This window comes from Bombina bombina, chromosome 1 (genome assembly GCF_027579735.1).
Source record: "Bombina bombina isolate aBomBom1 chromosome 1, aBomBom1.pri, whole genome shotgun sequence".
NCBI classification, from domain to species: domain Eukaryota; kingdom Metazoa; phylum Chordata; class Amphibia; order Anura; family Bombinatoridae; genus Bombina; species Bombina bombina.
In genome coordinates this window covers 536981760-537125938 of record NC_069499.1, presented here as the reverse complement: position 1 = coordinate 537125938, position 144179 = coordinate 536981760, and positions in this window count along the sequence as shown.

Below are 144179 nucleotides of genomic sequence, written 5' to 3'. Positions count from 1 at the left end.
AATATTGAGGCATCCTGCAATAACTGTTTTTAGCCATCCGATGCAGAGAGAGCCACTCTGTGGCCCTCTCTGCATCGGCTATCGATAGCCGTTACCGTTGGTGGGTGGGAGCTCATCCAGGGAGGCGGGTGGGCAGTTATTGGTGGAGGAGGGGGGAGGGATCTTGTGCGGGTGCATGCGTGTGCACGGGCGTGTGCACGAGAGCCGTGCATGCGCGTGCACGGGCACGCGCGTGCACGTGAGATCTATGCAAACAGCATCAATATGCTGTAGATCTGGAGGGTGGGAGAGAGGACTGGGGAGGGTGGGATTTTCAAATCAAGGCATCTGGGAGAGGGTAGGGGGTTGAATGTTGAGGGGGGGGCAGCTACACTACAAAAATATTTAATAAAATAAAAAAATTTAAATACATTATTATTTTTCAAACTGGGTACTGGCAGACAGTACTCAATATGGTGCACAATAAAGGCAGAGGGGGGGTTAAAGAGCTGTTTGGGGGGGATCAGGGAGGTTGGGGGCTAAGGGGGGTCCTACACAGCAGAAGAATTATTATTTTTTTTATTTTTTTAAAAACCTAAAACCCCCAAAAAAACTTTTATTTTAGTACTGGCAGACTTTCTGCCAGTACTTAAGATGGCGGGGACAATTGTGGGGTGGGGGAGGGAAGGGAGCTGTTTGGGAGGGATCAGGGGGTCTGATGTGTCAGGTGGGAGGCTGATCTCTACACTAAAGCTAAAATTAACCCTGCAAGCTCCCTACAAGCTACCTAATTAACTCCTTCACTGCTAGACATAATATACGTGTGATGCGCAGCGGCATTTAGCGACCTTCTAACTACCAAAAAGCAACGCCAAAGCCATATATGTCTGCTATTTCTGAACAAAGGGGATCCCAGAGAAGCATTTACAACAATTTGTGCCATAATTGCACAAGCTGTTTGTAAATAATTTCAGTGAGAAACCTAAAATTGTGAAATATTTAAAGTTTTTTTTAATTTGATCACATTTGGCGGTGAAATGGTGGCATGAAATATACCAAAATGGGCCTAGATCAATACTTGGGGTTGTTTACTACACTACACTAAAGCTAAAATTAACCCTACAAGCTCCCTACATGCTCCCTAATTAACCCCTTCACTGCTGCGCATAATACACGTGTGGTGCGCAGTGGCATTTAGCGGCCTTCTAATTACCAAAAAGCAACGTAAAAGCCTGCTATTTCTGAACAAAGGGGATCCCAGAGAAGCATTTAAAACCATTTGTGCAATAATTGCACAAGCTGTTTGTAAATAATTTCAGTGAGAAACCTAAAGTTTGTGAAAAAATTTGTGAAAAAGTGAACATTTTTTTTTATTTGATCGCATTTGGCGGTGAAATGGTGGCATGAAATATACCAAAATGGGCCTAGATCAATACTTTGGGATGTCTTCTAAATATATATATATATATATATATATATACATGTTAAAGGATATTCAGGGATTCCTGACAGATATCAGTGTCCCAATGTAACTAGCGCTAATTTTGAAAAAAAGTGGTTTGGAAATAGCAAAGTGCTACTTTTATTTAGTGCCCTATAACTTGCAAAAAAAGCAAGGAACATGTAAACATTGGGTATTTCTAAACTCAGGACAAAATTTAGAAACTATTTAGCATGGGTGTTTTTGGGTGGTTGTAGATGTGCAACAGATTTTGGGGGTCAAAGTTTGAAAAAATTGTTTTTTTTTCCATTTTTTCCTCATATTTTATAATTTTTTTAATAGTAAATTATAAGATATGATTAAAATAATGGTATCTTTAGAAATTCCATTTAATGGCGAGAAAAATGGTATATAATATGTGTGGGTACAGTAAATGAGTAAGAGGAAAATTACAGCTAAACACAAACACCGCAGAAATGTAAAAATAGCCTTGTGCCCAAACGGTCAACAAATGGAAAAGTGCTCCGGTCACTAAGGGGTTAAACAGCCCTGAAAACAGCCCTGACATATGTATTTTTCATATGTGTCCCTTTTTAAAGCGGCAATATGGTCAGCCTACGTAAGTCGGATAAACCAGCGATGTCCAGAAATCTGCGTAAGTACAAATTTCTGGAGTCGCCAGTGACTTACGGCACTTTAGAAACTGTCGGCGCCTACAAAACCTGACTAAATTATTAAATCTCCGTACTGTCTAACACGCCTCCCAAACATAGCCCGACACGTCTAACCCTCTATCCGCTATCCCCCCTCACTATCCTAACAATAAAAAATGTATTAACCCCTAAACCGCTGCTCCCGGACACCGCCGCCACCTAATAAAGTTATTAACCCCTAAACCGCCACTCCCGGACCCCGCCGCCACCTACATTAACTATCCGCTAATCTGAGCTCCTACCCCGCCGCCAGCTACATTAACTACCCCCTAATGTGAGCCCCTTACACCGCCACCAGCTACATTAACTACCCCCTAATGTGAGCCCCTTACACCGCCGCCAGCTATATTAAAATTATTAACCCCTAATCTAATCCCCCTACCCCGCCGCCAGCTATATTAAAATTATTAACCCCTAATTTAATCCCCCTACCCCGCCGCCAGCTATATTAATTACATTAACCCCTAATTTAATCCCCCTATACCGCCGCCAGCTATATTAAATTAATTAACCCCTAATCTAATCCCCCTACACCGCCGCCAGCTATATTAAATACATTAACCCCTAATCTAATCCCCCTAAAGTAATTACCTCTATTACCAGCCCTTAAAAGGGCCTTTTGCGTGACATTGCCCCAAAGTAACAGCTCTATTGCCAGCCCTTAAAAGGGCTTTTTGCGGGGCATTTCTCCAAAGAAATCAGCTCTTTTACCAGCCCTTAAAAGGGCTTTTTGCGGGGCATTGTCATAAAGAAATCAGCTCTTTTGCATCTAATCTAAATCCCCCTACACCGCCGCCACCTATAATAAATGTATTAACCCCTAATCTAATCCCCCTACACCGCCGCCACCTATATTAAATAGATTAACCCCTAATCTAATCCCCCTACACCGCCGCCAGCTATATTAACTATATTAACCCTAATTATATTAGGGTTAATATAGTTGATATAGTTATTATATTATATATATTAACTATATTAACCCTAATTTTATTAGGGTTAATATAGTTAATATCGTTATTATATTATATATATATTAAGTATAATAACCCTATCTAACTCTAACATCCCTAACTAAATTCTTATTAAAATAAATCTAATTAATATTAATATTATTAATTAAAATATTCCTATTTAAATCTAAATACTTACCTATAAAATAAACCCTAAAATAGCTACAATGTAATTATTAGGATTTATTTTACAGGTAAATTGGTAATTATTTTAACTAGGTAGCTATTACATAGTTATTAACTATTTAATAGCTATTGTATCTAGTTAAAATAAATACCAAGTTACCTGTAAAATAAATATAAACCCTAAAATAGCTACAATGTAATTATTAATTACATTGTAGCTATCTTAGGGTTTATTTTATAGGTAAGTATTTAGATTTAAATAGGAATATTTTAATTAATAATATTAATATTAATTAGATTTATTTTAATAAGAATTTAGTTAGGGATGTTAGAGTTAGATAGGGTTATTATACTTCATATATATATATATATACAATATAATAACGATATTAACTATATTAACCCTAATATAATTAGGGTTAATATAGTTAATATATATAATATAATAACGATATTAACTATATTAACCCTAATATAATTAGGGTTAATATAGTTAATATAGCTGGCGGCGGTGTAGGGGGATTAGATTAGGGGTTAATCTATTTAATATAGGTGGTGGCGGTGTAGGGGGATTAGATTAGGGGTTAATACATTTATAGGTGGCGGCGGTGTAGGGGGATTTAGATTAGATGCAAAAGAGCTGATTTCTTTGTGACAATGCCCCGCAAAAAGCCCTTTTAAGGGCTGGTAAAAGAGCTGATTTCTTTGGGGAAATGCCCTGCAAAAAGCCCTTTTAAGGCCTGGCAATAGAGTTCAAGCCTAACGTGCACATACACCAGACTAGAGCTTGCGGTTATATCCTGCTTACCTGGTGGCATCAGCCACATTCCTAACAAAGAGGGAAGAGTTGGGTGGCCGCGAATATCTAGACATGACGCGGCAGGAGTCGGACAGCCGTGAATCTCAGACAGGACTATATGGTTTGGTTTCAGTCTGAATCCCACGTATTCCTGCCAACAAACAAACGTTGTATCCAGGATGGACCGTACTGGTTGCCTGTTAGCAGAGGTGTAAGAGGGTGGTGCGTCTGGCCTCAAGGAGGCGACGGTGTGTGTGAGATGAGGGCCCGGTAGCCATATTTGGCTTGAAACAGTTGTAGCATACACTTTCAAGTAAAAAAATTTTTTTAATGACCGTATATTCAGTGCAGCCACGGCAAGTGCGCCACCCAAAATCTGTCGCCCTAGGCACCGGCTTTAACACGCCCCTGATTTACAGACATATATACACATATAAATACATAAGTACATATGTAGCTGAGAACGTGAAAAATCATATTTATGCAATATTCATATTTAATAAGTGTTTAACTGTGTATTTACTGTACATTTATTACATTCCAGTGTTCTTCACAAACTTGAATATGTTCTAAGTATTTTTAAATAGATATTCCTGTATATATATTTGTATATACAATGGCCTCTATTTAACAAGCTCCATAAGGAGCTTGATGGCCCCTGTTTCTGGCGAGTCTTCAGGCTCGCCAGAAACAGCAGTTATGAAGCAGCGGTCACAAAGACTGCTGCTCCATAACCTGTCCGCCTGCTCTGAGCAGGCGGACACACATCGCCGGAAATCAACCTGATCGAGTACGATTGAGTTGATTGACACCCCCCTGCTGGTGGCCGATTGGCCACGAGTCTGCAGGGGACGGCGTTGCACCAGCAGCTCTTGTGAGCTGCTGGTGCAATGCTGAATACAGCGAGCGTATTGCTCGCCGTATTCAGCGAGGTCTGTCGGACCTGATCCGCACTGTCAGATCAGGTCCGACAGACCTTGATAAATATGCCCCAATATCTATACTTATATATAATTTTATATATATATCTATACTATAATCACATTTGTAACGCGTCCATCTGTGTCGCCAGTTGCTCATGCATCCTCAAAGGAATGTTGGCTGTGCGAGGCAGCCAAAAGAATGTTGGCTGCGTGCACAGCCAAAAGAATCCACCTGGATGCAGCGTAGGCAAACGAAGCCTTAAAAAAAAAAACAACAACACACAACCGCCCACACGAAATAACTAAAAAACACTTAACCGCCCGCAAGAAATATAAAAGTGAACCCCCCACACAAAGTATTAAGAAAAAAAAACTAATCGCCCGCACAACATATAAAAAAAATAAAACTAACCACCTGCACGAAGTATTAAAAAAAAACTAACCACCCACACGAAGTATTAAGACAAAAAATAAACGTAACTGCCTGTACTAAGTATTAACAAAAAAAACAGAAACTACCTAACCCTTACACCGCCAAACCCCCACAACGCCAACTAAATAAATTACAATATTAACCCTTAAACCACCAAACACTACAACGCCAACTAACTAATTATACTATTAACCCCTAAACCGACAAATCCCCACATCGCAATAAACCTAATTAACCTATTAACCCCTAAACCACCAATCCCCCACATCGCAATAAACCTAATTAACCTATTAACTCCTAAACCGCCAACCCCCCACAATGCAAATAACTATTTTAATTACTAAGCCCCCTAACCTAACACCCCCTAAATTAACCCCAATTAGTACTAAATTACAATTAAAACAAAAAATCCTAACATTAAATTACAAAAAATGTATCTAACATTACAAAAAATAAAAACAAAATGATCAAAAATAAAAAAAATTAAACCTAATTCCTATCAAAATAAAAAGCCCCCCAAAATAAAACCACCCCCTAAACTAAACGACCAATAGCCCTTAAAAGGGCCTTTTGTAGGGCATTTCCCTAAGTTAAACAGCTCTTTTACGTTTAAAAAATACTAAGTCCCCCCTAACAGTAAAAACCCCCCACCCACCAAACCCCCCAAAATAAAAAACATAACACTAAATAAACCTAAACTACCCATTGCCCCTTAAGGGGCATTTGTATGGGCATTGCCCTTAAAAGAACATTCAGCTCTTTTACTGCCCTTAAAAGGACATTCAGCTCTTTTACAAGCCCATTAAAGCCCTAATCTTAAAAATAAAACCCCCCCAAAAAATCCTAACTCTAACCCCGAAATAGGTACTCACCATTCCTGAAGTCCGGCAGAGAAGTACTTCTTCCAGGCGGCTCCATCATCTTCTATCTTCATTCGGAGCGAGGGCGGCGCAGTGCGGAGGTGCGGAGCTGGCTTCCTTCCCCGATGCATGGATCCTCTGTGGATGTCCTCAGCAGCGGTCTTTAGTGGCGGTGGTCCAAAACGGCGTGGAGGCTCCTCTTCATGCGATTGTCCGCCGCACACTGAAGTTTAATTGCAAGGTACCCCATATTTATTGGGGTACCTTGCATTCCTATTGGCTGAAATTTTGAAATCAGTCAATAGGATGAGAGCTACTGAAATCTTATTGGCTGATTTGAACAGCCAATAGGATTTCAGTAGCTCTAATGCTATTGGCTGATTTCAAAATTTCAGCCAATAGCAATACAAGTTACCCCAAATTGAATGTGGTACCTTGCATTAAATTTTCAGTGTACGGCGGAGATCAGATGAAGAGGAGCCTCCACGCCGCTGAGGACCACCACCACTGAAGACCACCGCTGAGGACCACTGTTGCGAAACACTGCTGAGGACCGCCACACCGGATCCGTGCATCGGGGAAGACCGATCCGCACCTTCGCTCCATGCCGCCTTCGCTCAGGATAAAGATAGAAGATGATGGAGCTGCCTGGAAGAAGACCTTCACCGCCAGACTTCAGGACGGTGAGTACCTATTTGGGGCTTAATTTTAGGATTTTTGTTATTTTTATTTTTAAGATTAGGGATTTAATGGGCTATAAAAGAGCTGATTGCCCTTTTAAGGGCAGTAAAAGAGCTCAATGCCCCTTTAAGGGAATGCCCATACAAATACCCCTTTAGGGGCAATCAGTAGCTTAAGTTTTTTTAGTGTTAGTTTTTTTTATTTTGGGGGGGTTGGTTGGGTAGGGGGTTTTACTGTTAGGGGGTAATTGGTATTTTTTTAAGTAAAAGAGCTGTTTAACTTATGACAATGCCCTACAAAAGGCCCTATTGGTAGTTTAGTATTAGATAAGGGGGTGTTTTTATTTTGGGGGGATTTTTTATTTTTATAGGGGTATTTGTTTAGGTTTATTTTTTTATTTTAGATAGGATAGCTTTGTTTATTTTTTTCTGTAATTTAACTTTTTTTATTTTTTGTAACATTAGCTTGGGGGTTTGTATTTCTTAAACATAGACTTGCCCTCTCGGCAGACTTATGGAGTAGTATATATATATATATATATATATATATATATATACACATACTTTATCAAAAAACATCACATATTTAAAAATATGTATTTAAGAATAAATAAAACATATTCTGCTATGTGAAGAACATTGGAATGTGAAATATTCATATTTCTTGCGTAGTTAGTGTACTTAAATTGTAATCGGGTTTTCATGCGTAGTTAGTGTACTTAAATGCGTTCGGGTTTTCGCGCGAGTATGGGTGTTAGTTTTTTTTATTCACTTTCACGCTCCATAGATGTATGTGGTGATACGTTGATGCAATCGGGATATTCGAAGTTTGGCTTTTTGCATGCATCGGGTTAGCACTTGTGGGCAACTTTTTTACTTTCAACTTGTAATACGAGTGCAAACTGACACACACAAAAAGCTTCCATCTAGCAAAGTTAAAGGGACATTAAACCCAAAAAATGTATCTCATGATTCAGATAGAGAATACAATTTTTAAAAAGTTTCCATTTTACTTATATTATCAAATTTATTTCATTCTCATGTTATTCTTTGTTGTAGAGATACCTAGGTAGGTAGCGTTCACATGCCTGAAGCACTACATGACAGGAAATAGTGCTGCCATCTAGTGCTCCTGCTAATGTATAACATTGTTGCAAAACTGCTGCTATGTAGTGCTGCAGACACGTGCACACTCTTGAGCTTACATTTCTGCTTTTCAACAAAGGATAAAAAGAAAACAATGAAAAAATGATAATAGAAGTAAATTAGAAAGTTGTTTAAAATTTGTTCTATCTAAATCATGAAAGAAAAAAATGTGGGTTTAAAGGGTGAGTGGGAGCGCTAGTTTGCGTTCCACTCATAATCTACTCCTTAGTTGGTTCTATGTGTAAGCAGCAAATTTGCCTTCTGCTGAAAAAATCAGTAATGAAAAAAAAAATATGGCTCATTAAAAATAAATAGAGATTTGTAAGGGTGTACTTAACAGTAGTAACATTTATATAGAGTTATACTGTTGTTTTTACCATTTTGGATATTAAACGTTTCTATCCCTAACCATATCCTGTTGCATTGGAATGTCATGGTCAAATTATTGTTATTAGTAACTTTATGAGCAACCTACAAACAGAATCCAGGAATAGGTTGCTTTTCAAACTGCTGCATAAGCTGTTCTCCATGAAAGATAGTTTAGTATTTCCCTACTAGAGAACGGCTATGCATAGTGACTACGTATAAAACAGAAAAGAGTCATATTATGTAGCTTTTTACATTTTACAGCATTCCTTAATATAAAATGATATTTGTTATATCACATAAGAATCATTTAATATACATTCATCAAATTTATCGAAACCAATTATGGGACAGATAGATAGATAGATAGATAGATAGATAGATAATTAGATGGATATATAGATATAAACAGATAGATATAAATAGATAGATAGATGATAGACAGACAACTATAAACCGATACACATAGATAGATGATAGATAGATAGATAGATAGATAGATAGATAGATAGATAGATAGATAGATAGATGATAGATGTTGGTTGATAATATAAGTACATTTACACCGTATATAATAATACTAAGTATAAAAACCTAAACAATCTAATATAGAGTTTGAAAGTATATAGTAAAGTAATACTGGTGGAACAAATGTGTTTTTGTCTGCTGTCAAATTTTATTTTATAAATGTTTTTCTCGTCACTGAATGTTTTTAAGACAAACGTTTTCAGCTTTTCAGTTGTTTCCAAGGGATTGGAATAAGTTGTTTATATTGATTAAACTGACCTTTTATGACCCAGAGGCTCCAAATTAAACTTTTGAAAAGTGGACATCTGTGGTTTTGCAGACTGTAGCAGTCAGTGAGTGATGTGCAAGGGCTCTCAGAAGTAATCCAATTAATTAGAGAGATTGCTTTGCACATTTGAGTGCAGGTGTACAATGAAATGACTGCATTGTGGTACTTTATTACATGCTGCTACTTGAGGTAAAGTATATAAAATAAAATATGAGTCAACTGGGCCTTTCCAAGCCACAAAAAAAAAGCTCTTGGCTGAACTTAATGTGGAAGAAATGAATAGTTAGTTGGCAGAAGTATGGAAACCAGGAGTATGTATTTAATTAAAACATTATATACCATGAAAATCCAGCAATGCTGCATACTCAGCAAGGAACAATGTGATCCCAATTTATTTTTCTGGCCTTTAATGTATAATTGTTTAAGGTCTAAAAGCTACTACCCCAGATAATTTACACGGCTAACCATTCAGATAGAGCAAAAGTAGTGATAAATATATTTTCATTTGCTGTTTTCACTGTCACATTAGTTTGGAAACAGTCATTTGACTTACGTCTTTCTATTGATGTTTACTATTTATTTATTTTATTGTTTGTTATTACAGGGACAGTAAACACTTTGACATTTTTATATAAGATGTTATGCCTAACAGAACAACTTTGCAATATATTTTCGAAAATTATTTTGCTTCCTTTTCACGGGATTTAGCTTGGAAAATTGAGAATTTTCTATTTCTCAGAACTTGAAATACACCTGGTGACTTCTCAAGCCTAACTCTGCTACATAATTGTCCCTAATTAGCTTTATCAGATAGCAACTACCCAACAATGGGCCAGATTCCAAGTGGTGTACTATTTAGTGCTTTCACTCACATGCAAACACCACTGGAAATAAACTTGTAACGCATGCGGGTTAGCACCAGTATTACAAGTCGAAAGTAAATTGTTTGGGCGCAAGCAAAACCAGACGTACCCTAACCTCAGGACTTCAGGTATCACAACTGCGTTAAATTCTTCTCCCCATAGACTTTAATGGAGCATACTATTAAAAAAAATAACACTTATCACTTGCGCGTAAACCCAACACTGCATTAGATCTATAGCGCTAAACACGAAGGAAGTTATGAATATTTCACATTTGAATGATCTTCATATAGATGAAAATGTTTTTATTTCTATATTAAGGGCACTCACAGGTCTTTTCATAAAACTAATTTTTATTCATAATTCCTTAAAAAATCAGTCAACATTTCACCTATATCCAAGCCTTTGCCAAGACAATATTCCTCAAGACATGTATATGTATGTATCTCTATGTTAAAGCCCTTTGTGGCTTTTCTAACACCTGAGACATCATATCTTTCAGCCCTTATAACTTTTATGTGCAATTTTTTTTTTTATATATTTTTTATTAGATTGTGTTATTATGGAGTGACCTGTACTTTTAAATGTATTTTTGATGTGTTTTGTGACACTTTTTTCATGAATCAGTTAACCAGAGCTCTTAGGACGCGCCGCTATCCCGACGTGCGTTAACTTTAATTGTGCTAAAGTGATAGCATTTACTTTCAACTTGTAATACTAGCCCTACGTCTGACATGCGCAAACAGCCGCAATAGATTCCTTTTGCTTGTACATAAATATAAGCGTGTCTTTCGTAATCTGGCCCTCAATGGGTTATGTAAAACCCTGAATAAATGAATATTGGTATCTGCTATAATTTGTTTCTAGGTAACAGGTAAAAGTATAATTAAAAAATGAATTTAAAAAATATATAATGCTATATATATTATACACACATATATATTTATATATATCAGATCGGAGGATAAGCACTAACAAGTAAATATATGTACTTAAATATCAATGAAAAGTAATAAGTGCTCGAGACTATGGTATACAACTACCAATTACACCAGGAAATAGTATAAATACAGATATTAGACTCTGCACTAAATATGAATAAATGATGAAATGCAAAAATGTGCAAAAATAAGAAAATATTTTAATGTTCACAGAGAAAAAAATTATAACAAAAAAATTGTTGCATACACCAAATCACAATACCACAAACATCCATACAACCATAAATACAAACTGGGTGTCCCCAGTTATCAAGCAAATATGGAGTGGAGGCGGTCAGATAGAGAGCAAAAACCTGGGATTGCTTTTTTGCTCTCTATCTGACCTCCTCCACTCCATATTTGCTTGATAACTGGGGACGCCCAGTTTGTATGTATGGTTGTATGGATGTTTGTGGTATTGTGATTTGGTGTATGCAACATTTTTTTTTTTGTTATTTTTTTCTCTGTGAACATTAAAATATTTTCTTATTTTTGCATTTCATCATTTATTCATATTTAGTGCGCAGTCTAATATCTGTATTTATATATATTGATATGTATTGTACACAGAATTCCATGATTTCAAAGACATTAACATGAAAATGAAGTACATATGTACAAATAAATTTATATGAAAACAAATACTCAAATATAATTCCACACTTGCAAACATGTTATATTGGTCTGTGTTTAATTTCCACCATGGTGAATATCTCTCATTCCAATGCCTAATTTTCCCCATGTGACCATAGTGAAAGTAGGCATTACTATGGTAACCATATCATAGTCTTGTAAGAGGACATTTAGGCTTATATAGATGCTATCAGCTGGATTACAAGTTTGTGCGTTCGTCTTTTAACTCTGAAAATATGGTGTTTTCAGCATTAAAACAGCACTGCAGCCATTACAAGTCTTGTCAGTATAGGTGTACCGCAAGCCTTTTAGCCTGTAACGCAATGTCAGTACCGCACTCGTAAAAATTACATTTTTTCATGGGATTCCAAAAGTGCTGTAATTATGAGTTTTGCATTCTGGCTAAAAAAAACAGCGTTACAGCCTAAAACGACAAGATCCGTAATGCCATTAGTAGTTATGAGTTTTACGCTACAAATCTGTAACATAAAACTCATAACTAAACTGCTACAAAGTACACTAAACACCCATAAACTACCTATTAACCCCAAAACCGAGGCCCTCCCGCATCGCAAATACTATAATAATTTTATTAACCCCTAATCTGCCGCTCCCGACATCACTGCCACTTAGAAAATGTATTAACCCCTATTCCGCCGCTCCCCGACATCGTCACCACTATACTAAAGTTATTAACCCCTAAACCACCGACCTCCCGCATCGCAAATCTCCCGCATTGCAAACACTATTTAAATATTATTAACCCCTAATCTGCCATCCGCCCACATCGCCACCACTATACTAAAGTTATTAAGCCCTACACCGCCGCCACTATAATAAACCTATTAACCCCTAAACCAAAAGCCACCCACAACAAAATATAATAAATTAAACTGTTAACCCATAAACTGAAAGCCTCCCACATCGCAATAAACTAATTTAAACTAGTAACCCCTAAACCTAACGCCCCCCCTAACGTTATATTAAAATTACAATTTCCCTATCTTAAATTAAATTTAAACTTACCTGTCAAATTAAAAAAACTAAGTTTAAACAAACAATTAAACTAATATAATTATTAAACTAAAATTAAACTAACTATTAATTAAACTAACTATTAACTATTAAATAAACTAAACTACACATTAAACAAATCCTAACACTACTCTAAAAAACAAAAACTAAATTACAAAAAATAACAAACACTAAATTACGGAAAATAACAAACGAAATTATCAAAAATAAAAAAGAATTACACCTAATCTGATAGCCCTATCAAAATAAAAAAGTCCACCCAAAATAAACAAAACCCTAACCTACAATAAACTTAAAAGGGCCTTTTGTAGGGCATTGCCCTAAGTTAAACAGCTCTTTTACCTGCAAAAAAAATACAAAGACCCCCCAACAGTAAAACCCACCACCCAACCATCCCCCCCAAGATTTTAAATCAGCCAATAGGATTAAAGCAGCTTTAATTCTATTGGTTGATGAATCAGCCAATAGAATGAGAGCTGCTTAAATCCTATTGGCTGTATTGAACAGCCAATAGGATTTAAGCAGCCCCCAAAAGGTACGCACAATAATAAATGGACCCCTAAAAAAAAAATGCATAACTGATTCAACTCAATCCATACTACAACACCTATAGTTTACCATATGACCTCGTGTGGGTTTACTGCCATTTGGGATTTCCTGCCTCTGTTATGGGGACACCTACTTCTTTTCCTGCTCCATCTTTGCAAAAGACCTCCTTCTCTAAATTTTAGGAAGAACCCAAAACCAGCTACTGTTTTCTTTCTTGAAATAGACAACATTTCTGTAATCCATTACATAAACTGACTTTAAAGGGACACTAAACCCACATTTTTTATTTCATGATTCAGATAGAGCATGCAATTTTAAGCAACTTTCTAATTTACTCATATTATCAATTTTTCTTTGTTCTCTTGCTATCTTTATTTTAAAAGCAAAACAAATGAAAATTCCAGCACCTGGGATCAGGAAGGTGTGCACGCTTCAAGGGTACTGCACAATACCCAAATAGATAAAAGTCACAAAAAAGAAGCAGCACCACCAAGTTGTCTTCAACAGATTTATTCGTGCAAACTGCACAGTATCCAGGCCAGACCAACCTTGGTTGGTCTGGCTTGGATACTGTGCAGTTTGCATGAATACATCTGTTGAAGACAACTTGGTGGTGCTGCTTCTTTTTTGTGACTTTTATTTTAAAAGTAGGGATGGGCGAATGTTTCGCAACATTCGAAAAACGGCACGAATTTTAACACATTCGTTCGTTCGAATCGAAATTCGAATGTTTACATAACATTCTAACATTCGATTTTCGAATATTCGGTTTCGAATTTTACGATTACATTCGAAAATATTCGAATTCGAAAAATTCGAATTTAGATTGTAATAGTATTTCTAATGCTTTTTCTTTAAATGTAATATTCGAATTATGCAATATTCGAATTCGAAAAATTCGAATTTAGATTGTAATAGTATTTCTAATGCTTTTTCTTTAAACGTAATATTCGAATTATGCAATATTCGAATTCGAAAAATTCGAATTTAGATTGTAATAGTATTTCTAATGCTTTTTCTTTAAATGTAATATTCGAATTATGCAATATTCGAATTCGAAAAATTAGAATTTAGATTGTAATAGTATTTCTAATGCTTTTTCTTTAAATGTATATTCGAATTATGCAATACGTGTATTCGAATTCGAAAAATTCGAATTTAGATTGTAATAGTATTTCTAATGCTTTTTCTTTAAATGTAATATTCGAATTATGCAATACGTGTATTCGAATTTGAAAAATTCGAATTTAGATTGTAATAGTATTTCTAATGCTTTTTCTTTAAATGTAATATTCGAATTATGCAATATTCGAATTCGAAAAATTCGAATTTAGATTGTAATAGTATTTCTAATGCTTTTTCTTTAAATGTAATATTCGAATTATGCAATATTCGAATTCGAAAAATTCGAATTTAGATTGTAATAGTATTTCTAATGCTTTTTCTTTAAATGTAATATTCGAATTATGCAATACGTGTATTCGAATTCGAAAAATTCGAATTTAGATTGTAATAGTATTTCTAATGCTTTTTCTTTAAATGTAATATTCGAATTATGCAATACGTGTATTCGAATTCGAAAAATTCGAATTTAGATTGTAATAGTATTTCTAATGCTTTTAAATGTAATATTCGAATTATGCAATATTCGAATTTGAAAAATTCGAATTTATATTCGAATTCGAAAAATTCGAATTTATATTCGAATTCGAAAAATTCGAATTTCGAATGTAGACATTCGATATAATTATAAACATTCGAATTCGAAAGTGACATTCGAAAACTGTAAATAACATTCGATTTTCGAATTTTTAAGAATATTCGTTCTTATCGACATTCGAATTTAGAATTCGAATTTCGGTAATAACATTCGTTCTACATTCGAAATTCGAAAATTTGCACATTCGCCCATCCCTATTTAAAAGCAGTAATGTGATGCATAGGAGTCGGCCCATTTTTGGTTGAGAACCTGGGTAATTCTTGCTTATTGGTGGGTAAATGTAAGCCTCCAATAAGCAAGCGCTATCCATAGTGCTGAACCTAAAATGGGCTGGCTGCTAAGATTTACATTCCTGCTTTTAAAATAAAGATAGCAAGAGAATGAAGAAAAATTGATAATAGGAGTAAGTTAGAAAGTAGCTTAACATTTCATGCTCTATCTGAATCATGAAAGAAAAAATTTGGGTTCAGTGTCCGTTTTAGGAATGAGATCCAAAATCTTGGAAGATCTCCCTAAGAACTTATACATTTTTAGGACTTCAGTTCTGGAGAAGATTCTCCTTGTAACAGATATTGGAGGGATACCAACAATTGACACCTTAATAGGTACATTTTCTTTGTATATGCCCTGTGCTAGGTTCAGTAACATTGATCTCTTGTTTCTTGAGCCAATCATCAATTTCTTTAGTTTAACGGTTGTTTACCAGACCCATTTACCAGTGATTTCATGCAGACTTGACCACCAAAAGGACTGTATGACTTCCATCACTTTCCATAATTATTTAATTTTTCTTTAATGGTTATTTCAGCCATAATTTCAAGCTATCATCAATTTATTGATTACTACTCTAATATTATTACCAATTTTTAGCCCTTTGATCAATCATTTGGAACTTCAGCATGATATTGTCTTTCAAGGTTGCTATCAACTAGTGGATTGGATGATTTAAAGGGAGTGATACACAATCACAACAGAGAACACTGGGCTTCGAGAATATGGAAATGTTATATTTCACGTTGGCCTATTTCTACAGTAGTGCTTTTAATGGAATAATATTCCATAATTTTTTGTGTAATTATGTTCCTCATTGTAAGGATCCCATTACCTGCCACCCTTTCTCTGATGCAGGAATCTGTCCCGTTAAATTCTTCATGTTGTTTGCACTCAGTGCTTAGATATTAGGGGTGCAGCCTGTTTCTTTAAGTCCTCCATATTTTTTGCATTCAGTACTCAGACATTTGTGTACGTAACTATTTCTTGGTGTTTATATCCTGTTTACCTCTCTGGATTTGGATCCATGGACCTGGCTAACCTTCCTGGTTTCTTTCTTTGCCTCATCCCTTTATTTGTAATGTTTGAATTAAAGGGACACTGAACCCACATTTTTTCTTTCATTATTCAGATAGAGCATGCAATTTTAAGCAACTTTCTAATTTACTCCTATTATCAAATTATCTTGAAAAGCAAGAATGTAAGTTTAGATGCTGGCCCATTTTTGGTGAACAACCTGGGTTGTTCTTGCTGATTGGTGGATAAATTCACCCACCAATAAACAAGTTCTGTCCAGAGTTCTGACCCAAAAATTGTCTGGCTTCTTAGCTTAGATGCCTTCTTTTTCAAATAAAGATAGCAAGAGAACAAAGAAAAAAATAATAATGGGATTAAATTAGAAAGTTACTTAAAATTGCATGCTCTATCTGAATCACAAAAAAAAAATGGGTTCAGTGTCCCTTTAAGGCCTGATCACTGTGTTTAACCCTGTCTAGTTCACTGGACTCTGGTTTGCCTTATCCCTAGCTATAGTTTGCTGATGGACTGACTTTGTGGTGTATGGCTTGGGTCTTGCTACTGGATTTCCTTAAAGCTATATCCCTTGCTCAGATACTTATTTGGATTGATTCTCGATTTTGACCCTCTGGCCTGTTTCTGGACTCTAAGTATTACTCCTGCATAAAAGTCCATCACCAAACAAAACAAGGCAAGTGTTCCCTTGACACCCATGCAATTGTTATTTCTTTCATAGCATGAAAAAAATTAATCATTTTCTTTTGAAATTAAAGGACAAATGATCAAGCCTTTATGAATTTAGCATACATTATCTTGTGCTTTTTTCTTCCTCATAGTTTAATTTAACTTTGTGTCAAAACCTCAAGTTATTTGGGCCTTCATATTTGCTAAAAAGATGTGTCTTCATTTCAGAGTTTTCTTGTAATCTGGTTACCTGGTCAGTTAAAGCTTTTTTTTTTTTTTTTTTGCTAGTTGTTTTCTTTATTGTTATTGTTGATGGAAAGATGTCACAAAATATTAATGCAAACACTCACTGTCTTTTACAAAATCTAGAATAATCGGTCACTATGATTTTTTTTTCCCCTATAAGAGAAACACTTAGACATTCCCACAGATATTTGTTTATCTTCCTGCTGAGCTATATAGAGAAAATGAGTAGCAGATGATATCCATTTGGGTTGCAGTTATTCTCTAAAGTATGTAAGCACATCAAAGGACTTACATAACTGAAGCATATTTTTATAAAAAAAATAAGTAAAAATATTTTTTTTTAGAAAAGCTTCTATTTTCAATTTCAAAGTAGAGCTATAAATACTGAAAAGGGTAGTTTAATAAACCTGGTGAAGACATAATGGAATGGAAGAGAGAATACATGTCTAGCGTGTCTGCTTTTTAAACAGCAGCCAATAAATGATCACCATAATTTCAATAAAGCCCCCATCTCTCCATGATAAAATTGATAAGGCTCACATACCTCTTTATAACGCCGTAAAACAAAATATTTCTTTACTCCTGATATGTCAATATTTCAAGGATCATTCTTAGGGGCCGAATTATCATTGTGCGAGCAGACATGATCCAATATTGCGTATCATGTCGCTGCACATCGATAAATGCAGACAGCATACACTCTCGGCATTTATCATTGCACCAGCAGTTCTTGTAAACTGCTGGTGCAACGCTGCCCCCTGCAGATTTGCGGCCAATCAGCCGCTAGAAAGAGGGTGTCAATCAACCCGATCGTATGAGATCGGGTTGATTTCTGGCGATGTCTGTCCGCCTCCTAAGAGCAGGCAGACAGGTTGTGGAGCAGCAGTCTTTAGACCGCTGCTTCATAACTTGTGTTTTCGGCGAGCCTGAAGGTTCCCCAGAAACGCAGGGCATACGGAGCTTGATAAATATGCCCCTTAATGTTGACTGAAGTATTTCCTGTAAATGCAGGATAAATGGGTTTCATTTCATGTCTCTTTAGTAAAAAAAAAAGTAACAAGGGTAATGCAGACTAGTGAGATCGAACTCCCTTACACAAATGTTACCCTTACTAAACAGTTAAGCAGTTTCTATCCATATTTTTCATAACATCTTGTGTTGTTTTGTTCTGAAAGAGATCTAAGCTTCCTTTCAATATGTTAAAAATACTCGCTGAAAGGATTTAGTAGGGTTATTGCTTTTCCTTGACTGGCAAGGTTTCAGCTGAAATGTCGTTTTAAAGTTCTTGCCTGCAGAGTTAAAATTAAGAAGATTCATCAATATGTCTACAAAGTCATGCCGTGACTCATGTTGGTACCAACTCTCGGTTCCCAGCTCTCTGCTGGGGAAATGAGCCACTAGAAATTGAAGCACTTTGTTTATCCAGAGCAGAGAGCAGTGTAATTTCCCCCACTGTGTTCTATTAATGATCTAGGTCAATACAAGTCTCAAGGGAACCTGTTTTAATGATTGATTTACTTGTACTCTACATACAAGCTCTGAATATCACACAAAAATAATTTCATTGAGAGTGTAGATTCATGGAAAACATTAAGATACATCAAATATTTAGTTAAATCAAAAATTGCTTACAATGTAAAGCATGAAATGTCTTGGATTGCCCTGCATTGCATTACTCTTGATTGTTCTGCTCATTCCAATACTCCTGTGGCAAATAAGTCTAAGAGAGTTTGGTCTGAGCCCCACTGGCTTCTGCAGATGTTCATTTACACAGGGTCCTTCTACATAACTGAAAAAACTAGCTCCAAACAGTTTGAGTTCCCTACATAGATCTTATCTGTTTGGCCTCTCAAAATATCTAATATTCCCAGGTAAACTATCTATCCAGGTAAATGTATGTTCAGAAATTAAAAAATCTATTTAAAACACTAATAAAAACAAAAAATAGGTATTATCTGTGCAGATTAACCAAAATGAAATCTGGCGTGTCCCAGGTCATATACCTTTAGTGAATCTAAAAACAGCATAAGCAAAATGTGTCTCAACTCCACAGAAAACCAAGGTCTTGCTCATTTGCACTCTAACAATGCAGTTACGGCTGATATGTGATGTTTTAGCATGAAATTAATTTAATCACTGTGGGAACACATGCGCACACAACATGCTAAATGCTACTTCCTGAGTATCTGTTTTACTTCATCTTCATACCATGTGACAGGGCAAAAGAACAGGGGATTCTCACATAAGGTAATTTATTAAACCACAATACATCTTATAAAAGTATAATCAAATATTGGTTCCTAGAACCGTTAAAACATAAAAACATTTTTTTTATCACAGATAAAAACCCTTCGATTTAGCCATCGAAATGAAAAAAATCTGTCTCAAATTCAGGTATGCAAAAAAAGGTAAATTATAAAATTAATGAAAGATACCTAAACCATGCCAAGTTTTTGAAATGGTCTTATGTACAATATCATCATTCTCAACTATTTTTTAAAGTTCACAGGGACAGTAAACACTTTAAAATTGTAATTAATTGTTTAATTATGTGTAGTAAAACAACTTTGCAATATACTTTTATTGGTTATTTTATTTCCTTTTCTAATTCTGACAACAGGAAGGACCCATGACAGGCTTCATAAATGTAATCCGACCAAATATATGCTAGATTACAAGTGCAGCGCTTAATCTGGTATTACAAAACCATGGCAAAACTGAATAAACAGAAAATGTTTAGAGGGGCCGATATCCCTTTAGCATGCCCTATACTCGAGCTCAAGTGCATCACATAACAGCGCTAAAATGTTAGCGCAACTTGAGACCTGAATTAAAGTGTTAGAGCTACAAGAAAAGTATAACAAAACACATGCAAAACATATTCAAATAAAGTATTACACTCATATTTATACATATGAAAATAAAATATAACTTTATTAATAAAAAAAGAAGTAAAAAAAAAGGTTTAAATGGATATGTTATATGTCAAAGTGTGTGAATGTGAAGGGTTCAGAGGTGTATATACTGTATATGTGTATATATTTGTATATGTGTTTGTTTATATATGTACTTATGTATATGTGCATATACATACATATAAACACATACACATTATTATTATTATCATTATTATCAGGTATTTGTAGAGCGCCAACAGATTCCGCAGTACTATAAACATAGGCGGTATACAAGATAACATTTATAGAGATTGAGTGGGTAGAGGGCCCTGCCGAGAGTTGCACTGTTGTAGTCAGTTTTTATCAAGGTGATCTACAAACAGCTGGGCTCATAGGCTTACATTCTACTGGGTTTAAGGGGAAAGCAATGGAGTTAGGAAAGGTTAGTGTAGGTTGTATGCAGCCCTGAATAGTAGAGTCTTTAGGGAGTGCTTGAAGCTGTTAACACTAGGGGAGAGTATTGTGGAGCAAGGCAGGGAGTTACACAAGATGGTAGCCAGTCTGGAGAAGTCCTGCAAACGGGAATGTGAGGAAGTAACAAGAGAGTAGGAGATTGTGAGCAGAGCGAAGGGGACATGAGGGAAAGTATCTGGAAACAAGGTCTGAAATGTAGGGGCGATCAGTGCAGTTGAGGGATTTTGTGTTTAATCCTGGAGGCAAGAGGAAGCCAGTGAAGGGATAAACAGAGAGTTGATGCAGATGAAGAGCGTCATGTAAGGAAGATAAGCCTGGCAGTGGCATTCATTATGGATTGTAAAGGAGCTAGGCGACAGCTAGGGAGACCCAAAAGGACGGAGTTGCAGTAGTCGAGGCGGGAAAGGATGAGAGAGTGGATTAAAATCTTAGTTGTGTCTTGTGTAAGGAAATGTCTAATTTTAGAGATGTTTTTAAGTTGGAAGCAGCAGGCTTTATCCAAGGACTGAATGTGAGTAGTGAAAGAAAGGTTTAAGTCAAGTGTGACCCCAAGACATGGGGAATTCGGGGTAGCGGTAATGAAGGGGTGGAGATTTTGTAAGAAGGGGGAAAAATAAAGAGCTCAGTTTTGGAGAGATTTAGCTTAAGGTAGTGAGAGGACATCCAAGATGAGATATGAGAAAGACAGTTAGTGAGACGGGTTAGCAAGGAAGGAGATAGGTCTGGTGCAGAGAGGTAGGTTTGGGTGTCATCGGCATACAAATGATATTGAAACCCATGGGACTTTATTAAGGAACCTAATGATGACATGTAGATTGAAAAGTGAAGGGGACAGAGAACAGAGCCTTGAGGAACCCCAACAGAAAGTGGTAATGGGGCAGAGGATGCTCCAGAGAAGGCTACACTAAAGATATGGTTAGATAGATAGGAAGAGAACCACAAAAAAAGCTGTGTCGCAGATACCGAAGGATTGTAGGGTTTGGAGCAAAAGATGGTGGTCGACAGTATCAAAGGCTGCAGACAGATCAAGGAGGATAAGCAGAGAGAAGTGGCCTTTGGATTTTGCTGTAAGTAGGTCATTGGTAACCTTAACAATTGCTGTCTCTGTGGAGTGATGGGGACAAAGTCCAGATTGCAGTGGGTCAAGGAGGGAGTTTAGTGTAAGGAAATGGAATAGACTTGCACATACTAGCTTTTTCTGAGCTATGGTAGGTGGGGCCAGATTATCAAGGATTGATATAAGGGTGGAGTTATAGTGGCAGATAGATTGGTCAGGACAGGAAAAGGAGGGAATGGAAGAGAGGAGAGGTTTGAGAGAGCTAGCAAGCTGTTGCTCTGTGACTTAATGCTTCTGTGAAGTTTGGTGTGAGGGATAGAGGGAGGGGGAGTTGTAGGGAGGCATGTGATCTTGCATCAGATCGAGCGAGTGACCATCTTTGTGAGTGGGAGAGTCAGTCCATTGTGACAGGCTGAAAGAGGAAGTGAGTTGCAGAAGCTGTTTTGCAGAGGCGTCAGTGGCATTGTCAAGAGGGATGTTGAAGTCGCCAAGAATGAGGGCAGGGGTGTCTGAGGAAAGGAAATAAGGTAGTCAGGCAGCAAAGTGATCTAAAAATTGAGTTGAGGAGCCGGGGGGCGGTATATGACTGCAACACATATAGAGAGGGGAGAGAATAAGCTAATCATGTGTACTTCAAATTAAGAAAATGTGAGGGAAGAGAAGCGCCGTATTTGTTGAACGGTGCAATGAGAGGAAAATAAAATACCAGCACCACCTCTCCTTGTCTATTACCATACCTAGGAGTGTGGCTGAAGTGGAGACCCCCATACATATATACATACAAATATATATATATATAAATATATATATATATATATATATATATATATACAGTATATATATACATACATACACACATATAGGGGTGGAAAATATCACTATTGTTTACTAGACAAGAGCTGAAAGCTACTAGCCCACAGGGAAAAACTTACTAATCCACATAGGAATATATATATATATATATATATATATATTATCAGGTATTTGTAGAGCGCCAACAGATTCCGCAGCGCTGTAAACATAGTCGGTGTACAGGATAGCTTTGGTAAGGGTTAAAAGGGGGTAGAGGGCCCTGCCGAGAGTTTCACTGTTGTAGTCAGCTCTTATGAAGCTATCTGTAAACAGCTGGGCCCATAGGCTTACAATCTAAGGGGTTCAAGGGGAAAGCAATGGCGTTAGGAAAGGTTAGTGTTGGTTGTATGCATCCCTGAATAGTAGAGTTTTTAGGGAGTGCTTGAAGCTGTTAAAACTAGTGGAGAGTCTTATGGAGCGAGGCAGGGAATTCCACAAGATGGGGGCCAGTCTGGAGAAGTCCTGTAAACGTGAATGTGAGGAAGTAACAAGAGAGGAGGAGAGGAGGAGATCCTGAGCTGATCGAAGGGGACGGGAGGGAGAGTATCTAGAGACAAGTTCTGAGATGTAGGGGGGAGCAGTGCAGTTGAGGGCTTTATATGTCAGGGTGAGGATTTTATGTTTAATCCTAGAGGCAAGAGGAAGCCAGTGAAGGGATTGGCAGAGAGGTGCAGCAGATGAAGAGCAACGAGTAAGGAAGATGAGCCTGGCAGAGGCATTCATAATGGATTGTAAAGGAGCTATGCGGCAGCTAGGTAGACCAGAGAGGACGGAATTGCAGTAGTCGAGGCGGGAAAGGATGAGAGAGTGGATTAAAATCTTGGTTGTATCTTATGTAAGGAAATGTCTAATTTTAGCAATGTTTTTAAGGTGGAAGCGGCAGGCTTTAGCCAAGGACTGGATGTGAGGAGTGAAGGAAAGATCTGAGTCAAGTGTGACCCCAAGACATTGGGCGAGCGAGGTAGGGGTAATGATGGAATTATCAACAGTTATAGAAATTTTGGGGGTGGAGACATTGGAAGAAGGGGGAAAAATAAGGAGTTCAGCTTTGGAGAGATTTAGCTTAAGGTAGTGAGAGGACATCCAAGATGAGATGTGAGAAAGACAGTTAGTGGCACGGGTTAGTAATGAAGGAGGTAGGTCTGGTGCAGAGAGGTAGATTTGAGTGTCATCAGCATACAAATGGTATTGAAACCCATGGGACTTTATTAAGGAACCTAGTGATGACGTGTAGATTGAGAAGAGAAGGGGACCAAGGACGGAGCCTTGAGGTACCCCAACAGAAAGTGGTAACGGGGCAGAGGATGCTCCGGAGAAGGCTACACTAAATGTACAGTTAGTCAGATAGGAAGAGAACCACGAGAGAGCTGTGTCACAGATGCTGAAGGATTGGAGGGTTTGGAGCAGAAGAGGGTGGTCAACAGTGTCAAAGGCTGCAGACAGGTCAAGGAGGATAAGCAGAGAGAAGTGGCCTTTGGATTTTGCTGCAAGTAGGTCATTGGTAACCTTGACAATTGCTGTCTCTGTAGAGTGATGGGAACAAATTCCAGATTGAAGTGGGTCAAGAAGAGAGTTTAGTGTAAGGAAATGGGATAGACGTGCATAAACTAGCTTTTCGAGGAGCTTTGAGGCAAGAGGGAGTAGGGAAATAGGACGGTAATTGGAAGGGGAGGTTGGATCAAGGGAAGGTTTTTTGAGGATAGGTGTGACCAGTGCATGTTTTAGAGATGAGGGAAATATACCAGTGCTGAGGGAGAGGTTGAAAATGTGTGTGAGTATGGGGGTGAGGGTAGAAGAGAGGGAGGGGAGTAGCTGTGAGGGGATGGGGTCGAGGGGACAGGTAGTGAGGTGGGAGGACAGTATAAGGGCAGAAACTTCATCCTCATTAACAGGGGCAAAAGAGCTGCATTTTTGTATATTTGGTTTTTGTTTGATTGTGAGCTTTTGAGGGGGTGGGAGATTGGAAGTATGTTGAAAGCCGATTTCACTTCTGATGCAGTCAATTTTGTTGTTGAAGTGGCTTGCAAAATCTTGAGCTGAGAGAGAGGTTGTGTTAGGAGGTGGGGGTGGGCGGAGAAGAGTGTTGAACGTGTTGAACAGATGTTTAGGGTTAGAGGAAAGAGTAGAGATGAGATTAGAAAAATATTGTTGCTTATAAAGATTAAGGGCAGAATAGTAGGAGTTCAGGATGAACTTGTAGTGAAGAAAGTCAGCTGAACCGAGATTTCCTCCAATGTCGCTCAGCAGTACGGGAGCATCTGCGTAGGTATCGTGTCAGAGGAGTATGCCAGGGCTGAGGATGAGAGTGTGGTACCTGAGCTAAGGTTGGAGGGGCAAGAGTGTCAGTGACCAATGTAAGGGTGGAATTATACTGGCAGATAGATTGGTCAGGGCAGGAAAAGGAGGTGATGGATGAGAGGAGAGGTTTGAGAGAGCTAGCGAGCTGATGCAGATCTAGTGACTTAGTGCTTCTGTGAAGTTTGGTGTGAGGGGTAGAGGGAGGGGGAGTTGTAGGTAGGGAAGGGATATTGCAAGTTAGGAGATGATGGTCAGAGAGAGGAAAAGGGGAGTTTGTTAAATTTGAAAGGTGAAAATCAGATCAAGGGAATGACCATCTTTGTGAGTGGGAGAGTCAGTCCATTGTGACAGGCCGAAAGAGGAAGTCAGTTGAAGAAGTTGTATTGCAGAGGAGGCATTGGGATTGTCAAGAGGGATGTTAAAGTCGCCAAGAATTAGGGCAGGGGTGTCTGAGGAAAGGAAATAAGGAAGCCAGGCAGCAAAGTGATCTAAAAATTGAGTTGGGGAGCCAGGGGGGCGGTATATGACTGCAACACGTATAGAGAGGGGAGAGAATAACCGAATCATGTGTGCTTCAAATGAAGAAAATGTGAGTGAAGAGTAGGGCTGTATTTGTTGGAAGGTGCAACGAGAGGAAAGTAAAATACCGACACCACCTCCTTGTCTATTGCCAGACCTAGGAGTGTGGCTGAAATGGAGACCCCCATGTGACAGTGCAGCAGTGGATGCTGTGTCTGAAGCAGAGAGCCAGGTTTCTGTAAGAGCCAGAAGGTTAAGAGAGTGGGAGATAAAGAGATCATGGATAGAAGTGAGCTTGTTGCAAACAGAGCGAGAGTTCCAGAGTGCACAAGTGGAGGGGGAGGGGTTTTTAGATGTAAGAGGAATTCGATTAAGGTTACCAGAGTTTAGTTTATGAAGTCTATTGAAAGGCACACAAGGATGTGAAAGGTTAGGAGGTTGTGAGGGACCAGGATTAGGGGAGATGTCGCCAGCAGCTAGTATGAGCAAGAGGGAGAGTGACATGAGATGAGAAGCAGATTTGCAGTAATGAGACTGCTGTTTGGCTGAAGTGCAGGGGGGAGAGAGAGTATTTAGGAATAATTAGAGTTCATGAGTACAAATGTAAGGTGAGTATAAGAGAGATGGGCTAATGAACAGTGCAGGTGGAGAGGGAGAAGGAGTAAGTGAGTAATGTAGTTTGTTATAGAGACAAGAGGTAGCAAAAAGGAATATGAAGATATTGAGCATTATTCTGAAAGTGGGAACCAAGTAAACACATAAGACACAGTGTTACAGCAGCACTTGCAAAAGGATACAATAAGATACATAAAACATAGTATTACAAGAGTACTTGCCTTGTGTCTTGCCCCTTGCCCAATCCTTGTTCAATTCTTGTATAATTCTTAAAAATTATTGCCTCACTTATAAAATGTTCACTATGAAAATGTGAACATATGCTATTGTTAAAAAGTACACAGCCCTGTAAGCAGTGCACCCCTGTGCAGTGCACATCCCCTAACTAGTCTGAAATATATACAGGTAGGGCAGTCAGCTGAGTCCACTAAATTTACTTAATTGCTAATCAAAGACAGTTGGTAAGGACAATTGGAATATTAGAGTCTGGTCAGGGTGAGATGAGTTAAGTAAACAGACAATAAAATTTGGAGGGGGTTAAAACTGTGACATAAGAAAACTAGAAATTTTAGAGTTATATATATATAACTATATTTTAGAGTTTTATATATATATATATATATATATATATATAAATATTCATAAAGATATATAGCTACAGAAAATGTGCAATATGCATCAAAATGAAATTAGACAGGTGCATACATTCGGACACCCCAGCAGAAATATTGCATCAATGTTTAGTAGAGCCTCCTTTAGCAGATATAACAGCCTATAGATGTTTCCTATAGCCTGTAATGAGTGTCTGGATTCAGGATAAAGGTATTTTGGACCATTCCACATTGCAAAACATATCCAGTTCAGTTAGGTTTGATGGTTGCCGAGCATGGACAGCCCGCTTCAAATCACCCCACAGATTTTCAATTATATTCAGATCTGGGGACTGGGATGGCCATTCCAGAACATTGTACTTGTTCCTCTGCATAAATGCCAGAGTAGATTTTGAGCAGTGTTTTGGGTCGTTGTCTTGTTGAAATATCCAGCCCCGGCGTAACTTCAACTTTGTGACTGATTCCTCAACATTATTCTCAAGTATCTGCTGATATTGAGTGGAATCCATGCGATCCTCAACTTTAATAAGATTCCCAGTACCGGCACTGGCCACACAGCCCCACAGCAGGATGGAACATCCACCAAACATCCACCACTGTGGGTAGCAAGTGTTTGTCTTTGAACACTGTGTTCTTTTGCCGCCATGCACAATGCCCCTTGTTATGACCAAATAACTCACTCTTAGTTTCATCAGTCCACAGCACCTTTTTCCAAAATGAAGCTGGCTTGTCCAAATGTGCGTTTGCATACCTTAAGCGACTCTGTTTGTGGCGTGTGTGCAGCAAAGGCTTCATCCGCATCACTCTCCCATACAGCTTCTCCTTGTGCAAAGTGCGCTGAATTGTTGAACGATGCAAAGTGACACCATCTGCAGCAAGATGATGTTGTAGGTCTTTGGAGTTGGTCTGTGGGCTGTTTTTGACCGTTCTTACCATCCTTTGCCTTTGCCTCTCTGATATTTTACTTGGCCTGCCACTTCTGGCCTTAACAAGAACTGTGCCTGTGGTCTTCCATTTCCTCAATATGTTCCTCACTGTGGACACTGACAGCTTATATTTCTGCAATAGCTTTTTGTAGCCTTCCCCTAAACCATAATGTTGAACAATCTTTGTTTTCAGGCCATTTGAGAGTTGTTTTGAGGCACCCATGTTGCCATTCTTCAGAGGAGAGTCAAAGAGAACAACAACTTGCAATTGGACACCTTAAATACCTTTTCTCATGAACAACAAAAAGACAAGGGTGCCCAAATTTATGCACCTGTCTAATTTTGTTTTGATGCATATTGTACATTTTCTGTTAATCCAATAAACCTCATTTCACTACTGAAATATTACTGTGTCCTTCAGTTATTTGATAGATCAAAATGAAATTGTTGATCCAAACAACCAATAATTTATAAATGAAAATCATGGAAATTGTCAGGGGTGCCTAAACTTTTGCATACAAAAGGACATACTTGAAAACGAGAGAAATCTCAATGTATCCTTCCTGGTAAAATATTTTATAAATAAATAATAAATATATATATATATATATATATATATATATATATATATATATATATATATATATACTGTGTATATATAAAATAAAATAAAAAAACAAACATTTTCTTCTATTGGAAAAATAAATATGGTATTTAATGTATTTTTTTAACACACCTTCAAGCTTTAGAACCTTCTGGTTTGCAGGCAAGCAAAAGTCAGAAGCGGTATGGGATTCACACACATGAAGAATTGGTAACCTAAATGCGCGTTATTGAATGTGTGCTAATCCAACACCACGTTAGCCTTAAAACGTGATATGCATATTTTACATTCCTATGTTCTTCACATAGAAAGAAATTAATGAATTATTAAATATATATTTATATATATATATATATATATATATATATGATTATGTTAATGTAATATATATATATATATATATATATATATATTTCTATAGGAATAGATATACAAGTAGTATAATTATATACATATATATAAAATAAATATTTACAATAAAAAATACTTTGCTCTGTAAGGGAAGAACATTGGAATGTGAAATATTCATAATTCCTGTCAGGTTAGCACGCTCTCTATTGACTTCAAGGCGAGAATATGTTAACGTGGATGGCTAGCGTGCGTGTTTCACTTGCGCACAAACCTTTTACTTTCAACTTGTAATACTCGTGCTACCCAACGCACACACAAAAGATTACTTCTAGCAAAGTTTACCCTCAAGCGAAAGCGCTAAATAGCATTGTAATCTTGTCTAGTATGTTTATCTTATTTAATTTAATAACAAGTAGCAGGGTAAGATAAAGTGCAGGGGGCATTAAAATCAGTTTTTTTTATATATGCATCAGAAATTAATTACTCTTTTGTAAAGCTCAACATACATAATACATGTTTTTTTTAAAGGGATAGAAAGGTCAACATTAAAATATAGATGGGTGTATTTCAATTTTAAATTCAAACATTTTTGCATTATACTTCTATTAGCAAAAATGCTTCTAGTAAACGTTATTAATGTTTTTCAGTAGCATGCCATATGCACATATGCTGTAAGTGCTTGTGCACCATTATTCAAGCTCAAATTGCTGGTGGTGGTTTGTATTGTGTCCGTGAAGACTTAATTTGTGTCCGACAAGTCACTGTTGTCATTCTGAGCAAGTGTGCTGACTTAATGCTGGTGCACGACAGAATATGTACGTTTTCAGCTGCAAAAACAATATTAACTTTTACTTAATTTTTTTTTTGCAAATGGATGTATATTGCAAAAATATTTAAAATTGAAATGCACCCATGTGATCACACCTCTCATGAGTGCTGTATTCTCATCTCCATTGCAATGGCCCAATTAGGAACTGATATTAATAGAACTCCTGCAAATATCAGCAAATCACTGTGCAACACACAGGAGGTTTAGGGTTCCGCATTTCCACTGAATAGACTTCAAATTATGATCTAGTTCTAGAGGGAGTGGAAAAACAAAAGTTTCAGACTTGTACTGTATTGAAAAAAACAGCAAAATTAATGATGAAAGTACATTGCAAAGTTTTTTCACTCTGCATAAACATTTACTGGGAAATAAAATATTGGGTATAATATCCCTTTAAGTTTGCATTATATACTCCAGCCTCTTTGGATGGATTGGAAAAGCACAATTTTCAGAGGTAATTCGTGTCTATTGCAATTTTAATTAGGCTTCTATTGTTTTGAGGATTTTTTTTTGTGTTTTCACATTTCATGGGGGATATAATTTTGCAGATTGTGTCCCTTTATGGTATGGGAAGGTTCTCACCATTTTAATTTCCTGTAACTGGTGCAGTAACAGTATATAAAGCTTATATAATAAAAACTGATGTGAAGACATAAAGATATTTTGGCTCATATTTTTATTTCTTTAAAATGAAAAGACTCTATAAAACAGTTTGTAGTTATTTTCCCTCTTTGTTATTCTTTATCTTTTCTTTTTCCCTTTACTTTAGTCCTCTTATTCCCCTCCTTTATTATTTTTTTTTATTAAAGGAAAATGGATACAGAAAATATTAAATCCAACCACTTAATAATACAATAGATATGGCACCAAACAAATCAAATAAGCTATATCTTTCTCTCTCTGAATATATATATATATATATACACACAGTATATATATATATATATATATATATATATATATATATATATATATATATAATATTTCCAAAATGTAAATGCCTTTTGATAATATCATGCACATCATATCTTCCATCATGATAAATAGTGCATATCTACAATCTTAAGAGACAGTTATTCTGTGATAAGTGAGAGGATACAAAACATAATGCATGTACAAATCATATCTTAATGCATTATGCATCCCAATCTTGAGAAACTTAACCATCAAAAGTGGAAAAAAGAGCAAAAATGAAAAGTAGTACGTCTGTAAATGAATCATAGATCATCTATCTCGATTTCCCCTCCTTTTTTCTATTTTCTCACCATTTATTTTCCGTCGCTCAAAAAATATTTTGTACAATAGTCTACAACATAGTCTTTGTTTAACTAGGAACACTTGTTGAACACTTCTGCTACCATTACACTTTATATATGTTTATGTAAATGCGTATTCATGCATGTTTGCATTCTTTCTTTGTTTGGTAAACTATTTTATAAAATGTAATAAAAATTATTGAGCAAAAAAAACATAATTTATGTAAGAACTTACCTGATAAATTCATTTCTTTCATATTGGCAAGAGTCCATGAGCTAGTGACATATGGGATATACAATCCTACCAGGAGGGGCAAAGTTTCCAAAACCTCAAAATGCCTATAAAAACACCCCTCACCACACCCACAATTCAGTTTAAAGAATAGCCAAGTAGTGGGGTGATAAAGAAAGGAGTAGAAAGCATCAACAAAGGAAATTTGGAAATAATTGTGCTTTATACAAAAAATCATAACCACCATAAAAAGGGGGTGGGCCTCATGGACTCTTGCCAATATGAAAGAAATGAATTTATCAGGTAAGTTCTTACATAAATTATGTTTTCTTTCATGTAATTGATATCAATACCCAAGATGTGGAGTCTTCCACTCAAGAGTCACTAGAGAGGGAGGGAAAAAAATAAAAACAGCCATATTCCGCAGAAAAAATAATCCACAACCCAAAAAATAAGTTATTTTCACTTTTGAAAGAAAAAAACTTAAATCAAAAGCAGAAGAATCAAACTGAAACAGCTGCCTGAAGAAATTTTCTACCAAAAACTGCTTCCAAAGAAGCAAATACATCAAAATGGTAGAATTTAGTAAATGTATGCAAAGAGGACCAAGTTGCTGCTTTGCAAATCTGATCAACTGAAGCTTCATTCTTAAAAGCCAAAAGTGGAGACTGATCTAGTAGAATTAGCTGTAATTCTCTGAGGCGGGGTTTGACCCGACTCCAAATAAGCTTGATTAATCAAAAGTTTCAACCAAGAAGCCCAGGAAATAGCAGAAGCTTTCTGACCTTTCCTAGGACCAGAAAATAAAACAAATAAACTGCAAGTCTTCCCGAAATATTTAGAAGCTTCCACATAATATTTCAAAGCTCTTACCACATCCAAAGAATGTAAGGATCTCTCCAAAGAATTCTTAGGATTAGGACACAAGGAAGGGACAACAATTTCTCTACTAATGTTGTTAGAATTCACAACCTTAGGTAAAAATTGAAAAGAAGTCCGCAAAACTGCCTTATCCTGATGAGAAATCAGAAAAGGAGACTCACAAGAAAGAGCAGATAGCTCAGAAACTCTTCTAGCAGAAGAAATAGCCAAAAGGAACAACACTTTCCAGGAAAGTAGTTTAATGTCCAAAGAATGCATAGGCTCAAATGGAGGAGCCTGTAAAGCCTTCAGAACCAAATTAATACTCCAAGGAGGAGAAATTGATTTAATGACAGGCTTAATACGAACTAAAGCCTGTACAAAACAGTGAATATCAGGAAGAATAGCAATCTTTCTGTGAAATAAAACAGAAAGAGCAGAGATTTGTCCTTTCAAGGAACTTGCAGACAAACCCTTATCCAAACCATCCTGAAGGAACTGTAAAATTCTAGAAATTCTAAAAGAATGCCAGGAGAATTTATGAGAAGAACACCATGAAATGTAAGTCTTCCAAACTCTATAATAAATCTTTCTAGAGACAGATTTACGAGCTTGTAACATAGTATTAATCACTGAGTCAGAGAAACCTCTATGACTTAGAACTAAGTGTTCCAATTTCCATACCTTCAAATTTAATGATTTGAGATCCTGATGGAAAAACGGACCTTGAGATAGTAGGTCCAGCCATAACGGAAGTGGCCAAGGCGGGCAACTGGACATCCGAGCCAGATCCGCATACCAAAACCTGTGTGGCAATGCTGGAGCCACCAGCAACACAAAAGACTGTTCCATGATGATTTTGGAGATCAGTCTTGGAAGGAGAACTAGAGGTGGGAAGATGTAAGCAGGTTGATAACACCAAGGAAGTGTCAGCACATCCACTGCTTCCGCCTGAACATCCCTGGACCTGGACAGGTATCTGGGAAGTTTCTTGTTTAGATGAGAGGCCATGAAATCTATCTCTGGAAGCCCCCACATCTGAACAATCTGAGAAAACACATCTGGATGGAGAGACCACTACCCTGGATGTAAAGTCTGGCGGCTGAGATAATCTGCCTCCCAATTGTCTACGCCTGGGATATGCACCGCAGAGATTAGACAGGAGCTGGATTCTGCCCAGGCAAGTATCCAAGATACTTCTTTCATAGCTTGGGGACTGTGAGTCCCACCCTGATAATTGACATAAGCCACAGTTGTGATATTGTCTGTCTGAAAACAAATTAACGGTTCTCTCTTTAGCAGAGGCCAGAACTGAAGAGCCCTGAGAATTGCACGGAGTTCTAAAATATTTATTGGTAAATCTCACCTCTTGAGATTTCCAAACCCCTTGTGCTGTCAGAGATCCCCAAACAGCTCCCTAACCTGAAAGACTCGCATATGTTGTGATCACAGTCCAGGTTGGGCGAACAAAAGAAGCCCCTTGAACCAAACGATGGTGATCTATCCACCATGTCTGAGAGTGTCGTACATTGGGATTCAAGGATATTAATTGTGATATCTTTGTATAATCCCTGCACCATTGATTCAGCATACAAAGCTGTAGAGGTCTCATGTGAAAACGAGCAAAGGGGATTGCGTCCGATGCTGCAGTCATGAGACCTAAAACTTCCATGCACATAGACACTGAAGGGAATGACTGAGACTGAAGGAGCCGGAATGCTGCGACCAATTTTAAACGTCTCTTGTCTGTTAGAGACAGAGTCATGGACACTGAATCTATCTGGAAGCCTAAAAAGGTGACCCTTGTCTGAGGAATCAAGAAACTTTTTGGTAAATTGATCCTCCAACCATGTTTCCGAAGAAACAACACTAGTTGATTCGTGTGAGATTCTGCAGTATGTAAAGACTGAGCTAGTACCAAGATATCGTCCAAATAAGGAAACACCACAATACCCTGTTCTTTTTGAAAATATTCTTGGAGCTGTTGCTAGGCCAAATGGAAGAGCAACAAATTGGTAGTGCTTGTCTAGAAAAGAGAATCTCAGAAACTGAAAATGTTCTGGATGAATCGGAATATGAAGGTATGCATCCTGCAAGTCTATTGTGGACATATAATGTCCTTGCTGAACAAAAGGCAGAATAGTCCTTATAGTCACTATCTTGAAAGTTGGTACTCTTACATAACGATTCAAAATTTTCAGATCCAGAACTGGTCTGAACAAATTTTCTTTCTTTGGTACAATGAATAGGTTTGAATAAAACCCCAAACCTTGTTCCTGAGGAGGAACTGGCATGATTACCCCTGAAGACTCCAGGTCTGAAACACACTTCAGAAAAGCCTGAGCTTTTACTGGATTTACCGGGATGCGTGAGAGAAAAAATCTTCTCACAGGAGGTCTTACTTTGAATCCTATTCGATACCCTTGAGAGACAATGCTCTGAATCCAATGATTTTGGACAGATTTTATCCAAAAATCCTTGAAAAACCTTAATCTGCCCCCTACCAGCTGAGCTGGAATGAGGGCCGCACCTTCATGCGGACTTAGGGGCAGACTTTGGTTTCCTAAATGGCTTGGATTTATTCCAATTTGAGGAAGGCTTCCAACTGGAAGCAGATTCCTTGGGAGGAGGATTGAGTTTTTGTTCCTTATTCTGACGAAAGGAACGAAAACGGTTGGAAGCCTTAGATTTACCCTTAGGTTTTTTATCCTGAGGCAAAAAAACTCCTTTTCCTCCAGTGATAGTTGAAATAATAGAATCCAACTGAGAACCAAATAAATTATTACCTTGGAAACAAAGAGATAGTAATCTAGATTTAGATGTCATATCTGCATTCCAAGATTTAAGCCACAGAGCTCTTCTAGCTAATACAGCTAAAGACATGGATCTAACATCAATTTTGATAATATCAAAAATGGCATCACAAATAAAATGATTAGCATGTTGCAGTAAGCGAACAATGCCAGATATGTCAAAATCCAATTCATGTTGCGCTAAATTTTCCAACCAAAAAGTTGATGCAGCCGCAACATCACCCAAAGAAATAGCAGGTCTGAGAAGATGACCTTAATATAAATAGGCCTTCCTTAGATAAGATTCAAGTTTCCTATCTAAAGGATCCTTAAAGGAAGTGCTATCTTCCATAGGAATAGTGGTACGTTTAGCAAGAGCAGAAATAGCCCCATCAACTTTGGGGATCTTTTCCCAAAACTCTATAGATTTTGCTGGTAAAGGATACAATCTCTTAAACCTTGAAGAAGGAATAAAGGAAGTACCTGGCTTATTCCATTCCTTAGAAATCATATCAGAAATAGCCCCAGGAATGGGAAAAACACCTGGGGAAACCACAGGAGGTTTAAAAACAGCATTTAAACATTTATTAGACTGAACGTCAATAGTTCTGGTTACCTCAATATCCAAAGTAATTAACACTTCTTTTAAGAAAGAACGCATATACTCTATTTTAAATAAATAAGTAGATTTGTCAGTGTCAATATCTGAGGAAGGATCTTCTGTTTCAGAAGAGGCAAACAACAATGGGGTATTGAAATAATGAAGAAAATTTGGCACCAAGTATGACGCACAACGTAACGTAAACTTTTTTGGCGCCAAAAATGACCGGAAATGACACACTTGCATCACTAATGACGGCGCCGTGTGAAAGGATATGACGAAGTTGCGTCAAAAACGTATTTTTCCGCGCCAAAAAGTTTGCGCCAAAAATGACGCAATAAAGTCTAACATTTGACGCACCCGCGGGCCTAGCACCCGCAATTGCAAAAAGTAGTCAAATTGAAAAAAGACTAAACCCCAGGTAAGAAATACATTTCTTAAAGTGTTTATATTCCCAAATATGAAACTGACAGTCTGCAGAAGGAAATACATGAACCTGACTCATGGCAAATATAAGTACAATACATATATTTAGAACTTTATATAATTTGCATAAAGTGCCAAACCATAGCTGAGAGTGTCTTAAGTAATGAAAACATACTTACCAAAAGACACCCATCCACATATAGCAGATAGCCAAACCAGTACTAAAACAGTTATTAGTAGAGGTAATGGTAAATTGAGAGTATATCGTCGATCTGAAAAGGGAGGTAGGAGATGAATCTCTATGACCGATAACAGAGAACCCATGAAAAAGACCCCCATTAGAGAAATCATCGTATTCAATAGGTGATACTCCCTTCACGTCCCTCTGACATTCGCTGTACTCTGAGAGGAATCGGGCTTCAACAATGCTGAGAAGCGCATATCAACGTAGAAATCTTAGCACAATCTTACTTCACCACCTCTACAGGAGGCAAAGTTTGTAAAACTGAATTGTGGGTGTGGTGAGGGGTGTATTTATAGGCATTTTGAGGTTTGGGAAACTTTGCCCCTCCTGGTAGGATTGTATATCCCATATGTCACTAGCTCATGGACTCTTGCCAATTACATGAAAGAAACCCACATTTTTTTTTTCCTATTCAAAGTATGAAAATGAATATAGATACTGGCCTAGATTATAAGTGGAGCGCAATAAAATTGGTGCTATTGAGCACTAATACTGCTCAAGTTAAATCAATAGGTCTCTTGTGTTTGCCCTTATTGTACAAGGTGAAAGTAAAAGTAAATACCATGTGGTTGCCTTTTATTAGTGTTTCTCAACCTTTTTGTTGCAAGTACCCCTGCAGACCTACATTTCCTATGTACCCCAACTGCAACACATATAGAAACTCTCATATGATATGGTATCTATACCGCTATATATCTATATAAATAAATATAGGTATAAGTATATATTAGATGTATATAGAAATATATATTTAAATATAAATATTACATATATTTCAAAGTAAAGAACATTGGAATGAGCAATATTAATAGCTCAGTTTGGGTAAGCACGCAAGTATAGGTTTTCATTTTTTTCCATTGAAGTCTATGGGGAGAATACGTTAATGTGGTCGCAATATCTGTCCAACTCTTTGAGCGCATCTGGTTTCACTTGCGTGCAAACTTTTTACTTTCAGCTTCTAATAGGAGCGTTACCCACCGTGCACAAAAAGTTACCTTCTAACGAAATTAACGTTCAAGCGGGAACGCTAAATAGAACGCAGCTTGTAATGTAGCCCATTACATATAAAAATCATCAGCTTCCAGTAATCCCAGCACATGCAGAGATTTTACTGTTGCTTACAAAATAATCAAAGGTGCATAAGAGAAAATGCATTAATAAATTATATAATCATTCACATCTTAAACCTAAACAATGATCTTTGTGTAGAATTTGGTATTAGAATGCTATGAAAAACAACAAAATAGTATTATTAAGCCTAATGATGCTGAAAGACAAATCAAAGCAGTTATATAAATGTGTCCCTATGAAGAGGAGCAAACTCAGTCATCTGCAGCCCTCCCAGATCACCTGTGACCACCTTACCTGCACAAACACTGAAAAATGACCACCTGTTAGTACATCTAACACACATACTCCAAACAGCATCAAAACATAAACTTCTGTCTTCACACCATTTCACTAAAGAAGCCCAAACATGTAATATACTTAAAGCTATTACAGGTTTACGAACCTGTAGAAAAAATAGAAACAACTTCACTAGAGAAAGCTTTACCCTTGAAAAAACAAGAAATCCTTTTCCAGTGTGCAAACAACGTTGAGTATTATGAATGGATTCTTAGATAAAAGTTTAAGAATCTGAAGAAGAAGCAAATAATTATGTCCCTCATAATTACAGTTGTTTTAGCAGCTACTCAAAATGTTGATCTATCTTCTGATGATTCTTGATAAATACTATCTGACTCTTTCTCTATGTCTGAAAGACACAAGCAGTCCCTTAAACATCCCTATACTTTTGATATACATTCTTATAATCAAATTACTGATAGTTTAAGTAACCCACTTCTTAGTTCTAAGAATGTATAACATCTTAGATTCTAGTAGTGTTCACCACTAGGCATATTGCTGAGTATTTAAACTTCTAGACTAGAACTGGACCCTATGTTAAGGTCTGGTTACTCTAGATTTACTCTTACTAGTCTTACATACATTTTTACAGAAGTTGATCCTAAATGATCAAAAATGATTGTAACTCTCAATACAAGCACTATAAAAAAAGTAAAATATGATAGGGTAAACTGGATGCAGTGGGCAATAAAAAAAAAATCAAACTGACAGAAATATTGCTTATATTATTGACCTTTATGTCACATGAGAATGGGTTTAACATTTCCTAATTTAAAGTTACTTTAAATTCCAGATAGTTAAAGCAAAAGATATACACATATTAGCACATATCAATATATGTATTTAAGCATATATATTTATAGTAAAAACACAGGCCCCCTATTGACCTCCATGTAAAGGCATTTTTGGTGATGTTTTTTTCTAACACCCCACATCCCCTCACTTTAATCCCTTATAACTGTTTTGTGCAGTTTTAAAAAATAAATAAATAAAGATGCTCATATGTTTAGTTAATTATACTCTATTGTCCTCTTTATTTTATTTTTTATTTTATTTTGGGGGGCAATTGGGGCAACTTGTTTTTTTCATTAACCAGAGGTCTGATCTCAGTTTAATTAATTCTAGCGCAAAGTGAAACCGCAAGCTTGCGTTAGCATTAACCAGCCACTTGTAATGATTGGTTATGTAACGTGCGCACGTTAAAATACCACTCCACCCATAATCTGGTCAACAATGTTTTAAAAAAAGTAAAAATAAAAAAAATCCACTCTTTAGATAACAATAAAAGCACAGATCACATTACTATGAAATACAATGACTCTGAGATTCAGGATCATCAGGCACATTTTGTGTCTCCTGGGCCCATAATCCTTGATACTACATCAACCATAAATGTATAGGGATTACTTACTAATTACAACTGAACCAGTACACCTAGATACAATACAGTATGTTACATGAAAACGTGGCAGTGGCTGAGTGAGATAGAGAAAGTAAGAGGAATCCATACCAGATGTACAGCACAGTTGGAAACATATTCTGCAAAGTTGCCAAAATGGGAAAGGGGAATATGATGCAACTAATATTCATATACATTTTTTTGTTAATATGACAGTAAATACAACAACGGGTAACTTCTTGGTATGTTTATCTAGCTGTACTTGTAAATTTCCACTGTTAAATGTCATTGTTAGTAAATCTATATCAATCTATAAATCAATTAATTAGTATAATATGCCTCAAGCCCATAAATAGTCCAAATTCATACAGGACTGCAACCACCAAACTCCAAACACCTATTTATTTGGACTTACAGATTGAAAATTGAAACAAATAATCAGCTGAGGTCCATATGCAACTGTAGCAATGATTCAAGTACCCAGCGGACATAGTACAATTATAGCTTTCCTTATTAGAACTTTGATGTAGATTGATATAAGTAGTCTATACAATCAATAAATATATATTAAAGACCACAGGCAGGATAGATGAACTCCCCACAATCAATAATTGTATTGCAGCATGTATTTATTACAGTTTGGTGCAACTCGTATACTGTACAATTTTCAGTATATATCAGATCTGTTTAATTATTATTAGCCTACAAATGCATGTAATCACGTTAACTCTGATAACCTATTCCAGATTCAAACACACTTCCTCTTTTTGTGACTTAAAGTTGATGAGAAGGCCTTAAAGGGACATGAAACCCACATTTTTTCTTTCATGATTCAGATAGAAAATACCATTTTAAACAACTTTCTAATTTACTTCTATTATCTTATTTGTTTTATTCTCTTGGGCCCCAATTTATCAAAGGTCTTGCAGACCTTATCCGACACTGCGGATCAGGTCCACAAGACCTCGCTAAATGCGGAGAGCAATACGCTCTCCGCATTTAACATTGCACCAGCAGCTCTTGCAACGCCGCCCCCTGCTGACTTGCGGCCAATCGAGGGAGGTGTCAATCAACCCGATCGTACTCGATCGGGTTGATTTCCGGCGATTCCAACACGGCCCTTCAAGCTCCGTACGGAGCTTGATAAATGGGCCTGTATGTATCAATTTTGGGTTTCCCGTCCCTTTAATGTCTTTTTTAGTTGTAGATTTTGTTTTAACCTTTTTCTGGAACCTCGTCCTTGATCACAACTCCATTGTGGAATTTAGTCTGAAATTTGTTAAAAAAATGTTGTTCGTCAACAAAATTTGTTCCTTTTTACGTTTTTATTGCAGATTCTTTCTATTTTTACTTTATCTGAAGCTATAGCTTTTAAATGTGCTATTTAACCTTTTATTCTATACAACGAACACAACTGTATACTCACTCACTTGTACAATGTACATGGTACAGTTATATACGATCACACAGCAGTTAGTCTGTCTCACATGCACACACTTGGACAAAATTAACTCAATCAATCTTACAAAATGGTTGAATTAGCACGTGATTGAAATGGTACTAGTGTCAACCATTGTGAGGTTATGTCACTGAGATAGTACTAGTAAACTAGAGACAGGCAATAGTACAGTGAGTCCCAGTAGACAGTAGTGTTATAGTTTGTGTGTGTTGCTGTGTGGTATAGTACCACCATATTTGCTGTACTATGTATATGTTTTTGTCGTGTAATATATGAGTGTGATGTGTTTTACTACTAGTGTATTATGTATGATTTTCAAAAATCATTCAAGATATCCTTTCTCACACTTCCACTATAACCTTCCCTGAACACGCGACAGCCCATTATAACAAAACTCTCTCCTATGCACTAGACACACTTGCCCCTCCCCAACTGTGCAAAACTTTACACCGTCAATTACAGCCCTGGCACTCTCAGCAAACACGCTATTTGCAAAAATGCTCCCGTACTGCCGAGTGTGTCTGGAGGAAAACTCACTCTAAACCTGATTTCATCCACTATAAGTTTATTCTTTGTTCATACACTTCTTCCCTTCACTTAGCCAAAAAAACCTACTTCTCTTCTCTCTTATCTACTCTTTCCTCAAACCCTTAAAGACTCTTTGCCAACTTTAACTATCTCATCTACCCACCTGCTCCACCCCTGTCTGTCTTTTATGCTCAAGACCTGGCAGACTTTTTAAACAAAACACATACTATCTGAAGCAACATCCCAACACCTACCTGCAATCTTCCAACAACAGGCCCAGTTACTCCCTCTGCCACCCTCTACGTCTTCCATCTAATAACTGAGAATGAAGTTTCTTTGTTACTAGCTTCCTCACGCCTCACTAACTGTCCACTCGACCCTATCCCTTCCTATCTAATACCCTCCCTGTCTTCCACCCTCACTCCTGCTCTTACTCACATCTTCAACCTATTTCTCTCTACCGGTTTATTCCCATCTTCTTTCAAACACGCATAGGTCACTCCCATACTCAACCCCCCCCTTGACCCTAATTCTCTTGAAAGCTACCACCCCATATCACTGCTTCCACTAACATCAAAACTCCTTGAAAAACTAGTTTACAACCTCCTAACCAGCTTGCTGTCCACCAAATCCTTGACCCCCTGCAATCTGGATTCTGCCCCAAACACTCAACTGAGACTGCCCTTGCCAAGGTTATTAATAATCTTCTTTCTGCTAAACATAATGGCCACTACTCTATACTTATCTTACTTGACCTATCTGCTGCCTTCAACACAGTTGACCACCTCCTCCTCCTACAGACCCTTAGCTCTTTTGGCCTCTGTGACACTGCTCTTTCTTGGATTCACTCTTATCTTTCTCACAGGTCTTTTTCTGTGTCACTTGCTGGTGACTCCTCCTCTCCAATGGAGAGTACCTCAAGGATCTGTTCTGGGTCCTCTACTCTTCTCCATTTATACTTCTTCACTGGGTTATCTTATCAACAGTTATGGCTTCAAATATCACCTCTATGCTGATGACACCCAGATCTACCTCTCCATCCCTGCTCTCTCTCCCTCTGTCCTTTCTCATGTCAGTGACTGCTTATCTGGTATTTCTTCCTGGATGGCCTCTCACCACCTAATGATCAACATTTCCAAGACTGAGCTCCTTCTAATCCCCCCTCAAGCTCTATGCCAACTTCTGGCTCTTCTATCCCTGTCGACGGCATCATCATCTACCCATCGCCCCAAGTCCGCTGCCTCAGAGTTACACTTGACTCAAATCTATCCTTCATCCCACACATCCAATCACATTCTTCATCCTGCCGCAACCACCTACGCAATATTTCCAAGACTCGCCCTTTTCTGAGCGCTAACACTACAAAGCAAAAATCCACTCGCTTGTTATTTCCCAACTTTCCTACTGCAATAACCTACTTACTGGCCTTCCTCTTTCCTGCCTCTCCCCCCTTCAATCCATAAATGCCTCTGGCAGGCTAATCCACCTTTCCTGTCGCTCTGTATCCGATGCCCCCCTCTGCGAGTCCTTTTATTGGATCCCCATTCACAGCAGAAATAAATTAAAAAATGTTACCCTTACATACACAGCTCTCACAAACGTCGCTCCCCACTACCTATTCTAGTAGTAGTAGTAGTAGTAGTATAGTAGTAGTATACTCCAGCCCTCCCACTAAGATCTAACAATGAGCTGCTCCTTGCATCTTTGACTATAACCTCTTCCCATGCTAGACTGCAAGACTTCTGTTGTGCAGCACCTACCCTCTGGAACACTCTCCCTCGTGCTGTCAGGCTTTGCCCTAATCTCTCTTCTTTTAAATGATCCCTAAATACTTTTTTGTTCAGAGAAGCCTACCACCCAGCTCAGTAATAAATTAATTCCACTTACCTAACACTTCCCTCATCTAACTCTGTATTAACATATTTCTAACTCTAGTAGTCCTCACCTCTTGTTTCTCAACCTCCTACCCTTCTAGATTGTAAATTCCCACGGGAATAGGGCCGTCAATTTCTCCTGTATGTGTTTGTCAAATTTTGTCTGGTCTCTTACAAGTTTTACATTATTGTAAATGAATTGTACCCATGAAAAGCGCTGCATAATATGTCGGTGCTTCATAAATAAAGTATAATAATAATAATATGTACTATGTAGTATATGGCTATGGATTCGATTGTGTGTGTTGGTAAGTATTTTAGTTAAAAAAACTACTAGAAAAAGTAACAAAAACAATTATGTAAATGGTCCACTACTGCTACTACTAATAATATGTTACTGATATAATCTATCAACTCAAGTGAGCAGTAATGCCATTTTAAAGCTTCATCCACGTTACTGTCCATTCATACCCCTTTCATTACATTTATACACCTTCCATATCTCCATTCACACTTTACCCCTATCATCACAACTCCTCTCCACTCACTCTCCTATCACAGTTTCCTGCTCTCTACTCTTAGACAAGTGACATAATTACATTCACAGCTAGAAGGCATGGTATAGAGGTAGGGTTGAGAAGGTGGGAGGACAAGGAAAGGTAGGGTAATGAGGAGAGATTAGTAGAGAAAAGAGAAGGAGATAATTGAGGGTTGAGAATGTTCCCAGTATTAAAGGGACACTGAACCCAAATTTTCTCTTTCGTGATTCAGATAGAGCATGCAATTTTAAACAACGTTCTAATTTACTCCTGTTATCAATTTGTCTTCGTTCTCTTGCTATCTTTATTTGAAAAAGGCATCTAAGCTTTTTTTGGTTCAGACTCTGGACAACACTTTTTTATTGGTGGATGAATTTATCCACCAATCAGCAAAAACAACCCAGGTTGTTCACCAAAAATGGGCCGCATCTAAATTTACATTCTTGCATTTCAAATAAAGATACCAAGAGAATAAAGAAAATTTGATAATAGGAGTAAATTAGAAAGTTGCTTAAAATTTCATGCTCTATCTGAATCATGAAAGAAACAATTTGGGTTCAGTGTCCCTTTACGGTATAAGGGAGGATAAGAATTCAGGAAATAATAATAGACAACTAAAAGGAATTTGAAGGAAGAGCAAGACAGGTATGGATTAGTAAATTAGTACAAAGAGCTCAAAAAGTTTTTCTTTTTCAGGACACTCACATTATTATTAATGATGCATGTTAAATTAATGTTTTTTTCTGTTTCAGCTAGCACATTATTGTAATATCTTTAAAATTATTTCACATCTAATCTTCTCAGTTTTATAGTTGGAATGGATGTGGAATCTTACAGCTGACATGATTAATAGGAAACAGTGGTGTAGTGACAGTATAACCCATCATCAGGTGCCAAACAAAACTTAGTCAAGCACATAAGACATAATTTATGTAAGAACTTACCTGAAAAAATAATTTCTTTCATGGTAGCAAGAGTCCACAAGCTTGTTACTGATGGGATATACATTCCTACAAGGAGGGGGCAAAGTTTCCCAAACCTCAAATGCCTATAAATACACCTACCACCTCACTCATACCTCAGTTTAACTTATAGCCAAGTTAGTGAGGTGTATAAGGAGTAAAATCATAAATAAAGAGGAACAGGGTAAATAATGTGCTTTAAAAAAAAAAAATCATAACCCCACCATGAAAGAAATTGATTTATCAGGTAAGTTCTTACATAAATTATGTTTTCTTTCATTTAGGTGGCGAGAGTCCACAAGCTTGTTACTGATGGGATATAATATCAAAGATGTGGAAGTCCACGAGTAACAAAAATAAAGGGAGGGATCAAATAAAATCAGCTATTTCCGCTGAGAAATTAAATAAAATAAAAAAATTAGGTTTTATTAAAATTGCAAAAACCTTAAAAATAGGCACTAGAATCAAACTGAGAAAGCTGCCTGAAGAACCTTTCTACCAAAAGCTGCTTCCAAAAAAGCAAAAACATAAAAATGGTAAAATTGAGTAATGGTATGCAAAGAAGACCAAGTGGCTTCATTCTTAAAAGCATAAATGTGGCAACTGATCTTGTAGAATGAGCTGTAATTCTCTGAGGCGGAGACTGGCCCACCACCAAATAAGCTTTGTGAATCAGAGTATTAGCAGACACACCTTTATCCAAACCATCCTGAAGAAACTGTAGAATCCTAGGAATTCTAAATAAATGCCAGGAATAATCATGTGTAGAACACCATGAAATATAGGTTTTCCAAACTTTGTGATATATTTTCCTTGAAACAGGCTTACAAGCCTGAATCATAGTGTTAATCACTGATTCAGATAAACCTCTATGACTAAGGACTAAGCGTTCAATTTCCATGCCTTCAAATTTAGAGATTTGAGAACCGGATGGAAAAACGGGCCTTGAGAAAGGAGGTCTGGTCTTAGAGGAAGTGACCAAGGCTGGCAACTGGACATTGAAACAATTCCGCATTCCAAAACCTGTGAGGCCATGCTAGTGCTATCAGAAACACATAAGATTGTTCCATTATAATCTTTAAGATTACTCTTGGAAGAAGAACCACAGGTGGAAAAATGTAAGCAGGTTGGTAAAACCAGGGTACTGCTAGAGCATCCATCATTTCCGCCTAAGGATCCCTGGACCTGAAAAGGTATCTGGGAAGTTTTTTGTTCAGACAAGAGGCCATCAGATCTATTTCTGGAAGACCCCACATCTGCACAATTTGATAGAACACATCTGAATGGAGAGACCACTCCCCCGGATGTAGAGATTGACAGCTGAAATAATCCACTTCCAAATTGTCTGCACCCGGAATATGAATCGCAGTGATTAGACAAGAGTTGGATTCCACCCAAGAAAGTATTAGAGATACTTCCTTCATTGCTAGGGGAATGCAAGTCCCTCTTTGATGATTGACATATGCCACTGATGTGATATTGGCTGTGTGAAAATGAATGTATGGTTCTCTCTTTAATTAGAAGCCAAGCCTGAAGAGCTCTGAAAACAGCATAGATTTCTAAGATATTGATTGGCAACCTCGCCTCTCAAGGATTCCAAACCCCTTGTGCTGTCAGAGACCCCCAGACAGTGCCTCAACCAGAAAGACTTGCATCTGTTGTGATCACAGTCCAAGTAGGATGAACAAAGAAGGCCCCTTGAACAATAAGGTGATGATTTAACCACCAAGTCAGAGAGAGTTGAGTGCTGGGATTTAAAAATGTCAGTTGTGATATCTGAGTGTAATCCCTGCACCATTGGTGCAACATGCAAAGCTGTAGAGGTCTCATATGAAAACGAGCAAAGGGGATCGCGTCCGATGCTGCAATAATTATTAATAATTCAGGGGATATACAGGGAGTGCAGAATTATTAGGCAAGTTGTATTTTTGAGGATTAATTTTATTATTGAACAACAACCATGTTCTCAATGAACCCAAAAAACTCATTAATATCAAAGCTGAATAGTTTTGGAAGTAGTTTTTAGTTTGTTTTTAGTTATAGCTATTTTAGGGGGATATCTGTGTGTGCAGGTGACTATTACTGTGCATAATTATTAGGCAACTTAACAAAAAACAAATATATACCCATTTCAATTATTTATTTTTACCAGTGAAACCAATATAACATCTCAACATTCACAAATATACATTTCTCACATTCAAAAACAAAACAAAAACAAATCAGTGACCAATATAGCCACCTTTCTTTGCAAGGACACTCAAAAGCCTGCCATCCATGGATTCTGTCAGTGTTTTGATCTGTTCACCATCAACATTGCGTGCAGCAGCAACCACAGCCTCCCAGACACTGTTCAGAGAGGTGTACTGTTTTCCCTCCTTGTAAATCTCACATTTGATGATGGACCACAGGTTCTCAATGGGGTTCAAATCAGGTGAACAAGGAGGCCATGTCATTAGATTTTCTTCTTTTATACCCTTTCTTGCCAGCCACGCTGTGGAGTACTTGGACGCGTGTGATGGAGCATTGACCTGCATGAAAATCATGTTTTTCTTGAAGGATGCAGACTTCTTCCTGTACCACTGCTTGAAGAAGGTGTCTTCCAGAAACTGGCAGTAGGACTAGGAGTTGAGCTTGACTCCATCCTCAAACCGAAAAGGCCCCACAAGCTCATCTTTGATGATACCAGCCCAAACCAGTACTCCAACTCCACCTTGCTGGCGTCTGAGTCGGACTGGAGCTCTCTGCCCTTTACCAATCCAGCCACGGGCCCATCCATCTGGCCCATCAAGACTCACTCTCATTTCATCAGTCCATAAAACCTTAGAAAAATCAGTCTTGAGATATTTCTTGGCCCAGTCTTGACGTTTCAGCTTGTGTGTCTTGTTCAGTGGTGGTCGTCTTTCAGCCTTTCTTACCTTGGCCATGTCTCTGAGTATTGCACACCTTGTGCTTTTGGGCACTCCAGTGATGTTGCAGCTCTGAAATATGGCCAAACTGGTGGCAAGTGGCATCTTGGCAGCTGCACGCTTGACTTTTCTCAGTTCATGGGCAGTTATTTTGCGCCTTGGTTTTTCCACACGCTTCTTGCGACCCTGTTGACTATTTTGAATGAAACGTTGATTGTTCGATGATCACGCTTCAGAAGCTTTGCAATTTTAAGAGTGCTGCATCCCTCTGCAAGATATCTCACTATTTTTGACTTTTCTGAGCCTGTCAAGTCCTTCTTTTGACCCATTTTGCCAAAGGAAAGGAAGTTGCCTAATAATTATGCACACCTGATATAGGGTGTTGATGTCATTAGACCACACCCCTTCTCATTACAGAGATGCACATCACCTAATATGTAGTAGGCTTTCGAGCCTATACAGCTTGGAGTAAGACAACATGCATAAAGAGGATGATGTGGTCAAAATACTCATTTGCCTAATAATTCTGCACTCCCTGTATACAAGGAGTGCTAAGTGTTTAAATATCAATAATCGTGTGTGCCAATTCTACAAAAATTAATATTTAAGGAGATTATTAAAACAGAGTTAGTGTTAATCGTCCGCTAATAGAATAGAATATATATTAGGTGAAGTGTTTACGTGTCAAAAAATCGTGTCTGCTAATTCTATAAGAGAAGAATTTTGGAATTATTAAAATGTCTAAGTGAGTTGGTGCTAATCATCCACCAATGGGATGAGATATATAAATCAGTCCCAAAGTATTGTAACCAAAAAACATATGGTTCTAACTAGAAACCAATAATAAGATTGAGAAAGTATAAATGGACTGTGCAAAAACTGGAAATTTTCCCTTAGGAACTGCTGTAATGCCCTGCTCTTAGTGCTATGCACGCTGGGAAGGGATGATTTCAAGAGAAAATCTAAAATGCTTATTAGAAACCAATAATAAGATAGAAAAATGGACTTGCACAATTAGGGAAAGTATTAAAGGGTTTATTAATACAACTAAAACATATATTAGAATATAAAAATAAAAAATAATAAATAATAAATAATAAAAAAGCAGCAAATCTAAAAACGATCTTGGCTCCTAGTGAACTAAAAAAACCCGAAGAAAAATACTTTAAGACAAAAAGATCTAACAGGGAAGAATATTATGGGGGGGTTTTCCCTGCTATTCCTGTAAGGCTTGTAGCCATAGTAAAAAACTCAAGAATAACAAAATTTATGCTTACCTGATAAATTTATTTCTCTTGTGGTGTATCCAGTCCACGGGTTCATCCATTACTTGTGGGATATTCTCCTTCCCAACAGGAAGCTGCAAGATGACACCCACAGTAGAGCTGTCTATATAGCTCCTCCCCTAACTGCCATCCCCAGTCATTCGACCAAAGACAAGCAAGAAAAAAGGAGAAACTATAGGGTGCAGTGGTGACTGTAGTTTAAAAATAAAAAACACCTGCCTTAAAATGACAGGGCGGGCCGTGGACTGGATACACCACAAGAGAAATAAATTTATCAGGTAAGCATAAATTTTGTATTCTCTTGTAAAGGTGTATCCAGTCCACGGGTTCATCCATTACTTGTGGGATACCAATACCAAAGCTTTAGGACACGGATGAAGGGAGGGACAAGGCAGGCACTTAAACGGAAAGCACCACTGCCTGTAAGACCTTTCTCCCAAAAATAGCCTCCGAGGAAGCAAAAGTATCAAATTTGTAGAATTTAGAAAAAGTATGAAGCGAAGACCAAGTCGCCGCCTTACAAATCTGTTCAACAGAGGCCTCATTTTTAAAAGCCCATGTGGAAGCCACCACTCTAGTGGAATGAGCTGTAATTCTTTCAGGAGGCTGCTGGCCAGCAGTCTCATAAGCTAAGCGGATTAAGATTCTCAGCCAAAAAGAAAGAGAAGTTGCCAAAGCCTTTTGGCCTCTCCTCTGTCCAGAGTAGACAACAAACAAAGCAGATGATTGATGAAAATTCTTTGTAGCTTGTAAATAAAACTTTAAAGTACGAATTACATCAAGATTGTGTAATAGACGTTCCTTCTTAGAGGAAGGATTAGGACATAATGAAGGAACAACGATCTCCTGATAGATATTTTTATTAGATACCACTTTAGGAAGAGCTCTCCCCTTAGGCCCAAAAACGGATTAGAAAAATGTTAAAACCGTTAACAAACAGTCAAACACACTGCCACAGCTCTGCTGTGGCTCCTACCTGCCCTTAAACACGATTTTTGCAGGAACAAAACCCTCTATAGTGGTCCTACATGCCAGAGGACTCCTTTAGGGAAGCTGGATGTCTCAGTCTTAAAATCAACTGCGCATTTAGAGCACGAAAATAGGCCCCTCCCACCATGCACTCAATGTCAGAGGGCCTTAAAAAAGTACTCCTAGGAGTAATATAACTAGCCATGTGGAAAACTAGGCCCCAAATAAAGATTTATCACCCTCAGAGAAAAAACGTTTTTTCTATAAACTATGCAAACGTTTTTACACTAAGTAATATGAGTATTAACATGAATATTAGTCTTTTTTGCAAGCATGATCCCAGTCGTTGTTAAATCACTGTATCAGGCTTACCTCAAATATACCAGGCACTGTCAGCATTTTCTAGACCTTATCATCTCTCTAGAAAAAAATATACTGAACATACCTCAAAGCAGGTAATCTGCAAACCGTCCCCCCAACTGAAGTTTTCTTTCCATACTCTTCAGTTATGTGTGAGAACAGCAATGGACCTTAGTTACAAACCGCTAAGATCATCAAACCTCCAGGCAGAATTCTTCTTCCAATTTCTGCCTGAGAGTAAAACAGTACAACGCCGGTACCGTTTAAAAATAACAAACTCTTGATTGAAGGTAAAAACTACACTAAGTCACCACATCTCTCTTGATACTTCCTTTCTTGTCGAGAGCTGCAAGAGAATGACTGGGGATGGCAGTTAGGGGAGGAGCTATATAGACAGCTCTGCTGCGGGTGTCCTCTTGCAGCTTCCTGTTGGGAAGGAGAATATCCCACAAGTAATGGATGAACCCGTAGACTGGATACACCTTTACAAGAGAAATATTAATAAGCAATGCAGACAAACCGTTTATTATTAAGGATAATATCAGATGTACCTATAAAAACATAATCTATGTTCTGAGGTGCTCTTGTAACCTTTTTTATTTTGGTGAAACAAAAAGAATGGTCAGAGATAGAATTAGAGAGCACATTGGTAATATAGAGAATGGGCGAGATGATACATATTTATATAAACATTTCAAATCAATTCATAAAGGGAACACCAAAGACCTTGCATATTGGGGAATACAAAGGGTACAAAGACATTGGAGAGGTGGTAATATAGAAAAGAAACTATTAATAAAAGAAGCTGAATTAATTTATAAATTTGACACACTGTACCCAAAAGGCTTAAACTCAGAGCTAGATCTTTCACCATTTCTTTTTGAATAAATTAAGAAAGGATGGCTTACATTTGGATAAACATATATGCAAACTATTCACTCATAATAAGCAGTAATGCCTAGTCCGTATATCCACCAATGTAATTTAGTCCTCCAATTTTAAACTGTAGTCATTTGACTTAATCCGTAGTGATAAACTAAGATCTACAACAGATTATCTAATCTGTTTATCTCTAGGAATAGTTTTTATAAAATGTATTTTTGTTATTTTTATTGAATTTGTATATAAACTCAATGTATATGGAGCCAGCATAAATGCATAGGAAATTTTTATAAGTTAGAGATAATAATGTCTGCTAACATTTACACTTTGTACATATTACCTAATGTATGGTAGAAGACCAATTAATAGGAGCGAAGTAATAACAAAATATACGAAAATATCGAAATGAAAAATATATATCATCTTATTAAGAGAAGGAAATTTCCACCTTAAATTCTCAATGACGGTATATTGACTGAAATACCTTATGTATGGAGAAGGCAATTGTAATTCCACCTTTACAAATAGCAATCAAGACAGAACCAATCAGGTTCCAAGAACACCTTTAAAAGAATCACTCTGCCAGTCACCTGTATCTTGATAAAGCTCCCTAGTGAGCGAAATGTGTTGATCTAAGTGACTGTGTTTTTATCCAACTTCATATAAACTGTAACAGATAGACAGTTCTCTCTGCAGAATTTGGAAAAAGCACCCTTTTTTATCCCTAATTTATAACCCGGGTTATTTTTGAATCTATAATCATCTTGTTGAAATTCACCACTTCCCCCCATGCATAGCACTAAGTGCAGGGCACTTCAGCAGTTCCTGAGGGATTAGGTCAACTGTAAAGATTACTGAAAAATTGAGTGAAATATCTTTTTAAATATTCAAGCCATCACAGACACTCGGTAACCCCATTGATGACGTCAGACGCCAAGACACATGCGGCGTACTGAACCAGATCACAGGAGAGGTACCGATAATGGCTTTCTCTGACAACTTAGAAGATAAGGTAACAACAATTATGTAACTTAAAGATAAGTCACAATTCAGACTGCAAGTTATATTTAAACACAGAACGGTTTCCATAATCGCTACCCACGGTACGGGGTAAAGACATTGCAAACTGTTTCTGGACATTACGCTTATGATATATTAAGCTCAGTTGGTCTTCTAAAATTAGGTCAATGCTGATTGACTAAGTTGTGTCTATTTTCATTTTTAAGCTTTTAATCATTTATTAGAAGTATACATTTCAACAGAGTATATCGGTTTTTATTATTAGGTTTTTTGGGGAGACATCCCCTAAACTTGTATTGTTTCATTTATTTGTTTCATTTATTTATTTTTTATTTTCTAATATATGTTTTAGTTTTATTAATAAACCCCTTAATACTTTCCCCATTTGTGCAAGTCAATTTTTCAATCTCATTATTGGTTTCTAATAAGCATTTTCGATTTTCTCTTGAAATCATCCCTTCCCAGCGTGCATAGCACTAAGAGCAGGGCATTACAGCAGTTCCTAAAGGAAAATTTCCCGTTTTTGCATAGTCCATTTATACTTTCTCAATCTTATTATTGGTTTCTAGTTAGAAACCATATGTTTTTTGGTTACAATACTTTGGGACTGATTTATATATCTCATCCCATTGGTGGATGATTAGCACCAACTCACTTAGACATTTTAATAATTCCAAAATTCTTCTCTTATAGAATTAGCAGACACGATTTTTTGACACGTAAACACTTCACCTAATATATATTCTATTCTATTAGCGGACGATTAACACTAACTCCGTTAAATATTTTAATAATCTCCTTAAACATTAATTTTTGTAGAATTGGCACACACGATTATTGATATTTAAACACTTAGCACTCCTTGTATATATCCCCTGAATTATTAATATCTTTTATATTAACGTATGCACGATCACTCATATAATCCCTATAGGTTAAAGGGACAGTAGATACTTTTACTATTCCTCACGGATACTTTCAGCTTTTTAGTGCCCTTACACCCATTATTAACACTGATTAATCAGCAAGAACAACCAAGGTTGTTCACCAAAAATGGTCCGGCATCTAAACTTAAATTATTGCATTTAAAATAAAGATACCAAGAGAATGAAGAAAATTTGATAAGAGGAGTAAATTAGAAAGTTGCTTAAAATGTCATGCTCTATCTGAATCACAAAAGAAAAAAAAATGGGCTCAGTGTCCCTTTAAGCACTTTAAGGGAAAGGTTTGGAGAAATCAAAACCTTTTTCCCCAATGTTTTCTTCAGTTCTTAATTTTAACTTAGAGGATTCACTATTAGGAGAGATCACTTCATTCAACATTTTTAATTTTTATTTTTTCACTTTTTTTACTACAACACCATTTTTATCTTTTTTTTATATATTTTTTGTATTTTATTTTCCACATTTTACCACCATTTGATGTGAGGTACTCACTATCCACAAAAGGATAGACATTTTTCATCAGCTTTTTCCAGCGTTGTTCTTTCAGCACTTTCTATTGGAGTAGAAAGACACTTTATAGCGGACTTACTAATAGATACATTTGTAGTACATTACTAAATCACTTGGACTTTACTTTATTTGTATCTGTATCTGTATTTGTTTAGACATAACACTAATACTGTTATTTATTTTTAACCTACCAGATTTTATGTAACATGGATCCATGATATTAGATTTTATGTGTTATTTAATAAATGTACACACTTTCTTATGTTACTTTCTTTGCGTTGTGATTTAAAGGCGCTCCTTGCACCTTAGTTGTTTTAATACACAGGATCTATCCAGCTTATGCCCTTCATTCTTTGCACTTTTGATTGTTGGGTATCCTCTTTGTTTGAGGTGATAATCGAGTTCCCTTGTGTGAGCATTATACTTTTCCAGATCAGAGCAATTCCTCTTCACCCTCTTAAACTGGCCCTTGGCAATAGCATAGGGACTATATCTAGGATGACAGTTTTTAGCGTGGAGTAAGGAATTGCCCGATATGGGTTTTCTGTATAAATTGGTTTCAAAAGTTCAATCCTCCTTACCCCTTAGGACCAAGTCCAAAAATTAATCTCACTGTCATGTAGTTCAAAAGTAAACTATAGACCAAGATTGTTCTCATTTATAAGCAAGTCATCACTAAAGCATCTATAAAATACAATGTTCTGCCTGAATGGATTTTCATCACCAAAGATGTGGGACAGCTCCCATAGGAGGGGGCCCCCATAGTTGTCCCACATCTCTGGAGATAAAAAAGAGCCATCAAATTCAAAGAAATTATGTGTCAATAAGAAAAGGGTTACCCTCTCTACAAATTTCTGACATTAATCTTGTGAAATTCAAATATGTGGTTAGAAAGTAGGAGATAGCCTCAAGTCCCTTATCATGGGGAATAGATGAGTATAGTGCTGTAACATCAATTGTAATCCAAATGTGGCTGTCACTATTCCATTAAAAATGTTCACGTAAATTAAGCACAGTTTTGGTGTCTTTCAAGTAACTGGGGAGTGACTTCACAAAAGGATTTAGTATAGAATCTAACCACTGGGACAAATGTTCCAGCATAGATCCTATGCCACTCACTATAGGACGTCTTTTACCAAAGATTTGTGCACCGTGGGAAGTTGATGAAAAATGGGAGTAACAGGGGATTTCACAAATTAGTAAGTAAAAGTGTCCCCATCAATGTGTCCCATTTCTAAACCCTCATCCAAAAGGTGCAGCAATTCCCTCTGGTAAATGCGAGTTGGGTTGGAGTAAAGTCTAAGATATCAATTTTTGTCACTTAATTGGCATAAAGCCTCATTAATGTAATCCACTCTATTGTATATAATGCATCTGTGACTGGTAGTAGCCAACTTTGATTAAGGAGTTTATCCGAAACGCGTAAGCCAGCCTACCAGTCAGAGGTATTTTACCTGGATTGTCCTGTTTTCCCTGTGTTTTTAATTGTTCTTAAATTTTTCTTTTCATGAAAAATACTCACATCCCCAGCTTTACAAAATAATACATAAGGAGTTTGGCAAGATTATTTCTCAGCATTCTCCAGGCTGGAAACAGGAAGCCCCAGCATCAGGCACCAGACAAAACTGAATCCACTGCGTAAACATGTCTACCTTGCTGGGGGCAGGAGATTGAGTAAGCCACGCAACATCAGTTTAAGTTGGATGATTTTGTCACTCAGTAAAACATAAAGGGTGGTGCCCTGTTACCATGGACACACTGTTTGAGCTGTTCTCTTGGGAGGTAGCCCCAACAGAGGAGGAGGAGCAGCAGCAGTATGGGTTGTGTTGTTGAGTGTGGCGACAAAACTCAACCAGATCACTGTACTGACTGACCACTTGTTGCTCCATCTAGTCCACAAGTTTTCAAACCTGTCCTCAGGCCTCCATATTACTGTAAGTGAGGCCTAGCCTATGATAGCACAGGGGTAGCCCCAAATCAGAATCCTGGAAAAAGAGGAGAAAGCCAGTTCAACAGTGTGAACGTGTAAGAAAAAAATCAAATAAATATCTTACATAAATAAATGAATACAATGCATTATTAAACAAAGAATGAATGATGAACGAACATAAATACCCAGGTTCATGCATAAAACAGACAGTTCTTCTTTTCTTTAAAGGAATTGCAGCCACAGCCAGGTTACTGTTGTAGTGTTGTGTAAAAACAACCATTAAGAACAAATAATCTATTTTCCAAATTGTATATCGCACATTTTTTAAAAAAAAATAAACATAAAAACAGCAACAACCAAAAAAAAAAAAAAAACTTTACAAACGTTTTCAGCTTGCTGTCTTGTCATTGTGTCTCATATACTAACATTACAGGGGACAACAGATGAAAAGTGACAATGAGGCCAAGCCTAATGATAGTGTGGGGACCAGGCATGGCTTCAGACCAGACAGTGCTCTAGTTCCAGGATCCGCTCCAGCATTTCCCAAGTGGAATTCCACAGTGTCGCCACATCTTGGCAAAGGTGGTGCTGGGGCAGATGTGTCTCTCTTGTTCCTCCTTCAGCATCTGGCAAGCCTTCACACTATGGTGGAAGTGTCCAGGCTGGGGGAGGATCTTGCTCGTAGATATACACAGGCTGCCGGCTCCGGCCAATCAGTGTCAATGACGGCTGAACTGTGCGAGCAGTGATTACCGGGGAAGGATCCGTGATATCTCTGAGAGGGCCCCGCACTCACTTCACGTGCACACACTTGGCACTTGGAGAAAGGTACAGGGTTGGAGCATGCGGGTACCTGACATCATCTGTGGGATAGTATTGAATTACCCCCAAAGGGCTATAGAAGAGCCCCTACTGGGCACCTGGATCTGGGGTATCACTAGCTCAGGTGGCTAGATCTGGTTGCTGCCAGTCTTGTAAAAGTAACCCATGAACTGACAGCATTTCACACTTGCGCTTGCTCCGTATTCGCTTTGTGTGTGAGCAACTCTGGTTATTACGCAGCTCTGATCTGTGATGGGTGTATTGAGCCAGCAGTGCCCTGAATACGCCTGTACAATGTTCAACATCGCAAAACTTCAGTATAACGCGCTCCTTCATCTTTACTGGTTTCTACTGTCTAGATTCCCCTCATTTGGTTGGGAGGGGGAATATTTTCGATTGGGTTTTGTTTGTTACTGCCCTCTTTGCTAAAGGTGTACTGTGCCTAGGTGGGCATTTGCCCCTATTTGTTGGTGTTTGTGCCTCTGCGAATTCTTCTCACCAAGGGAACTTTCATACAAAAAACGTGAAGCAGAGGTATTCTTGCAATTTAAAAACATCCCAAAATTTATTGAGATATTTAAAAAGGATATTAAAAATAATCCAACATGAAAAAGGTACCATAAACTGTAAATTAGCAGTGTGACAGCAACTAACACGCTAACATGTTTCGGTGCAGGGCCGCATTCATAGCTGTTGATTTCCTATTGGTCTAAAAAAAAATGGAGCTGATCACTACCAATAAACACTGTGCAAATTTTAATTTTTAAAATTTTGAAGGCATATAGACCTCTCTGTTTAAAATAACTGTATCAATCATATTAACCTGCGCTGCTGGCTATATTCCAGCAAAATCCTTATAGGACATGCAAAGGATGAACAGAGAACAAAAGTTAGAGCTAATTCACAGTGTATATTCTATACATAAAAATAATATAATATAATATGTATAATGATAAACTTGAAAGAAGACTACAGTAAAATCCTGATATATAGAGGTGGTAAACATAAATAGAACAGATCTAAGTGGTCCCTTTTATGCAAATAGGATATGATGATGGATATCAGGAACCATGTGCGTATGCTCTAACAAGGCATACAAAAAGCCAACCCCTCTATTATACATGTCCAATATAAAATATAAAAGTATACAGGGACAATAGAGATCATAAGCACATAGTTAAAAGATACACCAAAATCTTATACCTAAATTTTATACCCATCTAAGTGGGAAAAAAAGCTTAAAAAGCAGGATACAGAAACTAATGAATACCAAGCAATGTCTATCCAGGAATGAACCTATAAGAATACTTATATCCAATAATTTATCAAATCAAATTCTGACTAGTTCATTCCATGGAGAATTCTAGTGCCCAGAGTAAAAATCCAAACATCTCCCTCTTACCCAGCAGCCTGTCCCTGTCACCTCCTCTAGGTGGTGTACATATCTTTTTAATGGCTTGCCACCGAAAGGTAGCCAAAGACTTGTTATGTATTTTGGCAAAATGCTGGAGGGGTAGTGGCTTCTCCTGCACCAATGGTTGAAAGATGATTCCTAATGCGTACATTGACCTCATTCGTCATTAGACCTACATATTGCAGTTTGCACTTGGTGCATGTAATGACATAGATGACATAAAAGGCAGTGCAATTGAGACATGAATCTATCTTGAAATTTTCCCCTGTGGTCATAAAGCAAAAGGTGTCAGAAATCAAGGCATATTTACAAGGCCTGCAACACCTTTTGCCACATTTAAACATGCCTTTATGCTGTAACCACGAGCTCAAAGTGTGCCTTATAGGTCTACTAATACAAGATGGTGAGAGAATATTTCCCAGTGTTTTACTCTTTTTATATGAACATTGGAGTCCATTCTCAACACTGGTAACTAAGCCATCATCTGCAGATAAAAGTTGGAAATGTTTATTAACAATTCTACATATCTCCTTGTATTGAGAGCTATGATTGATCACAAAATACACCCCCTTGCTCTTTTTGTTTACATAGTTATCATTCTTGACCTTATCTCTCAGGAGTAATTCTCTATCCATTTTAGCTACCTGAGTGTGTGCTTTATCCAAAACAGGTTCAGAGTACCCCCTTTCCTTGAATCTATTCCTTAGATCCTCACTCTGTTTTCTGAAATCCGCCTCCTCTGTACAGTTCCTTTTCATCCTGATAAATTTGCTTAGGCCACTGCAAAAGGAACATGTACAGGGTGGCAGCTTCTTGCATGCAAAAGTGTATTCCTAGTGATTGGCTTGCGATATGTATTGCTCAGAATGCTGCCATCACTAGTTCCTGACAAAAGTAAATTCAAAAAACAAATCCTTATGGCATGATGTTTATACGTAAATTTCAGGCCAACTCATTGTGATTGATCTGACACACAAAGTTATCCAAATTCCCTTTAGATACCTGCCAAATTAGCAACAGATCATCAATGTATCGTCGGTAAAATACGATACATCCCTTGTATGTGTTGTTATCTCCAAAAATGTTGGACAGCTCCCACCAACCCATGAAAAGGTTGGCATAGGAGGGGGCAAATTTGGCCCCCATAGCTGTCCCACAATTCTGGAGATAAAACTGATTGTCAAAGGAAAAGTAATTATGGGTCAGAAGATATTTAGCAACCCTAAGCACAAAAGTTTTAAGTTCCTTGGTAAAATCAGTATAGGTGTCAAGGAAATACTCCATAGCCTTAAGTCCTTCTGCATGCAGTAGGGATGAGTAGAGGGCCGCAACATCTATGGTCAACCATTCATAGCAGCCCTCCACCCATCTCTGTTTCTCCATTAAATTCAATACATGCTTGGTGTCTCTCAAGTAGCTAAAAAGCTTAGTGACTATGAGATTAAGTATGGCGTCCAGCCATTCAGAGAGGCACTCTGAGAGAGAGCCAATGCCGCTCACTATGGGGCGGCCCTGTACATTGGAAAGAGTCTTATGTACTTTCGGAAGATGGTGGAAGATGGGTACCACAGGGTGTTCAGCAAACAAATAATCCTGTGTGGACAGATTAATGTGCCCATCCTCCAAACCATCATCCAAAAGTGTCCTAAGCACTGTCTGATATATTTTAGTTGGATCTGCTGGGAGGGGTACATAGTTATTGGTATCTTGCAATTGGCATAAGGCCTCTTTAATATAGTCTGCCTTATCAAGTACTACGACCGCCCCGCCCTTTTCTGCATTGCGTACTACTATCCCATCCATTTTCTTTAAATCAGATAGTGCATTTCTTTGCCTTTTGGAGTGTTAAAGTGTGTATTAATTTGTTTAAATCCAGCATGGTTTCAAAAAAATTAAAGTGGTTAGTTGGAGCAAAATTGATACCCAAACTAAGCAACTTAATCTGTTTGTCAGTCAAAACACTGGTAGAAAAGTTAATTGCATTGATATTTTGTGTTGGTTTTGTTCCCTCTTAGGGGGTATCTGTCCCTCTTCTTGTGTTCTAAACCTGTTTTTTTAGCAGCCACCTGAAAAACCTGTTCAAATTCTATCTTTTCTTGGCTAGCCGTGTGTGCCATATCTTTAGTGATACTCGGTACATATTTAGAACCTCTATTCAATATATTAGTCTGCTGTACAGGCTCTTTGAGTCTAACTATCTGCTCCCCCACTTGTATAGATGCCTGGGTAGTAGGCATCTCAAAATTCACATTTTTTTTATTATTTTTTATTATAGGTATTGGATTTAAGAATCCCTCCTTGTGACAATTGTACAGAATCTGAGTGAGAGAAGTTACTAGCATTGCCATTGTCCTCCATGGCTTTAATACCTATATCACTGTTAGAGGACTGAGCTTGGTTGTTACTAGAGGATCTGCTGTTCCTATTATTCCTCCTATTCCTGCTTCTTGATCTACCCCTATTATGGGCTCTTCTTATATTTGTCCAGTTTGTTTTATTCCAGACATAAATACTCTTGGTATCATAATCTCCCTGATCCCTGATATATTTAGAGTGGTTTTTTTTATTTCAATCTGTATTTTACCTATCTCTTCTCTTAGTGAGGTCAATTGATGATTCTTACATGTAATCAATAATAACATTAAGCGTAAAGAACATTCTGTCAAAATGTCATTCCAAGAGGTAATGAAATCCTCATCTGAAACTTCAAAAGTTGGAAATTTATTCAGTCTTAATCCCCGTGGGATGATATTCAATTTGACATATCTTTCGAATGTCCATACATCATATTGCAATTTCAGTTCTTTAGTAAGCAATTTTTCCATTTCCTCAAATAGACTGTTCAAACTGTAGTCAGATACATTCGTAGTGAATATTTGCTCAATGTCTATACATTCTCTGTCCGTGACAGGCATCAGAGAGTAGTAGTTATTAATTGTGGTACCTTCTATATTATATATCGCTCTTAGATCAAAAGAAAACCAGACAATATGAAATGTGCAACCAGAATGCACAAAAAATACACAAGTAGAGAAGGGTATGTCTGGGATCTAAGTGTAGTTAAATCAATCAAGCTTTATAAGCCTATATGCCCCAACAGCTATTTTGCCCATAGACCTCTGAGTCCAATTAGTGCATTATATGCAAAATTGTCCCTTAAGGAGAAGAGTTAGTCCCAAAAGGTCAGACAGTCAGATTGTGGGAATATCCGCAAACTATAGTAACCACAATTAGTGATGTAGTAGTCATCAGATATATTGAATGCAAAAACACGTGACCTGCTCGTCCAATCGAATGCAAGATTGGTGCTGTCAGCTGTAGCTTGAGATGAAATCCTCTGTAACACACCTGGTCTAAGCTGCAAAATGCTGTAGCATACTGTGATGGGGCAGGGTAGTGATATCCAAAACATTGAAAGCTTTCCTCTGCAATTCTGGTAAAGTTATTAGATATACAAAAAAACGGGCAGCAGAGGTATTCTTGCAATTTAAAAACATCCAAAATGTATTGAGATATTTAAAAAGGATATTAAAAATAATCCAATAATTTGTATATCTAATAACTTTACCAGAATTGTAGAGGAAAAGCTTTCAATTTTTTGGATAAGGCTACCCTGCCCCCAACGCAGAACAACCCTGAAGTTGCATCTGATAAAGACAGCGTTGGAAAGGGGCACCGGGACCGGTGAGTGGATCTGACCGCATAGCGGTTCAGCTGTATAGAGCAGTACAGAAGGTGGTACTTTGATCCTCATTGGTAGTGCCGGGGAATAATTGGTATTCAGCAATCAGCATATCTGTATTCAATATATCTGATGACTACTACATCACTAATTGTGGTTACTATAGTTTGCGGATATTCCCACAATCTGACTGTCTGACCTTCGGGACTAACTCTTCTCCTTAAGGGACAATTTTGCATATAATGCACTAATTGGACTGTATACTCAGAGGTCTATGGGCAAAATAGCTGTTGGGGCATATAGGCTTATAAAGCTTGATTGATTTAACAACACTTAGATCCCAGACATACCCTTCTCTACTTGTGTGTGTATATATATACTGTATATATATATATATTTATAAATATATATATATATATACATAATATGGAAACAACCTAGAGGGCATTTGCCCCCCTGGAACAATGGCCAACCCTTCTTCTCATTGTGTGGTCTACAGCTTGTTCCTTTTTCTCTTTGGGGGAGGATCTTGCTTGTAGATAAACACAGGCTGCCGGCTCCATCTGGGGCTGGGAGGGGGGGTGGTGCTGGGGCCGAGGGGGCTGGTCTTCTAACATTTCCAGGGCTGGTCTGGTTTCCCAATCCGGCCCTGCCCAGCAGCCTTTGACAGCTCTTCTTTAGGCAGTGTCACGCAGGAATGGTAAAGTGAAGGTATCACTTTTCTGCTAAAAGTGCTTTTTAGATAACAGGTGGTGTTGTAGGGCTAGGGCCCCTATAAGCTTCTTGAAGGGCTTTCCTTCAGTCATAAAAAAGGAAGCACCTGCACCTCCCACAGAAATAAGCTGTCCAAGAACCCGTGTCACCTTATTGGAATGCTGTTTGGAAACCACAATATTGTTCGAAGGGTGGGTTGCTGCTGCCAACATGTGCCCTGACCTGCTGCTTTTTCTGACAGAGGATGTTGAAGCTTGAACTCCGTCCAGGCTTGTACTGCTACCACTAGAGGTTGATGCCAGTGTTGTGTTGTGGTTCTACTGATTTCTGTGGCAGTGCTGCTTCCCTGCTCACCAAGAAGAACTGCCATAAGGTGCTTTGAGATGACAGGTGGTGTTGTAGGGCTAGGGCCCCTATTAGCTTCTTAAAGGTCTCTCTTTCAGTCATAGACCAGGAAGCACCTCCCACAGAGATAAGCGGACCAAGAAGCTGTGTCACCTTATTCGACTGCTGTTTTGACACCACAATATTGTTCAAGGGTGGGCTGCTGCAGCCAACATGTGCCCTGACCTGCCGTTTTCTCTGACACTTTTTTTTTTGGCTTATACCTGTATCTTGCATCACCTTTATCCCAACAGATGGGGTTGGAGGACAGTTTTCGCATAGACAAGGAAATTATTTTATTTGTAGGATATGTATGGAGATAATTGATGTTAATCAGAAGCAAGAACATTTTTGTTTACTTGACAGAATATGGGATAAGTTCTCCGGGTTGCAGGTTATATTCAGTCATCTTTTCTCTATCAATCGTTTATGTTGGGTTGGTAAGTTTTTTTATTTGTCAATGTTAATGACCTCTCCTCCTCCTCAATATTATTACAGTTTAATTTCTGTATTTCATTGAGTATGAAAAGTGCCATAAAATTCTTGCCAATCCTCAGCCACATTTTTTATATAAATCCAGAGAAAATAAAATTTGAAAGTCTTAACTTAAAAAAACACAACGAATGAATGCACTGCATTCTGTAAATAAAACATAAATAAAGAATCCAATGCAAAATTGATTTTTTGTTTGTTCAGTGAATCACTAATAAGCGGATCTATTATTGCTACATTACCGTATAATTGATTAAATGTTTATTGTGTGGATTTTTGCTACTTCAGCATTTGTGTTTCACAGAAGAAAATTATTTTTTACATGAGGTAGAACAAAACCATCCATGTTATTTTGCTATAGTAAAAAACAAATACAATGATGCAATTGAAATCCTGGTTATTCCTCTGACAGCAGATTTATTTCAAACTACAGCGCAGCTGAGAGGCTTCACTATCTACTTATACATCCCATGAGGACACAAAGCAAAGAACTGAACAGCTCAGTCACTCACCAGGAGAAACAATATACACATGAGCTATTGTTTTGGAATAAATATACACAGCAGATATAGTCCTAGCGCTTACTGCAATCTGCTACAATGAAGAAAAGCCTCTGCATCTATTGAGAAGATACATAGGGGCCGATTTATCATGAGTCTGTCCGACATCATCCGCTCAGCGGATCATTTCTGACAGACATCGATGAATGCCGACAGCATACGCTGTCGGCATTTATCATTACACAAGCAGTTCTTGTGAACTGCTTGTGCAATGCGGCCGCCTGCAGATTTGCAGCCGCTAGCAAGGGGTGTCAATCAGCCTGATCGTTTAGGATCGGGCGGATTGATGTCCGCAGCCTCAGAGCAGGCGGACCAGTTATGGAGCAGGAGCAGCTGTCTTAAGACCGCTGCTTCATAATTGCTGTTTCCGGTGAGTGCCTATATAGAAACAATGTAACGTGAAGCACAGCACTCATCGCACAGCACGGAACAGGCTTACCATGCCCAATGTCAATATAGAAAAATACAAATGTTCCAGCTGGTGCAAAAGACATTTTTTATTGTGCAATGTGGGATACAAAAAACAACGTTTCAGGCCAACAATCAGCCCTTTCTCAAGCTTCTATATAGAACATCAACTAGTTACATCTCTTAGAATCCTAAAAAAAAATAAACTGACATCCCACATTAATTGTTTACCTATTAAACAAGGAAGGGCCAGATAAAACTAGCATGAAGGCAGCATTAAGCCCTGGGGCCGGTGGCGAGACCACTGATTTAGATGCTTTAAATGTTTACCTACCTACACTTCTTAACCCCTAATCTGCCGCCCCAAACGTCGACACCATTATAATAAACATATTAATCCCTAAACCGCTGCACTCCCGCATCGCAAACATTAGTTAAAGATTATTAACCCCTAATCTGCCATCCCTAACAGCGCCGCCACCTACCTACATTTATTAACCCCTAATCTGCCGCCCCCAACGTCGCCGCCACTATTCTAAATTTATTATCCCCTAAACCTAAGTCTAACCCTAACCGTAATCCTAACACCCCCTAACTTAAATATAATTTAAATAAATATAAATAAAATTACTATCATTAACTAAATTATTCCTATTTAAAACTAAATACTTACCTATAAAATAAACCCTAAGCTAGCTACAATATAACTAATAATTACATTGTATCTAGTTTAGGGTTTATTTTTATTTTACAGGCAAGTTTGTATTTATTTTAACTAGGTAGAATAGTTACTAAATAGTTATTAACTATTTAATAAACTACCTAGTTAAAATAAATACAAAAGTACCTGTAAAATTAAACCTAACCTAAGTTACAATTACACCTAACACTACACTATAATTAAATTAATTCCCTAAACTAAATACAATTAAATACAATTAAATAAAATTAGCTAAAGAACAAAAAAACCCCACTAAATTGCAGAAAGTAATAAACAAATTACAAGGTTTTTAAACTAATTACACCTAATCTAATCCCCCTAACAAATAAAAAAGCCCCCCCAAAATAAAAAAAAGTTCTACCCTACACTAAATTACAAATAGCCCTTAAAAGGGCCTTTTGCGGGGCATTGCCCCAAAGTAATCAGCTCTTTTACCTGTAAAAAAAATTACAAATCCACCCCCAACATTAAAACCCACCACCCACACAACCAACCCTACTATAAAACCCACCCAATACCCCCTTAAAAAAACACTAACCCCTTGAAGATCACCTTACCGGGAGAAGTTTTCACCCAACTGGGCCGAAGTCCTCACTTCTGCCTGTCTGGAAGACCACTTCTGCCAGATATGTTGAGGACTTCGGCCCGGTTGGGTGAAGACTTCTCCCGATAAGGTGATCTTCAAGGGGTTAGTGTTAGTTTTTTAAGGGGGTATTGGGTGGGTTTTAGAGTGGGGTTGGTTGTGTGGGTGGTGGGTTTTTAAGGGCTATTTATAATTTAGAGTAGGATAGGGCTTTTTTTATTTGGGGGGGGCTTTTTTATTTTGTTAGGGGGATTAGATTAGGTGTAATTAGTTTAAAAATCTTGTAATTTGTTTATTATTTTCTGTAATTTAGTGTTTGTTTGTTTTTTGTACTTTAGCTAATTTTATTTAATTGTATTTAGTTTAGGGAATTAATTTAATAATAGTGTAGTATTAGGTGTAATTGTAACTTAGGTTAGGTTTTATTTTACAGGTACTTTTGTATTTATTTTAACTAGGTAGTTTATTAAATAGTTAATAACTATTTAGTAACTATTCTACCTAGTTAAAATAAATACAAACTTGCCTCTAAAATAAAATTAAACCCTAAGCTAGATACAATGTAACTATTAGTTATATTGTAGCTAGCTTAGGGTTTATTTTATAGGTAAGTATTTAGTTTTAAATAGGAATTATTTAGTTAATTATAGGAATTTTATTCAGATTTATTTAAATTATATTTAAGTTAGGGGGTTACGGTTAGTGTTAGACTTAAATTTAGGGGTTAATAACTTTAGTATAGTGGCTGCGACGTTGGGGGCGGCAGATTAAGGGTTAATAAATTTAGGTTGGTGTAACTAATGTTTATGAGGTGGGAGTGCGGCGGTTTAGGGATTAATATATTTACTATAGTGGCGTTGATGTCCGGGTCGGCAGATTAGGGGTTAAATTTAGTATATGGACAACTGTAAAAAACAGAAACAGAGGCGCCACATGTGTAGATCAATGGATACCAAAACGTGAATCTGGACAAGATACAGGATACTCACAAACGTGAAGGCACTCTCTTGTGCCTGTTAGAGGCAGGCTGGTATTCTAAACAGCAAACCAGCTGGCTGTGTATACGAATCCCCGTCGTGATGTCCTGGAGAAGTGAATATCCTGCAAGGCAGTCCTTGCCTGGATAGTTTCCTATAGGTTGGAACAAGGGAGAAAGGCTAAACAGCCTTTGGGTTACTTGGAAGAGATTGATACACACACCAGACTTCGTGAATCATAAAACTAGCATTTATTATACAGAATAAAATAGCCAGTAATGTAGCACATTACAGCTGGTGTGTTAAAATCAAATCTCTTATGGTATATAGAGAAGTAAAGCGACGCGTTTCTCGGGGGTAACCCCGTTTCCTCAGGCTTGTATATCTGTGAAGACCGAGAGCTGCCTTCTCCATTTTCTCCTTTCTCAGACGGACTTATGTTGGGACTTTATATTTGCACCGCTTATATTGGACACCTTCCAGTGTAACGTGTGTATATTTACATATATACATTTTTATCTTTCTTTTTGTATTTACCAATCATAATAATTCTTTTAATTAAGTTCATATTTGATTCCAACAATTTATGTATTAATTCTATATTAACTCTGCATTTTAGTTTTGTTTTTATTAATTTTATATGGGTTTTTTTTATATATTTACACTAGGACCACCTATACCACCTGTTAAGTAAGCGCCTCCTATAGGTTATCTGTGACACACTGTCACAGAGTTTCCAGTTCGTAGTATTTAAATATAGTATAGTAGTAGGGAATCCACCCTCTACCTGGGTGCTAGCTTGTATCTGTATAATAATCAAAAGGCAGCACTCGCAGGACTTTTATGGAATTACATTAAATATTTATTGATGTTTTGAGGATACTATGTCCTCTTCTTCAGAACAATTTCATATATACAGTGAATAATTAAGCAAACAAATCTACCTCCTCATAGGTGTGAAAGCAGAAAAATAAAGGATGTTTCAAGTACTTAAGCTGCACTGTAATGTGGTGTTAGCAACAAAAACATCCGCACAGGAATAAGAAATATAACATCAGATTCTCGTTATACTCTAATATTACTCATATAGTAAAATGCTTGTGGGATACTCCTCTATCAGACCAAACTCAGCCAGTAGTCGTCTTGTTATCCCGGCGTCGAGCTGGAATGATAGGGAATATCCCAGAGCAGAGAAGGTTTGCAAAATGAGATAAGTGGCACTTACCACAGGCAGGACAGTCCTTGGCGGCAACAGACAGGAAACCATAGAAAGGTAGTTCAGGGGTAAACCACTAGGATGGTCAGGCAGGCAGGGATCGGCAACAGTAAGGCAGTCCAGAGGTAAACCACTAGGATGATCAGGCATGTAGGGTTTGGCAACAGTAAATCAATCCAGCAGTTAAGGGTTAAACAGGCAGAGTGGCCAGACAAGCAAGGTTCAGCAGCAGTAAATCAATCCAGCAGTTTAAGGGTTAAACAGGCAGAGTGGTCAGACAGGCAAGGTTCAGCAACAATATTACAGTCCAAAATACAAATAAGCACAACCCAGGAAAACAGTAAGTAACACCTATATTTGGACAGTGATAGGTAGGACTGAAGTTACTTACATAGGCACAGGATTCGCGCCACAGGAGATCCTAACCGGCTTCTAAGGGAGAAAGCATGTGGCAATGACGTCACCGCCGCACACAGAAAGGAGCCGACTCCCCCCTAGGCAACGAGCAGACAGGTTGCGCCGCGTCTCTAGCAATGGCTAGAGCAGCGCAACATATAGTTTATGTTATTGTCAAGGTATATGTATGGTTAATAAATATATATATTTTAATCATATATTTAAGGCTATACAATACAATTATATTCTTTCAGATCTAACTGATCAGTGGAAATGATTCATTCTGTCAGACAAACTGACTTCAAACATGTTCAATTCTCCCCCACTCTTTCAATTACACAGGAAACTCATAAAGATTACTTTAAACGAGTCATTCCTAGCTAAAGTGAGAACAATAGAGCATTTGGTTTAATTCAAATGTAACCACAGTTTCAGAAACCATATGTGTGATTGCTTGGGAATGTGAGATAAAATCTATTTACCCTTCCCAATGTACCTAAGGATCTAACTCAGGTGACAAATCTTGTGAGAATTTCAGCATTACATTTAGGTGCAAAATGACCCCATGTGTTGAGTAATAGATGGTGTGTCTTAAATCTCCCTTTTTGAAGCTTGATAAGATGGAAATTAGACTGCTGGAGTCTCAAAGACACATTTTAAGGTGTGACTCTGAAATTGAACTGAACATACAGCAAATAATCATCCCTGAATGCATGCCCCAGAATGTATTAAATATAGAAATTTGGGAAATTGTCTAATTCTCTATTATTACATGGGTTTTTGCTAAGCTTGGGAGATAACTATTTAGTCAGTCTAAAATGTTTAATAACCTCTATATTGTTTGTATTTTTCAGGCATATAATTTCAGATCTGCATGAAGAAGGTTCATACATCCAGGGCTTATTAGAAACATAAAATATGATGTATTCATATTAGAACACAATGCAGACAGAACTATTGGAAATATAAAAATAGGCTGTTATTTGTATAGAAATGCCAGGATACTGATAAAATTATAATGCATTTTAAGCTAATAATTAGCAGTATTAAATTGCCTTAATATAATAAAATGTTAATAATATAACATATTTGGTATCAGAAAAAAAAATCTAATACTACCCATCTGTAATTGGGGTTATATATGATTAATGCAGAGAGTGTAATCTGATTAAATAACCATTTTATGAGAATAATTAACTTGCTTAAAAATGCTTAGAAATTTTAAAGGTGAAATTGTTTTGTCTGGATATCTGCTGCCACCTAAGGGCTAATACCAGTAGGTCAGTTAAGGGAATTTAACTGTTCAAGAGATGCGTTGCCATGGTAAACATGCTTCAATTCTAGGGGCGGACCAGGGACAAGCACGAGGGCCAATCCGAGACAAGGTTTCCGTTTTGGGGCGTTTCCAATTTCACCAGTGAGGAGAATCCATATAAAATGATTGCAACATAGAGAGAGACAGATTTTGGCTGAGCTGACTGGTAATTGGATGCTGGCGTGAAATACCATATACTCAAAGCAAAGCTGATCTATTCTACTCATTGACTGCAAATTATACTTTTTGGTATTCTGAGGGGAAATTGGATCTGTTGAGAAACATTGGAAACTGGATATCGTCTGGTTTATTTGGTAACGTATTCAAGATTATTGGTAAGATAAGTTATATGCATAGTCACTACAGTTAAATTATAATAAGCAGATTTAAAAAAAAATAGTTGGTATTCCAAGATAGCATTTCATAGCCTATGTATTGTTAAACTAATCCCAATCTTAAATTGTTTATCTATGCAAATATATAATAATAATTCAGAAGTGTATATTGTATTATTGTTTAAATTTGTATCTGGTAGATTAAGTAACCTATCTGTGAAAGTTCTGATGTTTTAAATCAATATTGTATTAGGATAAATTACAGTTAAATAGCAGAATATATATATTATCCTATTGATTATAAACACTGTTGCTTGAATGTTAACAGATTTGTAAATAAGGCTGGTTTTAAAGATAAGCGTGTATAAACTTTGCATAGCATATTTAAATAGCTTTCAAGCGCATATAATATTGTATCATATTCTGGTATTGCAAATATATTTCAAAAATGTTCATGGATATTAAGTAAATAAAAGAGTTCAGGTATTTATATTAATTGTATGGTTTCTAGTATATGCATGTTGGTTAAGGGTTTCTATTTTTAAGGTTAATTATTATTTGTATTGTGTTATAACCCTGCCATAAGCTGATATATTATTTGGAGAGCACTACTAAGATTTCCATAAATATACTGACATAATCATCTGTCCATGTTCATTATATTACATTGACAAAACCATGAGTACTCTCAGAATGGGATGGTCAATCACAGGACAGCCATTAGGTAAGCCCTGAAGGCTGCAAATTTGGCCCAACCTGTGTCAAGCTATTGTGCAGAAACTGTCATTCCATTGCATCACTTAAAACCATTATAATTGATCATGTACCTTATGTACCCAAACCATCTAGAGGAAAGGATCACACTAAATTGCTATTGAAGAAGGAAGCACAATGGATTTCCAGGTTAAATACTTTTACTACTAATGGACTGAACCCTATGATGTTAAATGTTTGTATTGTGGATATTCTGCTGGAATTTACAAGGATATTATCAAAGGTTATTTTTTTGAGGGTGATATACTTGAGAAGTATTCAACAACTAGATATCATTAGGTGGTTCATCTCTGCAATCCCCTGGGAATATAGAGGGTCCTCTCTGCTGTTCCCTGTGAGATGTTGTTTTTATCCCCTATCAATACCTGTCACTCAATACTTGGTAGCCGGATGACGTTGGAATAATTTATTAAACAAGTTGTGCTTCAAGGTGGTATATCTTTATACATAAAAATCTAATACATTTATGTAATGACGTATATCTGTTGTTCCAGAGAATTTGGAAGGTTTAATGAATATGTAGTTTTATTTTCACTGTTTTAATGCACATTGGATCATATCATGATTTTCTGATCATGTATATATTATATAGGCATATATATGATCAACTTTGTTTATATTTTAACAGCATGTCATAACGGAAGCAATGTAACATATACTTCTGTGTTTCTTATAGTATGAAAGTCCTGTGAGTGCCGCCTTTTGATTTTTTAAATTATATATATATATATATATTATAATATTCACAAATATCATGCAATGGACAATATCTGAGTAGACCCCCCCCAAAAAAATATATACAAGATGAACAGTAATGGTATATAAGTCATAACCACTCTGTGATAACAATTGCTGCAAGTAATAGTCCAAGTTAACTGGGACAAGACAATGCCTGTAGTGTATCAAGCAGCAAGTCTTAGGTAATGATGTCTAGTCCCAATTAATAGGGGCACAATGCTTGTCTCAGTTCCCCAGCGTCTGTGCCCAAATGCCATAATGGCACAGTAAAGTATAGTCACTTGTAACTCCACTTCCTCATCTGATATGACCTGCTTATATTTGACAACCTCCGTAGGCGATCCTGGTCTGGTGATGAAGCCCTCCAGTCACGGCTGCAGGAAATGTCCTCAGGCAAAGTCGAAATCCTTCCGTCAGAGTGGGTTTGTCTCCTCACTCCTAGACTCCCTGATATGACGTATGTACGTCTCTTTGCCTACGATAGGCTCCAGTAGCGGGGATTAGCAAAGCTGTGATAGCTGGCAACACCAATCAGAATGGAGCAGGGCTTAAGGCTTTAAAAAGTGCAAAAAAGCGGAGTTGACAAAAAATGTTATCAGAAAGCACCAGAAAATAAAAACCACACAAGCTCCTTCTCAAAAGTGCGAGGTCTACCAACCGGATCTCAAGGAGGAATCAGAAAAAATGCCAAAAGAGAAGCGCTACAATAAATGTTGCTTAAGGTGGTGTCCACGATGTGTATTAACGTTTGTATAATTTGATAAGACAATACATATATATATATTGTGCAGTATATAAAAGTTATTTAATGAACATCTTCTAAAAATTACAATGAATGGATATACAGTGGTTAAAAGTTACAATCCAATATAAAAAAATACAATAAAAAATACAATATAAAAAATGCATTAAAATACAATATCTCTTGGCTTGGAAATACAAATATGATATCTAATATCTTGGAATTACTTATGAGGCAATACAATTAAATGATATAAAATAATGTAAAATAATTTAACAATTTAGTGCATATCATCTAAAATAAAAGGTACGAGAAGTTTAGTTAATGCGATTCCAGAAGAAATATGTTCCTGGCAGAATTGGCCAATTAAGGGTATAGGCAATGTCCAGATAAATGTCCCAAAGTAATAGAAACCCAAAATGTAATAATAGTGGTAATAGTGGTGAAACTGTGTGCGGTGGGTGAAATCCAAATTATCCAAAAATATCTCAAAAATATATATCCAACAGTGGTCCAAAATATATGTGGATGCAAAAAATGGCAAAAACAAAAATCAAAAAATGTGAAAATCGAAATCAAAAATTAAAAATTAAAAATTACGTGTGTTGGTGAAAAACAAATTATACAAACGTTGATACACATCGTGGACACCACCTTAAGCAACATTTATTGTAGCGCTTCTCTTTTGGCATTTTTCCAAAAAAGTGGAGTTCCCAACTGCATAAACTTTCTTAAGATCCAAAGGAACAGCAGACACAATTTCAAGTCAAAAAGCTAGGAATAGCTCAATTTATTTGAGAGTTCCAAACAAAGATAGGTAGACAGTCAGACAACACCTGCGCAGCATGCGCTTCATCAGAAGTACAGTTTTGATTGATTGCGCATGTAGATTTTCCAAAACAGTGAACTATCACATAGAGTGCAGTCACATTTTGTTGTTGGATGGGATGACCCACGTGAGGATTCTGTGAATATTTATTGCTGTACTGTGTGTATTATTTACAATAAAGGCTCACAACGCTTTATGCACTAAACCTCCTCTTTTATATATATATATATATATATATATATATATATATGTATATATATATTACGCATATACAATTTTACAGATGGCAAATGCTGAAGAGGCTGTGGGGACAAGGGCACATTATGCTCCATATCCGGTGGTGATGTTTATGGCTTGATATACTAAGAGAGGAGCATCCTACTTTTTCATGGTTTGCCAAATCTAAGGGGGAAAAAATACTTACTTTGGAGTTCTTCTGAGGTTCCAGCTAAGGTTGACTTGTCTGCGTAATGGCAAAACAGAGGTACACAAATACACGCTGAAAATGTGAGAATCCCCAATGCCTTAATAATAACTGAAAGTACTAAACTAGTTTTGTTTAGTCTGTTATGTATTTGTACATTATCACAAATCTTTCATTGGGTACCCCTATCTCTGTACCCAGCACTACGGAAGTTGGTAGCGCTATACAAATAAATGATAATGAAAAATGAATACACTCCCTGTTTAAGATATACAAATCCTGTAAACCCTTATTCCACCCAAATGGTGAACCTATCACCACATATGGTTATGACACTCCCTATTCCCTACAACACAGGTACATATATTTTCCATCCTCCCCTCACCTTTGCTCCTTCATCCCTATTCACCCCCTCCTTTTCTCTCTCCTCCCATTTCCCAACAGGTCAGGTGGAAACTGATTTAAATTATCTACAATCATTCAACATGTTGTTTCATTAACTAGAAATCAAACACTTCCAGATTGTTATTATATTCTCAAAACGTTTCATTAGGTTTGACTTTATGTTTGAAAATTAAATAAATAAAAACAATTAGGCACACAATGGGAACAAACCCTATATACCTTCAATGCAAATAATAATATAATCTACTGCTCAGGAGAACCTGGAGTTGTGGAATTTGACTATTATAAGAACTGAACTCTTGTTATGTTCCCATCAATATAAAATGCCATTGAATACACATCTTTTTGTTCAATGTATTTATTTATTGTGCTGTTTGTGTTATTATTTTGTTGTTCTGTACAATTGTCATTAAAGCTCATTTAAAAAAAAATGGAATACTTGGGTTCTTGAGTATGAGCTGATGTGTAGGAGGGTTATCAGTGGCAAATTTGTCTTACAGAAATCTTGCAATATGCATATTAGATGCTCTATTGACCTTAATGACAACATTGATTTTAAAGCTTTTTAGCGGCTACTTGCATTTTTTATTGACATTTTTAAACTGTGGTTTAGGTTAATTAATCAGTTAATTAATGAATTAATTCAGTTTCTTTATTGCTACTGTTTGGAAGGATGTACTGTCCTTGAAACGCATGATTATTTTAAAGAGAACTATTAAATGGAATGGTTTTCCCAAGCATCTGAAAATCAATATTTTTAGAATCATTTCCACTTTCTTATATCTATAAATAATGTCTAGAGTATACATATTGCGTAGCAGGGAATCCTTTCCAAATGTTTTAGTAGCACTCTCTGCATGTAATAAAAAGTAATAATAAAAAAAAAAGCTTTACAACAAAATGTAAAATAAAATACACATTTCTATTTCCTAGCTAATGAGTAGGTTAGAAATGCAAAGTGTGAAGTGGAGCTTCTTTGCTCACAATAAAGGGGACAATGTACTGTTTAAGTTTCTCTTTTACTATGTTCAGAATGATCCAGTGTATAAAAGTGTTTAGAAATAGCAAGTTTAGTTTGTCATTTAAAATAGCTGCTTTTGCCTGTTAAAACTGTCATCTATGCTGAAAATTTAAATACTGCAGCATTGGCTATGGGAAATCTGTTTAATTTGGATGCAGTAGCAAGAATACAACTTTCACTTTGGGAGCGGGTGAGACAAAGAGCCCAGCCCATTTGAAAGGGTTTTCTTCGAATACAATGAACTCTCAGCTGCTTGTCTTAGTATATTGTCCCTTTATGCCATAAAGTTTATGGGATATATGTCCCCTACAAAGTATATTTAGGAAGAACATTGTTTGTGTGCCTGTCCAGGTATGTATACTCTACTGATAAAAGAAGACTCTAGTGATTTTATGAAGCCATTTCTCATAGGAAGCTCTTTCCTTTATGTCTGGGTTGTTTGCATCCCATCTTTCATTGATTGATTTACACTGCTGGCACTCCAAGGCACAGGGCAATCAACCCAATCAATGATGCTGCCAATCTCTATCGCCAGCCCATATACACATATCTACCTCAAAAAATGCCTAATACTTCCTCAGTACAGTCTTTAACACGCTGTACTGATCAATCTACTTTTTAGAATATAGACATTATTTTTATCATTTATTTGTATAGCGCCACAAAATTCCATAGCGCTGGGTACAGAAATAGGGGTATACATTGCCAAGGATTTGTGATACAATACAAAAAAACACATAACAGACTAAACAAATCGAGTACAGGAGGTAGAGGGCCCTGCTTCAAAGAGCTTACAGTCTACAGGTTAAGGTTGCAGAGATGTGCGGGTTGGTGTAGCTTGTCACCTGGATTGTAGTTGCAGCAGTGAGTAAAGGCAGTTCAAGATTTATTTTGGATAAGGTGAAAAACAGAGGAGAGATGGTGAGCCTCTCTGAATAGGTGAGTTCTCAAAGAGCATCTCAAGCTATACAAGGTTGAGGAAAATCTGATAGAGTGGGGTAGAGAGTTCCAGAGGACAGGAGAAGTGCATGAGAAGTCTTGGAGGCTGGAGAGAGATGTAGGATAATAGTGGAAAGACGTAAGTCAAAGGTTGCTCTAAGAAGATGGGTCAGGAAGTATTTGGAGCTGAGAGAGGAAATATAGTTGGGAGTGAGGCTGTTGAGTGCTTTAAAGGTTATAGATAATACTTTGTATTCTAGAGTGTATGGGTAGCCAGTGCAGAGACTGGCAGAGCAGAGCTGCTAATGTAGATCAGCAATTTAGGTGGATGAGTCTAGCTGAAGCGTTTATAATAAATGGGAGGGAGGAGATGTGGTGTTTGGGAATGCTATTTAGAATTAGATCAAAGTATTCAATGAGTGAAAAAAATGAAGGAATGATTTATTATTTTTGCAGTTGAGTAAGGAAAGGTCGAACAATGAAAATGTTGTGTAGGTGTGCACAGCAGCATTTGGTGAGCACTTGTATATGTGGATTGAGTGCTAGTTCAGCGGACCTGGGGACATGGAGTGAGGTCGGTGTTGAGAATAGATTCTACAACTATAAGAGAAAGAGACTGTAAGAGAATGTAGAGTGATGGATGTGTTTAAGAGGGGGGAGTAAGAAGCAGCTCAGTTTTAGACAGATTGAGTTGGAGGTACTGTTGTGCGAGGACATCCAAGAGAAAATTGCAGAGACAGTTGGTAATCTGGTTTAGTAAAGAAGGATAGATATCAGGAGAGAAAAGATAGATTTGGGTATCATCAGCGTATAAGTGGTACTGGAACCTGAAGGATGATATAAGTTTTCCAAGGGAGAAGGTATTCGGAGAAAAAAGAAAGGTACCCAAGACATAGCCTTTGCGGTACTCCGACTGAGAGAAGCAAACGATCAGAGGAAATGCTCTTAAAGGAAACTGTAAAAGAACGGTTTGAAAGATATGAAGCAAATCAGGAGAGAGTTGTGCCAAATTAATGTAGAATTTTAAGAGGAGAGGATGGTCATCAGTGTCGAAAGCAGATAGATCCAGAAGAATTAGTAAGTAGTAGTGTCTCTTTGCTTTATCTGATAGCAGATCTTTTCTTACTTTAATGAGAGCAGTTTCTGTTAAGTATTTATCGCAGAAACCAGATTATATTGGATCAAATAAGGAGTTAGTTGAGAGAAATTGACATAATCAACAAGTACATAATAAAAATAATCTGCAATAGCACTTGATCTCAATTTTAAATGAGCAGAAGTTTTTTCATTCCCCCTTGTATCACGTGACAGCCATAATCCAATCCCAGACTCATATTTGTATATACTGTAATGTAAACTCTTGCTCAGTACTAGCTGGTGCCTCGGAAAGTATACACAAATAATATGCACAATTTGATAATAGAAGCAAAATGGAAAGTATCTTAAAACTACATGCTCTATCTGAAAGAAAGTTTAATTTTAATGTTGGTGTCCTTTTAAAAAATGTACTGATAAAAGAACAATCGTCTAGATTAAAAGTGTTACGGTACAGCTTTTAAAGCTGAAAAAATGGCCATTCCAGCGTAATGGCCAGGAACGCATATTATGAGTCATGTCGGTATAGCTATACTGCAAGCAGTTTACCCTGTAACGCAACATCAATTTCGCACTTAAAAAATGACGTTTTTGTGTGGGATTTTCATAGTGCTGTTATTACAGGTTGTGCGTTAGGCTAAAATGCTTGCGTTACAGCCTATACCGACACGATCCATACCGCCACCTGAGAGCAGTAGTTATGGATTTTGCAAAACAAAAACTAATCTGCCACCCACCCAAATCGCGACTATTAAATAAACCTAATAACCACTAATCTGCCACCCACCCACATTGCCAACACTATTTAAATATATTAATCCCTAATCCACCGCTCCCTGACATCGCCGCCACTATAATAAAGTTATTAACCCTTAAACCTCTAGCCTCCCACATCGCCGCCACTATAATAAAGTTATTAACCTCTAAACCTCCGGCCTTCCACATCCCTGCCACTAAATTAAGTTATTAACCCCTAAACCTCCGGCCTCCCACATCACCGACACTAAATAAACCTATTAACCCGTAAACCTACGCCATCCCACATCGCCGCCACTAAATAAACCTATTAACCCCTAAACCGCCGGCCCCCACATTGCAAAACACTAAATTAAACTATTAACCCCTAAACCTAACACCTCCCTAACTTTAAATTAAAATTACAATATAACTATATTTAAAGGGACACTGAACCTATATTTTTTCTTTCGTGATTCAGATAGAGCATGCAATTTTAAGCAACTTTCTAATTTACTCTTATTATCAAATTTCTCTTTATTCTCTTGGTATGTTTATTTGAAAAGCAAGATTGTAAGTTAAGATGACGGCCCATTTTTGGTGAACAACCTGGGTTGTCCTTGCTGATTGGACAGCACCAATAAACAAGTGCTGTCCATGGTCTGAACCAAAAATTTGCTGGCTCCTTAGCTTAGATGCCTTCTTTTTCAAATAAAGATAGCAAGAGAATGAAGAAATATTGATAATAGTAGTAAATTAGAAAGTTGCTTAAAATTGTATGCTCTATCTGAATCATGAAAGAAAAAATTTGGGTTCAGTGTCCTTTTAAATAAATAAAAATAAACCTAAAATTAAACTATAAATTAACTTAACATAACTATTCTAATAAAATAAAAATATTACCAATTAAAAAATCTAAATGACTAATTTAAAAACACCTAACACTAGCAAAAAAATAAAAAAAATCTAACATTACAAAAAATAATAAACACTAAAAATTACAAAAAATAATAAACAAAATTATAAAAAAAAAACAATTACACCTAATCTAATAGCCCTATAAAAACAAAAAACACCCCCTAGCCTACAATAAACTACCAATAGCCCTTAAAGGGACAGTCTAGTATAAATTAAACTTTCATTATTCAGATAGGACTTTTAATTTTAATCAACTTTCCAATTTACTTTTATCATCAAATTTGCTTTTTTCTCTTGGTATTCTTAGTTTAAACTAAACATAGGTAGGCTCATATTCTAATTTCTAAGCCTTTGAGGGCTGCCTCTTATCACATGCTTTTTAAATCTCTTTTCAACACAAAGAGACAGAAAGTACATGTGAGCCATATAGATAACACTGTGTTCAGGCACAGGGGGTTATTTAAGATCTAGCACAACACAATGCTAAATTTAAGACAATAGATAATAAACAGACACAGTCATGTGATCAGGGGGCTGGAAGAAGGTTCCTAGATACAAGGTAATCAGAGGTAAAAAGTGTATTAATATATCTGTGTTGTTTGTGCAAAACTGGGGAATGAGTAATAAAGGGATTATCTATCTTTTAAAACAATAACAATTCTATGGTAGACTGTCCCTTTAAAAGGGTCTTTTGTAGGGCATTGCCCTAAGTTAAACAGTTCTTTTACCTGTAAAAAAAAGTTCCCCCAACAGTAAAACCCACCACCCAACCAACCCCCAAAATAAAAAACCTAACTCTAAAAAAAACCTTTGTATGGGCATTGCCCTTAAAAGGGCATTCAGCTCTTTTACAAAAGTCCAAAGACCTAATCTAAAAAAAAAACACCCAAAAAAATGAAAAAGAAACCCTAACACTAACCCCAGAATATCTACTCACGGTTCCTGAAGTCCAGACATCCATCTTCATCCAGGCGGTGAGAAGTCTTCATCCAGGCGGCGACACCTTCATCCATCTCAGGGACGTCTTCTATCTTCATCCCGGCGGCGTGGAGCACACTGAAGTTGAATGCAAGGTAGCCGTTTCAAAATGGCATACCTTGCATTCCAATTGGCTGATTTCATTCTTCAAATTCAAATAAGCCAATAGGATGAGAGCTTCTGAAATACTATTGGCTGCTCAAATCATTATTATAGTGGCGGCGATGTCAGGGAGGGGCATAATAGGGGTTAATTACTTTATTATAGTAGCGGGGATGTCAGGGAGGGGCGGAATAGGGGTTAATAACTTTATTATAGTGTCGGCGATGTCAGGAAGCGGTGGAATAGGGGTTAATAACTTTTATTAGTGTTGGCGATGTCTGGAGCGGCAGATTAGGGGTGTTAAGACTTGGGGTTTATGTTAGGGTGTTAGGTTTAAACGTAACTTATTTTCCCCATAGACATCAATGGGGTTGCATTACAGAGATTTTTCATTCCGCACTTCGGGTGTTAGTTTATGTCTATGGGGGAAAGCGTGCACAAGCACGTCAAAGCAGCCCTTGGATTTTGTGTGGTATGGAGCTAAATGCCACCATATCGCACACACAAGGAGGCTTTTCAGTAACTCGCAATGGCAGCGCTATGGAGAGTGAAATAACGCAACTTTTTTGGCATCAGTTTCGCACCCTGTTTAGCGCAAAACTTGTAATCTAGGTGGCTACAAATTACCTTCAAAAATATAAAGGGGTGTTTTAATAAGGGAAAGTAAAGTCCAAATTAACCTTTTAATTGTTGAGCCATTTGCACCCATGTGAGCTGTTTTGCAGTTTTTAGATGCTGTTCATATATTTAGGCCCTATTATAGGTGATTTTTCTGCGAGAAACCCACACATATCCTATATCTTTATTTCAGGAGACCCAGCAGATTCAAACTATACCCTTATTTTTTGTATATATCATGTCGTGTAAGAAACCTGCATCGAAAGGTGTGATAGCAGAGTTATAAACCATAGTGTGTGCTTTTTACCTCTAAACTTTATAGTAAAAAGAAGAGGTTATCCATACATAAATAAGGGGCTAATCAGTATAGTTATCATAAATAAGGGGCTAATCAGTATAGTTATGTAACTTTGATCTTCACACAGGGGCTCCCATGAGCCTTTGTGCAAATAAATGCACATGTATTTATGCCAGGTGAACACTATTACTGCAGTAATCACCTGGCTACTAAAACTTATATAGGGGCTTTATTTTTAAGAAGGGCTTAGGGGCATTACAACAAGGGGTTTTAGGGGTCTCTAGGACTTTTTGAGGGCCTGTTAGAGGGATTAGAGGATATGTAGTGTTTAAAATAGGTGCATACTTTTATTTTATGTTTTATTAAATGTTTATACTTAAACCCCTAATACTTAAACCATTTGAAATAGCATGAAATTACCTTTCAAATTGTTGGTCTTGGAGGTTTCTAGGGCTTAAGGGAGCTGAGATAGAGGGGTTTGAACAACAAGCCCTCTATCCAGCTCCAGCATCCCTGGATTCCCCGGGCATTGTCGGAGCCCTAGACCACCAGGTATTAAGCAAAATTTCAGGAGGGGAGGCCACAATGAGCTCCGAAAGCACACAGCCACCTGGTTGTTAAAGGGTTAAACTTTTGTGTTTTAGACAGATCATGCAATTTTAAAAAGCTTTCCAATTTACTTCTACCATTAAATCTGCTTTGATCCCGTGGCAACCTTTGTTACTTTATCTAAACCTTGTAAGTTAAATTTTGACTTTATGATCCCTTTAATTAGAACAGGTGCATCTACAGTTCTTTTACTCTACATATATAAAATAATAATAATAATTAAAAAAAAAGATTTCTGTAAGGAAAATCTTAGTTGTAATTTGGTTTGCGCAAGGTCATTAAACCGTTAAATATGCAGTGGGAACCAATTTTGTGTATTGACTGCTTCTGATGATATTTTAGTTTCCCATACAAAGTATTAGAAGCTGTTGAAGATTGATAATGATCTGGGTGGATTGGGATGTGAAGGTAGGCATCCTGTAAGTCTATTGTGGACATAAAGTGACCTTGCTGAACAAAGGGCAGAATAATCCTTATAGTCACCATCTTGAAAGTTGGGACTCTTACAAACTAATTTAAAGTCTCATATCCAAAATTGGTCTGAAATAATTTTCCTTCTCTGGGACAATGGAACGATTTGAATAAAAACCCAACCCCTGTTCCTGTACAACCAAGACAATTACCCCCAAAAGTTCTAGATCTGAAACACATTTCAGAAATGCTTGGGCCTCTACTGGTTGTTTTGGAACATGGGTGTGAGAGAATATTCCCATGGGAGGTCTTATTCTGAATCTAATTCAATAACCCTGAGAAATAATATTCTGAATCCACTGATTTTGTGCAGAGTCTGCCCTAAATTCTTGAAGTAGTTTTAGTCTGCCCCCCCCCCACCAGAAGAACTGGATTGGGGGTTGCACCTTTATGCTGGTTTAGGGGCCGGATTTGGTTTCTTATATGGTTTGGATTTATTCCAATTTTGAGGTGGTCACCAATTAGAGCCAGAGGCTTTATGGGAGGGTGCAGTTTTCTGTTCTCTATTCTGATGAAAGGAACGAAAACGATTAGTAGCTTTAAATTTTCCCTTAGATTTTATTTGTCTTGGGGAGAAAAACTCCTTTTCCCCCAGTAATAGTGGAAACAATTGAATCCAATTGAGAACCAAAAAGGTTTTTACCTTGAAAAGAGAGAGATAGTATATTGTTTTAGAGACAATGGGGCCCATTTATCAAGCTCCATAAGTAGCTTGTGGGCCCGTGTTTCTGGTGACTCTTCATATGGTTGCAACATAAAGTTTGACTAACTAACAGGATGATGATGATGATGATGATGTATTTGAATATTCTAAACAAAATGCTTTATGTATAAGAATAATATGTTTGGTTTAATGCATAACATGTGTCTTATGGGCATGCCCATTGTGGATGTTGTTCTTTAATCAATTGTGTATTGGTAGCATAAAGGTTTAAATAGCAGGATAGAGGTAAGGTGTATACATACCTGAGGAAACGGCCCTTTAGTGCCAAGAAACGCGTTGCATTAGAGGGGATTATCCTCTTGACCACTACTTGTTGTTATTATATTCTTTAAATATTTTATTTTTTAATTTCAATTTTTGTTTTCAGTCTTCTAATAAACATGTTTTTTACTATAACACAAGTATAGTGGTTTCTACCTTACCCCTCATTTTCCAATATTGGGCTGTTTGTGCATTTATCCTGTTTTTGGACCATATCATTGGTAACACCTGGAGTGGGTGAGCCGATACGCCCTAACCTAAAATTTTCAGTCTGCATCTACCAGCACATAGGTGTGCTATTGGACATTGTGAGTACCCATTTGGCATAATTATCTCCATTGTTCCATCTATTTGATTGATCTGCACATGTGGTTTCCTTTGTTGTCTTGACTCTCCATTACAGACACATCTGGGATCTGGCGGGGATATCCTGGAGTGGGTGTACTGACACACCATATTATGTCAGTCTGCTTCCATTAGCACATTGGGGTGCTTATTTTAAATGTGAGTACCAATTTGGCTTGAATGCATAAGCTTTGGATTTTTTGATTTGGTGATTCTACATATGAGGCGCCTCTCTCTTCCTTCTATTTTACTTCCATAGGAATGGTAGTACATTTAGCAAGAGTGGAAATAGCCCCATCAACCCTAGGGACTGTTTCCTAAAGTTCTAAATTAGCAATAGGCAAATGATACATTTTTTTTAAACCTAGAAGAAGGGTTAAAAGAAGTACCAGGTTCAGACCATTTTTTAAGAAATCACATTACAGATAGCGTCTGGAATAGGAAAAACTTCAGGTGTAATAACAGTAGTCTCAAATACAGAATTTAAACGATTACAAGATTTATCATCAAGAGGTTTAGACTCCTCAATACCCAAAGTAAATAATACGTCCTTCAAAAGAGAGCGAATATGTTAAATTTTAAATAAAAAAGATTTGTCAATTTCTGTCTCTGATGTAGGATCCTCTGAATCAGAGGAACCCCCATCAGTAGAAGATACATCAGTATGCTGTTGGTCAGTACAAAATTCACTACACTTAGGAAAACTTTGTAAAGCCCTTTTACGTTTATTTGAAGAAGGAATAGCAGTTATAGCCTTCTCTTTGGCTGCAGCAATAAAATGTTTCCTTTCTGCAGGAATGCCTTATACATTATTTATTTATTTATTTATTTATTTATTTATAAAATATTTTACCAGGAAGGATACATTGAGATTTCTCTCGTTTTCAAGTATGTCCTGGGATCACAAAACATTGCATTGATACAATAGGGTACAATAAAATACAAAAACAATAATAAAAATACACATTATATGCAAACATTTAACATAGAGCAGGTATGAAATATTTATCCATGACAGGAGCATTCTGTTTTGAGATATGTATAGAGGGATCTCTTAAAGGATTTTAGGCTTGGGGAAGTTTTTAAAGTGTGAGGGAGGTCATTCCATAATTGTGGCGCTCTGTAGGAAAAGGAGGATCGAGCTGCTTTTTTTTTGTATTGAGGCAAGCTAAATAATGTGCTGTTATTGGATCGGAGATTAGATTAGATTAGATTGAGATGCAACAACAGTGGATGCATTTGTACTCATATAAATATTATCAGCATGTAATACATTTTAAAACCAGGAGCAACATAATTTGCTTTGGTAGAAATATGTTCAGACAGTTTTGTTTCTATGCAAAGAACAACGAAAATCCGGAGTACCAGGTAGTTAAAACGTAGCTTTTAATGGAGTGCCTGTGTCAAATTTAAAATAGCATGTACAAACACTGAGTACAAGGTAAGGGAGAGGTTAGACCACAAACGCTGACATGTTTCGGCACTTTGCCGTAATCTTAGCTACTGGTCCTAGAATCTTGAGGAACTCTTCTACCCATTACCAAGTTCCCAATAGGTTAAAATGTTAAATGATTGTTTCGATTAAAAACACGGACCCTCCCACATTAACCAATTAGGTACTAAAAGTTAACTCCTTACTGTAGAAAGTAAAAACCCATTTATGTGTGCAATATTCAGTAATTGTGACTAATGTGATAAATACATCTGCTATATGCAAATCATAGTTTTGATTGCCAAACAGATTACAGTTTCAAATTTACGGTATCTGTACAAATGAATACATATAGTGAATATATCATAAAGATCACATATTTTGTATGCATTATTATTTGCTGTTAAAACATGTTAAATACTTAGTGAGATATACTGCTCCAAGCTGCCTGCACTTCTATTAATCTATCAATCCCTAGAATTGATACATAAGTAAAACTATTAAACACAACATATTTTTATGGCTATTTAGTTTGCTAGAATACATATAAAAAAATCAGAAAGCAAAACTTTTCCTTAAAGTAAGTATCCAGAAAAAGTTACCCTAAAATGGGGGGGGGGGGGATATTTTTAAGAATATATATATATATATATATATATATATATGTATATATATATATACATATATATATAATGACATATAATTAATTAATCAAGGACATAGAAGAGTACATTCAATACATATTTCAACACTATAAGAAATTAATTCCAAAAGTTGATGAGATCAAACTCTGAGTTTAAACCATTAGGGATCCTGGTGTTCAGTGTATGGGGGATATTTTTCAAGCCGTCAACCGCAAATACGCTGGAATTCCGCAGCGTAATTGTTGTGAGCTTGATCCGACCTAGTTATTAAAGCCTACAGACCGGCAAAAGTTGAAATCTGTGACGTAACAGACGATCCGCCGGTCTCAATCCGACACAGATCGATGCTTACATCATTACAAATGTTCCGAATACACATTCGACCCTATTTGACACTTTTTAAAAGTTATCAAATAGTTAACAGGTACGATCGTGGCTATTCCAGCCCAGCGTACCTGGTTTTCAATCCGCCACCCTGGAGGCTGCGGATGCCATAGGAATCAATGGGAGTCTGAAAGCAGCGAAAGCTTATGTTCGATGCTGCCAGATATCCCATTGATTTATATGGTAGAAAACAAGTTACGTTAACACCTAACACCCTAATATAAACCCTGAGTCTAAACACCCCTAATCTGCCGCCCCGACATCGCTTCAACCTAAATAAAATTTATTAACCCCTATTCCGCCACTCCCGGACCCCGCCGCCACTAAATAAAGTTGTTAACCCCTATTCCGCCGCTCCCAGACCTAGCCGCCACTAAATAAAGTTATTAACCCCTATCCCGCCGCTCCTGGACCCCTAAACCGCCAGCCCCCCACATCGCCATAAACTAAATTAAGCTATTAACCCCTAAACCTAACAACCCGCTAACTTTAAATTAAAATTACAGCATCCCTATCTTCAAGTAAATTTAGACTTAGCTGTAGAATTAAAATAAACTATTAATTAACCTACCCTAACTATTATACTACACTTAAATTAAACTAGCAATTAAATTAACTAAATTACATATTAAAAAAACCTAACCCTACTAAAATTATTTAAATCTACTATTAAACCTAATTACAAATTACTAAATTACCACACAAAAAACGCTAAGTTACAAAAATAAAAAACACTAAATTACGAAATAAAACAAACCACATTATCAAAAATAAAAAAGAATTACACCTAATCTAATAGCCCTATCAAAATAAAAAAGTCCCCCAGAAATAAAAACCCCTAGCCTACAATAAACTACCAATGGCCCTTAAAAGGGCCTTTTGTGGGGCATTGCCCCAAAGAAATCAGCCCTTTTACCTGTAAAAAAAAAATACAAACACCCCCCAACAATAAAACCTACCACCCAACCAACCAACCCCCCAAATAAAAACCCTATCTAAAATAACCTAAGCTCCCCATTGTCCTGACTGCCCAGACCCTTAAATAAAAACCTTGAATAAAATAAAAAACCTTAAATAAACCTAACACTAACCCCCGACGATCCACTTACAGTTCTTGAAGTCCCGCTGGAAGGATCCATCCAGCCGGCAAGAAGTCTTCATCTGGGCGGCCTCTTCCATCTTCATCCAGCCGGCGAAGTTTTCATCCAGGCAGCATCTTCTATCTTCATCCATCCGGCGTGGAGTGGGTCCATCTTGAAGACATCCGGCGTGGAGCTCCTCTTCAATACAGCTCCCGTCGTAAATTGGAACTTGAATGCAAGTGACGTCATCCAAGATGGTGTATATTCAGCATTCACATAAAAACTCCCCAAAAGACAAAACACTAAGTCCCTATTTACTTCTAGGATTAAGGAACAAATATAAAAAACCAGCACCTATTGAATTAGAATAAACCTATCTTGTTGAGTTTTTAATATACTCACAGATATCGGCAAATACGTTAAGTAAATATATATATTTAAATAGCGCAGACATCTTTTTCAGCAAACAAAAACAATCAGGGTTATTTGCAGATTTTTTCCGCTTTTTTCGCCTTTTTCATTTTTTCCGTTTTTTTTTCGCTTTCAATTAAGACAGAAAGAAAAAAACCCACTCAAAAATCGAGTAACCTGTTTTTATATTACGAGAAAATACATATATATTTTTGGACATAAACTTATCTAAACAATTTTAATATGTTTTTAACAATATTTCCTATTTGATATTTTATATAGACATATGTTTTTATCTAATCAGTTAGTTATTGTTGTTACATTTTTTAGAAATTATTCCATTCAGCCACTTAGAAGAATGTCTAACAAAATCGTCTCTTTGCAACAATGTTACCAATATGCTTATAGGTTCTGCTCTATCCAATCAGGTGATATGTACACCTTTTTAAATGTACCTGTTAACAATGTATGTAATTGATCTGATGAAACGGCCAGGAGCTAACGGCCGAGAAACGCGTTATCAGCTCCAAAAATAAAACCCCCTTTTTTCCAATTACTCAGCCTGGATTGAGTTTTATTTTATTTTCTTGTGCAAAGAGACGCATATTTCAGCCCTATAACAGTTCATACTGTTTACTGTTTAAGAGGTTCCGATTCCAACTGGAATAAACAAACAAACACCTTACCAAGTACAGCATCCAACAAAGGAGAGTTTGGGAATTTTGTCATGGGATCGTAAGACACCGAGAGACCAGCACCTTATCGCTTTTGTCAGCGTGCTGACTGCTGAGAATGTCAGCCTGCTTGCATGCACTTTTTTAACGAAAAGTGCCACTTCACTTGTGAGTACCTGTCTTTTGGTTTATACTAAATCTTCCCACCTGTCTAGAGATATCTGCACTATGAGGCGCTCTCTTTTTCTCTTCACCATTTAGATTTCTGACTCACCGACAGCACTAAGAGAAGCAGCCTCGCCGCACGGATTTCGCCTGTTTGATTGATTGAACTTTCATAAGACTTTTATCTTATTTTTGGCATCACTGATGGACACTTTTGGGTTTGCATTAGTTTATAATTATTAATCACCGTTTTTTTCACTTGACCATTTACCTTGATTTTTATGTTATAAATTGTATCACATCACTAAGTTATATAAGCACTACCATTACTATTATCAATTTCACTATATTCTACCTCAGAATCACTTACCAGTCTGAGACATAACACAAACACCACCTTAGCATTGAAACATTTCTGTTTATTTATAACAAAAATTCTGCCACACAGATACACACTTTTTTCCACAGATTTTTTCCAAATATATTTTTTCAGTACTCAGCAACATATCTTTTCTCTAAGAAATTTTCTATATGGCGCCCCCTATCTATATTCAATAATATATATTTCCTTTAGATTTTTGGTCTCGGTAGACACATAGAAGTGCAGCCTTAAACATTATAGTACTATTCTATTCAGATACCAAAGCCCTTTTTTTCACCCACGCCTACATTGTTGCTTTTTACATTCAATAGGATAAAAATAAAAAAACACGGTTTTTATATAACTATTTTATATAACTATTAGATATTATTATTATCATTTACTTCTTCTTTTTTCTCCCTTGATCTCTCAATATGATGTCTAGAGAGGAAAGAGAGAAAAAAAGATCAATTTTCAGTTTATCTGACAAATCTGCCCCTATTTCTGTGGAATGTGACTCAGATCTAAACAAACCTATGAAAGATCTCTTTCACATTCTAGAAGAGGAAATACTAAAAGAACACCGGCATTGGTGGGATCTAACCACACTAGAGAAATATCTCGACCTCAAACAGATACCGAGAGGTTTACGTATCCTTAAACATTGCTCCTTTAAGGAGAATACAGAACTTATGACAAAATGGTATAACATTCTCAACGATTGCTCGTTTGAGATTATCAAATTATTAATAGAACATAGACGTGATCTATCTAACCAATGTGGAGACAAAATAGAAGAAATACAAAAAGAACTTTCTAAACACCTTGAAAACCCTGACTATGATCGTTTGTTGAAAAAGATGTATGAACGTACAGACAAATACCAGGAAGAACTGGTTTGGTCCAAAAAGAAAAAATTAGAGAGGGATAATAATGACTACATCAAAGACCAAGTATATAATTATAATCGCCAAGAAAAGAATACCACACAAACTGCCATCTCAGACCATGATTCTAATAATCAGACTACAATTTCTGATACTCCTAAAAATCATACAAACAGTAAAAACTTCACATCACAAAACAAAAATATTGAACGAAAAGAAACATGGACTACTGTCCGTCATAAACCTACACACCACTATTATAATAAAGAACAACAACCACCTCGACATTATCATTCTGAATATTACACAAAAAATAATCCTCCTCCTCCCAATAATAGATTTTATAATAGACATCATAATCCAGATTACAATACACACCCCAGGAGAAACCAATTATACGACAATTACAATACATATCCTAGGAGAAACCGAACCAATGATGACACACCATATAACAGATTCTCACATCCCTCTTATGATCATTATAACAATAGACATCATAATTCTTATCAATACAATCCTTATTATGAAGACTACTCAAATTATAGACATAGAGATCATAACCCCTCCACCAGTCATGATTACAGACCACAAACCCCTAGAGAAACACATAGGAATCAACAACAACAAAAAGAAAATGATTTTCATCCAAAAACATCTTCTTTCCAACATCCAAACCGTTTGCACCCTTAACCTCAGTTACGGAAGAAGACGTTTTTCATGAAAGAAACATTAGGCCAAACTCTACATCTTCAACTTCTTTTTTAGAGAATGCCCCACAACATTGCCGAATTCCCCTAGAAGATCAAAATTCAAGAAAAAGACCCCTATATATAGATCACGAGGCTCAAGAGGCAGAGGCCTTACCTCCAAGAAAAAGAAATTACAAAAACTAGAGAAAGGGATCTTTAATCTATCTTCCCATACACTCACAACCAATGAAAAAAGAGTTTTACAAAAAGGATTATCTTTCTGCCCACCAAATCCACATAAACTGTTTAACCTTTTTGTTGATCTTAACCGATTTACAAGAAAACTTTCATTACAAAAATATTTCACATCAAAAACTTTAAAAAAACAAAACCTGCAAAACACAGATACACTATGTATACTTACAGACAACATGGAATGCAAGAACAATACACCCACCATTACCAGTTCAATAGACAATCTAGCTACACATCTATATGAAGGCTTTATACACACAAGTGTTAAAACAAAATCATCCTTCTCACCTGTGTTAGGATCTAATCAATACATAGAGATTTATCAAAGTATGGTTCTGGAAGATTTTGAGAAGTTGACACGAAAAAACGCAAAAAAGAAAATTTATATCAATTTACAAGAGAAACAAGCTATCCACTCCCTATCTAACAATCCCAACATCATTATACGTGATGCTGACAAGGGAGGAGGCATCATTATTGAAAATATTTCTGATTATCTAAAAGAAGCTGATAGAATTCTAAAGGATGCCAATTATTATAGAATTCTTAAACAAGATCCCACTGAGCAATTTCTCAAAAGCTACCAGAGATTAATACAGAAAGGAATAGACCAGAAAATCCTCAATAAAGACGAAAAACTGTTTCTTAAAGTAACGAATCCAAGTATAGCACACTACTATCACCTCCCGAAAATACACAAAAATTTAGAAAATCCCCCAGGGCGCCCCATCATCGCAGGTATTGATAATCTGACTTATAATCTATCCTATTATATTGATCTTTTGTTACAAAAATATGTTATTGGTTTACCGTCCTACATTAAGGACAGCACAGATCTTTTGAACAAATTGAAATATCATACTAACACAGGAGACCTTCTTTGGATCTCCTGTGATGTCGGAGCACTATATTCCAACATCAAACACCATTTAGGTCTAAAAGCCATTTCACTCTTTCTCGAGAGAAATCAGTATATGCCTAATACACAGAAAGAATTTACTTTAGAATGTATCGAATACATTCTTCATCACAACTATTTTATGTATCAAGACTCCTTTTTCCTACAGATCAAGGGAACGGCCATGGGCACCAGATTCGCCCCCAGTTTTGCCAATTTGTTTATGGGCATGTTTGAGGAAAACTACATCTATAATTCCTCAATGGGGGCGAGTCTGGTGTTCTATGGCCGTTATATAGATGATCTTATCTTTCTATGGAGAGGGGATCAAACATCAGCTACAGCTTTTGTTGCATCGCTCAATGAGAATCAAATGGGTCTCAGTTTTACATCAGTTATACATGAAAAAACAATAGATTTCCTAGATCTATCTTTAAGTTGGGATAATGAGGGTATTTTTTGTTCAAAAACTTTTTTCAAAAGTGTGGATAGCAATAGCTATCTCAATTTCACTAGCAACCACCATAAAAAATGGCTAGCAAATATTCCTTATAGCCAATTCGAAAGGATTAAACGAAATTGCTCACACCTAGAAACCTTCGAACAACAGAGTAACATCATATATGAGAGATTTATTGACAAAGGATACCCAAAAAAACTCCTAGATGACTGTTTAAACAAAGCTAGATCATTAGATAGAAACACCCTTCTAGAGAAGAAATCCGGGAAAAGCAATATCAATAACACCCTACAGTCAGATCCTCTTTTCATAACCCAATACAATAATAATTATCGACAAATTCAACATATTTTGAACAAACACTGGCACATAGTATGTAGAGACCCAATTCTAAAACCATTATTATCAGAACAACCCCGAATTGTGTATACCAGAGCGCCCACATTAAGAAGTAAATTGGCCCCCAGTAAAAAAGTAAAACATACAGTTTCTAATCCGAAAACAAAAAAAGCAAACCTTTTTCTAAAACAGGTGGGAATATATAAATGTGGCATGAAGAGATGCCAAACATGTAAATATATTACTTCAGGTAAAAAAACTTTTAAATCATTCTCAACAGGAGAAAGTTTTGAAATAACTAGATTTTTCAATTGCAACTCCAGTTATGTCATATATGTCCTAGAATGCATTTGTGGGGTACAATACGTGGGTCGCACCTCCAGGAAAGCTAGGACACGCTGGGGGGAACATTGGCGCAATTGCAAGAACTGTAAAAAGACCACTATCAAACACAGTATACCTGAACATTGCCTCCACAAACATGGGGGCAACCCATCTATATTCAAATTTTATCCGATAGACTTCATCCCCCCCTCCACAGACTATAACAGAATGATCTCACTCAGACAACGTGAGACTTTCTGGATACACAAACTTAAAACTTTGTATCCAGCAGGCCTCAACTCCAATTTAGATCTAGCTGCCTTTAATTAATAGTACATCTGTCTCATTTGCATTTTCGGCGTCCATTACATATACTGAACATAAAAGATGTTAATATCATATATACAAATACAATTACTTTCATCCTCTATCACATCATTACAAATAACCGTTCTCTATAGATCATACTAAGATATAAACATGTAGAAAATCATTTGTTCTAGGCGTGATTAAACCTTGCCTATATTCAGCATTCACATAAAAACTCCCCAAAAGACAAAACACTAAGTCCCTATTTACTTCTAGGATTAAGGAACAAATATAAAAAACCAGCACCTATTGAATTAGAATAAACCTATCTTGTTGAGTTTTTAATATACTCACAGATATCGGCAAATACGTTAAGTAAATATATATATTTAAATAGCGCAGACATCTTTTTCAGCAAACAAAAACAATCAGGGTTATTTGCAGATTTTTTTTCCGCTTTTTTCGCCTTTTTCATTTTTTCCGTTTTTTTCGCTTTCGATTAAGACAGAAAGAAAAAAAACCCACTCAAAAATCGAGTAACCTGTTTTTATATTACGAGAAAATACATATATAGTTTTGGACATAAACTTATCTAAACAATTTTAATATGTTTCTAACAATATTTCCTATTTGATATTTTATATAGACATATGTTTTTATCTAATCAGTTAGTTATTTTTGTTACATTTTTTAGAAATTATTCCATTCAGCCACTTAGAAGAATGTCTAACAAAATCGTCTCTTTGCAACAATGTTACCAATATGCTTATTGGTTCTGCTCTATCCAATCAGGTGATATGTACACCTTTTTAAATGTACCTGTTAACAATGTATGTAATTGATCTGATGAAACGGCCAGGAGCTAACGGCCGAGAAACGCGTTATCAGCTCCAAAAATAAAACCCCCTTTTTTCCAGTTACTCAGCCTGGATTGAGTTTTATTTTATTTTCTTGTGCAAAGAGACGCATATTTCAGCCCTATAACAGTTCATACTGTTTACTGTTTAAGAGGTTCCGATTCCAACTGGAATAAACAAACAAACACCTTACCAAGTACGGCATCCAACAAAGGAGAGTTTGGGAATTTTGTCCTGGGATCGTAAGACACCGAGAGACCAGCACCTTATCGCTTTTGTCAGCGTGCTGACTGCTGAGAATGTCAGCCTGCTTGCATGCACTTTTTTAACGAAAAGTGCCACTTCACTTGTGAGTACCTGTCTTTTGGTTTATACTAAATCTTCCCACCTGTCTAGAGATATCTGCACTATGAGGCGCTCTCTTTTTCTCTTCACCATTATAAATAAGTGTATCATTGTATTTGTTTCTCTTTAGAGGTAATCACAAGTAAGGAGCACAGATGTTAAATGTAAATTTTATAGTGAAAGGTCAGGTTACCACAGCAACTAACTTGTTATGGCACAATTTTCGAGAAAACCGGTGTCGGATGGAAGAGTTAACACAAAATTAACTTACACATACACGAAAGAGCGACTGCACACACTGAACATAACATTTCAATTAAAACCTGATACTAAAATGCAGCCATAAACTACTTTTAGCTGTCAGCAACGATGGTAGGTTACGGCTCCATTTTTTACAGCTCAATAGAAACAAGCCCTTATTTTCCCCAAGCTTAAATGGACAGTCTACACGCGTTTGCAAGCACCTTGTTTGGGATCGTTGTGCTGCACCCCACTCTGTCCTGTGCCACCTCATGCAGGGCAAAAGAAAAAATACTTTCCAAATTTGGCCGTTATAGGATGGCAGCAAACTCCTCCCAGAGAATCCGTGGGCGTGTCTATTGTGAAGGAGCATCCAATAATCAGGCTCTCACTTGTAAAATTCATGACGCGCGCTGTAGTTTTGCGAATGTGCAATGTGTCTGCCCTAGTGTCCTAATGTTATTCAGTCCATTCACGCACACTGCTGGGTGCGATTTCAACAAACACACAAGAAGAAGGAAGAAAGAGGGAGGAGGAGTTTGGCGGCCATATTAGGGCTGACAAATAAATACATTTTCCCAAGAATACTGTAATCACTTTTGCCCTGCATGAGGTGGCACAGGACTGAGTGGGGTGCCCTCAGCACAACAATCCCAAACAAAGTGCTTGCAACCGTGTGTAGAGTAGACTGTCCCTTTAATAGAATAAAATTTTCCAAAATATACAGCATATTCTTTGTTATTATTATATATTGTGACAACTATAAAAAATAGAATAATAAAGAATATTACATTTTAAAAAGTTTGAAACAGAAGTATATAAAAATGAAATAAAAGAACTACTCTGATTCATACGCACCCTAAATCCAATTCTGCATTCAAAGCATCAGATGCAGGAGTCTGTACAATTGATATCCACTCTTTCCCTTTGGGGAGAATAAGTCTTTACTTTACAGATGGCCATGTAAGAAAAAAAAAGAAATATTTATTGTGCCAGAGTTTAAAATGTTTTGGGACAGGGGACTAGGTTTGGACCTAGGCATTGCATGTCACATTTGCAATTTATCAGATAAACTGCCCGAGTCTGTGCATATTTTTTCCCCTAACAAGTGCTTAAAAGAGTCACTTGTCTTCCCATATTTAGGAATTGCACAGAAAAAGAAAAAAAATGTTATTCCTCCACTACTGCTTTTTGGTTAGGTCCTTTGCAGGGGAGCAGAAAAGATTTTAAATGTCTACCTTTTTTCATAAACAAACCTATTTAGAACATTTTGATCCAATAACTGTGTCAGTATGTCATGTATTACTCATTAATAAAATATATCTCAAAGATAGACGACATCCATACTATCATCATTTCTTATCTTTCCATGCAATATCTTTGTAGGCAATATCCAACCACACTTATTTAACAACACAAAGAGCTATTAGATGATTGATAGAAACCACAATAATGCAATATAATTTACTGAGAATAGTATTGAGTATTATTGAGCATACTTAAAGGGATGGAAAGGTCAAGGTTGAAAAGTGCATGGATAGCATTTTCCCAATATACTCCCATTAGCAAAAATTCTTCTAGAAAAGGTTATTCATGTTTTTCAGGGGCATACATACATATGCTGTGAGGGCCTGTGAACCAGCATTCAAACACCACACCTTCTCAGAGAGTCAGCAGTGGCTTGTATGACACAAATTAAGTCTTCACAGACACAATAATCACCACCGTCAGCTCTCTACACTACTTGTACGTGAGAAGATTACGTTTATAGATGCTCTCGCTTTAACTCTACACTTGGATGCCCAGTAAAACTGTTAATTTGACTTAGTATAATAATCATGATGTTTAGGAAATTTTTACAGAATTCTAAAGTATTAACCCCTTCAGACATATATACATTTCACCAACCAAAAATTTTTGATATGTGCTAGACCTCACACTGGTCTAAATTACGAGTGGAGCACTAATTATCGGTCACGCTCGTGCACTAACTGTGCTCGACTTTGGCTTTTTGCGTGAACCCCACACACTAACCCGAAGCGAGCAAAAGCCGAAGTTACAATATCATAATTGCGTTCACATATAAAAGTGGGGGGAAAATCTAATACCCTACTTGCGCACAAACCCGATTGCATTTTCTCAAGTGTGCTAATCCGACATAAAATATTAATATTTCACATTCCAATGTTCTTCACATAGAAGAATATGTTCTTCTTATTCTTAAACACATAGTTCTATATATATCTCTTGGTTTTTGGTAAACAATATATATCCTACAGTATATATCTATATGATTAAATATAGTTATAGATTTATACAGACACACACATATATATATATATATATATATATATATATATATATATATATATATATATATATGAATATATATTTATTAATACTTAGAACAAAGTCCCCTATGTGAAGAACATTGGAATGTGAAATATTTACAGTAAATACTTAATTGCAAAGGGCTCCAAAGCACTTTTATATATGTCTATGTATTTATGTGTTTATATGTGTTTTACTGTATATGTAATCCTATATAATAAAAGGCCAAGTGTGTTTGTCCGAAGCTGTCTAGCGCAGTAGAGACTGCGCGCGAGGACAAACACACCTGGCCTTTTATTATATAGGATTACATATACAGTAAAACACATATAAACACATAAATACATAGACATATATAAAAGTGCTTTGGAGTGGGTGCGACGTGGGCGTTGTCGGGCGGGTGTGACGTGGGCGGGGCCGTGTGTAACGCGGGCGGGAGAGGGAGAGAGACAGCAAAAGAGAGGGGGGAGTGCACAAAAGAGAGGGGGAGAGAGCACAAAAGAGAGGGGGGAGAGAGCACAAAAGAGAGGGGGAGAGAGCACAAAAGAGAGGGGGGAGAGAGCACAAAAGAGAGGGGGGAGAGAGAGCACAAAAAAGAGGGGGAGAGAGCGCAAAAGAGAGGGGGAGAGATCGCAAAAGAGAGGGGGAGAGAGCGCAAAAGAGAGGGGGAGAGAGCGCAAAAGAGAGGGGGAGATAGCACAAAAGAGAGGGGGAGATAGCACAAAAGAGAGGGGGAGAGAGCACAAAAGAGAGGGGGAGAGCACAAAATAGAGGGGGAGAAAGCGCAAAAGAGAGGGGGAGAGAGACAGCAAAAGAGAGAAGAGAGAGAGCAAACAAGAGGAGAGAGAGAGAGAGCAAACAAGAGGAGAGAGAGAGAGCAAACGAGAGAGGGGAAGAGAGAGCGCAAAAGATGGGGAGAGAGAGCAAAAGAGAGGGAGAGAGACAGCAAAAGAGGGGGGGGGGGGCAAAAGAGAGGGGGAGGGAGAGAGCAAAAGAGAGGGAGAGACAGAGCAAAAGAGAGGGGGGAGAGAGAGAGCAAAAGAGAGGGGTGAGAGAGAGAGCAAAAGAGAGGGGGGAGAGAGAGAGCAAAAGAGAGGGGGAAGAGAGAGAGCAGAACATTTTTGATATGTGCTAGACCTCACACTGGTCTAAATTACGAGTGGAGCACTAATTATTGGTCACGCTCGTGCACTAACTGTGCTCGACTTTGGCTTTTTGCGTGAACCCCACACACTAACCCGAAGTGAGCAAAAGCCGAAGTTACAATATCATAATTGCGTTAACATATAAAAGTGGGGGGAAAATCTAATACCCTACTTGCGCACAAACCCGATTGCATTTTCTCAAGTGTGCTAATCCAACATAAAATATTAATATTTCACATTCCAATGTTCTTCACATAGAAGAATATGTTCTTCTTATTCTTAAACACATAGTTCTATATATATATCTTGGTTTTTGGTAAACAATATATATCCTACAGTATATATCTATATGATTAAATATAGTTATAGATTTATACAGACATATATATATATATATATATATATATATATATATATATATATATATATATATATGAATATCTATTTATTAATACTTAGAACAAAGTCCCCTATGTGAATAACATTGGAATGTGAAATATTTACAGTAAATACTTAATTGCAAAGGGCTCCAAAGCACTTTTATATATGTCTATGTATTTATGTGTTTATATGTATATGTAATCCTATATACTAAAAGGCCAAGTGTGTATATGTAATCCTATATAATAAACTGTATATGTAATCCTATATAATAAAAGGCCAAGTGTGTTTGTCCGAAGCTGTCTAGCGCAGTAGAGACTGCGCGCGAGGACAAACACACCTGGCCTTTTATTATATAGGATTACATATACAGTAGAAAACATATAAACACATAAATACATAGACATATATAAAAGTGCTTAGGAGTGGGTGCGACATGGGCGTTGTCGGGCGGGTGTGACGTGGGCGGGGCCGTGCGTAACGCGGGCGGGAGAGAGACAGCAAAAGAGAAGGGGGAGAGAGCACAAAAGAGAGGGGGAAGAGAGCACAAAAGAGAGGGGGAGAGAGAGCACAAAAGAGAGGGGGAGAGAGCACAAAAGAGAGGGGGGAGAGAGCACAAAAGAGAGGAGGAGAGAGCGCAAAAGAGAGGGGGAGAGAGCGCAAAAGAGAGGGGGAGAGAGCGCAAAAGAGAGGGGGAGAGAGCGCAAAAGAGAGGGGGAGAGAGCGCAAAAGAGAGGGGGAGAGAGCGCAAAAGAGAGGGGGAGAGATCGCAAAAGAGAGGGGGAGAGAGGACAAAAGAGAGGGGGAGAGAGCACAAAAGAGAGGGGGAGAGAGCACAAAAGAGAGGGGGGAGAGAGCACAAAAGAGAGGGGGAGAGAGCACAAAAGAGAGAGGGAGATAGCACAAAAGAGAGGGGGAGAGAGCGCAAAAGAGAGGGGGAGAGCACAAAAGAGAGGGGGAGAGAGCGCAAAAGAGAGGGGGAAAGAGACAGCAAAAGAGAGGAGAGAGAGAGCAAACGAGAGGAGAGAGAGAGAGCAAACGAGAGGAGAGAGAGAGAGCAAACGAGAGGAAAGAGAGAGAGCAAATGAGAGGGGGGAAGAGAGAGCGCAAAAGATGGGGAGAGAGAGCAAAAGAGAGGGAGAGAGACAGCAAAGAGGGGGGGGGGAGAGCAAAAGAGAGGGGGGAGGGAGACAGCAAAATAGAGGGGGGAGGGAGAGAGCAAAAGAGAGGGAGAGAGAGAGCAAAAGAGAGGGGTGAGAGAGAGAGCAAAAGAGAGGGGGGAGAGAGAGAGAGCAAAAGAGAGGGGGGGAGAGAGAGAGCAAAAGAGAGGGGGAAGAGAGAGAGCAAAAGAGAGGGGGAGAGAGAGAGCAAAAGAGAGGGGGGAGAGAGCAAAAGAGAGGGGGAGAGAGCATAAAAACATAATTTATGTAAGAACTTACCTGATAAATTCATTTCTTTCATATTAGCAAGAGTCCATGAGCTAGTGACGTATGGGATATACATTCCTACCAGGAGGGGCAAAGTTTCCCAAACCTCAAAATGCCTATAAATACACCCCTCACCACACCCACAAATCAGTTTAATGCATAGCCAAGAAGTGGGGTGATAAGAAAAAAGTGCGAAAGCATAAAAAATAAGGAATTGGAATAATTGTGCTTTATACAAAAAAATCATAACCACCACAAAAAGGGTGGGCCTCATGGACTCTTGCTAATATGAAAGAAATGAATTTATCAGGTAAGTTCTTACATAAATTATGTTTTCTTTCATGTAATTAGCAAGAGTCCATGAGCTAGTGACGTATGGGATAATGACTACCCAAGATGTGGATCTTCCACGCAAGAGTCACTAGAGAGGGAGGGATAAAATAAAGACAGCCAATTCCGCTGAAAATAATCCACACCCAAAATAAAGTTTAAATCTTATAATGAAAAAAACTGAAATTATAAGCAGAAGAATCAAACTGAAACAGCTGCCTGAAGTACTTTTCTACCAAAAACTGCTTCAGAAGAAGAAAACACATCAAAATGGTAGAATTTAGTAAAAGTATGCAAAGAAGACCAAGTTGCTGCTTTGCAAATCTGATCAACCGAAGCTTCATTCCTAAACGCCCAGGAAGTAGAAACTGACCTAGTAGAATGAGCTGTAATCCTTTGAGGCGGAGTTTTACCCGACTCGATATAAGCATGATGAATTAAAGATTTCAACCAAGATGCCAAAGAAATGGCAGAGGCCTTCTGACCTTTCCTAGAACCGGAAAAGATAACAAATAGACTAGAAGTCTTTCGGAAATTCTTAGTAGCTTAAACATAATATTTCAAAGCTCTAACTACATCCAAAGAATGCAATGATCTCTCCTTAGAATTCTTAGGATTAGGACATAATGAAGGAACCACAATTTCTCTACTAATGTTGTTAGAATTCACAACCTTAGGTAAAAATTTAAAAGAAGTTCGCAACACCGCCTTAACCTGATGAAAAATCTGAAAAGGAGACTCACAAGAAAGAGCAGATAATTCAGAAACTCTTCTAGCAGAAGAGATGGCCAAAAGAAACAAAACTTTCCAAGAAAGTAATTTAACGTCCAATGAATGCATAGGTTCAAACGGAGGAGCTTGAAGAGCCCCCAGAACCAAATTCAAACTCCAAGGAGGAGAAATTGACTTAATGACAGGTTTTATACGAACCAAAGCTTGTACAAAACAATGAATATCAGGAAGATTAGCAATCTTTCTGTGAAAAAGAACAGAAAGAGCAGAGATTTGTCCTTTCAAGGAACTTGCAGACAAACCTTTATCCGAACCATCCTGAAGAAACTGTAAAATTCTCGGAATTCTAAAAGAATGCCAGGAAAAATGATGAGAAAGACACCAAGAAATGTAAGTCTTCCAGACTCTATAATATATCTTCCTAGATACAGATTTACGAGCCTGTAACATAGTATTAATCACAGAGTCAGAGAAACCTCTTTGACTAAGAATCAAGCGTTCAATCTCCATACCTTTAAATTTAAGGATTTGAGATCCTGATGGAAAAAAGGACCTTGCGACAGAAGGTCTGGTCTTAACGGAAGAGTCCACGGTTGGCAAGAGGCCATCCGGACAAGATCCGCATACCAAAACCTGTGAGGCCATGCTGGAGCCACCAGCAGAACAAACGAGAATTCCTTCAGAATCTTGGAGATTACTCTTGGAAGAAGAACTAGAGGCGGAAAGATATAGGCAGGATGATACTTCCAAGGAAGTGACAATGCATCCAGTGCTTCCGCTTGAGGATCCCTGGATCTGGACAAATACCTGGGAAGTTTCTTGTTTAGATGAGAAGCCATCAGATCTATTTCTGGAAGTCCCCACATTTGAACAATCTGAAGAAATACCTCTGGGTGAAGAGACCATTCGCTCGGATGTAACGTTTGGCGACTGAGATAATCCGCTTCCCAATTGTCTATACCTGGGATATGAACCGCAGAAACTAGACAGGAGCTGGATTCCGCCCATACCAGTATTCGAGATACTTCTTTCATAGCCAGAGGACTGTGAGTCCCTCCTTGATGATTGATGTATGCCACAGTTGTGACATTGTCTATCTGAAAACAAATGAACGATTCTCTCTTTAGAAGAGGCCATGACTGAAGAGCTCTGAAAATTGCACGGAGTTCCAAAATATTGATTGGTAATCTCACCTCCTGAGATTCCCAAACCCCTTGTGCTGTCAGAGACCCCCAAACAGCTCCCCAACCTGTCAGACTTGCATCTGTTGAAATTACAGTCCAGGTCGGAAGAACAAAAGAAGCCCCCTGAACTAAACAATGGTGATCTGTCCACCACATCAGAGAGTGTCGTACAATCGGTTTTAAAGATATTAATTGAGATATCTTTGTGTAATCCCTGCACATACAGAGCTGAAGAGGTCGCATGTGAAAACGAGCAAAGGGGATCGCGTCCGATGCAGCAGTCATAAGACCTAGAATTTCCATGCATAAGGCTACCAAAGGGAATGATTGTGATTGAAGGTTTCGACAAGCTGAGATCAATTTTAGACGTCTCTTGTCTGTCAGAGACAGAGTCATGGACGCTGAATCTATCTGGAAACCTAAAAAGGTTACCCTTGTCTGAGGAATCAATGAACTTTTTGGTAAATTGATCCTCCAACCATGATCTTGAAGAAACAACACAAGTCGATTCGTATGAGATTCTGCTAAATGTGAAGACTGAGCAAGTACCAAGATATCGTCCAAATAAGGAAATACCACAATACCCTGTTCTCTGATTACAGACAGAAGGGCACCGAGAACCTTTGTAAAAATTCTTGGAGCTGTTGCTAGGCCAAACGGCAGAGCCACAAACTGGTAATGCTTGTCTAGGAAAGAGAATCTCAGAAACTGATAGTGATCTGGATGAATCGGAATATGCAGATATGCATCCTGTAAATCTATTGTGGACATATAATGCCCTTGCTGAACAAAAGGCAGGATAGTCCTTATAGTTACCATTTTGAATGTTGGTATCCTTACATAACGATTCAATATTTTTAGATCCAGAACTGGTCTGAAGGAATTCTCCTTCTTTGGTACAATGAAGAGATTTGAATAAAACCCCAGCCCCTGTTCCAGAACTGGAACTGGCATAATTACTCCAGCCAACTCTAGATCTGAAACACATTTCAGAAATGCTTGAGCCTTCGCTGGATTTACTGGGACACGGGAAAGAAAAAATCTCTTTGCAGGAGGCCTTATCTTGAAGCCAATTCTGTACCCTTCTGAAACAATGTTTTGAATCCAAAGATTGTGAATTGAATTGATCCAAATTTCTTTGAAAAATCGTAATCTGCCCCCTACCAGCTGGGCTGGAACGAGGGCCGCACCTTCATGTGGACTTGGGAGCTGGCTTTGGTTTTCTAAAAGGCTTGGATTTATTCCAGACTGGAGATGGTTTCCAAACTGATACCGCTCCTGTGGGTGAAGGATCAGGCTTTTGTTCCTTATTGTGATGAAAGGAACGAAAACGATTATTAGACCTAAATTTACCTTTAGATTTTTTATCCTGTGGTAAAAAAGTTCCTTTCCCTCCAGTAACAGTTGAGATAATAGAATCCAACTGAGAACCAAATAATTTATTACCCTGGAAAGAAAGGGAAAGCAAAGTTGACTTAGAAGACATATCAGCATTCCAAGTTTTAAGCCATAAAGCTCTTCTAGCTAAAATAGCTAGAGACATATACCTGACATCAACTCTAATGATATCAAAGATGGCATCACAAATAAAGTTATTAGCATGTTGAAGAAGATTAACAATGCTATGAGAATTATGATCTGTTACTTGTTGTACTAAAGCTTCTAACCAAAAAATTGAAGCTGCAGCAACATCCGCTAAAGATATAGCAGGTCTAAGAAGATTACCTGAACATAAGTAAGCTTTTCTTAGAAAGGATTCAATCTTCCTATCTAAAGGATCCTTAAAGGAAGTACTATCTGCCGTAGGAATAGTAGTACGTTTAGCAAGAGTAGAGACAGCCCCATCAACTTTAGGGATTTTGTCCCAAAATTCTAATCTGTCAGATGGCACAGGATATAATTGCTTAAAACGTTTAGAAGGAGTAAATGAATTACCCAAATTATTCCATTCCCTGGAGATTACTTCAGAAATAGCATCAGGGACAGGAAAAACTTCTGGAGTAACTACAGGAGATTTAAAAACCTTATTTAAACGTTTAGATTTAGTATCAAGAGGACCAGAATCCTCTATTTCTAAAGCAATTAAGACTTCTTTAAGTAAAGAACGAATAAATTCCATTTTGAATAAATATGAAGATTTATCAGCATCAACCTCTGAGACAGAATCCTCTGAACCAGAGGAACCATTATCAGAATCAGAATGATGATGTTCATTTAAAAATTCATCTGAAAAATGAGAAGTTTTAAAAGACCTTTTACGTTTACTAGAAGGAGGAATAACAGACATAGCCTTCTTAATGGATTTAGAAACAAAATCTCCTATGTTAACAGGAACACTCTGAGTATTAGATGTTGACGGAACAGCAACAGGTAATGTAACATTACTAAAGGAAATATTATCTGCATTAACAAGTTTGTCATGACATTCATTACAAACAACAGCTGGAGGAACAGATACCACAAGTTTACAGCAGATACACTTAACTTTGGTAGATCCAGCACCAGGCAGCGTTTTTCCAGAAGTATCTTCTGACTCAGTGTCAATCTGGGACATCTTGCAATATGTAATAGAAAAGACAACATATAAAGCAAAATTGATCAAATTCCTTAAATGACAGTTTCAGGAATGGGAAAAAATGCCAGTGAACAAGCTTCTAGCAACCAGAAGCAATAAATAATGAGACTTAAATAATGTGGAGACAATAGTGACGCCCATATTTTTTAGCGCCAAAAAAGACGCCCACATTATTTGGCGCCTAAATGCTTTTGGCGCCAAAAATGACGCCACATCCGGAACGCCGATGCTTTTGGCGCAAAAAAACGTCAAAAATGACGCAACTTCCGGCGACACGTATGACGCCGGAAACAGAAAAAAAAAATTTGCGCCAAAAAAGTCCGCGCCAAGAATGACGCAATAAAATGAAGCATTTTCAGCCCCCGCGAGCCTAACAGCCCACAGGGAAAAAAGTCAAATTTTAAGGTAAGAAAAAAATTGATTTATTCATATGCATTATCCCAAATATGAAACTGACTGTCTGAAATAAGGAACGTTGAACATCCTGAGTCAAGGCAAATAAATGTTTGAATACATATATTTAGAAATTTATATAAAAGTGCCCAACCATAGCTTAGAGTGTCACAGAAAATAAGACTTACTTACCCCAGGACACTCATCTACATGTAGTAGAAAGCCAAACCAGTACTGAAACGAGAATCAGTAGAGGTAATGGTATATATAAGAGTATATCGTCGATCTGAAAAGGGAGGTAAGAGATGAATCTCTACGACCGATAACAGAGAACCTATGAAATAGACCCCGTAGAAGGAGATAATTGAATTCAAATAGGCAATACTCTCCTCACATCCCTCTGACATTCACTGCACGCTGAGAGGAAAACCGGGCTCCAACCTGCTGCGGAGCACATATCAACGTAGAATCTAGCACAAACTTACTTCACCACCTCCATAGGAGGCAAAGTTTGTAAAACTGATTTGTGGGTGTGGTGAGGGGTGTATTTATAGGCATTTTGAGGTTTGGGAAACTTTGCCCCTCCTGGTAGGAATGTATATCCCATACGTCACTAGCTCATGGACTCTTGCTAATTACATGAAAGAAAGAGAGGGGAAGAGAGATGGCAAAAAGGAGAGAGAGACAGCAAAAGAGAGGAGAGAAAGAGCAAATGAGGAGAGAGAGAGCAAACGAGAGGAGAGAGAGAGCGCAAACGAGAGGGGGGAAGAGAGAGAGCAAAAGAGAGGGAGAGACAGCAAAAGAGGGGGAGAGAGAGAGCAAAAGAGAGGGAGAGAGACAGCAAAAGAGGGGGAGAGAGAGCAAAAGAGAGGGGGAGAAAGAGAGCAAAAGAGAGGGGGGAGAAAGAGAGCAAAAGAGAGGGGGGAGAGAGAGAGCAAAAGAGAAGGGGGGAGAGAGAGCAAAAGAGAGGGGGGAGAGAGTGCAAAAGAGAGGAGGAAGAGAGAGAGCAAAAGAGGGGGGGAGAGAGAGCAAAAGAGAGGGGGAGAGAGAGATCAAAAGAGAGGGGGGAGAGAGAGATCAAAAGAGAGAGGGGGAGAGAGAGAGCAAAAGAGAGGGGGAGAGAGAGAGAGCAAAAGAGAGGGGGGAGAGAGAGAGAAAAAGAGAGGGGGGAGAGAGAGAGAAAAAGAGAGGGGGGAGAGAGAGAGAGCAAAAGAGAGGGGAGAAAGAGAGAGCAAAAGAGAGGGGGGATAGAGAGAGAGCAAGGGGTGGGACCGCTGTACTGCAAAAAATGGCCCGTGTACACAGGCTTTAGGACTAGTATTTCAATAATGCGCCTTAAGAATACTACGTTTTCACGTACGCTAACCGGACCATGTTAAGATCTAAATTGAGGAACACAGTGTGCATATTTTACATTCCTATGTTCTTCACATAGAAAATAATGTACTTTTTATAATTAAATATATATTTCTATATACTTTATGTCTGATACTGTTCATGTAAAATGCATATCTATACCTATATATCTATAGGAATAGATATACAGGTATAAGTATATATATATATATATAAATATATATATATATATATATATGTATTTAAGAATAAAAAGGACATTACCCTGTAAGTGAAGAACATTGGAATGGGAAATATGTACAGTAAATATACAGTAAAATACATATGTACACACATATATACATACTGTACATATACATATTTAGACACCTGAGACCACATATATTTAATTGCAATTTTTTAAAAAATAATTTTTATTAGATAGTGTTATTATGAGTGTAACTGCACTTTTAAGTTTATTTTTGATGGCGGGTTTTTGTGACACTTTTTATTCAAGCCTTACAGGTAACCAGTGCTCTGAGGTCACACTATCCTGACGCACGTTAAATTCAATTGAGCTTAAGCTAACATGTTTACTTTAAACCTGTAATACATGCGCTACTTCTGACGAGTGCAAACACCTGCGATAAACCTGATATCGCTCGTGTGGAACAGTTAGCACGCCACTTGCAATCTGACCCACTATGTATAAAACCTTCCTTTTCCATTCCTTTTGAAAATATTTCACATTTATACATTTTAGCCGCTAGTTATTACCTTTGTGAACTCACTGTGCCTTATTACTCAGAATGTGCAACTTTCCATTCTTGGTGTATTTTAAAGGGACAGTCAAGTCCAAAAAAACTTTCATGTTTCAAAAAGGGCATGTCATTTTAAACAACTTTCCAATTTACTTTTATCACCAATTTTGCTTTGTTCTCTTGGTATTCTTAGTTGAAAGCTAAACCTAGGAGTTTCATATGCTAATTTCTTAGACCTTGAAGGCCGCCTCTAATCTAAATGCATTTTGATAGTTTTTCACCACTAGAGGGCATTAGTTCACATGTTTCATATAGATAACATTGAGCTCATGCACGTTATTTTCCATGGAGACAGCTCTGATTGGCTAAACTGCAAGTCTGTCAAAAGAACTGAAATAAGGAGGCAGTCTGCTGAGGCTTAGATACAAGGTAATTACAGAGGTAAAATGTGTATAATTATAACTGTGTTGGTTATGCAAAACTGGGGAATTGGTAATTAAGGGATTATCTATCTTTTAAAACAATAACAATTCTGGTGTTGACTGTCCCTTTAATGAATCCTAATGTCATCCATCTTATAGATGTACAGTAGTCAGTGAAGTGCCCTATCTCCTTTTATCCACAAGAGGGCACATTGGCATCTGTTTTTAGAATGCATAGGTTGCCATTTTTGGTGCGAGCAGCCTCTTGTTTGTCTTGCTAAAAGAGATATTGAAGTCACTCTTTTATATGCATACCTAGGACCAGATTATGAGTGGAGCGCTATAGTTTGCGAGCAAGCGATATCCGTTTTCCACGTTCGTTTGTGTGCAAGTTAAATTGCACTCGTATTACAAGCTGAAAGTAAACTTGTTCGCTTCAGCACAATTCAAGTTAACGCTCGTTTGTTAGTGTGTCCTCAGAGCTCTGGTTAACTGTTTAGCAAAACAAAAAAGTGTCACAAAACACATACAAATACATTACACAATACAGTTACACTCATAAGAACACTGTTTAATAAAAATTATTTTAAAAAAAATATTGGACAAAAATGTTATAAGGGCTCAAAGATATGAGATTCCACGTGTGAGAAAAAAAAGGCAGGCAAAGGGTTTTAACATAGAGATAAATACATATACATCTCTAAAGATGTATATACTGTATATGTATATATGTGTCTATATATGTATACATATGTTTTATGTGTGTAAATATGTATTTACAGACATATATACACATTCAAACACATAAATATATATGTACACATATACAGTATATAAGTGCATTAAAGCCCTTTGCTGTCAAGTAGATGAAAACATGTAAAAGCATATTTAAGCAATATTCATATTTAATAGAGTGTTATATTGTGTATTTACTGTAAATATTTTACATACCAATGTTCTGCACATAGCAGAATATGTTCTAATTATAAATAGAAATTCCTATAAATATCTGTACATATCTATGCCTATATATAATCATGTATGTGTGTGTGTATATATATATATATATATATATATATATATACACACTGTAAGATATATATTGTACCAAAATACCATAAGATATATGTAGAAATATTCTTCTTTGTGAAGAACATTGGAATGTGAAATATTCATATTTTCATGTTGCTTTTATCGCACTTAAAGGATTCCAAAACTTTACTTTTTTGTCCACAACCTGACCATCAATTTCAAATCACTAACGTGTATAGTTCATCACTTACCTAATTTTACAGTACAACAATCTTTCAGAACACTATAAAATTAAATTTTATTTTTCTAAGATGACGTTTTTACAGCCAACCCTCTAATATGGGCCGGGCACAACCAAACTCTTTTTCCAATCATATTCCGATTTTGTGCATATCATTAAGTGACGATTTTGTCACCAGGCGCATGGGCATTGCGATCCGTTGTCTTGCGCATGCGCATATCCGATCCATGATACCACACTTACCCATTCAGTGGTATTGGAATTACGCATGCGCTTTTTGTAATATCAGAGTAATCATAATTTCCACAAAGTGCTATGTTTTATAAAAAGTAAGATAGATTATATATATATATTTAAATTAAATTTATATGTGTTTCATTCATAAATTTATAATTCATGCTCGTTATTGTTAGGGAGATTCTCGCAGTGCTCAGCTATTACCTGTTCTCTTCAGCGTATTGAGCATATAGTTAAATAAAAATCAATATGTGTTTCATTCATACGTTTTTCCTTTTTTACATAAATATAGAGTTAATGCTCGTTATTGTTAGGGAGGTTCTCTCAGTGATCCGCACTTACCTGCTCTATTAAGCGTATTCATCAGCTCTGTCTGATATCGATACAGCGGGCGTGCTGGTTTGCTTCTAATGACGTCAAGAATGACGTGGTCGGAATATCGCGCATGCGCAAAGCCTTAAAACGCAGCCATTTTCATAACCTGGGTTATCGTTCAGGACTGGATTATAGTAAAGAATCGCCGTCGGTGGGTTTGGAAATCATTCTATTTTCGAAACTGGATTGCTAAGAAAAGGTAAAAATTTTAAACACAATGCTAATTACAAAAATAATTAAAATATATAGATATTGAAATTGAAGATTACTTTTATTCTGGGTTTAGTGTCCCTTTAAGAAAACATGCGTTTGGGTTAGCTTGTGAGTGGGGTGTTTTTCCACTTTTTTTTGCTCCATTGACTTCTATGGGGTAATAGGTTATCGCAGTGAGTTCGGCTTTTTGCTTGCTTCTGGTTAGCGCAAGAGCAATAACTTTTTACTTTTAACTTGTATTATGACGCAACCCGACATGCGTAAAAAATGTACTTCTAGAGCAGTTAGCGCGCAAGCAAAAGCGTTTAATAGGGATCCACTCGTAATCTAGCCCCAACATGTTTTAAAGCATTTCAAACTCATTTTGTTATTAAAATGTGCCTTGTTTTTTTGCAGTCCAGTGACACACACTTGTCTGGAGCGTTGCTTATCTCCTTTGCTGTGACTGATTATGGGAGGATACAAACGAGATACTGCACTAATGAAGTAATCACTGGGTAGCAGGTACAAGGGATTCTGAATTCCACTGATTGCACTTCTGCCTCTCTGGGGCAGTGGAAAAACTACAATTTTCAGATATAAATTACACACACACACAAAAACATGCAAAACTAATATTAAAATATTTTTTGCTATTAACATTTTGGGCCAGCTTTAGCGCAATTGCGATTTACCCTAGAATAATTCCAGTGACTTTAGAGCTCTGGTTAACTGTTTCGCAAAACTAAAAAGTGACACACTAAAATATCAAACAGAGACAGATGCGCCACATGGCCCAATATTGTAGTTTCCAAATGTATGTAGATTTTATGATATAGTTGAACTCACATGTATTGAAGCACCTCAATTGGTGCAAATGACACAGTCTGGGATCTATAACAGTCACCCAGCAGACCGGCCTCTCGAGTTGTTCAAGGTCTGTGTAAAATAGAAAACACAAAAAAGCCTATATGGCCTAGTATTGTATGACTAGAGTGATTCCACACCAGATAGTAGTAAAGATTTTGAACTCACATTTGGTGAAGCATCCCCAATGATGCTATAGAGACAGGCTGGGATTAATTCAGTCACCCAACAGACTTAGCTCGTGGCATACAGCATGCAATAGTCCTCTCGGTGGTCTTTAGGTCAGTGATATCCTCAGATAAAAACCAGTTCATAGGCAGCAAGTGTTTTTTAGTAAAAGTTAAAATCACTTTAATAAAATAATAATAAATTGCGACGCGTTTCTCATTCTCAGACTGTTTCCTCAGGCAGGAAATTATGCCTGAGGAAACAGTCTGAGACTGAGAAACGCGTCGCAATTTATTATTATTTTATTAAAGTGATTTTAACTTTTACTAAAAAACACTTGCTGCCTATGAACTGGTTTTTATCTGAGGATATCACTGACCTAAAGACCACCGAGAGGACTATTGCATGCTGTATGCCACAAGCTAAGTCTGTTGGGTGACTGAATTAATCCCAGCCTGTCTCTATAGCATCATTGGGGATGCTTCACCAAATGTGAGTTCAAAATCTTTACTACTATCTGGTGTGGAATCACTCTAGTCATACAATACTAGGCCATATAGGCTTTTTTGTGTTTTCTATTTTACACAGACCTTGAACAACTCGAGAGGCCGGTCTGCTGGGTGACTGTTATAGATCCCAGACTGTGTCATTTGCACCAATTGAGGTGCTTCAATACATGTGAGTTCAACTATATCATAAAATCTACATACATTTGGAAACTACAATATTGGGCCATGTGGCGCATCTGTCTCTGTTTGATATTTTAGATTGCTTAATTGGATCCTGGTCTGGGCCACTACAGATTGCTGCCCTGGTATTCTACTATCAAGATCCTTATAAAGGACAATATAGTGATCATTGTCACCCATTAATCACTATTTTTGAGTGAGATACAACTGTCCTATTAACATTGTGATTATCAAATTGTATAGGTTAATATCTATTTACTCTGTTCACAATATATATACTAGTTACTATTGAATCAGTGTATCATCATCTATACTGAAAGGTGCATTCCAATTGGTAACATATGAGCTACCTCATATACTACATATTATCATTTTTATATTAGATACTCTCAAGGGCGCCCCCTTTTCTTTTGTTGTATAAAAAGTGACACAAAACACATAAAAAATACAAAGTATAGTTACACTCATAATAAAACCATCTAATAAAATTTATTTAAAACAAATATTGCACACAAAAGGGCTCAAAGATATGAGATCTCAGGTGTAAGGAGAAAAAAAAGGCTGCAAAGGGCATTACCATTGAGATACATACATATACTTGTCTAAAGATAGATATGTAAGTATGTGTATATATATATATATATATATATATAAATATATGTGTGTGTGTATATGTGTTCATATGTATTTATATGTGTATGTATTTACAGACATACATACACATATAAACACATAAATACATATGTACACATATAAATATATATAATATGTATATAAGTGCATTTTAGCCCTTTGCAGTTAAGTAGATGAAAACATGAAAAAACATATTTATGCAATATTAATTTTTAATTAAGGTTTTAACTATGTATTTAAAGTGAAGTTCAAGTCCGCGGCTCTCGATTACAGTGAAATAATTATCAATTGAAAAAAGTATAATGTTCATTCAACAAAACTGTTAAAATTATGCCTGTCGTTTAATTTTTTAATTTACATTTACCGTCCCTATTGCCGCAATTGTCTGCCCAACATTGTTCGCCTTTTGATTGACATGTTTTCTAAATTTTCCATCCAATTCCTTCACTTCCCCCGGGGCGTCCTGCCCCTTTTTACCCGCGTCATCATTCAGTCTCACGTATGCGTGTAAAAGCAATTGTCCTCCTAGTCGTCATGCTCGTGCATGATATGCTCTGGAATGAACTAAGGAACGGACTGAAAATTTGTACGCATGCGCGAATGAAGATACAATACGCATGCGCATATCGAAGCCGGTCTTGTGCACGAGCATTGAAGTGATGAAGTCAGCTTCTTCTTACGATCGCTACGTCATTACAGGAAAATAAGGAAGTAGACTGGGGGAGGAGTAACAGTAAGAAACATTGCTATAATATATATATAAATTACGCTAAATTCATATACTTTTTTTTAAAAAAAAGTTAGCGACTTTTATATTTGGAGGTTAATGTTTACATGGGTGCTGAGCAGTGAGTTGAAATTGAACTTCACTTTAATGTAAATATTTTACATACCACTGTTCTGTACATAGCAGAATATGTTCTATGTATTTCTAAATAGATATTCCTACAAATATCTGTATCTATCTACACCTATATATAATCAGGTATATATAGGTATAGATATATATTGTACCAAAATACCATCAGATATATGTAGAAACATTTATTTATGATTAAATAGAACATATTCTGTTATGTGCAGAACATTGTAATGTGAGATATTCATAGCTTCATGTCGAGTTTGCCCGAGAATAGGGCGTTTCTAGTGCGTTAATTAGCGCTACACTTGTGATCTGGACCTTTATTGGGAATTAAATTTTGATTTCAGTTTTAAAAGTGTTAGCAAATGCAGTCTTATAAGAGAGCAGTGTCTTCTTTTAGCCACAAGAGGGCACTAATGCATTTTTAACCAATTCTTAGTCCTAGAAGACAGAAATCCTTGAAAGAAGATGCAGTACTATTAAACATAATTCAACACCACAGGGCAATCAGGTTCAGCAAAGTTGTAACCAAGTAAAGAAACTTAAGAAATTATATATATATATGTTTGTGTGTACATGTGTATGTATATATATATATATTTGTGTGTATGTGAAAAATGTATACCTATAGGCTTATGACCACTATGGTTATAGTCTAACATTGTGCAGCATTTTATTTGCAAGTGTGTCATTACTGTGTTTTGTACGAAATGCTTCTTTTAACATTTTACGTAATTAAGCATAGCTCTGTCAATTTAATGTTACTAACATTATAATGGCGCACCAGAGTCCATAGTTATAGTTCTCTATTATCTATCTATCTATCTATCTATCTATCTGTCAGTCTGTCTGTCTGCACTAAAAGATAAGCACTTAATGGGCGGGGAGGGGGGGGGCAAAACTCAATAGCTTCTTGTTTATATCAGGCCTCCCTAAAAAGAACAATCCAGCTACAAAACTACTGATGTACATTTTATGTTCTTCATCAGTGAGGTGCAGCCATATTCCTTTAGGCAGGCAATCTATACACACACATACACACACACACATATATATATACACACACCTACATATATACACACATATACAGACACAACATATATACAGGGAGTGCAGAATTATTAGGCAAATTAGTATTTTGACCACATCATCCTCTTTATGCATGTTGTCTTACTCCAAGCTGTATAGGCTCGAAAGCCTACTACCAATTAAGCATATTAGGTGATGTGCATCTCTGTAATGAGAAGGGGTGTGGTCTAATGACATCAACACCCTATATCAGGTGTGCATAATTATTAGGCAACTTCCTTTCCTTTGGCAAAATGGGTCAAAAGAAGGACTTGACAGGCTCAGAAAAGTAAAAAATAGTGAGATATCTTGCAGAGGGATGCAGCACTCTTAAAATTGCAAAGCTTCTGAAGCGTGATCATCGAACAATCAAGCGTTTCATTCAAAATAGTCAACAGGGTCGCAAGAAGCGTGTGGAAAAACCAAGGTGCAAAATAACTGCCCATGAACTGAGAAAAGTCAAGCGTGCAGCTGCCAAGATGCCACTTGCCACCAGTTTGGCCATATTTCAGAGCTGCAACATCACTGGAGTGCCCAAAAGCACAAGGTGTGCAATACTCATAGACATGGCCAAGGTAAGAAAGGCTGAAAGACTACCACCACTGAACAAGACACACAAGCTGAAACGTCAAGACTGGGCCAAGAAATATCTCAAGACTGATTTTTCTAAGGTTTTATGGACTGATGAAATGAGAGTGAGTCTTGATGGGCCAGATGGATGGGCCCGTGGCTGGATTGGTAAAGGGCAGAGAGCTCCAGTCCGACTCAGACGCCAGCAAGGTGGAGGTGGAGTACTGGTTTGGGCTGGTATCATCAAAGATGAGCTTTTCGGGTTGAGGATGGAGTCAAGCTCAACTCCCAGTCCTACTGCCAGTTTCTGGAAGACACCTTCTTCAAGCAGTGGTACAGGAAGAAGTCTGCATCCTTCAAGAAAAACATGATTTTCATGCAGGACAATGCTCCATCACACGCGTCCAAGTACTCCACAGTGTGGCTGGCAAGAAAGGGTATAAAAGAAGAAAATCTAATGACATGGCCTCCTTGTTCACCTGATCTGAACCCCATTGAGAACCTGTGGTCCATCATCAAATGTGAGATTTACAAGGAGGGAAAACAGTACACCTCTCTGAACAGTGTCTGGGAGGCTGTGGTTGCTGCTGCACGCAATGTTGATGGTGAACAGATCAAAACACTGACAGAATCCATGGATGGCAGGCTTTTGAGTGTCCTTGCAAAGAAAGGTGGCTATATTGGTCACTGATTTGTTTTTGAATGTCAGAAATGTATATTTGTGAATGTTGAGATGTTAAATTGGTTTCACTGGCAAAAATAAATAATTGAAATGGGTATATATTTGTTTTTTGTTAAGTTGCCTAATAATTATGCACAGTAATAGTCACCTGCACACACAGATATCCCCCTAAAATAGCTATAACTAAAAACAAACTAAAAACTACTTCCAAAACTATTCAGCTTTGATATTAATGAGTTTTTTGGGTTCATTGAGAACATGGTTGTTGTTCAATAATAAAATTAATCCTCAAAAATACAACTTGCCTAATAATTCTGCACTCCCTGTATACACACACATACATATATACACACACATAAACACACACACACACACAACACACACATACAAACACAAATACATACACATACATAAATACACACATATACACACACATACATATACATACACACATACATTTATACACACAAACATACACACATAAACACACATACATGCACACACACATATACACATACACAGAAATATATACACATACACACATATACACGCACACAAACACATACGCGCACACACACACATATATACACACACATAAACACACATACACCACGCACATAGAAACATAGAAACATAGATATTGACGGCAGATAAGAGCCATAGGCCCAGCAAGTCTGCCCGACCTTACCTAACAGTATAAACTTATCTAGTTCGTAGGATAGCCCTATGCTTGTCCCATGCATTTTTAGGGCTATCCTACGAACTAGATAAGTTTATACTGTTAGGTAAGGTCGGGCAGACATACACACACATAAACAAACATACACACACACAAACACATACACAAATAGATTTACTGTAAAGGGACATTACACATACTTTTTTACTGTTTTGTGTCACACACTTTCAAGTACAATGTGCTTTAGGCCTATATCTAGAGCCGGTAGTGGCAATAGATGGGTTTGCATGGGGTGTGATGCTCAGCTTCAGACTACTGGGGAGGGTCCAGAGTTAGCAATGGAGGAGAGGCAGTGGGTTTTGGTCTATAGTGGGCTATTTACGTTTTTTTCCTGGAGAGGGTCCAGCACATTTTGCTCTATGCTTTAGAGATAACAGCTTATTGTTACTGTAATAAACTGATAAACATTTGTACTATTTTTTTTATAAGTGTGTCAGAAAATCCCACAACCAAGACCACAGGCCAAATGTAACATAAAAGGACAATCACACAGTTTATGTGACAGCATCAACAATATGAGGATTGACTATTCAATAGTATTTAAATATCATAATAAAAAGACTACAAACATATTTCTTGCACTGGGCAAGGGTGTTCAGTATTATAAATAGTAAATATCTACCATATGTTGAAAGATGTTATTTACATTCTAGAACACAAAAGGTACAGAATGTGAGTTGGTCTTTAGTGTGGATGTTTACTAAACAGTGTTATTTATAGGACTAAAGCACCATCTAGTGGTTGCAAACGTATTGCAATATTTGAAGAAGTAGAAAAGTCCTATAGTACAGGTTATACTATATATTGAATGATTCACAATTACACAATATTCAGTGACTAAAAAAAACAGACATTAATGCTAGAGTATAAGTTGCCAATCAAACATTAAAATTAAAAAGCACTGAAATTCTAAAATCACACTCCCTTATCAAAGAATATATTATTAAAGTAGTAGTAGTAGGCATTTCATTTGTAAATTATTATTTTTATTTATTCTTATTTTAGAATGGGACCAGACTAAATAATTCTACTTTTTAAAAGGTACAAGCTGGCTTGAAGAGACTTGAACCAGGTCTGCATGTAAAGGAGAAGACCTGGTTGGTGTGAGCATTTTCAAGGGTAGAGTGAGTCTCTATGATCTAGAGGGAAGGTCTGTGTTTTTTAAGAGGTTGTTGAGTTTTAATAGTCCACAAAGTGGAAGGATGGACTGTGGGACCAAACTCTAAACTTGGGATTGTTTAAAAACTGCAGGACTCTTTTGAATTACAACACCCAGAGAAAAAGCTATAATGATATATTTATAACTAGTTGATTCCCTCCTATTCCCTATTTCTACAGGGTTTATTGTTGTTATTATTATATTAAATAAAACGTAGGTGCCCCAGATACTGTGACACATCCCTAAAAGTGACTACAAAGCCCTTTCATAAGTTAATGCTGTGGGGGGGGGATACAAAAGAAGGTCACATGACCTGTGGCACACATAGGCTCCACCACAAATCTGCATACTTTTATTTTGGTGTACTTCTACACATATTATTTTAAACCTGGGGGGGGGGGGGTAGTGAAGGTCACATTGGTTCATAATACCCAGTGATAAGATGGTTTTATGATTCTTACTAATATATTTCTGATGTGGCCTTGGCAATGCCAATATGCTATTGCTGTTAGGGAATTTGTTTTGTCATGCTTCTCCATGAGAAACCCAACAGATTTTTATTTACCAATAAAAAAAAAACTTCCTATAAAGGTTAAGTCCTACTGAATATAAATACTTACAGAAAGAGAAGCAGTCTGCCAGGAACGAACAACAGCTCAGTGGCTTGACCTATGGCCCAGTTAACTCCTTGGAGAAGCTTCTTTTTGTCCAATTGTGCTTTTCACAGAGGAAAACTATCCTGAAGTACATCAGTCTGATCCCGCCTAGCAAGACAACTCCAGGCCCAAAATACCAGGCAATTCTCCCCTGAACAAGCAAAACGGCAACCACAGACAATCGTTTCGGCCTCCTTTGGGCCTTATCAGTGAGGTGCAGCCATATCCCTCTAAGCACAATGGGCAAGGAGTCCACGTCTGGTTTCCTTATCACCCTTAGGGAGACTTTCTGAATATAAGTTGCTCAGTGAGGTTTGTCCTTTGATTTTGTAGACTTAAGTCCTTTGGGAGTGAAAATTAGAAATTCATCTTCAAATCTTTCCTTCAAATAATAACTTTAAAATGTGTAATGTATATAGGTAGTTTTAAAAGCATGTCATTTTAAGACCAAAACCAAATCTTTTTATGTGATTTAAATTGTTATTTATGTTTTAATATTATATTATTTATGTTAATATTATACTTCTTTGTTCTAACAAATTAAGCTTTCATTTTTTCATTATCATAAGAGAGCTTATAAAGAAAAATTATATGCTATTGAACCATAAGTAAACAATCAAAACTGTGCAAAATCCTTCAGGGACAATCATGTCTGTTTGTATAGGAGTATCCTGTAAAACATATTTTGTTATAATCTTTGTATAAGAGAAAACTAGTAAGAAAGTACATGCAGAAAAAGTTGGATTTTTTTTAATCACTATTAGATGATTTCAACATTGAACCTTGTACCCTAGCAAATTATCTTCTTACAATAAATAACATAAGTCGTAAGAAGTTCCTGATATCCTATGATTAAGAGACCATAAACAACTTGTAATAACAATGTTTTTCTGAAGTTTTGGACATAATAGCCAAGTGTGAAATGTTTTAATGCATTTGTTTGCTGCAATTATATTGCCATAGCCGGACTCTAGTCACCATTTGTGTTATATAGAGGAACCAGTTTGGACTTGATACTGGAGTACGACAGGCTTGGCACTTTTGTTAGCAAAATCTTCATTGTTTTCAGTTCCTTATATTATCATCTCTGCTGAAGCCAACTAAAAACAGATATTTGCCAGGGTTAGGCTCATGAAGACTACAGTGTGTGTAACTGATTTAATATGATTTTTCTATATAATGCAGGAATTAAATATATGTATATGTTACACCTAATATTTATTAATACTATATAGAAGTATTAACATTTGTATCAGGTGTGGTTGATAGAAAAATCACTGTTTCCAGTATGACAACTTATCTTATTAATTTTATAAGACAAGAGGAAAAGGATTATGAAAATAAAAGTCAATGGTTTCTTAATTAATTTCCTTATCAAAAAATGCAGAACATGTAGTTGGTTTTTGAAAGGTATCCAATATATATAACGTGAGGAGTTGCCTTTAATATAACCTTCAGATTAGGTTTTGTAATGGTTAAACAGAAATGGAGGAAGCAGTCTTTGATACAATAGCAAGCAGGAGTTAATAACGACAACAGAGATGAATATTGTTTTGATATGAATATCACACAGTTCTAGGTAATAAACCTTTAGTCAGTATTCTAGATGAAGCTGTACCTTAAATTCAGGATTGCCTTTTTACCGGAGACTTGAGGTTGCTGAAATAACTTGCGGTTACAGAGAGTTACTGTGATCCGGTATGCTCTGAGAATGGCGTCTGACGTCACAGCACGAGTTGCGGCAGATAGCCGAATGTAAGAATCCAAATCTGTAAATGGTAAGCGTTATGAAATAATGTTGCAAAGTGAAAGTATCATTACCATCCTCAGTAGGGAATCCTTTGTTAAAGTATTTGAGAGATTATTTAAATCCAAGGAGAAACTCGAATGTAATCGTTGGTAGGAAGGCAGCTGAAAAAGAGACTTGCACAAGCACTGTTAGAAAGTAATTGTGAGCAGAGTATTTAGTTGCGGTATCTTAAAGAGAAAGTTCTTGAACAAATACAGGATCTGGAATCCAATAGAATTGAGTATATTTAGGTTATACAAGAGCTCAGGATAAGTTGTTCTACCGAGGCAGTTCTAACAAATTACTAAGCAAGGAATGACAGTTTTCCAGGTGTTTAAAAAGGGGTTGAGAATGCGTGATAGGTCAGTCTGAATTTAAAGGTATACACACAATTTATGAAACCTGACAGGACCCCCTCCTCAGGCAAGCTGTCCCACAGCTTGAGGCCGTGGACGATCAGGGAAACGTTGGTGAAACTGAGCCACTAGACGAGGAGCTTGAAGATTCGAGGATGGTTCCCAGCTGTCTTCTTCTTCGGTAAAATTTTTCCATCGAACTAAATACTGTAACACTCCTTTATAGAATCTGGAATCGAGCAATCTTTGAACTTCATAAACCCCTAAATCCTCCGAATTCAAGTTAGATGGGAGAAGTGGAAGAGTTGATCTAGTGGGAAGATAAGGCTTAAGCAATGATACATGAAAAGTTGGGTGAACTTTCAAAGTATCAGGCAGAGTTAGCGTGACTGCATTTTCATTAACAATTTTTGAAACAGGAAAAGGACCACAAAACTTTTGAGTTAGTTTTCTACTAGGTACCTGTATACGGAGGTTTTTTGTGGATAACCAAACCATATCACCAATTTTATACACAGGAGGCTTCCTATGACGTAAGTCATAAAAGTATTTTTGTGTTGCTTGTGCTTTGGCAATATTGTCCTTGAGAAACCTGAAGTTATCAAAAATGGTATTATTCAACTCATCTACAGTGGGAGATACGGATGGAGTAACTGAAAGTGAATCAAAATTTGGATGATAAGCATAGTTGGCAAAGAATGGTGTAAGTTTTGTTGAGGAATTGGTTAAGTTGTTATACGCAAATTCTGCGAGTGCCAAAAACTTATGCCAATCATTTTGTTGATATGAACAGAAACATCTTAGATATTCGTCCAACCACTGATTTAATCTTTCTGCTTGTCCATTAGCTTGAGGATGGAAAGAAGTAGTATAATGGTGATCTATTTTCAGGGAAAGACACAAGTTTCTCCAAAAGCGTGAGGTAAATTGAGAACCTCTGTCAGATATTATTGTTTTTGGGATACCATGTAATTTGATGATGTTATCAATGAACAATGTAGCTGTTTCAGATGAGGATGGTAATTTGTGAAATGGCAGGAAGTGTGCCATTTTAGTGAAGGTGTCAATCACAACTAATATAGTTGTATAATTATTTGATGGTGGTAATTCAACAATAAAGTCCATACTAATTTGTTGCCATGGACCTTCTGCGATGGAAATAGGCATTAATAGACCATAAGGAGATTTTCTTTCTGTTTTCGAAACTTGACAAACCACACAAGATTTAACAAATTCAAGGACTGATGATAACATGTTCGGCCACCAATATTTTCTGGATAATAAGTCCATAGTGCGTGAAACACCAGGATGTCCGGCTAGAGGAGAATCATGATGTTGTTGTAAAATTTGATGCCTCAGTTCGATAGGAATATACATTTTCCCTTTTAAGTAATAGATACCATCCTTCTGGGATATGTGAGTGTTCTTAATTGTTGGTGGTTGAGTAGAAAACCTTTTAACCTGCTTAAGGAAGGTTGTAGTGAAACCTAGGAATCGGTCTGTAGGAATGATACTTGTTGGGTTTGTTACCTCAGGTAAATCTGATTCCTGCCGTGAAAGAGCATCGGCTTTGCCATTCTTAGAGGCAGGACGGTAGATTATTTGAAAATCAAATCTAGAAAAGTAAAGAGACCAACGTACTTGTCTAGATGAAAGTGTTTTATTATTTTGTAAATATTGCAGATTTTTATGATCAGTGAAAATTATGATAGGATGTAAAGCCCCTTCTAAGAGATGTCTCCAAAACTCCAATGCCTTACGGATGGCTAGTAACTCCTTATCACCTATTGCATAATTCCTCTCGGCTGGATTCATTGCTTTAGAAAAAAATGAAACAGGGTGTAATGGTTCAGTATTAGTTTTTTGTTGTGAGAGTACTGCACCAATAGAATGATCAGAGGAGTCAACCTCGAGAATATAAGGTAGATTAACATCAGGAAACCTCAAAATAGGAGCAGTTGTGAAGGATGTCTTTAGTTGTTCAAAAACTTTAGTATGGTTTGGAGTCCATTTGAAAGGTAGATTTGTTCCTGTCAATTGTGTGAGTGGTTTGACAATCTCTGAGAAACCCTTAATAAATTTTCGATAATAATTCGAGAAACCTAGGAATCTCTGCAACTCCTTTTTATTCATAGGTGTGGGCCAATCTTTTACAGCTTCTACTTTTTCAGTCTGCATTTGTATACCAGAGGGCGAGATGGTGTAACCCAAAAAAGATATGGTGGTGTTATGGAATGAACATTTCTCGGGTTTGGCATAAAGTTTATGAATTCTGAGCCTAGCCAACACCCATCGAACGTGTTTGATATGCTCCTCTTCATTTCTTGAATAGATTAAAATGTCATCCAGATATACCACCATGCACACATCCAGCAAATCTCTAAAGATGTCATTAATGAAATGCTGGAACGTGGCAGGGGCATTACAGAGACCGAATGGCATCACTAAGTACTCAAAGAGACCGTATCTGGTCCTGAACGCTGTGAGCCATTCGTCCCCTTGGCGTATACGAATGAGATTATACGCACCTCTAAGATCAAGCTTAGAAAAAATTGTTGCATCAGTTAATCTTTCAATTAACTCCGGAATTAAAGGTAACGGGTAGCGGTTCTTTACTGTACATTTGTTTAATTCCCGGTAATCAATTATCGGTCTTAGAGTTTTGTCTTTATTTGTGACAAAGAACATTCCGGATGCTGTAGGAGATGTAGAAGGTCTTATGAAACCCTTGCGTAAATTTTCAGAGAGATACTCTTTTAAGTGATTGAGTTCAGGTTGGCTTAATGGATATAGATGACCTACAGGAAGAGTAGAACCAGGTATTAACTCTATCGGACAATCGTATATCCGATGTGGAGGTAGAGTCTCCGCTTCTACCTTACTAAATACATCAGAGAAATCTGTGTAGAAAGATGGTAATGGTGAAGTATTGGAGTCTGTGAGTAATATATCTTGTTGAGGATGACATGTATCTTTGCAATAGAGTGAGGAAAAGCTTACTTGTAGCGTTTGCCAGTTAATAAGAGGATTGTGTAACTGTAGCCATGTTAGACCTAAAACAAGAGGGAAATGAGGTGATGGAATGATGTCAAAAACAATAAATTCAGTATGCCCTGAATCAGTAGAAATAAAAAAAGGAATAGTGTGTTGAGTGATAGGTCCTGTTGTGAGAGTGGACCCATCAATAACTCTGAGGAATACAGGTGATTTCTTTTCAACAACAGGTATTTTATTGAGGTGAACAAAATTGATATCCATAAAATTGCCTGAAGCTCCGGAGTCAATTATTGCTTTGGCGTTCAACCTCTTATGGTCCCACTGTATTAAAAGAGATAAGTCACAATAAGTTTGGGAACTATTATGGCAATCAGTTTTATGCATAAATGTAAACTTACTCTTCTTATTCTTGATTAGAGTTGGACAGTCAGCCACTGTGTGGGTAGGGTCGGCACAATACATACATAGGCGCTGTGCCCTGCGACGTAACTTTTCATCTGTAGTTAGGGGTCCTCTCAACATACCAATCTCCATGGGGGTGATCTTTTCTGTTGTAGTTCCGGTTACTTTTGGATGAACTGTGGTTTGAACTTTATACTGGGAATCAGTATGAAAGCGTTCTGCCTTACGCTCTCGAATTCGTCGATCTATTTGTGTAGCCAATCTCATTAAGGCTTCAAGAGACTCAGGCATTTCAGTGCGTGCAAGCTCATCCTTCAAGGTTTCCGAAAGTCCAAGTCTGAATTGATTTCTGAGCGAAATTCGACTCCAAGATGAGTCTGTAGCATATAACTTAAATTCCGTAATATAGTCCTCTACGGGCCTTTTACCTTGTTTTAAGTGTCTCATTTTTAACTCTGCAGAAAGCTGAATATCGGTGTCACAGTAAAGTTCATCCATGGCCTGAAAAAAATCACTTACAGAATTTAAAAGAGGAGAGTTAGCTTCACACAGTTGGTCTGCCCAACACCTAGGTTCAGCCCTTAGATAGGATATGGTGGTTAATACTTTCACCCTGTCATTGGGGTATGTTCTAGGTTTTAAACTATATAGGAGTGCACATGCATTTTTGAACTGTCTATATGACCTCCTATCTCCTGAAAATATTTCTGGTAGACAAACTTGAGGTTCCACAGAGCTGGAATATTGTTCTTTAGAATCTTTTATAAGGCCCCTCAATACTTTGTTCTCATTTTGTAAATCTAAGATGGCTTTTCCCATCTGGTCCATCTTTTGGGACATATCATATACAACCTGTGGGAGGTCTGGTTGTTCCATTGATATTTTTCTTTTATGGCTTAGTAATATGTAACTGATTTAATATGATTTTTCTATATAATGCAGGAATTAAATATATGTATATGTTACACCTAATATTTATTAATACTATATAGAAGTATTAACATTTGTATCAGGTGTGGTTGATAGAAAAATCACTGTTTCCAGTATGACAACTTATCTTATTAATTTTATAAGACAAGAGGAAAAGGATTATGAAAATAAAAGTCAATGGTTTCTTAATTAATTTCCTTATCAAAAAATGCAGAACATGTAGTTGGTTTTTGAAAGGTATCCAATATATATAACGTGAGGAGTTGCCTTTAATATAACCTTCAGATTAGGTTTTATAATGGTTAAACAGAAATGGAGGAAGCAGTCTTTGATACAATAGCAAGCAGGAGTTAATAACGACAACAGAGATGAATATTGTTTTGATATGAATATCACACAGTTCTAGGTAATAAACCTTTAGTCAGTATTATAGATGAAGCTGTACCTTAAATTCAGGATTGCCTTTTTACCGGAGACTTGAGGTTGCTGAAATAACTTGCGGTTACAGAGAGTTACTGTTATCCGGTATGCTCTGAGAATGGCGTCTGACGTCACAGCACGAGTTGCGGCAGATAGCCGAATGTAAGAATCCAAATCTGTAAATGGTAAGCGTTATGAAATAATGTTGCAAAGTGAAAGTATCATTACCATCCTCAGTAGGGAATCCTTTGTTAAAGTATTTGAGAGATTATTTAAATCCAAGGAGAAACTCGAATGTAATCGTTGGTAGGAAGGCAGCTGAAAAAGAGACTTGCACAAGCACTGTTAGAAAGTAATTGTGAGCAGAGTATTTAGTTGCGGTATCTTAAAGAGAAAGTTCTTGAACAAATACAGGATCTGGAATCCAATAGAATTGAGTATATTTAGGTTATACAAGAGCTCAGGATAAGTTGTTCTACCGAGGCAGTTCTAACAAATTACTAAGCAAGGAATGACAGTTTTCCAGGTGTTTAAAAAGGGGTTGAGAATGCGTGATAGGTCAGTCTGAATTTAAAGGTATACACACAATTTATGAAACCTGACAGTGTGTTGCGCTTCCAGTTATCAAAAGTGAAAAACCCACCATACGCAGACTTAAAGGGACAGTATACTATATGACTCCCTCAATGAGTCTCCAATTATTTTTTTTACCAGCTGCAGAGTATAAAATGTATGAGATTTGCTTTTTTGAGGCTTATTTGTGAATATGAATGAGCTGATTTTGTGTTTTGAAGCCACAACCTAATAAAATGGGTTGAGCTTGTAGGTATAATCAGATCTCATTACTTTATCACGCTGTGTACATATACCAGCTTCTTTATCTTATATCTGTCCATAAACTAATCACCTATACTTGGAGAGAACAATGGAAAATTCACATTTTATTACCTTATCTCTTCTATAGCCCACTGGGAGTGTAATGTCTTCTACTGGCTGTGTTTACACAGTTTGGCATTGAGGCCAAAAACTTTCAGGATGGGTGGGGATACCACAGGCTAAAAAAAAAATTTCAAATGCCAATATATTGGTAATGGAAATATTTGTAAACAACTTAATACACTCCAGCAGGTAAAATGGATCATTGGGAACAAATTAAAGGGGAGAACATTTTTGAGTAAACTGTCCCTTTAAATTACAAGAAAATGGGACAAAATAAATAAGTATATTGGAAAGTTTTTTTAGCTACAGATATTTAGACATGTCATACTGTAATATGTGTTTACTCTCCCTTTAAAACACATAAATACATCTGAAGATAGCAAGAGTTAATATATGTCTGCTAGTGTGCCTTTCTACTATATACTTCCCTCCTTTTATTTTATTCATTTTTAACACCTATAAAAGCTTCTATCTTATAGGGATATTGAACCACAATTTTTTCTTTCATAATTCAGGTAGAACATACCGTTTTAAACAACTTTCAAATGTACTCCTATTATCTAATTTGATTTGTTCTCTAGGTATCCTTTTTTTTAAAGTATACCTAGGTAGGCTCATAAACTGGGAGCTAGCTGCTGATTGTTGGCTGCACATATATGCCTCTTGTCATTGGCTTACAGATCTGTTCAGCTAGCTCCCGGTAGTGCATTGCTGCTCCTTCAATAAAGGATACCAAAATAAAGTGCAATAGATAACAGAAGGAAATTGGAAAGTTGTTTAAAAATGTCTGCACTATCTTAATCATAAAACTTTGGGGTTTCATGTCCCTTTAACCTCTCTCACATATGCACAAAGTTCCAAGTTTCAATTTAATCACCTCCATAGAGAATGCTATTATATCCATTTTTTTTTTATATTTCTTTTATCGATATTCTTGTTTCAAGTACAGCATAGAATAATTTGATACAGTACAACTGGGATATATAATTTACAGTGTTCATTATAGAGTTAACAGTTGTATCGCCATTTGACAGGCATGAGTTTAGTCTGTATATATCAGTGATGTGCGGTGACTTCAGAGGCTGGTGAGGCAGTGTCTAGGAATCGGATACGCCTTCATTCTTTAGATATCCTTTGTTGAAGAAATAGCAATTGCACATGGGCGAGCCAATATCTATATGCAGCCACCATTCAGTATCTACTGAGCATATTTAGATATGATTTTCAACAAAGGATATCTGGTTTTCTTCATTCTTTAGATATCCTTTGTTGAAAAGCATATCTAAATATGCTTAGAAGCTATTGAGCATATTTAGATATGAATTACAACAAAGGATATCAAAAGAATGAAGAAAACCAGATATCCCTTGTTGAAAATCATATCTAAATATGCTCAGTACCTACTGAGCATATTTAGATATGCTTTTCAACAAAGGATATCAAAAGAATGAAGAAAACCAGATATCCTTTGTTGAAAATCATATCTAAATATGCTCAGTAGCTACTGAGCATATTTAGATATGCTTTTCAACAAAGGATATCAAAAGAATGAAGAAAACCAGATATCCTTTTTTGAAAATCATATCTAAATATGCTCACTAGCTACTGAGCATATTTAGATATGCTTTTCAACAAAGGATATCAAAAGAATGAAGAAAACAGATATCCTTTGTTGAAATTCATATCTAAATAAGCTCAGTAGCTTCTAAGCATATTTAGATATGCTTTTCATCAAAGGATATCAAAAGAATGAAAAAAAATCAGATATTAGATGTAAATTTGAAAGTTATTTAAAATTGCATGCTCTTTCTAAATCATGAAAGAAAACATATGGGTTTCATCTCCCTTTCAATGGTGTCTTTGAAAACTGGTCAACTTAGTAAACATCTGTTTTTAGTCTAAAGGATTGTAACAGAAACTCTTGCCAGATAACAAAATGCTTGCTCTGATTATGAGATCTAGAAATCCAGGCCCATTAAAATATGTTTCAAACATACTTTTTTACTTCAATGCTGCAAATTATGCTTATAGATTCCTTCATTATTCAGTAAATATAAAAATGTTGTGAACCAGTGGCAGCTGGTGAACAGGTATAGGCACAGACAAAGGCTGTGGTGGACATTTTACAAAGTAAAGACCGTAGTGAAGGACAACAAGGTCACTATTTATACAAATGAAAAAATAAGAGTGCATGGTCTTACCTTCTCAGAGACAGCAATTTCTCCACTTTCTATGATGATAATGAAATTTTTCTGCAAGTCCCTTTGAAATTAAAATGTAAAATTAGGCATTTCAACTAAAGCATTGTTTCTCAACTGAAGTCCTCAAGTGCCCCAAAAGACCAGGCTTTCATTATAGCCGAACCAGTGCTGCATTGGTGAAATAATCAGCTGATGGTTGATAGCAGGTTAGAAAACAATCCATCCATGGTATTACTGCTGCTAAGCTGAGCACTTCAATTGTGCACTGGTTCATCTATAATGAAAACCTGGTCTGTTGAGGCTACTTGAGGGCCACGGTTAAGAAACGTTGCACTAAAGCACCAGTTCAACTGCAATCTGTTGACCTTGAGAATAAAGCATTTTTTTAAAGTTTGATCATATATTGCAATACCAGAATATGGTATTGCAAATTAACTTTAAAGAAAAGAAAAAAACATTTTGTTATGTTTAAAATAGGTCTTTAATAACTTATATTATAAAACATCTAACAAATATTAACATATTAACAATCAAAACTTTTTTACTGTGACTGGTCTTGTTCATTTCCCTCATTTGTAGACAAGGTCAATCCTTCTATCTTTTTTAACAAAGTTTTCAATCACTTTATTAAGAAAATCTTCACAGTTCTTTTCATGCAACTGTACCAGTCTTTCTCTCTCAATAGCTAAAACAGCCAAAGAGGAAAGTCGTCCTTGACTGGTCCGATTCCTGCTATGAGTTTTTATGCGCTTTAAAGCAGAGAAGGACCTCTCAACAGAGGCCGTTGTAGCTGGTATTGTGAGAACCAGCTTCAGTAATTTCACTGCCTCTGGAACAGTCTTCATGAGATCGTTGTTGGCCAAAAAGTTTAGTAGATCTGTAGGTGATTTGCAATCATTTCTCACCATTTCTGAACTATAACATCCAATTAGATCAGATTTTAATCGAACTAAGTCAAAGTATTTGCCATATCTTGCTAGGCTCTGCAGTTTTTGGTCATCAATATGTTTGGACATCTCAAGCAATTTAGTGCAATCGACCAAACAAAGGAATTCTAGCTCAGCAAAATGGTCAAACCGAGCTTTCATTTGAACGTTTACATTGTCCATAATGTTGTAAAACAACCTTCTCCTCACATCTTTTATTGGCTGTTTACTCCTTACATTGTCTGTCAGCCCCATTCTGATGCAATCCGCCTCAAATGTACCATACAAATTGTCAAACTCTTGTCTGTGATTTTCAAGAAATTTCATGGTATCAGCAATTCTCCGACAGCAGAATCCAACATCCATCACTTTACTCTGCAGCAATCGAAAGAGTGCGTCAGTTTGTATGAAAATGGCCTCATATGTCATAAGCAAGAAGCAGGTTGATGCTTTATTCAGAAAGAAGTAATATCCTTCAGACATCATCAAGGTCTCATGATCCCAACCATCTGGATTTTCTCTGAGAAACAGGAACATAGCACGTATATCACTTTGATACATGTTGACCGTCTGCACTAGTCTGGAATTTGAACTCCATCTGGTGGGTGCTGCTCTCGGTAAACGTCTCTTCACCATATCGTCCAGTAGGTGGGTGCGCTTTGTCGATTTACTGAAAAACGTAGCCATTCCCTCAAGTGTAGAAAAAAATACTTTACACTCTTCTATAGATTTTGCAGAATTAGAGAGCACCAGGTTTAACTTGTGTGCATAACAATGAATAAAAGTTGCTTCAGGTACTTTTTCTTTAATCTTTGCTTGCACCCCATTAATAGCTGATGCCATCACAGAGGCTCCGTCGTAAGTCTGAGCTACCAGCTTTTCAAGACAATTATATTTCTCCAACACTCCCAATACATAGTCTGCAATAGCTGGTGCTCGTCTGTCAACCACTTCATCAAATCCTAAGAACGCCTCCTTCACAATTATCTCACTGTTCAGCTCACTTTTAGCCACATAACGCAAAATTACAGAGATTTGTGTTATGTTTGTAACATCGGTTGTCTCGTCTACTTCCACAGCAACAAAGGGGGCTGCATTAATCTCCTTTCTTATATCATCTCTCACTATATCAGCTACTGCTTCGATTAAGTCATTCTGGATTCTATTTGAACATCCAGAAAACACAGTGGATGTTTGCAAATGTCTTGCAAAAGTTGCATCTTTCCATGCAAACATATGCAATAGCTCCACATAGTTGCCACGATTAGAGGACTTTGCACCCTCCTCGTTACCACGGAATGCTATTTCCTGTTTGCCTAGATAGAAGGTTGCTTGAATAAGGTTTTTTAAAATCTCACGGTTTTCAGTCACTTTTGCATTGTGGTTGATGATATCTAATCTCCGCTGTTCATTTAAAGCAGTATCTATCCTTCTCGCTAATCCAAAGGTTTTCCAAGCAAATTGGTTTTGAATGTGACTGGTCGATTTCTCATGTTTGTTAGTGCCCCTTGATAGATTTTTTAAATCTCCAAATCCAGCATTTGTCCAAACATTATCTGTAGTGGAGAATAAAATACACGGAAAGCAGTATAGGCGATTCTTTGTAGCACAGCCACACAGCCATTCTTTCCTTTGATACCATTCAATTTGGAATGTACGTGTCATCGTTTTGTCTTTTTGAAGTAAGTCCTTCAGCTCAGGCATTGGTCTTCCTTTATTTATTACTTCTTTTTTTGCGGGAAAGTCCAATCTTGAGAAATTTCTAAGGTTGGATATAGTGTTTTCCATTTTCCAAAAATTAGAATACTGAACACCTGGAAACAGATAAAAAAATGAGAGAAATCAGAAGGAGAGAACTAGAGTTAATCAAAGTAAATCTAAAAATATACATATTGTGTAAAAAACAACAAACAACTTACTTGCCTTCTTGCATAATGAACATCTAGATATGCTCTGTGTAGTGTAGCCCTGTCCTTATTGCGATATGGGAGCTGATATCTTTTAAACTGCAGTCAGATTCTGAATAACTATCTACGCATGCGCAACAACTGGAACATCAAAACGAGGGCAAGGTCAAAAGGAATTTGAATAAACTACATTAAAAAACACTAAAATGGATAAACATCTGTAGACTGTGACATACGATAGCAGATGACATGAGTAATTTTTTATTCTTTGATATTCTCAAGCAGCAGAATATAGGCAACCTGGCAATGTAATGTACAATACTAATAAAAAATTATCAAATTTTCTTCTCTCTTGCTATATTTTTTTGAAAAATAAGGCATCTAATCTAAGGAGACAGCCATTGTTTGGTTCAGCACCCTGGATAGCGCTTGCTTATTGGTGGGTGCATTTAGCCACAAATCAGCAAGTACAACCCAGGTATTGAACCAAAAATGTGCCGGCTACTAAACTTACATTCTTGCTTTTCAAATAAAGATAGCAAGAGAATGAAGAAAAAGTGATAATAGGAGACAATTAGAAAGTTATCTAAAATTGCATGCTCTATCTGAATCAAGAAAGAAACTAATGGGTACAGCGTCCCTTTAAGACCTTATATAAAATAAATATCAGTGGTATGAAATATGTAGGTAGAATGGTCAAAATTTACTTAATGGTGGATTACAACCCTGATAACTTTACTGAGATTTTGTATTCTCCATCTAGATTAATACATTTGAATGAAAAATAGTGAGGAGAAAATAGTCACAAAATTCTCTTTACATCTGACCAAAGACTAATACTTGACAATCCACAGTCAATAACACATTACAAAGTAATGTACTATATATAATATTTAAGTACTTATTTTTATTCAGTGTAATATGTTAAAGGGACAGTCTAGTATAAACTAAACTTTCATTATTCAGATAGGACTTTTAATTTTAATCAAATTTCCAATTTACTTTTATCATCAAATTTGCTTTTTTTTTATTGGTATTCTTAGTTTAAACTAAACATAGGTAGGCTCATATGCTAATTTCTAAGCCTTTGAGGGCTGCCTTTTATCACATGCTTTTTAAATCTGTTTTCAACACAAAGACAAAGTAAACTTAGGCCATATAGATAAAACTGTGTTCAGGCACAGGGGGTTATTTAAGATTTAGCACAAAACAATGCTAAATTTAAGACAATAGATAATAAACAGTCACAGTCATGTGATCAGGGGGAGGTAAAAAGTATATTAATATAACTGTATTGGTTATGCAAAACTGGGGAATGGGTAATAAAGGGATTATCTATCTTTTGAAACAATAACAATTCTATGGTAGACTGTCCCTTTAAATCAAAATCAGTGTAACAAAAACAATGACAGAGGGCTATTCTGTTCTGCTCTACCTTTGATGTGGACGTTTTTATTGTTTGTTAAGGTTTGACACATGTGCATTGCAAAAGTGTGCCCTGACTTGTGTCACTGTCCAGTATCACAGGATTGTAAATTTTTGGTCAACAAATTTGGTATATTATTGCTGTCCCTGGGCTCTATTAACCTTAACCACAGTGGCAATTCTAAATCCTAAACCAATTACCTGTTTCATGATGCTAACACAAAAATGCTCATCCAGAGACAGAGTATATATTTATTGTTATAGTATTAAATCTATATTATTCACAATGCCCAACCCATGATTCTTCTATGAGATATCAGACATGGATCTACTTTTTTGTGTGTGACTGTTGCAATGTAATTTGAAGCATGTGTGAGAAATATCAGGGAATATAAATAGGATTAGGCAGTAGGCACCAAAGTATGTTTTTTTTCTTTTATTGAATTACTTTCATGCAAAAATAATTTTTAATTGAATTGACACTGTCAATTGGTGCCTAATGCCTAATCCTATTTATATTCCCTGATATTTCTCACACATGCTTCAAATTACATTGCAACAGTCACACACAAAAATGTAGATCCATGTCTGATATCTCATAGAAGAATCATGGGTTGGGCATTGTGAATATAGATTTAATAATAATAACAACCATTCACTCACTGTCTCACTCCTGTCCTGAGGCCACACACAAAAAATCAAGTGAACAGTCAAGTGTTTATGTTTTTAAAATTTCAAGCAGCCTTAATATTTTCATTTTAGTTTACTAATACGCAGCCAACCTCGCAACAAGCCAAGCCTGAGCTGACTAGTAAGCCTCCCTGGCCTGTAGCCATAAAGCCACCCGGTCCCACCCCACGTGGGTGATTGAACGTTACTCAGTCTCTCTCTTAATAATTTTAGTTACTGTTTTGACTCCGTCCTGAGTCCACTTTCCCTATTCCCTGAGGCCACTCAAAAAAATCAACCAAGTGAAGGTGACAGTCCAGTGACACAGTCCATAATAGCAAGCAAGGAAGCCACCTGGTCCCACGTTCAGATTCAGAACGTTTTACTATTAATATTTTTTTAGTAACTGTTTTTGTCAGTGCTATAAATTGGTGTGAAAAACACACATTATAGCACTAAGCACTGACAAAAACAGTTACTACAAAAATAGTAAGAGTAAAAGGTTTTGAGAATTATATCAATAGTAGTAACTTTAACTTACACAGAATGTCAAATTATCAATAAAGCCCTAATGTGGATTTTGTTCCCCAATATATCAGAATAATCAGACCTTCAAACGTTGTCAAGTATAATTCAACAGAACACAACACAGCATATAATTATACTCATTTGCATTGTCAGGTGTGATTGTGCATTACATCACACATACATCACACAGCTTGCTAAGCCTTGGAAAGTACAATAGTTATACAGGAACACAACGCAGCATATAATTATACTCATTTGCATTGTCAGGTGTGATTGTGCATTACATCACACATACATCACACAGCTTGCTAAGCCTTGGAAAGTACAATAGTTATACAGGAACACAAGACAGCATATAATTATACTCATTTGCATTGTCAGGTGTGATTGTGCGTTACATCACACATACATCACACAGCTTGCTAAGCCTTGGAAAGTACAATAGTTATACAGGAACGCAGAATAAAGCTGCATGTTTAACCATTTGACTGCCTGAAATCTGCTGTGCAATACAAATAAAATGTGATTTATTATTCTGCAATTATGAAATATTCCTCTCCCCTTGATTAACCTTTTCACCCCCAAACTAACACAGTGACCCTATAGAAATTGTCACATGATATGCTTGTCATTGCTGGCATTACTCACCGGAAAAACTTTAGTAAAGTTTGTCACAAAGCTGAGAGCTGCCTAGGGGCACCTTCAATTACAGGTACTTCTTGTCCTATTATATCGTTTACATATTGTCTCACATTTTGTGTGCAAAAAATATTATATATATATCAAAACAAAACTGCCAAGTGGAATTAATCATCATTACGTTTAAAGAAAGCTTTACAGGTGGCCCTCGTTTTACAACGGTTCAATTTACACCATTTCAGAATAACAACCTTTTTTTCCAGTCATGTGACTGCTATTGAAAAGCATTGAGAAGCAGTGCATTTATTAAAATAGCCATTAGGTGGGGCTGTCCGCTTGTGTTGCAGCAAAGCCAAGCAAGCTGAAATTAATCAGTTTAACTAGACCTGAGCTATCGAGCAGATTTCAAAGGAACAAGATCTTCCTGTCTATAACTCACTCCAGATTGGAATGCATAGAAAGAACTGTTGAATATAATCTTTACATGGAAAGCGCAATTAAGTTTATATTAACATACCATTGAGGTTTACATTCATCAGGCCTTAAAAAACCTAAGGGGTAGTCTTTTTACCCTCTAATTATAATACACAGGTTTCCCCTTGATGGCAACCGGAAGGTTAGGCTAAGGCCTCTAGTTAGTTTAACTAAAAGTGTTTGTTTTTGTGTACTTGTCTTGTTGTATAATCCCTACCCTTACCTAAGGTTCAACCACTAAGGGTCCAAGAGTGATCCATCCCACATTTAAAAGGGATTAAAAAGAGGACATTCTACTAATATACACATATATGTCTCTTGAATACTGATTCTATTAGCATCAAATGTATATTTTTGTGTATCCTCAAAAAAAAAAAAATATTTTGAATGGGACATAAAGTTTCAATAAGAAAAACCCTCAAAAGGGTCAAAAATATAGTTCAAGAATTCCAGATCCATTAACACCCATTATAAGCATTTGAAGTCAAAACCCAGGTGAGGATCAGTCTACACCTTAGTTGTCTTAAAGTCTTACCTTAGATTAAGCTGCAAATAGCCTCCTGCACCTTTACTATATCATGCAGCAGGAACGGTAAAAAAGTTATTTTAAGATTAATATTGTTTCTGGCCACTTTGAAATGGCTGCTAAGCTCCGACCACTGGGCTGCATATGGCGTCCAATCACAAAAGGCTCATTAGTTGGATTTAACAGAGCTTGGCAGCCATTTCAAAGTGGCCAGAAACAATATTCATTTTCAAGTTACTTTTTTTTTACTGTTCCTGCTGCATGGTATAAAAAAGGGCGCATGAGGTTATTTAGCAGCTTACTCTAAGGTAAGACTTTAAGATGAATAAGGTGTAGCCTGTCCCTTCAACTATGATAAGTTGAAGCTTAATTGGATCAAAAATTGGGTAGTGGATGAGTGGGAAATGGATTCTCATCCAATTTGATAAATATATTGGAAAACTTGAATTTAGGCCAGTGAATGAGAAAAAACAGACTGCTACTTCAAACAACATAAAACTGTTAAATCAACTTGAAGTTGTTAATTATTTGCTCATATATTTTATAGACTGTCTCTAAATGGCTTTTTTTTAGCTTAGTATATTCAATCTGTGATTAGTTCAATTGTGAAATTCAAATGGACATTAAACTCAAAACATGTTTCCCCTTAAAATGTTCAATTATGCAAACTAAAGGAAAATCTTTACAATGCACTTTCGTTAATATTCATTATTTCAACTGCTTTTTCTGTCATTTGAAAAGGACCATTGTCCTCCGAAATAATGCACAGTGGTTTTGTGATATGTAGGAGCTCTTTTTATATATGTTGTGTATTGGCCACATTGAGGTAAGATAAACAATACTCAAAAGGCTGTTTAAGAAGTTTGTAACTGAATTGTAAAACAACACAAATGTTGCTAGCAAAATGACAGTTCTAAATATCTTTAAAACATTTATTTTGCATGAAGATCTTTTGCAACTCAGAGATTAATTTCTGATTCACATTCAGCAAAAATATAACCTCCACGTCCCTTTAACAATTCTTTTGCATCTATATTTTTATTTAGCTCTACCTTTTTTTACTCAGTATTTTTTAACATTAAACTTCATAATGTATGAGGTGTATTGCCATAAAATACACTAAATGTGGGGTGTGTTATTGAAACTATTCCACTGTGGAATAGTTTCAATAACACACCCCACATTTAGTATATTTATGGCAATACAGTACACCTCATACATTATGAAGTTTAATGTTAAAAAATACTGAGTAAAAAAAGGTAGAGCTAAATAAAAATATAGATGCAAAAGAATTGTTAAAGGGACGTGGAGGTTATATTTTTGCTGAATGTGAATCAGAAATTAATCTCTGAGTTGCAAAGATCTTCATGCAAAATTAATAAATGTTTTAAACATATTTCCACTAGTACCTATTGAGGTAAGATAAACAATACTCAAAAGGCTGTTTAAGAAGTTTGTAACTGAATTGTAAAACAACACAAATGTTGCTAGCAAAATGACAGTTCTAAATATCTTTAAAACATTTATTTTGCATGAAGATCTTTTGCAACTCAGAGATTAATTTCTGATTCACATTCAGCAAAAATATAACCTCCACGCCCCTTTAACAATTCTTTTGCATCTATATTTTTATTTAGCTCTACCTTTTTTTACTCAGTATTTTTTAACATTAAACTTCATAATGTATGAGGTGTACTGTATTGCCATAAATATACTAAATGTGGGGTGTGTTATTGAAACTATTCCACAGTGGAATAGTTTCAATAACACACCCCACATTTAGTATATTTTATGGCAATACACCTCATACATTATGAAGTTTAATGTTAAAAAATACTGAGTAAAAAAAGGTAGAGCTAAATAAAAATATAGATGCAAAAGAATTGTTAAAGGGACGTGGAGGTGATATATTTTTGCTGAATGTGAATCATAAATTAATTAATCTCTGAGTTGCAAAGATCTTCATTCAAAATTAATAAATGTTTTACATATTTCATTTTCCAGTGGAAAATGAAATATGTAAAACATTTATTAATTTTGAATGAAGATCTTTGCAACTCAGAGATTAATTTCTGATTCACATTCAGCAAAAATATATCACCTCCACGTCCCTTTAACAATTCTTTTGCATCTATATTTTTATTTAGCTCTACCTTTTTTTACTCAGTATTTTTTAACATTAAACTTCATAATGTATGAGGTGTATTGCCATAAAATATACTAAATGTGGGGTGTGTTATTGAAACTATTCCACTGTGGAATAGTTTCAATAACACACCCCACATTTAGTATATTTATGGCAATACACCTCATACATTATGAAGTTTAATGTTAAAAAATACTGAGTAAAAAAAGGTAGAGCTAAATAAAAATTTAGATGCAAAAGAATTTTGCTGAATGTGAATCATAAATTAATTAATCTCTGAGTTGTTGCAAAGATCTTCATTCAAAATTAATATAAATGTTTTACATATTTCATTTTCCCTACTACGGTTACCTACCTAAGAGATGATCAAATCCGTCGTCGTCTAAGACTGTAGATTTTTTACTACGTAGCTGTAAAAGAATCAATACTCAGTGCTGCTGCTCGATGTCCGACTCTCCGTCTCACTAGTAGTAGTCTGAGGCTGAGACGACGCCGGGCACGTGACAGACGCTGACGACGCGCGCCTCAATTCCGGCAGCCCGCCCAGACAGACTCAGACACAGTTGCGGGCAGCCGGGCAATACTGAGAGATCTGATTGGCTGAGACGGCCAACTTGCTCCCGAGGCGAGCCTCCGGTGTGGGAGCATGGGCCGCATTGAGAGCACTGCTGCATTGCACTGATTATCCTCTTGATGGCAGCAGCAGTCTCTCAGCGGCCCATAGTTCCCAATACATACATTTCATATTGCGCAATATAAGGATAGCTAGCCTCCAGTTTATTATTGCGCAATATGAATGTATGTGTAGTATTGATTGTATAATAAGTATAATAAGTTTTGCACAATGCATGCACATAAAATAAATTTGGTGGAGGGGTGGGGGGGGTAGGGGGGGTCACCTGTTTATTAAAAAAAATATAGATTTGAAAAAAAAAAAAGGATTATTTTTTTTTTTTTTAAATTTTTACAAAAAGGGTGTAATACATAGATTGGCCAGGGGGAGGCACTGCCTCACCTGCCTCTTATGAGTGCACGTCCCTGGTATATATATATATATATATATATATATATATATATATATATATATATATATATACACATATATATATATATATATATATATATATATATATATATATATATGAACTGTTGGGTATAAAAGTCTTTGAGAATCTCATTTTCTTTTTTATAAACATAACATCGTTGAAACAATGGTTAATGCAATGGTTCAAAATTTGAACCAACTGTTATAGACAACAAAAACATAAAGAATGATAACCATATAAATAATATAGTTACAAAGTCAAAATATCATTGTTCTAATACACAAGATGATTTTTTTTTACACCTAAATCTTAAACATGTGGGTGCACCCCAGAGAAAAAGTAGTAGAAGGAGTAAGACAGTTAAAATTTAAATATCTGAGCGCTGGAAAAGAGAAAAAAAAAGAAAAAAAAGAATTTCAGTTACTTGGAGAGTATGTGTATCTACAAAACTTCTTCTCCCCCTCTCCCCCCCCCCCCCCCTCGGACCACGCTGATATGTATCCCAAGTAACCCAAATATTATGGTGATGGTCTAGTTTGTTCAGCAACTTAAAGGCATACAGCTCCATTTCTTTAATATAGTCCATGATGGCCACAATCTTTAGGAAAGGGGGTGGGGATGGCTGTTTTCAGTCTCTGGCTATTGCTAGCTTAGTGGCTACTAGTAGGTATATCATAAGAGATCTGTCTGTTCCACCAAGGTCAGACGCCCCATGATGAAGGAAGCCCAGGGTGGGGGTCATCTGTACACAAATGCCCATATCACAGATAGTCTGGAACGTCCGTCTCCATAGGCTTGAGATTTTAGGACATTCCCACCATATATGCAGGGGGGTACCCAGATTCCGCATTCTTTCCAGCATAGGGGTGAGGATTTATAAAATGTATACAATGTGGTGGGAACCAAATGCCATCTGACAGTGATTTTATAGTACAACTCCCAGTGTCACACAATGTAGAAGCTTTTTAGCTGCCACCAGCTCTTGGAACCACTCCTCTGGGGTGGTCTCTGTATGTAGATCTCTGTCCCATGCATGGTATTGGTTATGTTTAATCGGGGTTGGAGGCGTAGTCAATATGCCATAATGGAAAGACAGGGTACCTCTAAGGGGTTTACCTAGCAGCCACCTATTCTCCCATTTAGTAGGTTTTCTAACGTTGCGCCCATCTAATTCCCACGAGGCTAGCAGGCTTGTGAGGCGAATATACTCAAAATGTAATGACTGGGGAAGGGAGAACACCTCCGCAGCCATAGGAAAGTCCATTATTTTCCAATCTCTGTACAGATCTGATACAAGAAGTTCTGCTGTAGCGGCCCACGCTGAAAGGTGAGTCTCAGGAAGAGACAACAGTATGGTGCGTAGCTTATATGCAGGGATGGGGAGTAAGTTCAGGTAAGTTCTTTTTCAAATCCCAGTGTACCAGCTTAGTTATGATTAATGGGTGATCAATATGCAAGCCTTTTCGCAAATGGGGGGAATTCATGGCAGATCTCCCAGGGTAATACCCTTGGATAGTAGAGATTGTTCTACCTCCTGCCAACGGAAGCTGGCTGCCGGCACCGAGCAGCCCATTAGCTGGGAGAGACGGGCTGCATCGTAGTACAGCAGGACGCTGGGATAAGAGAGTTCTCCCCTATGTATAGGTTTCTGTATCATTGTTGTGGCAGTACAAGGTCGCTCGCCCCTCCAGACATATGAAGATATGATGCTTTGTAATCTGCTAAGGATGGTTCTGGGTATCGTAAGTGGGAGACAGCAAAACAAATATGTCAATTTGGGCAAAAAGGCCATCTTTATCGCGTCAATTCTACCAGTCCATGAAAGTTCTCTGAACTCCCAACCACCTAGAATCCTCTGAAATTCTGGGAATCGATCCGTAACGTTTTTAGTGATAGTCATATTTAGGTCTGCACTCAGATATATTCCTAGGTGTTTGAGCACTTGTGAAGACCATTTAAACGGATATCTGCTTTTTAGTTGAGCAAGGACAGTCTGTGGAATATTGACATGCAAGACCTCAGTCTTTGTAAAGTTGAGTTTGCACCAGCTATTTTTGCTATATAGAGCAATAGTGTCAAATATTGCCGTCATAGAAGTCTGATAGCCTGAGCCAGGGGCTCAATAGCAAGGGCGAATAGGAGGGGTGACAATGGGCATCCCTGCCTAGTCCCATTTGTAATGGGAAAATGGTCTGACATAAATCCCTCCCCTCTGATTCTAGCTGTTGGATGGCAGTATAATGCGCGGATTGCCTTAACAAACTGCTGGGCTAATTTAAAAACTTCCAAGACTGCCCATAGATAACCCCACCTGACCCTATCAAACGTCTTCTCAGCATCGAACGACAGGGCCAGGAGGGAGACATCTCGTCTGCCTGCCTCAACCAGAATAGACAGAATGTACCTCGTATTATCTGGACCCTCTCTGCCAGGCACAAATTCGACTTGGTCTTTATGTATTATACTTAAGAGTTCTCTTGCTAACTTATTTGCTAAGATCTTAGAATATAATTTGATGTCAGACTTGATAAGTGAGACCGGCCTGTAGCTCTGACAGAGCTGAGGGTCTTTCCCTGGCTTAAGAATTGTAACAATATCGGCCTGCAGGAACTCTTTTAAAATAATGCCAGAGACGGCAAAATCGTTAAAGGTCCTCAATAATAAGGGGCCAAAGACTTTCGCGAAGGTCCTGTAGAACTTCCCAGTGAATCCATCAGGATCCGGGGATTTTCCCGGTTTAGTCTGCTTAATAGCTTTCATGAGTTCTGTCATAGTAATGGGGGAGATCAAGCGATTGACTTGCTCAGGTTCCAGGCCCGGGAGCTGTAATAATTCAAGATACTTACAACTATTGGGGCTATTATCACAACTTTCGTTCTGCAAGCTTTTCAGATTATAAAGTGATGCATAATAGGTGCAAAACGCCTCTCCTATACTCTTTGACAGGGCCGTTATGATGTCAGATATACGTTGCTGTGCCGTCGCTGTCTGAGCTTGCTTGCTAATAGAGCATTTGCTTTATTACTTTGAGAATAATATAATTGGCGGAACCTACCAAGCATATGCTGAGTTTTCAATAACTCTAAGTGTTTAATGTCCACGCGATCTCTCTCAAGTTGTGCTAAGCCAATACTAGTAGGATTGTTTTTTTGGATAGCAGAGATGCATCTGTGGAGGCACACTAGTTCTGCTATAGATTTACCCAATTGCTTGCGCATAACTGAGGCCTGTTTCATACAAAGACCTCTGACATAGGCCTTAAGTGAGGCCCAGACTTACTGAATGGATGATTGATCAATATAGTTGAAGGATAGGAACTCAGTTATCTGCTTCGTGAACTTCTGCAGAATGATAGGGTCCCTCATAAACCAATCATCATATATCCAATGTGCGCCTAAAGCCTTTGTGGGGGTATTTAATGTCATAGTTGCCGGGTCATGGTCAGACCATGCCGTTAGATGTATGTCAGAGTGATACGTTATATTTAGCGTCCAGGATTCTACGAAAATATAATCAAGCCGTGAAAACGTCTTATGTGGATTAGAGTAAAACATAAAATCCCTATTAGTAGGCCTGAGAGCTCTCCAGGCATCATATAGTCCATACTGGGACATCAAGGATCGGAAGGAAGTGGCCAAAGAGCTAGTGTCACGGTCTATGGCAGGGTCCCATACCAGATTGAAGTCCCCTCCCAACACTAAAGTACCTTGCTTAATTTCAATCATGAGCTTGAGAATTTTTTTAAGCAACGGTATTTGGCGGACATTAGGGGCATATATATTAGCTAGCGTGTAAGTCTCATCATTAAGCTTACATAGGACCACTACATATCTTGCCTCAGGGTCACTCTCAACATGGAGCGTCTCAATTGTCATATTATCTTTTATCAATATGGCAACCCCTTGTGCCTTGGTTTTGTAGGAGGACTCAAAAATTGTGGAGTAATTTTTCAGGGGGAATCTCACTTCAGAAGTCCAGTGGGTCTCTTGTAAGAATGCCACATTTATTTTGAACTTTCTGAGCGTCTTCAATAGAAGACTTCTTTTTGTGGAAGAATTTAGTCCCTGGACATTATGTGTGAGGATCGTGAGGTCCATGATGGTAAATTCAATACGTCTCTAATTGCAGGAAGAGAGGGAGGAGGGGAGGAGAAAAAAAAGAAACAAAGGGGTGTTTACCCCAGCGCCAGGCTAGATACTGTAATCACTGTTTTTATCACTTGATATGGGGTGCCCCAATTGGACTAACTTCAGCGGGTAAACACCGTTTAACAGTAGCCTAGCGAACAATTAAAAAGGAGAAAGGGTGTCCAAGCTAAAATGTAACAATGTGCCACGTGTTTACTGAGTAATTGGGGAGGGAAGGAGGGCAAAAAGAAGAGGAAGTGGAGAGGTGAGGAGGATGGGAGGGAGTCGTAAGGAGAAGGGGAGGGATGAGAGAAAGGATGGGGAAAAAAGAGGAAAGAAGAGCAAAAATCAAACAAGTAAATAAGTGAATAAAGGTATGGGGAGGGAAAGGGTGGGTGAGAGGAGGGGGCAGAACCAACTATTTGTAGCCTTATAGGACGTGTGAACATAGTCTTGTAGCAGATGGGCTGTTGTGAGACAGCTTAAAGTGTGGTTCTTAAGTGACTAAATGAAAACTGTAGGCTACTATGCCTGTGAAATACTAAAGGAGTGTAAGAGAATTGGAATCGGATACAGGTATACTACCCCCCAAGTATAGGACAGTAAAAAGAGAATGGATAAGATAGTATGTAAGTTCACGAAAAATCTGCTAATGGGGACTCATAATAGTATGGTGCTATGTAATAGTGGACCAGCTATGGTCTGTAAAATAGTTAGAACTAGGATGGTTAGGGAGTTGACACAATTTTCGGTAATTTGTTGGAGTATGCAACCAATAGTTTCAAATGAGGACTGTGTGTGAAGCAAGTGAAACAATAATAATCTCAGTCTGCCTAAATTTACAACTATCAGTTTCAAACAAAAACAATAAATAGAACATATTCAAAAGTATCAATCTTGTAGAACCTTCTTTTCTATGTATACAGTCATAACATGTACATTTAGTATATTCATGTGAAATGTGCTGTTTTAATATATCTTATTAAAATTCTAGGCCATACAGATGGTATATTTATATATCTAGGCTCACTAGAAGGGAGTCATCTCAGTATATTCTCCTTCCTCTCCAGACTATCTCCAGGAATCCCTGCTAAAAACTCAAATATGTTCAAGGGCAATGTCACTCGCTCAGGACTATAGGAGAAGCGAAGAGAAAAAAAGAGGACACATTTATTCTCCCTGATATATAGTATAATCTAGTTGAACTCAGTAACTGCATAGACTCCTAATTTATGCCCAATTGAAAGGTACAGTGCGGATGACTAACAAGTACCATGACTACTCTAAAGTCCTATTAAATAATGTTGTGGATAGTCCACATATTGATGCCATTAGTCTATATCAGAGTCCTTGTGATTCTATTATTAACAGTAGAAGACCTGCAAAAAAAAAAAAAAATACAAGCAGAATTATATAAGCAATGAGGAAAGGTTACAGTCATCTGGTCTGTGGCCTGAAGGGGTCCTTTCTTCTGAGAGGCTCTGACGGGCGTCCAGAAGTAGGGCTCCATTCCTGTGCTGTCACATTCAGAGGCTGGGATTGAAGGTGATCTTGTGGGGTTATGTTTGAAAATTGTAGAATGTTCAGCTTTTCAAGGAGCTCAATTCCTTGCTTCAAGGAAGTGATGACATAATTCTGGCCATTTAGTTGAAAAAAAAAAAAGCTTCACGGGGAACCCCCACCTATACGTGATCTCCTGTTTTCTGAGACATTGTGTGATCGGCTGAAAGTTCCTTCTCTTTGCCAGCGTGTGGACAGACAGGTCCGGAAACAAGCAGGCATTGTCTTGTGTATGAAGGCTGCTTTCAACAACTTCTCCTTAAAAGTAAAGTAATGTAAGCGGATGATGACATCCCTAGGCTGTTCAGCAGTAACATTCCTAGGGTGCAAGGCTCTATGGGCCCTGTCTATCATAGCATCTTGCCCCTGAAGAGACCCCAGCAGTACTTTGAAGAGATCCCTGTGGTAATCAGTAATCAGGGAGATCTTGGTTTGTGACATTCTCTGAGATACATCTCAGTCGAAGATTGTTTCTCCTCGATCTGTCCTCGAGGTCTGCCAATTTAGTTTCTACATCCGCAATCTGTTCTGCTAGTGACTGCGAATAAGCAAGCAGATTAGAATGATCTGTAGCCAGATCCTCATGCCTACATTCTAATGTTTCCGTTCATTCACCTAAGGAGGCGAAGTTCCTTTTGAGGTCAGCTACTGATGTTGTGCCTTAGGGAGGTATAATGTGAATCCATTTTAGTAGATAAGGTGTTGATGAGTTCAATAATGGAAACATCAGTATGAGGATGTGTGATATTTTGTAGGCTAGAAGCTCCGGCTACCTTATTTGGTATAAGGGAATCCTGAGAGTCCTCATCAGAAAAGTCCTTATCCATCTGTAGCTTATTATGAAAGTGATCAGCTACAGTTCGCTTAGGGCCTTCTTGCTGCCTAGGTTTCTTTTTCTGTGAGTGCGCCATATTTTTAAGTGGTAAATATACAGGAACAATATGTGAGAGAAGTTCTTCACTGTCTTCCAGTAAGCTAGGAGGAATGATCAGGTCTATATGACAAGATAGAAAGAAAGCCCAATATATTTGTACTAGCAGAGTCATCAGAATACTGCACTGAAAGACTAGACAACCAATAAGTAGAAGCAGCAGCTACATTAACAATCCAAATAGCTGAGAATATAACCTGCATGTAAAAAGTTCCTTCTATGAAAAAATTTAAACTTTCTGTCTAAAGTGTCCTTAAAATAACTACTGTCTTCCAAAGGGATATTAGTACGTTAAGCGAGAATGGAAATGCCCTAGAGATGATGGGGCCTATTTATTATGGTGCAAGCGGACATGATCCGATATAGCGGATCATGTCCGCTGCACATCGATAAATGCCGACAGCATATGCTCTCTGCATTTATCATTGCACCAGCAGTTCTTGTGAACTGCTGGTGCAATACAGCCCCCTGCAGATTTTCGGTCAGTCGGCCACTAGCAGGGGGTGTCAATCAACCCGATCGCATTTGATCGAGTTGATTTCTAACAATTTCTGTCCACTGCCTCAGAGCAGGTGGACAGGTTATGGAGCAGCGGTCTTTACGGAGCTTGATAAATATGCCCCCATGTCAGAGACAGCATCAGGCACAGGGAAAACCTTAGGGAAATTAACAGCAGTCTTACAAACTTAATTTAAATGATTAGACTTATCAGAAACTTTAGGATATTTAAAATAAGACCTCCTTTAAAAGAGAATGAATAAGTTCAACTTTAAAAAAAGAGGAAATATCAGGTTAAACATCAGATGAGGAATCCTCATCCCCAGAGGAAACTTCACCATTTGAAGACAAAACAGTATCCCTGGTCTCAGGGCATATAGCACTTGTAGAAAGTAAAATCTGAACTGACATTTTTAATGTCAAGAGGAACAACATCAGTATTATCCTATGATGAACAAACAGTAGGTGCACTAGTACCCAGAGAAACAGCATCAGATTGGTCTGATTGCATAAAGAAATCTAAACATGAGCCACATAAATGAATTGGAGAAGGCACTTCAGCTCTCTTACAATAAGCACAATTAATAATGGTATTCAGAAGACTCAGTTTCTTGGGTATATTTAGGGACAGAATCCTGCTGCTCCATTATAACATATGAATGAAATAAACACTAAAACCCCTTAAAAATATCTTGAGGAATGGAAACCACGTACCCCCTGCTAAGCAGCTTTTACAAAAAAGAATCACAGGTACAATGTGCACTAAGCCGAACTGCAAAACAAAGCAGGAGAAATTAACATTAAATCTGAGGACAGAAAACAAAATCCCCTGAGAGTGCAAAAAACTGACAACTAAAAAGGAGATTTTGCATGCCAAAACCCGACGTGCGAATAACCATGCGAGCGTGTACTTACCCGATGTGAGTAAACCTAAACGCAGGTAAACTATAGAAAGACTAAAGAGACGTGCGCAACCCCGAAGCGCAAAAAAAAACCCAGACGCACAAAAAGAAACAGTCCCAGGGCCATATATATTAGCACATATACAAATAACTATA